Raw genomic sequence first — 144179 nt, 5'->3', positions numbered from 1 at the left:
CGCTATTTTCTTCCTTATCAACTATTTTATCATTGTTTATGTTTCTATATTACTAGTTTTAATCAAAGACAGAAGTATTTTCAAGTAAAATTTTATTTGTTTCAGTTTTCATATTCCATACTCTGTTTTAATTTATTTTGACTATATCTATTTTGCTATTCTCTTCTTTATCAACTATTTTATCATTGTTTATGCTTCTATATTACTGTTGTGCTCTCTCCTGGGTAGTCAATGGTATCAGAGCCATGGATGGTAGGTGTATGAGTTTTATTTCTTTGCAATTAAGAAGTTACTAGGAACTTATATTACTACATAGCCACTACTTGCTCCTTGTTAGCATTGGTCAGCCTAGAGACTCGTTGGCAAACCATAGTTCGCGTTGGTCAGCCCCTTTGTTGTAGCCGATGGACAGGCGCTGTTTGGGTGGTCCTGCAATGGAGTTTCCCGAGGAGGTGGTCCCAATAGCAAGGATACCAGTGGTTAGTAATAGTTCCGCCAGTAATTATTAATTGCTTAGAAAGAGAATAAATACATTTATCAGTTCATCATTTACTTACTTGTTCACACTTAGGCTAGGCACACACTAATTGAAACATGGACTGTGATGATATAGATTATGATGAAGGTTATAGCATGAAAGATATAGATTATAATTGCTCAAATAGTGATATGGATTATGAAATTGATTCTGATTCTGACAGTGAAATTGATGATTATAATTATAACAGTAACACAAATAATTGGAGTACTTTAACAGGAAATAAAATCAACCGACAGACTAATAACCACAATAATAGTTTTTTAGACAGAATTAATAAAAAATTAGAATCTTTAGAAAATATTGACGGATCCACTATATATACTAAAGTTGAAAAGAAAAATGATAGTTTTTTGGACCTCGATGAAAGTGATAGTTTTTTGGACCTCTATGAAAGAATGAAAGCTCTAAATTCACCTTTTAAAAAAGAAATAGAATTTGGACCCCATCAAAGATCATCTTTTACAGAAACTATGACAGATAATTGGTATATAAATAGTAATTCAAAAGAAGTTGTAGATAAGAATTTACAGACATTAAAAGCAACTGACAGATTAGTTGATGAAGAAACTGGCCCTATTAAAGAAAGAGAAACACATATAAAAGATAGAAGTACTATAGAAAGTGTCAGAAATGTTATGAGTATGACAGATAGTGGAAAAGATAGCTTAATAGATAACGATAATAATACTTTAACAAATTCAAAAGTAACCGACAGAGCTATATCTATAACTTATAAAGACAAAGAAAATGAAAGACTAAAAGAAATGATGGAAAAGCAAAATAATAAAGAAATAATAAAAAAAGGAATGGTAAAAGAGATGAAAGAAATGTATGAAAGAATAGAAAGTCAACAAACCAATTCAAAAGATGGAACTCTACGTAAAGGATTAGATATAGGAAAAGACATAGTAAAACAAAGAAACATGACAAAGAAAGAGAGAAAAGATGATAGTCCTAGAAATAATGATGATAGTTTGAAAGAATTATATGAAAGACAAAAGAATGAAATAATACGTAGGAAGTTAGATACAAAAGAGATAGAAAGAGATAGTGTAGTAAAAGTAGTCAACAATGGTAGGAAAAATAATTATGGTAATTTAAAAGAAAAGGCAAATAGTGATAGTGTAGTAAAAGCAAAAGAAGAAATAGTGAAAATAGTCAATAGAAAAGACAAGAAGTGTAATAGTTTTAAAGAGGAAATTGATGAAAGACTAGAATTAATTGAAAAATCTATATTAGATACCCAAAATGATAGTTTGATAGAATTAACTAAAAAAATGAAAATTCTAAATTCACCTTTAGAAATAGACAGACAAAGAGACGTAGCAGTTTTAAATACTACTGAATTATCAGATAATGAGAAAACTAACAGACATGTTAATGATACTATTTGTCATAAATGCAAAGGATATGGACATACTAAAAAACAATGTGACAGACATGATAAAATTGTTAAACAAATTAGTAAATTAGAATTTGAGAAAGATATAATAAATGAATTAATGGAAATATTTAATGTTAAACAAAAAGAAATAGATCAAGTAAAGAAAGAGTTAAAATCAACCAACCCACTTAAAATTAATAAAACAAAAAGAAAACAAAAAGACATAATAGTAAAACTGATAGAAAATTTACCAAACCACCATAAAGACAATAAAGAATATTTATTAAAATTGAAAGACTATAGAAATACCTATTGCTTGTATTAGGTGTAAGAAATATGGACACCATGTTACAGAATGCCGAAAGAAAGAGAAAGAAAAAGACAAGAAAGAAAAGGTAAAAATGAAAATAAAACAAGATGATGAAGAGATAAAACCAGTAGCTCTACAAGACTTAATGACAGAAGCAAAAATAGTAAAACAAGAAATTAAAGAAGAAAATCTGACGGACATAAATGAACATAATATTGTAAAAGAATTTTCTAATCCCATGATAGACCCCCTTGATCCTCCTACAGATAAAGAAGTTACAGATATTAATGTTTCAAACAATAGTAATAAATTTGATAGACATAATTTCTTAAATTTAATTGACAAAGTAATTGTCCAAAAATGGCGTACAGAGATTAATTTTGTAATTAATAAAGAGTTTTCTTTGACAGAAATTGCTTTAATAGATTCAAGTGCTGACATGAATTAATTATATACAAGAAGGATTAATACCTCTAAAGTATTATGAAAAATCATCTGAAAGATTAATTCAGGCCAATGGAGAAAAACTAATAATTAATTATAAAATACCTAATGTTCATATATGCCATGATGGAATATATTTTGAGACAGTCTTTGTTTTACTTAAAGACCTTCCTTCTAAAATTATTTTAGGAACTCCTTTTATGGCTTTAATTTATCCCTCTCTAGTGACAGATAAAAGAATTAAAACCAATATATTGAAAGAAAAGCACTCTTCCAAAAAGGTTACTATTTTAACAGATATCAACGACAGAGGAATCTATAGAACAGAAAGAAGTTTGTCATCTTTAAAGACAGAAATATTACTTGTTGATCAATTGACAAAAAATGACAAAAAGAAAGTTAAACAAGACAAATAGACAGAGATATGTTTTTATTTTCCTATTGCTTTTTTGCATAAAGTCCAATCTACAAAAGAACTTAGTAGAAAAGGCATAAAAGACGGAAATATGGATACAATCTTTGGTAATCAATATGCATGGACTAATAGTATATGGATTGACAGATGGCAACTTGAGGCTATTGCCCCCACACCAAATACAGAAAACACTGATAGTTTAATAAAAGAAGCTTTGACAGACTCTCCTTTATTGATCATTAAAGAAAATATTAATCGTGGTAATTTCTTGAATAATGACAGATTTAATTTCCCAACAGATAGAATTAATTATAATCCCTTGATAGATTGTCCCATTAATGAAAGACTTTATGAAGAGATATATAGTAGTACATGCATGGCACTACAAAAAATAAGCTTATTTGCGATGGTCAAAGTTCGTCGCAAAAGCACAAAAAGCCATCGCAAATTCGTATTACTAACGGCAAAAAGCCGTCGACGTCCATCGGCAAAAGCCTTGTCGGTAATACTATATTGCCGACAAGGCCGTCACTAACACTTATTTTCGATAGCAAAACTCCGTCGTAAGTACTTAATAATTGCCGTCGCAAATTCAACTTCATACGAGGAAGTTGGACGACCAAATAGAGTTTGTGACGAACTAAGACTGTCGTTAATGTATTTTTTTCGACAACTAAAAGTCATCACAAATACTTGTCTTGTCGTCAAAAATAAAACTTCAAACGAGGAAGTTGGTTGACCAAATACCTTTTGCGATGAACAATGACCGTCGTTAATGTATTTTTTCGACAACTAAAAGCCATCGTAAATACGTAGTTTTTCATCGAAAATATAACATTAATGCAACCAATTACTTTTTTTTTTTACGAACTTTAGCTGTTATTAAAAACCATTTATCTCGTCACTCATACATTATTTGCAAAAAAAAAAATAGCTCCGTCAAAAAAAAATTTATGATATTTTTATTTTATTTGATAATATCAAATATTTCTGTATATGGAATAATTAATATGTAAACTACAAACACAAATCCATAATTGTTCATAAAAGTTTCTCCATTCAAATAACAAACACAAATCCATAATTGCTCAAAACTAATAAGTGCATTAAAAATGAAAATATTAAAGGGTCTACAAAATAGCATGTTGTTCAATAAAACACGAAGGCTATATCATATCCTTTACTAAACTTGAAAGTATAAATATTGGAAGATCAATTATCATCTGAGTTAGTGTCATCCTCCATCTAAAAGTCATCTTCCTCCTCATAGTCATCTTGTGTCATTATTTACACTGTGATCTCCTCCTTTCACATTGGTCTGCAATATTTTAAATTAAACTGAATAAATATATAAGAACATTATGGTGCTCCAGTTAATGAGAACTTAAAAGAATACATCTGCCACCAATAACCATATTAATAGTACATCTCCATCACCCTTAACAATATATCCATCACCACAACAAGTCACATCAAATCACATATGTACCAACAATAGCAATTAATTGAAAATTATAATGAGCAAATTTATTACTTATTTCGACAACCTAAATAAAATAGCAAAAAAATTTAATGTTGATTATACTGAGAAAATATATATGTGTAGTAGTTGCTTGCATATAATTAAAGCCCATCGATTTCAAAACATTTTTTATAATAAAAGCTATCATCTTGTTCAATTGACTGATTGTTCCCTCCAATAACCACTTATCATATCATAAGTTTATAGAAAATTTGGAAAAAAAAGTTTAGAACTTTAGTATTTTTCATTTTTAATATAAATATAAATAAAATAATATAACTCTAGAGATTGTTAAAGTTAATAAGCCTTATATATATATATATATATATATATTTATGTCTGAACTACATGTATTCGTTAGTCTAATATGACCTATCAATATATATTGCATATAAATAATAAAAGAATAATATAATCACCAATCCTATTATATAACTATAAGCTACTTTTGTCTTTACTTGGAACTTTACTAACAAAGAAGAGGCAAACTCTAAAAGGCTAAAACACAAATTGAACAAAGCACTATTATCAAGTGAAAAACGCTTCTCATGAATCAATAGATTTGTTGAGGCCACCAATACACACAAACATTACACTATGGGCTATACCGAACTATCAAGAACTTTGCCTATAATACTAGATGATATATTATGAAAGAGGTATATCTAAACCAAAACCAAAATTTAGATAAATGAAATAAACAAGAAAATACATTTACAAAACCACAATACATTATCAAAAAAAAAAATTTGAAAAAAAAAATCAAAAGATAAGGATCTAAGAAGACCAACCTTTTGGGTTTGATTATGATTGGGAGAATGAGAGAAAATGAACAATAGATGGAGATAAGGGTTTTTTTTTTTTTTTTTTTTTTAGTGAAATATGAGTGTTAATATAGTGAGGGAGCAAGGGAGGGTGGAGGATTAAAAAAAAAAAAAAAAGGTGGGGGCGCTTGTTTTTTAGTAAAAGGGAGAAGGAAAGTGGTGGGAGCTAGGGTTTTGTCTTTTCCTCATTTTTTTTTTTTAACTAAAAAGTGGGGGCGTTTGTTTTTTAGTGAAAGGGGGAAGGAAAGTGCTGGGAGCTATGGTTTTTGTCTTTTCCTCCTTTTTCTTTTTTCTTTTTTTACTTTTTTTTTTTACTAAAAGATAATAATGATATTGCGGGGTTTTCTTTTTTATAAAAAAAAATAATAATGATAATAAGGCATGGCTGGGTTTGTTTGAAATCAATGTAACCTTATTTGTTTATTTATTTTTACAACAAAACCATGTATTTCATTTATGACAACCAACCACTTTTTTTTTTTTTTTTTCATCACTTTTTATTAATTATTATTAATAAAAGATAGAAACACTATGAAATCTCACTTCTTGCAATTTTTTTTTTTTTTCACATCAAGTTTTCTTTTTTGATAAAAGAAGATAGATGATTTATATATTTAGTATCTCAATTTAAAATAGGAAATAGAGATGAGAGACACTCTTCACATCGGCCAAAGCTTGAATGTGAATGTGACTTGTGGATGATTTAAGAAATGAAAATTTGGATGTAGTGAAGGGGATTACTTACTATGTACCCACAATTTTTCAGTTTTCCCATGGGTCATAGACCCAACTTCAATATTGACCATGTTTGACCAAATTTTGCAAACTTTGACTACTCATTTTTCACAATCCAACCGTTTGATTTTTGTCATACTTTACAAACACCAATATATCACCACATTCTTCCAATCCAACGGTTAGATTATGGATTTAAGTCTAGAACATTATGGACATGTGTCATTGTACCAACATATCAAGAAATTTTGATTGGTCATGTTCTCACAATCCAACCATTTGATTGAGTTCAAAGTTCATCAAAAAAAATATTTTATCACACTCTTTCAATCCAATAGTCAAATTTTAAATCTGATTATGGCATAAGATGGAAGCATGTTGTTGTATCCACCTATCATGAAACTTCAATCACTAAAAATATTCAATACTCTTTCAAGAGAGTTATATACTATATAAACATTACTAAGAATTGATAAAATGATCTAAAAAACACAACCCAAAATCTACAAAATGACCATAATGGATTTGTATGTGACTTTTGACTACCTTGTTTTGCTATTTTAAAACTTGAAATTGATAAAAACATGAAAATCAAGAAAATCTTAAAACACTGACTAATACCCAAAACCCACGTAAAACCTCCCTGATCAACCTAATTTGATCAAATCTAGTGGTCCTAAAACCAACTTTGAAGTTTGACCAAAGATTGAACAAGTTTAATAGACTTTGATGAATTTTTGCAAGATTTGACTACTCTGTTCTCACAATCTGATCGTCTGATTGTCACTATAATTTACAAATACAAATATTTCACCATATTCTTCCAATCGAACGATTAGATTTTGGATCTCTATCTGGTTGCATGATGAACACATATTGTTGTACCCACCTAATGAGAAACTTTGATTAACCCTGTTGACACAATTCGACCATCCAAAATGGCCGAAATACGCCATCAAAGCTAGGAGATGACCGAAATACCCATAAACTTCTAAAATAACCAAAACATAATCCAAAACCTACAAAATGACCAAAGTGCCCCTCAAAGCTTTAAGATGATCAAAATACCTTTTAACTCTAAAATGACCAAAATAGCCCTTAAGTACTTAGAGGGTCTTGAAAGATGTTTTGTGTAGCTTTTAAAATTTAAAAAAAAAATAAAAAATAAAAAATTTTAGATCTTTAAGACAAAATTGAGGAAAATTCACCATTCAAAGAAAATAACCATTTTTTATGGCCACGTATGTTGGAAATCACCTTTACTGGGATGGATTTACCTTGCCGTCACTAATACTTTCTTTTCTTAAGAAAATTTTAACTATTAACAACAACCAACATGTTCGTTGTAAATAACAAATGCAATATATAGTGATGGAAAAAAAAAAAGTTAAAAAATTACCATTGTCGACGGCTTAAGTCCATCGCAAATCTTATTTATTGCGAGGGATCCAAGTCCATCACTTATACATTCTTTCTTTTAAAACAAATTAACTATTTACGTCGGTCAACATGTTCGTCGCAAATATAAACTCAATTAGAAAAATAAAAAATAATAATTGTGATGGATAAATGTCATCACAAATATGAAAACTAAGGAGGGAATTTTCCCTCCAAAATATTTTACCACTTTCGATGGCTTTATGTTTATCGCTAATATTCTCTTTTATATTACGATGGAAGAATGTTTGTCACAAATACTAACACCATAAAAAAAATATTTTTGGTATTTTCGACGCATGAAAGCCGTCACAAGTGTTAATAGTTCTGACGGTTTTTCTTCAGTCGTTGTAAATAATACTTTATTAGCGACAAATATTTTTATTCCGTCGCAAAAAATAAGGTGGGAATAAGGGTCATCAAATAGCCCATGACCCATGGGCTGGCCCAGTAGCCCGCTAGCCCACCAGGCTAATGGGCAGCCCAGCCCGGTAATATTGAAGCCCGTGGGCAGCCCAGTAGCCCAATGGGACAGGCTATGGGTTGGTTTCTTTACCCATGGGCGCCCGGTGGGCCGGCCCGTTAGCCCCCAGCCCAGTTAGCCTGACCCATTGCCCAAAATTTATAACAAAATAATTTGGGGGTTGGGTGGGTGAGGGATTGAACTTTAGACATTATAAAAACTTTAAGACCACACACCTAACCACTAAATACTTGGAATGATTGTGATACAATATGCATAATAAATATATATTTTGGTATTAGTCTAGTAGCTTTGATTTTTAAAACAAAGTTACTAAGATGACTGTTGCCCTACCTCTGTGCCTCTAGAAAGAAAGTCATTCTTTCCTTTGATAAATTCCAATTCTTTCCTTACAAGTTACAATTATAGAAGAAATTCCTTTAAAAAAAAAAAAATCTTACCGTTGGTTGGAAGAAATTCTTTCCTTAATGAGTTGATATTTGATTCTTCATATATTTCCTTTAAGAATTGATATTTTATTCTTCAAATATTTCCTTTAAGAGTTGATATTTAATTCAATGTACTTATTTATTCTTATCAATAAAAGTTAATTAATCTTATTTTAGTACCTTTTTAAGGGGTATGTCTTAGTGTTTTTTTTTTAATAGAATCTTTTTAGTAGATTTAATTGTTCAATTTGATAGTTTGTAATAATATATAATTATAATTTTTTTGGTTAAATTTTTTTAACCCCATTGAAGACCGGTTAAAAATGCCCATGGGTAACCCATTAAACCCACCTCACTAGCTTAGCCCACTAAAGCCCAAATGGGCATTGCCCACGGGTAGGGCCATGGGCTAGGGTTTTTCCATCCAGCCCGGCCTGACCCAGCCCATTGACTAGTCAACAGCCCGTTAAGCCCAGCCCATTAAACCCATGGGCCAAGTAAAAACGGATCGGGCCAGCCCGGCCCGGCCCATCGACGAGGCCTAGGTGGGAACAATTCCCTCCAAAAAAAATCATATTTTCGACAAAAATAATAGGCATTTTCGACAGACTTATTTTGCCACCACAAATGTTTTAATATTTGACGAGTAATTGTCAACAAAAGAGACTTGCCGTCGAAAAAGCTAGTTTTTCCGATAGCTTTTTGTAGTCGTCGAAAAAGTTTCGTCGCAAATAACAATTTTTTTTTGTAGTGTGGATAGAATCATACTAGATTTTAGAAATATTTTGAATCTCACTTACCTTGACAGATCCCATCATGACTACTTTAATACTGTTGCTACCCAGCAAGAGCACAAAAGTGTACAAAGAAAAGTTTGTTTTGTAAATGCTTTTATTAATTTTCTTATAAAATATTTCAAAAGAATTTCACAGAAAGACATTGCCGAAAGAATTTCAAAAGAAGTTTTGCAAAATATTTGCTCCAAACATAACCCTCTTCCCAAAACCCAATTGCAGACTATGAATAAAAGATACTCTCAGAAAGACAAGGGTAAGGCACCAGTGGTGCAACCCAAAGGTGTCCGAAAGCCTTCAACAAAAATTTCGGATATGCAGGAAGGCGTCTCGTTAGAGACAATATCCCTTCAAGATACGTTGCTAGCAGAAGCAATGTATTCATGTGGCGAGAAAAGTGTAATTCTGCAAAAAGTGCCCAACACTGATCTCATGTTTCAAGACGGAGAATTTACAGACCTTCCTTTTCATATTAAACTACTTCTTGATAATTTACAGGTAGCCTTTACCCTCAGACAGAAACCCTTATTCCAAATGACCCTTCAGGCTTTGGAATTACATCTTGTTAACACTGGTGCAGTTATTGAAGCACTTAGTTGTCAACTCCCTGGTAAGGAGGATGGAGATTCAAGCTCCACAATGATAGAATCACAGTCTCTAAAAAGTTATCTTATGGGAACAAGCTTTCAAAGCTCCACCCTAAGATTCAGCAAAATACGAGACTTGCCATCACAGCTTTACTTCCTGAAATTCAACAGAAAATATTGACTCATAAAGCCCTAACAAGTTCTTATGACAGATGGATGCATCTTTTCAAGGTATTAGTTTCTACAGCAATTATTAAGACAGAAGATATGACAGACGATACATGGCTATCTCATAAAGCTACATGGTATGAAAGTTTTGGAGACGTAGACAGAGTTTATGAAGGACTAGGAGACAGATACAATCCTTATCCGGGATTACATATCAATACAGAGACAGAAGATCCAGTACTTTGTGATCCTTTTTGGCTATCTGAAATGCTAGAAGTAGGGTTTATCAGCAAATTAACCATAACTTCTGTAGATTAGATCAGTTTATTTCCTAATGTCATCTGAGAAGTAGCCGTACAAATTGGAGGACTTAATTATATGAAATTACTAATATGGAGTACTCTTCCAGCCTAGGATAATAACTATTATATGGAAGCTCAACCAGCCCACATTTTAGTTCTTATCCATGATTAGGGTTGTATCCCTAAACACAATTGGTATACAGGAGATACTTATTTATCACTTAATGATCCAGGTGCTCTGGCTCAAGAATGGTCTAATTTCATGAGTAACAAGATTTATGACGTACAGAAAGAATTAGACAGAGAAAGCTTCCACTTATATGGCTACACCAACAGGATAGCTGTATATGGTCCAAGACCTTCAGCAAGAAAGCTTATTGGGCAAAGAAAGATTGTTAAGGATCCCAAACTAATGACAGCAAAGGATTGTGGTCCTATTTACCGTCTTATTTCATATTGTGCTCTATGTAATAGTTATGGAGTGTACCACGAGCATGATGAGGACAACTCTGATCTGCTAGATTATGATAACTACACGGATACAGATTGATAGACAGATCGACAAAAGGCACAGACAGATAGAATACTATTCACTGATGACAGATCACTATTCATTGGAGACAGATCACTATTCACCGACATGCATGAATAGCTTCTAGACAGATCCATTACAGTCCAGACAGATACAGACAGATTTTAAGTCATTACTATTCACTAGCATGCGACAAATTGCCAGATAGACTTTTACTGTTCAAGACTTAACTCAGGTTACTTTTGAAAGACTTACCATGGTTCACTTTATCTATAAAAAGGACAGACTCCAAAGACAGAAGACAGGTCCAGATTTTAGGTCCAGTTCTAAGGTCCAAAATTTCCATTTCAATTCCAAGGTCCAGCTTAGGTCCAAGCTTTAGAAAGACTTTATAGCTTTCCTTCTCGCTCTCTCCGAAAGACTATTGTACTTTACTTTCTTTTTGTAATCTTGTAACCTTACCTTCAAACAGATAATCTTGTAACCCTTTACAGATTTTACTTTGTAATCTTATAACTCTTCAGACAGTGTTTATTTTCAAAGCTTGTAAGAAAGACAGAAGTTTTCAGTTTTAATCAAAGACAGAAGTATTTTCAAGTAAGATTTTATTTGTTTCAGTTTTCATATTCCATACTCTGTTTTAATTAATTTTGACTATATATATTTTGCTATTTTCTTCCTTATCAACTATTTTATCATTGTTTATGCTTCTATAAACAACAGTTGTCATGATAAACTTGTTTACCTTTTCTTTAGGTTCTAACTAATTCTTGTTGGAGCACTTGGAAGCTAGGCTTTTTTGCGGTCTTGCAAAGTAAGTAGCTATTTAAAACATTTAGTGTGTATATATATATAATGTGGGAAAAATTGCAAAGTTTTTATTAATTCTAAGAGATTGGCTTTGATGTGATTCATTTATAATGGATATTACAAATAATTAGATAATTTAACGAATTGGAAGGCGTCATTTGACAAGTGGATGTGAAATCCTACTGGATAGGAATTTCTTTGGAAATTATGCAAATTCATCGAAAATGTGTTATGAAGCTTGATTATATAAAGTTGCCAGCTCTTTATGACACCTTACCTCATGTCATGGCAGTTGTGATTTCCCAACCAAATACTTGGATCTTTGTGATGTTGGTATGGTGGTGCTTGAGTCTTTGTGACTTGGTGGATTTTATTATTTTATGGCACTTGAGTCTTTTTGACACGGTGGTTTATATGATGGAACCTAAGTCTGTTTGGCATGGTACCCAATAATCGGTAGCCTATGATTTGTTCTTGTAGTCTTTGTGACATGGTAGCCTGTATAGCTTCATACTCGAGTTTGTATGACATTTGTAACTTGGCATATTAGCCTGTGTGGATAACTACTATACTTATAATTTGGGTTCTATTCTAGGAGATCTAGTGGATATCCTTCTGGCTTACCATGTAAGTAATGTAATGTCACAGTGAACTATTTTGAGTATTTTTATGCTCCATTATTTAAAATGCGATTAATGTATTATTGTATGGAAACTGTTGTTGAACTTAACTCGAAGTCCATAAGTTATGACATGCATGCCAAAGTAGTGATCATTATGAATTTGTCATCTCATTATACACATTAACATTGCTACTTGGTGAGCTTTGTCTCACTATTGTTTAATTATGAATTTTTACAGAGCAGGCAGCAACCTTTTGAGTCAGATGTTATGGCTTGTAGTAGTTAGGCAACTACTTTCTAGAGGCTGGACTTTTGGTATTATAGACCTTAGGTGTATGAGACTCCTAACCTAGTGTTGAAGCTGCACAAACTAGGGAGATTTTGCACAATTGTTTTGTAACTGATTTTGGTGATGACTTTTATCCTATCTTAGAAATAAGATGTTTATATGTAGTTAATTCACACCTCCATTCTTTTGTGGCCAATGGTTATTGTAATTATTGCATAGAGCTCTGATTTATTTTTGGAGTATTTTCAATGAAATTATTATAAAAATTCTTGATGTTGGTACTTGGTATGTATTGTTTGGATTGAATTGTCAAAAGGGAAAAATCTATAGGTGCCTTTGGGTTGTGTTTCTCATGCTTTGGACCTTTTTGGGTTTGGGGTGTGACATCTATGGTACAAACCCTTAATCCCACATCATCATTTGATCTAAGAAATTTGGTTAAAATCCATAATTCATAAATCACATCCCAGAAATTCCTAGTTTAAAAAAATAATACCCACTTAAGCTACATGTAAATTATATCTTTTGATATCCTACAATAGTAAGCTAAAATTGCTATAGTAGAATAGCAATAACCACAAAGATTATTCCTTCTAATTGCCTACAATACTAGCTAAATTGCTATAGTAGATTTTGGTATATAGATGATATCCCTTATTGCAACCACAGGATAAGGAATTCAATCTTTAATTAATCAAACACAAAAGAAATTCAATGTATTAAGAGAAATGAAGTACTTTCCTTTAATTGAAATTTAAAAATCATATTTTGTTTCCTCGGCAACCAAACAGAAAATGAGGGCTTTAACCAAAAAAAAAAAATGAAGGAAGTGAGTGGAGAGGACGAAACTGCCTTGTAGATAATGGCTTGAGCGATGTTCTTGACGTGCCAGGTGGACCTACAGGTGGCGAGAACCATGAAGTCAGCCCAATAGGCGTGGACTTTGTAGAGGGAGAGAAATGAAAGAGGCTAGAGAGGATTCTCTCTACTCGTAGTAATGAATCAAGAGAATAGAATTTTGTATTTAACGGTGGGTATTTGTGACCACCAAGTACCCTTAGTGTGGTGGTCATTCTACAAATATAAATGTTTGTAAAGTGTGAAGGATAAAAATCAGAGTTCAAATCTTCAGGAGAGAGTTTCACACATATACACTTAATTTAGGGTAGAATAGAAATTCTATCTTGTATTAAAAAAAAAAATGATAGGTATTTGTGGTAATAAATCAGAAGATTTTTGTATTTGAGGGTAGCACTGAGAGCGTGGGAGTGAGTGCGCTAGCAGAGTTTGTTAAGATGGGAATGCTTTGGCAGGTCACTAAAGGGCAATAATTTTTAAAATATTTTTTATTTTTTTATTAATAAATCTGAGCTGTTTGATTGGTGGGAAAGTAGAGGAATGTGACATAAAATTTTGCTTAGTTATTTTGTTTTTGAAAATTTTATTTTAGTTAGGTGAAATTTTAGGGGATAAGATTCATTCCCATTAAATCCTCTAATTTCATATAATTTATATTTAAATGTAAGAAATACGGCACTTAAAAATCAAATAAATGCCATGTATGTCTCACATTGAGTGATTAAATGTCTCACATTGACTTAAAAATCAAAGAGAATTGAAGGATTCAATAGAAGGGCTTTCCCAAATTTTATTTTTCTATATTTCCTTCTTCTTTATTTAAAATTCTTTTTACAATTTAATTTTAGTTGATTTAATTTTTAAAATTTAGAATTTATTATTATTATTTTAAATTAAATGATAATATTAAAATTTCAAATTAATATATATATTTATGCCTCATATGAGTGGAATAAATTTTAACTATTGAAATCTTGCTATGCATAATATTGGGCCTATTAAGCTGTACCCATCTCTTCAAACATCAATATCTATATAAAAGTAAAGATCTCCTTGGGAAAATATGAGATTCTACCAAATGACGTATTCTATGTAAAAAGAATTGAAATATTCTTAATTGTTACATAAGAGATAATAACAAATTAAATATTAACTACTTTTTGTTTTATTTGGTTCCACATTTCAAGACTTTTCTAATTATAAAATAAATATTATTTGTATCATTTTGTTCAATATTTTAAGACTTTTTATCTGTCACACATACATACAAAACTCTATGCATTTTAATTCACTATTTTCACTTCTTGCACTGCTACCTCTTTGTAAATACCTACCTATAGCCTTTCATGTCAAATATATACAGACAAAAAATGATGTCATTTATATTCAATCATTCGACGACACTTACCTAACTCTTAACATATTGTTGTCTTATCTAATCCTAACCCTATGAGTTGGCTACAACCAAGGAAGGAGGGCTTGCTTTTTATATTGAGTGACATCTGCAATTACAATTTTGACATTAAGGTCGAACGTTGTATATTTGTGGGTTTTGTAAATGATGTGATTGACTGTGGTGTTTGGTACTTGTATTTTGTTTAAGAATTAAGGTGAAAGAAAAAGATACATTCTATATCATCTTTTGTTTTACTGTATTCCTCCTAAGTATTTTTTTTTTTCCTCATTACTTCAATTGAATAATTATATTAGATATGTATATAATTTATAATTGTTATTTTTTTTATAAACTCATTACTAATAAAGTTCTATAACAATTATGCTATAATACATGTATAACATTTTTCAAAACCATTTTACATAAAACATTACAACAATGCACTGGTAATTTACTAATATTCTCCAAAAGGGGGTAAAATGAACCAAAAAAAGAAAAGAAAAAGGATAACCTGCATGGACTTGAAATGTTGAAATCTTGTGCAAACTAACTGGCTTACAACCCCCAATAATGTTGTATTGAATTGGAGGCATCTAGTGGAGTGAAAAAGTCATCCCTGTTACATTCTTAACTCTAAGGTGTACTTTGGTTGAAGAAGGAATTAATTGAGAAAAGCATATCACTAGACATTCCTCATGTATGTGTTTGAAGCTTCTCAATGACACACAGTGAAACAGTAGTTCTAAATTATGAAGTCTGAAGTATACTTAGCACATGTTACACATGCTATAAACTTAAGCCTCTTGCACGTGAACCTTGTTTGTTAAAAATGAAAATTACATAATAATCGCTTGGAACACCATACTCTAATAATCTTCACCATTGAAATCAAATTCATCAGGCTTCTGTGGCAGTAGTAGCAACCTTTTTGGTGCTTTGCGATCATCATTGTATTCAACCTTTGAGGTCACTGCTCCGTCTGTCACAGCATCTTGCAATCTGTCTTCCGCTTCATGCAAAGACTTATAAAGCTTTCTCTCATAGTACCTGCGCCAAACTGCTTGGATGCGACGGGCTGCCCACATCTTCCATTGTAAGGAGTAGAACCTGAAAGTCATCAATGCACAATTACACATGGGGATCATTCTACTTGGAAAAATGAAGGTAAGCAGAGTTCTAATGTAATTTTTCTTCGAAGTCACTATGAATATTTAATTCTAACAATGAAAGCGTATCACAGACGAAGGAAAAGCTATCATATATATATATATATATTATTTTGTTTAGAAATCCAATGCGACAGGGGCATTGTAGATTTTGATGGGATAACCATGGTATTTCGATTTAAAATTAAATGAAGAATTGAGGACCTCATCTTTTTGTACAATTTCTGAACAATTTTTTTGTTTGTATAGCCTCACTTTATTTGGAGAATGCTGACAATAATCATCCAAAATGTTGATAAGCTTAGCTTAAAGACTTGCCTGAAAATATGCTGGAACTGCTTGCTATGAAGACGCCGAAACTGAGAGGCCACAAACTTCAAATCAGCAGCCCTTAGAGCAAAGGCTTCAACCTCTGTTTGAGCTATTACTGTTCTTGTTGAAATGGGGAAACTGGAAGAGGAGCGGGGATTCAAGGCCCACGCAAAAAGCTCTTCTCCACAAAAGTCACCAGCCTTCAGATCACCAGCATTACCTGTTTTTCGAGTCATAGTGGTCAGGTTTCCTCGCATGATAAAGAGCATCTCATCCACTGGGTCCCCTTCAAGGATAATGCAGCTCTTCTCTGTGTGAAGCACTTGTTTGAGACGATCACAAAGTGCATCAAACAGCTGACTATCCATTTTTTCAAACATCGGCACCTAAAAGATAAAATTTACTTGAACACAATAGCTAGAAGTTGGACAAAAAGATGTATGGGAAAAAAAGAAATCAAAGAAAAATTCTCACACTCTTGAGAAGATTTAAGCAAAGATGGCGTGTTATGTCCCTTCTAAGGTCCTTAGGAAGGCTTTGAAGTAGATTCTCTTCCTCAACACCTCTGGTTAGTTGCCATTTATATTGCTGGTATCGTCTAACTCGTGCCCTTAATTCCTCAGGGAGCATGCGGTGGGACATCCACTGTTCCGCATCATTCCTTTTCACTCTCATTTCTTCTACTCTCATTGTTGTGGATTGCAGATATCTCTTTAACATTCATAATATAGCACTTTTAGTTCATCAAATCTTAGGACTATCTGTGGAAAGGTTTCTACTCATAAGTCATAAGACTGGATAGAATGAGTGAGAACTGACCAACATCATGTTTCTATTGAAGCTAAAATAGAACAGCATATCTTTAAGAAAAATACACCACAGAGAAATTAATACAATAATTATGCATATTTATCGGATGAATAAATATGCATGTTTTCTGGATATCACTGGTGTAAGGCTTTCACTAAAAGGGAGGAGAAGGAGATAGCAATGGTAAGGATGACTTTCCCAGCTCTACAAACAAGAATTTAGAGTATTAGCAAATAATACTGACTCTGTGTGTGTTTGTGTTTTGTTTTTTTTTTTTGGGGGGGGGGGGGGGGGGGGGGGGGGGGGTGGTGTTGGTGTCAATACCAAGCAAAGGAGGGGGATTTCAAAAAGGTCCTAACCGAGACCAAGCAGGCTCACGGCATAATAACCCGAGTTGCCAAAGCCCCTTGAATTTGCTCTTTCATAATGGAAGACCTGAACTACTAGAGAATAGAAAGACTCATTTTTGAATGTCTGACAGTTGTGTGTAGGATTTTAAGTTTAGTTGTAAACTGAGTTAAACAAGCATTAAACACTCGTGAACTTTTTTTATTATTATTACTAGTTGTAGACCCAAACGATACGTGAGAATAGATAATTATTTTGTAGTTATAATATAATATACTTTTTTCACCCAAAAATTAAACAATTTCTAAGATTATTTTTCTTTTATCTATCTTAAAAAATATATCATCATCATTTTATTATTTATATTTTTTTTATTGAATATATTATTCATTTTTTTGGTGGTTCCCTTTTTTCTATGTTATGTTATGGTGCATTATATTTTCCTTTTTTATTTTTATTTATTTTTTATTTATGTACAACTAAACTATTTAAGTTTTAAATATATTATTTAAATTTCGCATTCTCTTAAAAGAGATTATCATGATAATAAAAACTTGTAAAAAAAACTTTATATTACTCAAATAATTGATAGACACATTCATATATATAGCAAAAATGTTTCTCAAAAAAAAGTATAGCAAAAATTGTATTTTGATATAAATTCAAATTCTCACTTCCAAAATAACTAAATATTATGTTAAGCAAAACTCAAACAAAAGTTATAAGAGGGAGAAAGAAGACGTGATGGAAAACTCAAAAAACACACCATCAAATCGTATTTATCCAAAATAGTGTTATATAAAAATACAATGATTAATAATCAAATATTCATCAACCTAAAGTAGATTGCAAAAAAGAATAAATAATAGAAAGCAAGAGAAAGAGAGAGAGATAATCTTCTTTTGAGAGAGAGAGAGAGAGAGAGAGAGAATAAGATGAGAAGAGATGAGTCAAAATTAAAGATATTGTCATGACTCAAACACCAAATTATTAAAGTCATGTTATATAATAGAATAACATTATATTTTTATACTCTATCTTTGTATGCAATAAGATAACATTTAACAATTAAAGAAATGAAAAAAAAAAAAAAAAAAGATAATAACTTAAAAACAAAAAATCAAATTGCACAACTCAAAATAGAGTTCTAAAGAATACATAAATTTGTCAACCTAAAATAGAGATACAAAAAATAAATATCCACAAAAAAAAGTGAGAGAGAGAGTAATAACATTTTTTTTTTTGTGGGAAAATATGAGTAAAATGGGAGAGAGAATAACAAATTTATAAAAATAGGATAGAGATAAAAAGAGCCAAAATAAAAAGATGTAGTGATAAAAGAAGAGTAACATTAAGATTGAGAGTAGTGGAGAAATGAAAAGGTAAAAGAAATGGAGAAAAATTGGAGGAAGTGTAACAACAAGGTACAAAATTAATGAGAAGATAAGAAGAGTAAAAAATAAAAGAGAAATATATGGAAATAGGTGGATAATGTGACCGTTGATGTGACTCAACAGAAGTGTAATAACAATAAATGTTATACTTTAGTTTTTAAATATATATAGATTATTATTTTATGCTAGCATGAAACTAAAATTTCTATATTGTATCAAAAAAGTAAAAACAAACAGTCAGACTTACTCAAATATCTAATTACATAATGATATCATAGTGCTAAAACATTAGGTTAGAAAGAGAACTGATAAGAATCAGAGAGTTACCTGCATATTGCCAATAAGTAACGAGAATAAAACCAACCCAAAGGTGGAAATTCCGACGGCAAATACAATCTCCCCAATAAAAGTGCTTGTTTCAAGGTTTTGACCAGCAGAGCTGAGGAAAAACAAAATGATTCAATATAAAAATGCCTTTAGCTCTTAAGCTGTAACTCGCAATGTGTTAGATCTTGTTATAAGTTGACAAGCCTTGATTATATATAGGAACTTAAGTAGGTAACCAAATTTTAATAGGAAAATATTCACTCTTGGAAATTAAAACCTACGCAGATGACATTAGAAATAATATTTGAGGCGATGCAACTGAGTTAAGGGAGCAGATACATTTTCATGAAAAAAAGGACAAAGAAACTAAATATTGCCAAAAATTTTGTAGTTCAATTGGTATTGTTGTGGTCTCTTTTATCAAAATGAACATATAGAGATAGGTTGGAAAGCTGGCTACCATTAGGGTTAGAATCTTCTTCCTCACTTATTATAACAATTAAATTGTATATATATATATATATATATATTTGGAGGATTCTATATATTTACTTACCCAAGATTACGAAAACCCCACCAAAAGCTGTAAGACAATTTCACTCTAAATTTTGTTGAATTTAGTACCAGTCCAGACTTGAGAGCATCAGTAAACATTCCAAAGTTGAAGTCCGTTAGATTTTCAATATCATCAGGTTTTTTATAACGGCAATTCTCAAATAGACTTGTAAAGTATTTAGGTTCTTCATCACAGTAAAGATATTTATCTTCACAAGCGGTAGAACTATTACAGTACTTTTGCCAGCATGTACCCGCTCGTTCAATGGCAAGCAAGTACCAAAAAGCTCCAACAACCTGCTTAATTTGTCAAATTTATTTGTGATCTTAAAATCTTGCAAGTAATTAATGTTAAGAAATTAAAATCCACCACCAAAATCAACTTACATGACTGGCTAGCATATAGAGGAAAAGATTATAAGCAGCTCCAGCCCATGCTGTCTGAGTCAGTATCCCTGAGGTTCTTTTTACTTCCATGTATAGTGGATAGAGCCGAATAATTCTAGGCACATATTGTGAGAATATTACAAACTTCAACCTTTGCTTCACTATTAATGGAGCTTGGCTTTTGATTTTGGGAAGCTAACAAGAGATACCACCTGAAAAGCAGAACACATCCATAACTGTAAAATTGACATTCCCCTGCACACCCAATTCTTTTACATATAATTTGATAGATGCATTATGTGTCCATGTGCGTCCAAAGTATCATTTTGAACTAATAAATGTCAAATATTGCTAAGAGCTCAACAAAGTGAACAAACACTTCTTGATATTTCCATTGAAGACATCCATGGTTCAAATTCCCCCTTCCTCAACTATTAAATTATCAGAAAATTAAAATAAAAAATAATGGTCAAATATATGTTGGGGCCTGTGAAATATAACCTTAAGACTTGTGGTACTCATGGTAAATTTCCCTTGAGAGACTCGTTTCCATTATTTCCTTAACTGGTTTAACAGAAGCAAAAATGGAAGCCAAACGAACTAATACACTAATTGCAAAGTAACAATTAGGGAAGCAAGTCACTTACTATAAAACCTATGACTACAGAATTGAATGTTGTTATGAACACACAAAGACGTGTCTGTTTGGTGAGCTTTCCCCCGTCGCTTTATAGTTTATTTGCAAGCCTCGCTTTTATTTATTTATTTTTTTTTTTTTTAGGTGTAACTATAACTATTTTTTAACCAATAAGCTTTCAATAAAAAGCTACATCAAAGTGCACTAAATAAGATTTTGTGATGCTTCAAATTGATTGAATGTCCTGCATACCTGTGGCAATGGAAGAATTGACAGAATGTCAATGAGGAAGTATGTGGATAAGTATCTTTTTGCTATAGCCACTGGATCAGTAATCACCTCACCCCTTCCGAAGACTTGAGAAGAAGGGGCAATAAATCCAGTACGGAACTGAAAGATTATATGAAGTACATAAAAGGCATCAAAGAGTGATCGAAGAACACAAGCAATTTTAGCTAGTCTTTTGTCTGCACCAAGGCATTTGTGTTCGTACTCGCCGTTATTGTCCTCACTGATCATTGGGATGTAAAAGAACAAAGGGTCCAAGGCCACAGATATCACACAAGAGAGCACAAATACTTTGTTCCAAGTTTGAAGAAATTGACCCTGAGGATCAAGAATTGTCTTCTTATTAGGAGGAGGACCTGCCTCTTTTTTTGGCTGATCACCTGCATAAGGGATGCTTTTCAGTTTTTTGAAGCTTTTAATCCTCTCGAAACCCCTCTCAAATCCTTCCCGAAGTCTCTCCAAACCTCTGCCAACTGCTGTTCTAAAGTTTCTTGGATATTGTCCATGTTCAGAGTCATAATTCAGCCCAGAATTCTGATCCTTAAACCTGGATCAACACAATAAATAGATTAAAGTAGCATAAAGAGAGTCTAAGTAGCATAATATCAAATAACCGATTGCAGTTTAGTCTACTAATAAGTTTCTTCCATAAACTGACACATCTGAATGGTCCCTAATTATGGAATTCTGCGCTAAAACTGAATATCAGAGAACGACTGACTTTATTCAGTAATTCAGCTTTTTGCAACACTACCAATTCACCAATTCTGCTTTTTTATTTTATTTTTTCCTAAACTTAATGTCATACAATGATGGTATAAAATTAGATTCCTCCATTAGGATATTTCATGATAATTTCACACCATCTGACTTTAAAATAAATAAATAAATAAATAATATTGCATGATAGCATTTGTGACCGTGGTTTTGCCCAGACTGTTTAATGAACCATAAAGGATGTTCAAGGTTTTTGAGACTGGACCAAGTTCGAACCAAAATCAAACCGTAAAGACGTCATAATCAATTTTATAATTATATATATATATATATATATATATTAAATTAGTAAACATTGAAAAATGACTAAGTTAGTCCAAATAAACATAGAATTCTATCTTTCAAATGTATTTTTTATATCATAACTTTTATAAGATAAATAAAAATTTGAAATGCTATGCAAACATAATAAACAAAATATATAACAATATCTTAGTTAATTTACTAATTATCAAAAAGAAAATTATTAGTTTACATTGTAATATTCATGTAAATTTTACATTATAAACTACATAAACATATATAATATTATACATTTTTATACAAATATGTAAAATATTGTACATCTTATAAAAATATGCATCACGTGACTGCTATAATTTAAACCAATGATTATTCTCTCAAAGAAACATAGTTGATTTATCAAAACTACTATTGAAGTAAACAAATAATAAATCACCAGTATCAAATTTAAATCTAACATAAAATATTACTAAAATATTAAAAAAGAAAAAGTTGATGAAGTCAAAAGCTACCGTGGTACACAAATATCAACAAAACTAAAAATTAAATATAACAAATATTAATTTTGGTTCTTTGTATCAATTAATACTTCTTTTGCCTTTTGGGGTTTTCTTAACCATGGTTTTGAAACCCAGACCGGACCGTATGGTCCGACTAGGTTAATTGTGAACCTCTCTCCATTCTGGTCTTTTAATCTTAAGAACCTCTGTATGACAAAAAAGCATGGACCCATGTGAACCACAATCGAACCGCATGGTGTTTCTAAAACCATGAACGGTTCTCACAGTCCTTTTTTTAGCTAATACCGGATAACTTTGGACTTTTTAAGATCTACAACCAAAGGATTGTTAAGAAAAAAAAAATAAGCAAGGAAGAAGAAGACGACTAAGCAGGGGCTGCACCAAGTACTTAAAGCAGCAGGTTGCCTACACAAGTCGCCGGTCACGCTTCATCCTCTGCTACTATTTCTTCTTCGTCTTCTTATTCTTTCTTCTTTTTCTCCTTCTCTTTCTTTTGTCCATCTCCACTTTCTCTCTTTTATTTTTTGTATTCTTTTTTTTATTTGTGTTTTTCCAAAGCCCCTCCATGTGATTACATTGGAAAGGCAAAAGAGTTTCAACCATTCGTTTTTTTCACCTTTCCAACGTGATGTGACAACTATCTTAATTCTTAAGTACTTTTAATTGATATTTACAATTTTTTTTAAAGAAAAAATCTAATACCGAAATTTGTCTTATAGCTTTTTTTGTTGTAATTCTGATGGAAGAGAAAGTAGGTAGTAGAGAAAAAATAATGGGTCTATATATAATTAATAGGTATTCAAATTTACAATTGTGCCATAAAAAATATAAAATTGTGTGATTCTAAAATTACTTTAATTGAGTATATAATTATTTTAATTTAAAACTATTAAATAATTTAAATTTTTTATTTTATTTAATATAATATAAGTGTCCTTCTAATTAGTATATTATTATTATTGCTATCACAAGTTTAACTAATCAACATATAAATAAATAAAGAATACTATATCTACCTTTACTTAGTATTTGATATTTCTTATTTTTCTTGGGAAAGTTATGATATAAAAAAATATATTTGAAAGATAGATTTCTATATTTAATTTAATTATTTTAGTTAATTTTTATATTTATATTAATTTAATATAATTATTTATATTAAATTAATTATGACGTCATTATGGTTAGACCCCGGTTTGACCTCAAAAACCTTGAACCTCTTCCTTTTACGGTTCATTGAATCGTCCAGGTTTCAAAACCATGTTCTTAACAATGGTGATTGATAAGGGTAATTTTGTAATATTGATAAACTCAGCCATGTTAGGCAAAGCCGACGGTCCTAATGAACTCGTCGGCCTCATTTGTGCTTCCATAAATAAACAACAAGTATAAAGTTGACGGTTCCATCTCAAAGTTGACGACTGCACCTTAAGGTCAACAAACATCTGGATGAGACGACTAGAGTATGTAGACAGGATAAGAAGTTGACGGAACGAAGCTGAAGGGAATAAGCAATTTGACGAGTCTGACATGGCCTTACTTGGCCTCCACGCATGAGTATGTAAGAAAATATCTTGTGCTCAACGATTAACCCTAAACAAGGGGAGTCCTACAAGGAAATGATTTTGCAAAATACGCAAATTATAGAGGATCTTTCCCACAAGGAAACATCTTCTTAGCCAAAGAACGGATGTCAACCCTATGCTACTATAAAAACCCCAAAACTCTCACAAACCAAGGTACATATAATCGACCCCAGTTCTGGCACCCTAAAGTTGTGAGAAATTCTCTAACTTAACATTCGAAGGGTCTTTGGCCGGTACCACACTAGTACTTTCCTAAGGTCTTCTTTGTTTTTTGTTTCGTAGGTGTTGTCTCGGGCACGTAAGAACTATGTGACTTATTGATGATTTTCGGTATCATCAGTGATAAAAAGGTGCTACTGTAATTAATTACCAAAGTTCTTTTTTGCTTTTTAAAGCTTTGATTTGAACCGTGAGAATTGTCTATGGTTTTTAAAACTAGGCGGTTCGACCTCGGTTCACACGATTCATTGACTTATTTACATATACTTGCTTTGGAAGTTAAAAAAACTGTGTGGTAAACGATTCACGGTTAACCGGATCAGACCATACAATCCGGTCTGAATTTCAAAACCATGTTTGTGACATGCGCTTATACTCAAAGAGAAAACAAAGACATGCTGACAAAATTGTGTGCAAGAAATAAAAGCAACAGAAGGAGGGACTGCTAAAATTCAGGCTTAAGCAAACTAACCTGAAAAATTTAAGTCGCTTGGAATCCATTTCCTTCACCCAATTAGATGTCCAACATGAGGAGACGGACCTTTGATTTGGACGCACTCTATTTACCGTTAAGAAGTACGAGTTCAAATCTGGAATTCTTTTCAATGAAATTGAAATCCCAGAATGTAAAACCCGAGAGGTAAGTAAAGACAGCAAGATTAACAGCTAATAAGTATGATATTAACTAACTATTATTATGAGACTGCCATGTATAAATCATTGAGCATCATCTAGTCAATCCATTGAGTCAGTCAACGAGTAAAAGCTTTAAACGCGTAACATGTCTTAAACCACTTTCCACGTGCTACAACCAACCCCATTTTTCCAGTCAGTAGAGGACTATAAATTGAGTCAATTGATTATGATGCGTCGTTGTTTATAATTTCTTGTGTTCCCACATTACTGTAGCAGTCTCACTTGAAAATGCTTAAATATTAAGAAAAAGTAACGCTAATTAAACGGAAAATTATATGGTACTTTTTGTCATTGATAATTCGATTGTTGGGACATGAGATTTAAACATTGCTAATACCAATAGATATCAACTAGATGAATTATGAATTATTCTTGACAAAAATTTACCATATTGACGAGCAGGGACAGATCCCGTAGGGGGCCCGGGCCCCCTACCCAATGAAATTGGACCGTCATGTTCATGTTGTTTGGGGCTGTCAATCTATCAAAGGAGACTAGGAAAAACTGAAATCAGTTCAAATATAAAGTAATCGCAGCCTTGCAGGTTCTCCAATACTCTGTTAAGCAATATGGAATATAAGCTTTATGTGGTTCTAGTTTTTTAGCTATTTGGCACTATAAAAAGTTACTTTTATATATTTTACCTACTTACTTTATAAAACATCAGCAGTGAATCTATTTTAGCTTTCAACATAATAAAATAATATAAATATCACAATAAAATAATATATCCACTATAATAAACAACAATTATAACCACCACAACCGCTACTGCTGCCACTACCGTTGCTACCATCGCCAACTCTTCCACCGCCGTCGCCACCACCACCCCCATAGCCACCGCCGCCGCCCCATGATAGCAAATAATTGGCTAGTGTTAACAAGTGATTTTTTTAACCCCAAATTATACTTATACTTTTTCTTTTCCTTTACTAGAACAATTTCTCAACCATCATGATTAGCAAATAATCATCTAATCTAACAATAATATTTTGTTTTAACCCCAAATTATATATATACAAATTTATCTTTTGACTAAAAAAAATTTATTAATTGTCATGAAAACATATTATCGTCTAGTATAACAACATTTTTTTTTTAAACCAAATTATTGTGAAAATAATTTGTTATGAAAATATTGTGGTAGCATTTCTCAATTACGATTTTTTATTCTTTATATTATTTTTCCTTTCTTTCATTTCATTTTCATCCATACGTTTCATTTCTTTTTTTCTTGTTTTTCTCCTCCACACGTGTCCAGTGTCCTATCTTTATCCACCCCCCCCCTCTTCTTTTATTTTCTTTTTCTCCCTCATTCAAGAACATTCCCACAAATCCAGCTCTCATTCTCTCTTTCTTTCTTCAGCTCTCTCTTTTTCTTTTTCTTGTTTACTTGATTCCAAAACATTCACTAGGGGTCAATTTAGATATCGCTTATTTTGCTGAAACTAAAAACTTATTACTAAAAGTACTGTAAATAAAGGTAAAAGTTAACTAAAATAATATAGTGGGACCCATGAATAGTACCAAAAGTGCAATAGGCCCATGAATAGAAGAAAAAACAAATTGAATAATAAAATATTTTTCATTTTTCATTGGTATCCAAACAAAAGCTAGCTCTCTCTGCGACAAGAAAAGAAAGAAAAGAGGTATAGAGAGAAAGAACAAGAGAGAGGGGTCACTATGCCATCGCTCATTTTGTCCCCAATGCAATCTAAATGGGTCAAATGACTTCTGTCTTCTGTTTTCTTCTTCTTTTTCTTTTTTTCTTTTTCTTGCTTTTATTGTTATGATTTAATTAAGTTTAAAATTGTGTTTTTGAGTTTGTATTTTGATAATCTAATTATGCTATGAGAGCTTGAGAAGAAAGAAAAGAAATAGAAAAGAGCTGAGAGCTTTGTCTTTGTGTGATAAATGGAAGAAAGAAAAGAAATAGAAAAAGAATTAAATAAAGAAAGAGAAGAAATATTATTTTAATACTTGTGGGAATATTTTATTATTATTATTATTATTATTATCTTCAGGCTTCAGTACACAGCCAAAAGTAGCTGTGTATTTAGCTATACCTTTACTATTGTAGAGCACTTTTTGTATTTTGGTGAAACTAAAATAATAATATAATTATTTTGCTTCACTATTGCTAGTGCTCCTACAAAGTTTAAAGACAAAAAACAAATATTTGAAAGTTTAGAGACGAAAAACGAACTTTTGTAAAACTTTAGAGATGAAAATGATATTTTACCCTAATAAAAATGAGCTAAATAATAAAAAGCTGACTTTTTAAGCCAATATCAAATGCAATCTAAGAACGTGAGCAAGAAACCTTTGGTCTGTACATGGATGTGTTCCTGATTTTCTACGATTACAAACAGTGGAAAAAATATATAAATTTATTTTATCAGCATTTATTAACCGTGGATAAAACGTTTCTCAATTAAAATTTTTTCTACCCTCTTTTACGGTGAGGAATAAGAAGAAATTGAAATTTACGTGGGAGAGTCATCCAAGGTTGAGAGTCATTATCCATACAGTCAGTCAACGAGAGTAAAAGCTTTAAACGTGAAAAATTTAAGTCGCTTGGAATCCATTTCCTTCAACCAATTAGATGTCCAACATGAAGAGACAGACCTGTGATTTGGACGCACTCTATTTACCGTTAAGAAGTTCGAGTTCAAATCTGGAATTCTTTTCAGTGAAATTGAAATCCCAGAATGTAAAACCCGAGAGGTAAGTAAAGACAGTAAGAGTAACAGCTAACAAGTATGATATTAACTAACTATTATTATGAGACTGCCATGTATAAATCATTGAGCATCATCTAGTCAATCCATTGAGTCAGTCAACGAGTAAAAGCTTTAAACGCGTAACATGCCTTAAACCACTTTCCACTTACTACAACCAACCCCATTCTTCCAGTCAGTAGAGGACTATAAATTGAGTCAATTGATTATGATGCGTCATTGTTTATAATTTCTTGTGTTCCCACATTACCGGAGCAGTCTCACTTGAAAATGCTTAAATTTTAAGAAAAAGTAACGCCAATTAAACGGAAAATTATACAGCACTTTTTATCATTGATAATTCGATTGTTGGGACACGAGATTTAAACATTGCAAACACCAATAGATATCAACTTGATGAATTATGAATTATAAGATTTTTGACAAAAATTTACCATATTGACGAGAAGGGACAGATCCAGTAGGGGCCCAAGGGGGCCCGGGCCCCCTACCCAATGGAATCGGACCATCATATTCATGTTGTTTGGGGCTGTCAATCTATCAAAGAAGACTAGGAAAAATTGAAGTCAGTTCAAATCTAAGTAATCGCAGCCTTGAAGTGTACAAATACGACAAAGAAGACCTTATGATGCTTTGATGGCATCTCAGAGATTCAAGATTCAACAAAACAACCCCATAACAACCTACAAAGATGGCAACTCAGTTACTGAGCAACAAAGTTTTCAAAAAAAACTCACGCCGAGTCCAAATACAAATTTCCTAAAGCTTCACACAGACCTTTCACAATGACATAAAGATTCAAACCAGCCACCCAAAATTAGTGTTGCAAGTCGGGGTCGACGCCTTGGAATAGCCGACTATGGTCGCCGCCTTAGAGTTTCCGATTGGGGTCACCAGTTTTTTTTTTTGGTCAGTAAGGAAATAGCATTAAACTAGGAATTAACAAGTCTGTTACAACACAATCTAGCTTTATCATTAGCTAGAATTCTTTCCACCACAGGCGGTGGATGCAAAAATACAACAAAAGAAGTTACACTACTTGCACCTAGTTTGGCCATTGCATCAGCACATTGGTTGGCCTCCCTAAAGATGTGCTTTATCTGCATGTTGGGTATCTCCCTCACCAGGTTCCTGCAATCATTTAGCAATGGTTCCAAAGTCAAGTTGGTGATATTATTGTTCAAGAGTAAAACAACACTTAATGCATCCAACTCAATAATGAGGTTATACAGCGCCATTTCCTTAGCTAATAAAAGACCATCCCTAAGAGCCCATAGTTCAGCCATACAACTGTTGGTGCTACCAAGTGGCCGAGCATAGCCTTTCAACCATTTCCCATCATGGTCCCTGATCACACCGCCTCCATCTACACGTCCAAGGCTGCCTATAGCAGAACCATCTGAGTTAAGCTTCACCCAACCCAATGGAGGTTTCTCCCAACCCACGGCAACAACAGTTTTGGCTTTAGGCAGTTTAGCATTCAACCCAACAGAGAAGAACTTAGCACCATCCTTAATACTCCTCCTGAAACATGACCGGTTCACCTTGCCAGTTTTGAAAATAAAGTTGTTTCTATGCAACCATAACTACCACACTCCCATGGGAAACAAAATCTTCCAAGGTATACCCATTCTATAGTATTTGATATCTGCCTTACAGTTGACTTCAAGCCATTTACCAACTGGTAAATTGAAATTTTCCCTCATACAAATCGGGAACTGAATTTGCTACCAAAAATCTCGAGCAAACCAACAGCCACTTAAAAGATGATCAATTGTTTCCATGCTTTGATGACATAAGTTACATATGGGATCAAGACTTAAACCCCTTGAGCCCAAAACTTCCCCCGTGGGCACACTATTGTGAAGACAAAGCCATAGACAAAATTGAATCTTAGGATAAGTTTCAGCTTTCCACACCCAATCCATCGTAATAGTATCAAGGTTCAAAGGGTTTAAACCCCTTGCCAATAAGTAAGCAGATTTCAAAGAGAAAAAATCATTTTTGGAAAAGACCCATTGAAGTGAATCCTCTGCTTCCGAACTACATGACAGCGGAGTAGCTTTGATGACACTGAGAATATGTTCAGGCAGATCAAAGGAAAGGCATTGAGCTTGCCATTCATGATTTTGATCAAAACATTGCTTCACAGTAATGAGATTTTCATCCCGGTTTAAAGGCCCTTCAATTAGAGTTTTCAAATGACCTAAAGGAAGCCAAAAATCATTCCAAACCTTAACTTTCTCCCCATTTCTCACTGACCATTTTAGCCCCTTGACATAGACTGGGCCACCCTTCTTGCAAGCTGCCCAAATAGAAGAGCATGGTTGTTTATTACCTTCCTCAGACAATCTACTGGGTGAGAGATATTTAGCCACAAGCATCTTTGCCCAAGGAGCTTCCTGTTCACAAGCTAATCTCCAGCAAAGCTTAGCTAATAATGCATTATTTCTATCCCTCATATTATGCAGCCCCAAGCCCCCAAGCTCTTTGGGAAATGTCATAGTCTCCCACCTAACCAGATGCAACCTCTTTTTTTCTTCAGTTGAACCCCATAGAAAGTCTCTTATTAGTTTGTCAATTTGATCGCAAACTTTAACAGGCAGCGATTGGCATTGCATAAAATATTCTGCCACAGGAGCCGCGGATGATTTAACAAGAACCAATTTACCAGCCTTTGATAACAATTTTGATCTCCAACCAGCCAGTTTACTTTGCATTTTATTAACCACAAAATCAAAGGCATTCCCCACTTTTCCTTGGTGAATGATGGGAAAACCAAGGTATTTTCCTAAGTTGGTGGTTGCAGCAATGCCCAATCTCCTACAAATGCCTCTCGCCCTTCTTCTAGTTACGTTAGGAGAAAAAAGGATCTTTGATTTGGTAGTATTAACTTTCTGCCCAGCAAGGTTGTAGAAATTGTCAAGAACTTCAATGATAGCTTCGCAGTTTTTGTAGTCTGCCTTAGCAAACAGCATCAAGTCATCAACGAAAAATACATGAGAAAAGCTCAGACCACTTCTAGAAGCCCTCACTTTATCCCACCTTCTATCCTCACACATACCAGTGATTTGGGCTCCAAGAAATTCCATACACAACAGAAATAGGTAGGGAGAGGTAGGGTCTCCCTGCCTTATTCCTCTTAATGGTTGAAAAGATTCTAGCTTGCTTCCATTGAACAATAGAGCTGTGGTAGTGGAAGACACACAGCTCATTATCAACCTTATCATATTCTCCGAAAACCCAAAATGCTCAATCACCATTTTGATAAACGACCACTCTAGGCAGTCATAGGCCTTTCCAAGATCAATTTTCACAACCATGAACCCTATCCTCCCCTTCCTTTCCTAAGAGAGTAAATTAATTCTTGGGCAATTATGACATTATCTGTACCCCTTCTTCCTTCAATAAATGTTGTCTGCATTGGGGAGATCAAAGAAGGTAGCAGATGACGAGTCCTCAAAACAATAATCTTCGAAATAACCTTGTAAATCGTGTTGCAAAGGCTTATGAGTCTATATTGGCTGACAATCTCAGGACCAGGTTGTTTAGGGATCAGAGCAATTAGGGTCTGATTAAGGTACTCAGGTACTTTATGCTTCATAAACACCTCTTGGATTTCCCTTTTGACCGAAGCCCCCACCACTAACCAAAACCTCTGGAAAAAACAAACATGAAGCCCGTCAACACCTGGAGCTTTTTAGGGCTTCATTGATTTGAGAGCATTCCAAATTTCCCCATCCGAAGGTATATTTTCCATGCTAACAACATCCTCATGACTGAGCTTGGCACACCAATCCGATCTCCATTGAGGGGCAATAGGACAAAACACTTGTTTGGATTTATACAGCTTCTTAAAACTTGTACTGAAAATTTCCTTAACTTCCTCAAGATTATGGCACCATTCACCCTCATTATTTTGAACATTGGTAATTTTATTCTTACTTCTTCTGTGGAGCGTGGCTATGTAAAAATAAGAAGTATTCCTCTCCGATTGGGGTCACCAGTTAAGGCTACCGCTATGGGGGTTTGGGTGTTGGGTTGCGTGGTTCTAGAATAAGATTAGGTTCTACTTTAAATGGAGATAATTTCCCTAGATTTCTTTTCCCATGTGTGCCAATAACTTTGTGCCATATGTCCAAAACTTTTTAAATAAAATAGTTTGCCCAAGTCAAATGCCATGTCGATAACCTGTGAGGCATATAAGATATAAACTAACGATTCTCAAAAAAAATAAATAAATAAATAACAGATATAACCGAAAAGATGTAAAGTAGAATGATTTAGAGAATCCACAACTATTTTTTTAACTATTTGGCACTATAAAAAGTTATTTTATCTATTATACCTATTCACTTTACAAAACATCCAGCAGTAGTAGTAGATCTATTTTAGTTTTCAATACAATAAAATAATATAAACATTACAATAAAATAATATAAACATTACAATAAAATAATATATCCACTATAATAAAATAATATATCCACTACAATAAACAATAATCACAATCACCGCAACCGCTACCGCTACCGCCACCACCAACTCTTCCACCGCCGCTGCCACCACCACCCCCACCGCTGCCACCACATGATAGCAAATAATTGTCTAGTGTTAACAAGTGATTTTTTTTAACTCCAAATTATACTTATACATTTTTTTTTTTTTTGCTAAAACAATTTCTCTATCATCATGATAGCAAATAATCATCTACTGTAACAATAATATTTTGTTTTAAACTTGTTGGGGGCTTTTTTTGTGTGCGTAGCCACGTGCCTTTGGAGGTGTGACTTTCCTAGGCCCGGATTTGTTTTGGAGAGGTCAACCTGGAACTCAACATTGGGCTACCAATGGTTACCGGTGTATTTTTAAGCCTACAAAATAGATAAAACCCAAAGTCTTAGAATCATGATAATGGTTGAAATAAATAAATAATATGCTTAGCATGATAGCTTTGATTAAATGGTGAGTTGATACGTTATTATTATGTATATTGAGTGATGTCCAATATTAGAAAATAATTAATTAGGTGTCAAATGTCCAACAATGAGATGAGTCCAATAGTCCATGTCTAGTTGCGGTTCATGGTTTATATTCATCATAATAAGGTATGTTTAGCAATGGTTTATGTCCAAGTAATATATGTCCATTGGTGGTATATGTCCAAATGATACAAATCCAACAATGATTTATATCTAAGTAATATATGTCCATTGGTGGTATATCAATTTATTAATATGTATGTTTATTATTAGTGAGACCATGTTTATTAAATGGTGAGATAATAGTAAAATGATAATGAGTTAACATATACTCAATAATGTAATTTCAAAGATGGAGAAAACATTGATTTATCTTTTATGTTTCTGACTCCTGCCATGTAGCATCACTTTGTTCATCATGTGATTTGTGGCTCTAGCTGTATAATGTTGGTGAGATTCATAGTTCGTGGCTCTAGCCTTATAGTGTTAATGAGCTAATAAAATTCCAGCAGTATAATGACGTTAGTTGAGTGGTACAATAATAATGAACAAAATATACTTGATAATATAAGTTTGAAGATAAAATATAATGACTTATCTTCATAGTTTAGGGCTCCAGCCGTAGGACAGCAGTGGACTTAGACATTTCAGCAACGTGATTGAATGATTCCAGCGGTACAATATGATATTATGAGTCCTTCCATGGCGACTTCATGATTGAAGGGGAAAAATGGGTGCAACTGGAGGGAGAGCGAGTATGTCCAGTCGTGTGCATAGGTTGGTTAAGTTTATCCCCTTTCATCATGTACTTAAATGACTTTCCCCATATAATACTCTTTTAGTTTTTAGTCAAATATGAGTGATATTGCCTTCCATAAAAGGGGCTTTTGATTTTATAAGTTTTTGTATTTCATAAGAAAGGGCTTTTAGTAATAAGTTCTTGGAAAAGTGTTTGATATATATATATATATGTGTGTGTGTGTGTGTGTGTGTGTGTGTGTGTGTGTGTGTGTGTGTGTGGAGATGGTAAGGAATATGTATATATTGTAAGATACGGTGTTTGTAATATGTATGAGAATTATTTATAGATACTTTGTTGGACATGGATCTTGTATATGTATACTATGTGAGACATGGAGCTTAGAGATATATGAGAAGTATGTATGGGTATTTTGTGAGGAATGTGTTTTGTAAAAGAAATGGAAGTATGAGATAAATAAATAAATAAAGGTTAAATGTAGTAAAGGCTGCTGTTGGGATTTTTGTATTATGACATTGGTTATGTTAATTTCTAAGAAGGAAGATTTTGTATGAGAAATAAAGAATGAGATGGAGATGTGTTTTGGACAGCAAAAATAATGAAGTTTCAGAATAATGAAGTGTGGGAAAGATGGGTAATGGATAATGGTATGTTGTAACATGTGTGTTGTGTTGTTATCTATGAAGAGGAATTTTGTAAGAGAGATGGGGAATGGTGAAAATGTGTATTTTGCAGCAAAATGAGTGAAGTTTCTGCATAAGAGGTTGAGAAAGGGATGAATCTAAGAGAGAGGATCAGAGAGAGGGATCAGAGAAAGAGAGCAGAGAGAGAGAGATTAAAGAGGGGCCCCTTTAGTGTGTAGCTTGGTCCTCTTTTTATAGAGCCAAGTTGTGTAACTAGATCAGAACTAGTTTAAGGGAAACTTAGCAAATCAGGAAAAAATCTTTGACAAAGTAAGTGGTCTTTTGTTTTTTGGCCAAAAGGAGAAAGTTTGAGACTTAATGGTTGAAGTTATAGCTATAACAACTGTCAATCACAACTGTTATAGTTGGATGATGTTATCCGAATGGCATCATTTGCTTGGAGAAAAGTATATGGCATTAAATTCATGATTTGATTAAAGATAGTGAAATAAGCTTTATGAGATTTTTCTAATACCACAACTGGAGCTATTGCAGAATGCGCTGGAACTGTTTTAACTTCTGTAAAAGGTGTTTCTGCTTCTGCTGGAGTTGTCTGTAACTTAGCTGGGGCTGTTACAGCTTCTGCAGAAGCTGTTTGCAGCTTCCGCTAGAGCTGTTTCAGCTTCTGCAGAAGCTGTTGCAGCTTCCGCTAGAGCCGTTTTTGGTGTTTTTGGCTAAGTTTTCTCTTTTGGAAAATATATTTAATGAAGTTTTAGAGATGTAATCATGGTCTTTTTGTATCTTAACCAAATCTTGGAGAGCAAGGAGAGCATTTTAATGCTAGATATGAGATATTAATATATATTTAGCCATGTGCTTGGAATTGATTTAGATGATAATAATATAATTGATATGAAATACTATAATTACATCTTTAAACTTATATTATATGATGAACATTAATTTTTATATAAAGAGCATGGGGAGTTTTATCATTTTAAGTGTTATATGATATGAGAGGCTTACCCAAATGTCACCTATTGCACACTGACCCGTCAGAGTTCAGGGAATTGGGGAAGACACGCCAAGTATCATGTTTTTCTTTATCAACTTTGAACCACTGGATCTTTACTAAATATACTTCTTAGCCCTCCAAACCACGACTCCCAAAATTCCCCCAATGAGACTCATGAGCTTGGATCATGAGCCAAAAATGAGATGATGTGCTATGAGCTTAGACCATGGGCTTTGACGCCTTTTGTGTAAATATGGGCTCTTTTGGGCTTTAGAAGAGATTTTCCCAAAATCCATGATAGTGTTGACATGGCGCGAGTTACCAATGAAATAAAGCCATGTGGTATGAAAAATTTGTCCTTAACAAACCCCAAATTATATATATACAAATTTATCTTTTGACTAAAAAAATTTCTCAATCGTCATTATAACCCATTATTGTCTAGTATAACAACATTATTATTTTTTTAAAACCAAATTATTGTGAAAATATTATGATAGCATTTCTCAATTAGGATTTTTTATTCTTTATATTATTTTTCTTTCTTTCATTTCATTTTCATCCATAGGTTTCATTTCTTTTGTTCTTATTTTTCTCCTCCACACACGTGTCTAGTGTCCTATCTCTATCCCCCCCCCCCCTCTTTCTATTTTCTTTTTCTCCCTCATTCATGAACATTCTAGCAAACCTAGCTCTCATTCTCTCTTTCTTTCTCTAGCTCTCTCTTTTTCTTTTTCTTTTTTACTTGATTCCAAAACATTCACTAGCTCCCTTTGCGATAAGAAAAGAAAGAAAAGAGGTATAGAGAGAAAGAACAAGAGAGATGGGTCATTGTGCCGTCACTCATCTTTGCATCTTTGTCCCCAACGCAGTCCAGATGGGTCAAATGACTTCTATCTTCTGTCTTTTGTCTTCTTCTTTTTTCTTTTTCTTTTTTCTTTCTTTTTTCTTGCTTTTATTGTTATGATTTGATTAATTTTAAAATTGTATTTTTGAGTTTGTATTTTGATAATCTGATTATGCTCTAAGATTGTGTTTTTGAGTTTGTGTTTTGATAATCTTCAGCTCATGCTTATAAGGCAGAGGGAGGAGGGAGTTTGCTTTGATGTGGGATAGCAAAAAATGCCAGGGAGTACATGAGTTTCCCTGAAGCAAAAAATGCACCCACAGTGTTTTTTTAGTTCAAATTTCGTATTAGAATTGTTATATTGTTAATTCACAATTTCATTGTTCATCTATTAATCATGAATAATAATATTGCTATTTGCAACCATCATGATATGGTATCAATGATGTGATCATTCCAATTGCTTTCCTTTAGAGATTAAATAGACTCTATTTTATGATTAAAAAAATTTACAATTAAAATACTTTTAAAATTACACTTTAAAAAAAAAAATTTATTGAATACATTGGATCTTAAATGACTTCTATTAAACTCCATCATTTATGGCATTATTAAAAAGAAAACCCATATAGATAGGTATTAGGGTATTATTTGGAACTATCATAATGGACTAACATATTACACATGGTATGGATCTAACTGTAATATCTCATGCTATAAAATAAAAATTGGGCCTATGGTTATCTTCTCTTTGCAAAAAATGGTTAAATTCTCATTAATTGTGATAGTTCACCTTGAGGTAAAATAGAAACTCTATTAACTAAGTTTTAAGAAATTTAAAATTCTATTTCAAAATTTTTTTAGAACATTAGATTTTATTTTAATTATTTTGTTAATTTTATATTGTAAAATAATAAATTTTATATATTACATACAATCATTACTTTAGTTACCTTCTAAATGATGGAGGATATGAGAATGCAATTTATAGATCTACTATCAAGATAACATAGATTAGATTGGTGATGAATAGTAGATTTAATTACAGTTGAGTATTATGTGAAGTTATCACCATAGAATAGCCCATGTCGGGATGTGTTATGTGAAACCAATGATATGAAAAAAAAAAAAAAAAAAAAAAATTCTAAACTATTGTATTGAACAAAAAATTACTTATTTTCATTCATTTTCAAGTTATACATTTTTTTAAGTCAAGTCATAGACTTTTAAGCAAAATAAATACTTTTAATTTTTATTTAACTATCTCATGCATCACATGGATTAACGACTAGTTATAAATATATCACAACACGTTTCTTCTTCTCTCCCTCTTTCTCACACATAGACACACACAATTTGGATATTGTTGATACCCATTTTTTAACGGTATGGGCCAACAAAGACAAGCTCATAGACCCAGCAACAAAACCCCAAGAAGGTGCAGGGAGAGGCCTGGCCTAGCAATCAGAGGAGGCAATTTGCTGCAGAATGCCCAAGGTTGTGAAATTCATCAAGGGGCCTGATCACCCACTAGTCATAGCTCATAGGGAAAGAAAAGAAGATGATCTTGGGCCCCAAACCCACGAAAGATGAAAAGAAATAGGGCCCAGAGAATGTCAAGAAAAAAAAGGAAGAACCCCGCAGGATGGCCCATGAATTTTGCCCAAGTCCGAAGGATCCCAGACCAGATGTTGCGTACAAGAATAAAGTCACCTAGGTAAAAAGAGGAACTATACAAAACACGGAAGAGAGCAAAAGCATTAAATGCAATCCTTGAGTTTCAGGTATCAATTACTCCCTCTTTCCCAGAGTACACTGCTTCTTGAGACTCTTTCACTACAGCCAAGATTGACTCTAGTTCCAAACTTCATAGTTTTGTATTGATACCAAGCAGGAAGACTGAACTCTCTTCTGGCTAAAAGTTTCAACTCCTCAGAATAATTTTATGTTTATTGCATATTGATTTTATGTTGGGCTGTTTTGTGTTACCTCTTCGGAGTGTTTTGTTTTGCCATAGACTGGTTCACTTTAAGTCATTCTGCAAGGTGTCCTGGGTCTGAATCCAGCAAGGCCTATTCTGTTGAAAGGACAAGGCCCAATCTCTCGACCCATCAGCCTTTGTCCAAGCATTATCCAGCAGTGGTTTGACACGTGCACTTTGACCAAAAAAAGGCCCATCAGATATCAATTTTACCTCACTGAGAAAGTGCCTACATTTTAATAGGTGAGACCTGGGGCCGCGTTATGCGTTGGTGGTGAGGGTCACTTGAAAAAGAAAAAATTAATTAATTAATTAATATGGGTGGTTGAGCACCTAGAAAAAAGAACTTGACCGCTGCAAAAAAAAATTTGAATACCCTATTTAAAACTTTGAGCCCAATAAAATAAAATTTGACTTCTCTGTCGGACCGTGAGTTATGTCATTTTACTTCAAAATTAATTGGTGATGAAAAAGATACATTCAAATCTTTTATAACTTTCGATATTACATCACATAGGCCTGTTTTTAAAGTAGTTGTAGAAAGTCAAATTGTGGTCCCCCTAACAATCCCTTCATCACAATGATACTCTTGTGACTCGAATCCATGACCTTGGTTCTGATACCATTTGTCGAACTATGAGCTATGTCATTCTACCTCAAAACCAATTGATGATGAGAAAGAAACACTCAAATCTTTTATGGCTTTTAACATCACATCACGCGGGCCTGTTTTTAGAATAGTTCTAAGGAATCAAATTGTGATCCCTCCAACACTCCAAAACTTTAGTAAGTTGAAGATTAATTTTAGTAATTTGCATTGGAATAGTAATTTTAAATCCATAGCTCAATTGTCAAATCGAAATTTTTTTCAAATGTTTAATTGTGATTTTTAAAATTGTGTTTGCAAAACGCATATTTTAAAATCGCTATTTTTTAAAAACACTTCTTTTTTTTTTTTTTCAAACAGCTAAGCTGTTAGTGCTTTCTTAGTCTTTAGCTGAATTTGTTGGATTTATGTGATACATTTTGTACATATGCATATATACTAAAATAATGTCTTAATGCTTTATTGAACGTGATTAATGTGGTGGTTGAATGCCTGAGTTGAATATTTTGAATAAACTTATAATTTATATTTTATTCTTTTGCTAGCACTTATGAAGAAATCATTTGTATTGCAAAATTCATTTTCTAAGGTATTTGTATTGACGTAAACAATCTTCTTCCAAAACTTAGAATAAGAGAAAATGTCTCATATTTTCATCATAATGATCTAAATGATATAAGAAGAGCATATTTACAAAGAGGCTCTTGTCAACTTCTTAACCATGATTTCCCTATAAAAAATAAAAAATTTAGTGAAGCATTGCATCAATTTAATTGTGGTTGGTTTAAAGAAAACAAAAAATGGTTAGATCAAATTATAAAAAAAGGATGATATATTTTGTTTATATTGTTACTTATTTAGACAAGATTTTGGTAATTGAATGGAAAATCAATAATAAATGATTTCTTGGCTGTACATTGAAAAATATATAGTTGATAGATAAAGCTATCTTATAATGATTTCATTCATCAAAAAAAAAAAAAAAAGATTCATCAAAAAAATCTTATAACAATTTCAAAATATAAAAACTCATAGAAGGAAATTTTTGAACTTTATGTATTTGTATGTGTGTTTTTATTTTTTGGTGATGTCGATATATTCAAGTTTTATTTTTAAATTTTTTTTTTTTTAATTTAAACTTCTTAATGACCACCTGAAGATAATTCATAAAGCCACCATTGAGGCCCAACACCTAAGGTTTTTAACATTTTAAATGGAAGACAAAGCAAAAACAAAGATCAAATTTAAGATTTTCTTCTTTTATACATTGTTATAAATTACTGATTATTTCAAAATCTTGATACCATGTTAAATTACTTATATTTTCAAAAGTTTAAATTATTGTGAAATGATAAATTTAATCATTTAACCTCATAATTTTAATATAGACAATATCTATGGACTTTAGTCTCCACAATCGCCAATTTTCTACATATATATGTCAAATATTTCAAAATTATTTTATGCTTCTGCTTACATATAGCACAGAAACAATTCAAATTACATTGAAAATAACTACCATTACCGAGCAATACTTGGGAAGACTAGAACTTATATAACATCACCCGGCCACCATTGACGGATTTGGTTTGGGAAAACTGGCCTTGGATGCCGAACCCATGGCTGCCTGTTTCGAGTTGCAGCTGATCTGACTATGACCACCTTCGATCTCTTCTTCAATTGTTTCCAACCTCTTTCCAAAAGTTGGCCTCTTCTCTATACGAATGAGTTGGGGTGGTGCTGCCTCAGTAGCCTGCCGAGTTGTGCTCACTGTCCTTGACATGTGCCCAAGTCTTTAGAGCTTTCTCCTAATGCTTTTTCAATATATGGAATAAGGTGACATGCTTTGTGTATACATTTATAGGGAATAACTACCCAATTGGATGTTCTTCAGAGCCAATTATCGCCTGCTTTTGTATATGTTCTCTAATGGAGAATCCACGCTAGTTTATTCCCCGTTATTTCCTGATTTGTTTAGATGAATGGTCCAAGATTTTCATGACCAAATTGTTACTACTTTACAAAGAAACCAATATTATTCTGCATGCGGATTCAACTTATAAATTATAACGTGCAAAATTGAAATTGAAACCCGATCTTCGGTTTGAAAGTTGAAATCCTCTCCCCCAAGAAAAGAAAAAAAAAAAGAGATAGATTCAGTGTTCTATAGGATCTATATATGCCATTTCTCTTGTAAGACAAGTTGTCCTAGACTGAAAATTCCATTATTCAGCAATTTCAACTATATGTTTTGCTGAAAAATTTTCGCATCTGGCAGAATAACGAAATTAACTGCCTTGAAAATATCCCACAATTCTTATATTAATTTTTTCAGGAAACTTATTAAACAAATCAAACCAAACATTTAGAACCATCTGATCTTGAAAACTTAGCAGATAATTGAAATGTAGGTTCAACTTGTTCATGCCGAAAGTTATGTTTCTTTGGATGCCTTTTAGTTCTTACATCATATGTTGGTCAGCAGGAATACATAAGGTTGGCCATACAATTACTTGTTGGAGATGAAGCATTTATTCTCCACGGCAAGGAGAAATTAAGAACCTGACATATTTGAATACATCATACATCCACTAAAAGAGAACAAATAATTTTCACACCCTAAATATGCATCTTTGCCTTCTTTAGCATAACAGGATAACAAGGAATCAATTCTTGTTTTTTTATTATTTTTATCATGCGACTTTAGCATCAAAGAAGATGAAGATCAACATTATTATCCACTAGCCTGAAGTAATTTAGTGTAATCTTAACTTGTTCATCAAAAAAAAAAAAAAAAACAATCTTAACTTAAGGAGATATATATGACAAATATTCATAGTGGTGGTGACAACAATTAATGGTAGGTGTCTGTATATACAGTAGAACATGGTTTTATCTTGTTATCAACACACAGGTATATAGAAGAGTAATTACAAATTACTTCAAAAGTATAATAATGTTATATTCTCTCCTTTCAAATAATAATGAGTTTCATTGATTATATTCATGTTAGAAGCTAGGGGCGGCTTGATGCATTTGGGAGCCTAAGGCGAAAATTGAAATTGAGACCTTTTATATATTTAAATATGACTTTAAAAAATATATATATATTACTTAAATTCCACTATCTTGTTTTAGATGCAAAATTATTATTAATTAACATGAACAATATAGAATTCCTTTTTATTTTTAGAAAGTCTATAGACACAAAAAATTGACAAAACTTTTCACATATGTTGATGTGGTAGATTGATAGTGGTAAGTAAAAGAGTAATGTTAGTGATGAACCTAGGTAAAAACTAGTAAAAGTTTGTCAATTCAATTATTGTGAAAAACGTTGTGAATTTTTTTGTGTATTGCTTTTTTTTTTGATGTGTTACATTCACAATATTTTTCACAACAAATCCTAGTTGTTAAGTTGTTACTGGTTCTGATTTGAACTCACCACTAAAATTATTTATTTTGTCATCAATAAGTAACAACCTATAACAACTTATTACTTAAGATTTGTTCTAAAAATGTTGTAAAAAATGTTATGAACATAACATTTTTACTTAATAAAAATAATTATTTTATTTACTAGCTAATATTTGTGCTTAATTAAATTAAAATTTGGGGTCTTTTTTCTACTTGGAGCCTTAGGCGACCCTATCAATTACTTACTATGTAGAGCCAGCACTACTAGAAGCTATTTTTCAAGTGAGATGATAGAATACAACATTATTATTCACATATATGGAAGCATATCAACAACAATTGTTGAATGTGCGTCCCTTCAATGTATAAGAGGCGACCCAGTAAAAATAAGACATATGTCAAGTATGTGTATATATATACGCGTGTGTATGTGACCAAAAAATCTCGTTCTCTCACACTGATTAGATATATATAGTTGTCTTGGGCATTTCCATGGCTCTCTCTCTCTCTCTCTCTCTCTCTTTTATGGTGATATTTCATTAGAATAAAAAAGTAAAAAGTAAATACCCAAAAAGTAAAAATTAAAAATCAAAATAAATAGAAGAAAAAGAGGTGATTTCAACTTCGACCCATAACTCATCCTTTGAGGGTAAATTTCATTAGAATAAAAAGATATTATATATATATATATATATATATATCTATATCCCCCAAAAAAAGAAAAAAAAATAGCTCGCAAGTTGTGCAACTAAAGAAAAAGATCGGCCCAAGAAAGTAAAAAAAAAACAGGGACGGCCCTTTGGGTAGCAAATGTTGGGCCTAGGAAACACCAAGTCCAATATCAACAACATTGGGCTGCACCTCGTAATGCCCTTAGGCCTTAGGTCCTTCAGCTCATTGAAAAATGTTGCTGTCTTGTTGCCTAAAAGCAAACCCAGCACCCAGGCAATGCAAATCGTTTGCAACCCGCCAACGGTAATTTCAAAGCATCATAACGTAAACAAAACACACACTTGCATAGTTGCATTGCATAGAACCTAAAAGTAGTAAAATGTGCGCTGCACTTTGTTCTTCTTCTTCTTTAATACTTCTTATATATCAATGAGAGAGCAACAACAACCAGCACAGTACTTCTGGTCATGACCATCTCAGCCACATTTTCCAAGGCCTTGGAACTCAAGCAAGCTCTCTTTCAAAGCTTCAACTCCATCAAACACCTTAAGCACATTCACGCCCACATTCTCCGCCTCGATCTCCACCAAGACACATACCTCCTCAACATTCTCATACGTCAAGCCTTACATTTCGGTGACACCCATTACACCCGCCTTGTCTTCCACCAAACCACACAACCCAACATTTTTCTCTACAACACTTTGATCCGAGGCTTGGTTTCCAACGATTGTTATCACGAAACAATTCAGTACTATGGTTTAATGCGTAGCGAGGGGTTCTTGCCCAATAGTTTTACTTTCCCTTTTGTTCTAAAGGCTTGCGCGAGGCTTTTGGATGTTCAGCTTGGAGTGAAGATTCATACCCTTGTGGTGAAATCCGGTTTTGACTACGATGTTTATGTTAAAACCAGTTTGCTTTGCTTGTATGCGAGTTGCGGATATTTGGGTCATGCCCATAAGGTGTTTGATGATATTCCTGAGAAGAATGTTGTTTCTTGGACTGCAATCATTGGTGGGTATATTGGTGTGGGTCAATATAGAGAAGCGATTGATATGTTTGGGATGTTGGTGGAGATGGGTTTGAGACCTGATAGTTTTACTATTGTTCGGGTGTTGTTTGCGTGTACGCAGCTCGGGGACTTGAGAAGTGGGGAGTGGATAGATGATTACATGACGGAGATTGGGATGGGGAGGAATGTGTTTGTGGCTACCTCATTGGTGGACATGTATGCTAAGTGTGGAAACATAGAGAAAGCACGATGTGTCTTTGATGGGACTAGTGAGAAGGATATTGTTACTTGGAGTACCATGATTCAAACTTATGCTTTGAATGGGTTCCCTAAAGAAGCTCTGGACCTTTTCTTTCAGATGCAAAGGGAAAATTTGAAACCTGATTGTTATGCAATGGTTGGAGTTCTTTCTGCTTGCGCTAGGTTAGGAGCATTAGACATAGGGGATTGGGCTAGTGGATTGATGGATAGAAGTGAGTTTTTCTCAAACCCTGTTCTTGGTACAGCATTGATTGATATGTATGCAAAATGTGGGAGCATGGCTCAAGCCTGGGAAGTCTTCAGAGGGATGAAGGAAAAAGACCGAGTTGTATGGAATGCCATCATATCTGGGCTAGCAATGAATGGACATGTCAAATCTGCGTTTGGGCTTTTTGGCCAAATCGAAAAAACTGGCATTCAACCTGATGGGAACACTTTCATGGGCCTTCTTTGCGGGTGTACCCATGCTGGCCTAGTTGATGATGGTCGTCAATATTTCAATAGCATGAACTGCATCTTTTCCTTGACTCCTACAATTGAACATTATGGATGTATGGTGGATCTTCTTGGTCGTGCAGGTTTATTAGATGAAGCTCATCAGTTGATAAAAAGTATGCCAGTGGAGGCCAATTCTATTGTTTGGGGAGCTTTGTTAAATGGATGTAGGCTACATCGAGACACTGGATTGGCAGAATACGTATTGAAGAAGCTCATTGAGTTGGAACCATGGAACTCGGGAAATTATGTTCTCTTATCAAATATTTATTCGACAAGCCACAGATGGGATGAAGCGGCAAAGCTTAGGTCAATTTTGAATGAGAAACGAATGAAAAAGATACCAGGGTGTAGTTGGATTGAAGTAGATGGGGTTGTTCACGAATTTCTTGTGGGAGATAAGTCTCACCCCTTATCAGAAAAGATATATGCAAAACTTGACGAATTTGCTAATGAATTGAAAGCAGCAGGCTACGTTCCAAGTACAGATTTTGTTCTGTTTGACATCGAAGAGGAGGAAAAGGAACATTTCCTTGGTTGTCATAGTGAGAAGCTGGCTATTGCATTTGGCCTAATCAGTACTTCTCCGAAAGATGTGATTCGAGTTGTTAAAAACCTTCGTGTCTGTGGTGATTGTCATGAGGCCATAAAGCTGATTTCAAAGATTACAGGAAGAGAGATAATTGTTCGGGATAATAATCGATTTCATAGTTTCATTGATGGTTCATGTTCATGTAGAGATTATTGGTGAGACCAGATATAAAACCAAGGCTAGGATGAGTACTAAGTAACCTGACCTCTTTGAATTTTCTCAAAGATTTGTATTTTTTTTTTGTTACATTCACTAACGAGAGGGAAAACTTCTCATTATTTTGATTTGTCAAAAGAAAGTCACATAGATAATACAATTTTAAATGTTATACCCTGGCGGCAGTCTGTTACTCTAATTCTTGTATAGGATGTTTTCAACTTCTCAATGACGCATTGGAATGCCATCATCTAAGCACATTGGCAGATGTAAACCAGGATAGAAAAAGTATAATGGTAGGAGGTGTCAGTAGGCAAAATAATAACAAGACAACAGCCAATTGTTTGACCATGAACATAAGAGAGGTTTTATGGACTGCAGCAGAGAAGGGGCGCACCAAAGATTGTAAGTATTGCACAGAACCAGTAGTCAGAAAATGATGCCAGAAGGAAAATCTCTCGGATTAAAAGCTGATAAATGTTTTGCAGGTTGCGTGGACAATTTCTAATAGATTGCATGGGGTGTGTGATTTAACTTTGTTGATAAATGAATTATCAGTCAAGTGGAAAAGCTAGCTGCCACTGCCCAGAAGATGATTCTACATCTTTGCTGGGACTGTGACACTTTAAAAAAGACCTTTCTGTGCTATGTGTGTTTGTTTACATGCTTGGTGTATATTTTTTAGTTCTCTTTTGTATTCTATTATGTTAATGGTCGTAATCCTGTATAAACTTTGTTCTGGTTCTTGATCTACCAAAAAAAACAAAAAGGAACAGGAAAAAAAATAGGTGACGAATACATGAAGTAGGCCACAAACATCATCTTGGAACCTCCCTGCGTAACATAGCTCAAAGTTACTAAGTTAGGCTGTTTTCCAGAATATGAAAAAATAAAAAAGGGGAGTTTCCTTTTAATTATTTAAATTTCTTAGGAATTGGTTAGTAATCTTTTGTGCTTTTAGATTCCCCCCAAAATTATCCTCGGTCCATTTGGCTGAAGTGAAATAGAGAGGATAGAAAATAAAGAAGAGAAAACTGATTTTATAAGTGTTTAGTTAGAGAGCATAGGGAGATGGAAAATTGGTAGGGTCCAGGTGTTTTCTCCCCTAACCCACCAAAATTCTATCTCCCCAATATGGGCATAAAATAGAGGGGGATGAATTGTTGCTGTCAATGACTGAACTACCTCCTCCTCATACATTGTGGCATAACATGCCAGGCAAACCATGATTCCTGGTAATTAGTGGCAAGGAAATTCAAGGAAGAAAGCTTTTGCAGAGACCAAGAGTGCCTGATATACATACTGACACCATAACGATGACTCTAGATTCGAAGTTGAGCTCACCATCTAAGCGTGGCCTAGCTGGAATCTAGCCAGAAACAATGACATAACAAAACAAACCCAAATTTTAAAGCACACAACAAATCCTAAATTCTGCTAAAATTTTATCTCAATTTACCAACGGCTAGTGTCAGTTCTCCAACTTCTAATATAGAGCAATAATATCACAACTGCCCTTGGACTTTCAATAAGCCATGTACTTGCTAACGGAGCAGTACATTATTATTCTTTATATTATGATTGACATTTGTGGTTAGACTGTAAATGAACCAAGCTTTTTATAAACAATGGGCAATTTAAACTTGGTTGAAAAAAAGCTTTTTTATGTTAATTTATTTAACAAATGAGCCAAACTTAAACATAAATTTATACTTAACTATTAAATAAGCAGAAGTGAAACATAATAATGTGTTTGTGGATTCAGATCCTCTAGATTTCCTAGGGTACTCTACTAAATAGATTTCTTTAAATCTTAACCATTCTTTAATGATTTAATGGTCTAGATTCTGCCATGTCAGCATTCCACTAACAATAATCTTAATTGTTTTTGTAGTTGCACGATTTTCCTGGCCCAAATTCTATTGATCAGGCCTTGGCCCAAAGCGCAACCCACAATAAATATTTGTAGAGGATAGGTCAAAAAACTTAGCCTCAGTGAGCCTATTCGGTCTGATACATGGACAGTATTGTTGCAGAAAATAAAAACACAAGAATGGATCTCTCACATATGATTCTATTTCTTCAGTTCCTAATACAGTTTTTCCGTCCCCTTCTTTGAGGGACTCCACTACATTATATAGTTCTCCTCCTCTCATCTCAACCTTACACTTGTTGATCATCTAAGCATCTACTTGAGCATCTGTCCCATCAGACGCCCTCATCACTCCCTTTGTGAGTTGCAGAGGCCAAGGTGGTACTGTTCAGGGGTCTTTTCCTCATTAATGCGGCCAAGAGGGTGGTTGGGGCGCAATTAATGTGGTGGTGGCAGCTTTCCATGAGATATTTTGGATTTTATTCATTTTATATGTTGGGAGGATGAACTGAAATGGCTGGGGAGAGTTCCTCGTCTGGGCTTCGTGATGTCCGAGGAGGAGTTACTCCTCGGACAGGTTTCCTTGGCGTTATTGGGATTGAGTAATGCTTCATATGTGGTTTCTCTTCGGACAGGACGCTCCTCGGACGGGCCTAAATTTGGAATAGCCCATTATTTTTGGGCCGGGCTCCACAGTTTTGTTTGCAACATTATTTTATTATTTTAAGAATATTGTTAGTGGAATGCTGACATGACAGAATCTAGACCATTAAATCATTAAAAAGTGGTTAAGATTTAAGGAAATCTACTGGTAGAGTTCCCTAGGAAATCTAGAGGATCTGAATCCTGTGTTTGTAAACAAAATTATAAGTATGAATCTTAATTAATGTATATATTATTATATGTTTATATGTATAAATGTTTAAAATATGCTTTCGAAGACTTAAGATTGGATTATATATAATTTTGTAAATAAGTTCATAAGATATCAAATTATAACTTGTAATTTATCAATGATATATATAGTCTATTTTGTAGTAAAATTATATAAATTTTTTAACAATATAGGGTTTGTGATTTGAATCTAATAAATTAAATAATATAATTTTAATTATAGTTTAGTTATTAATTTTAATTAATAGCATAAATGAATCAAGTAGTTTTGTGAACAAACTCAATTTTGTAATAAATAAAAAATAAAAAATTAATTTGAACATGTAAAAATAAGTGAAAAATCATGAACTTTTTAATACTCAATTTGTTTTGGACTTATTTACTATCTTATTTAGGGTGGGTTAAGGATTTAAGGCATGCTCGCAATAGTGGATGATTAGTTACTATCTTATTTAGGGTAGTTTAAGGATTTAAGGCATGCTCCCAATAGTGGACGATCAGTTCAGATGTACGGGATAGAAATCATTCTCCATGATAGAGAGTATTTTTCCCATTATTGAAACCATCAAAATACTTTTTAATAGAACAACAAAATAATTCTTAACGCACCGTATGTCATATCCTTGGTCGGTGTAAAAGAGAATGATAATATAAAATAAAAGGCATAGTGACCTTGAACTGTTCTATCGCAAATGTTGGCGCGATCGGATGGTCCAAAGACTGAATCTTAACTGTAAGTTTGGATAGAAACTTTGGAGTAAGTGGAGCTTTTAAGATGGCATATTTAATTTTAGGGATAATTACACTTTATCCATATGTGGTTTGCTTCTAATTTAATGTGTCTACCCGTAATTTCAATTTTGACACTTTACCCACCTGTGATTCTCACCGTGAGTATGCCGTAACCCACATCTGTTAAAATTAAGAGTAAATAGGTATTTTTGTACAAGTTTTATGTCTCTCTCCTCCCAAAACAAAAAATAGCACAAAAATGCAAGAGAAAGAAGATCAAAAAGTGATATTTGTTTCCCTTTCCCTTCACACAAATCTTGAACATGAAGAACATACCCAAAAAAAAAAAAAAAAAACCCAGATCAACCTATCACTGACTTAATGAAACATCTTCGAAAAATCATTAAGTTGTAAGATTATAACCCAATTTTCATGGAGGGACAAGGAACTGATTCAACTTCAGTCACCACTCTTCGCCGCTTCCGAACCTTCAGATCAAAATCTCTCAGCTCCTCCAAGAAACAGCTCTCAGTTTCGGCTTCGGCTTCTCTACAAGCTCTAGTATTCGACTGCGACGGCGTGATCCTCGAGTCCGAGCACTTGCACCGACGGCGTAATAAAAAAAAAATTGTCGACCTTGCTCAGAAAATCAAAACCCAATAAGTCTCTCTTTCTTTCAATTCTCTTTGTTTTGTTAATTCTGTTTGTGAAAATCTTCATTTCTAGCTCTCCTGAAGATCCGCCAACTGATTCAACAAACACTATGTTTGTAATTTGTTTTTTTTTGAGAAAATAGTTTGTTGAGGATGTGTGTGAAATGGGATTTTCTTTGTTTTGATTGTTACTGTTAGATAATTTTGGGATTGATTTCAAGAGGTGATGCGATGCGATGCCGTACGGCGTCGAGTGTTCCCATTGAGCAAATGGAGAAGGGAACCGGAAAGAATCACAACACTAGGCTTTGTTTCTTGGCATCTTTGTTAGCTTTCTTTTGGATTTTGTTGCTGTATGTCCATTTCGTTGTGCTTGGAACTAGTAATAGTAATGCCACTGGTGATTCTCTTAAATTACAACCTAGTAATGTCAACACCGATTCAATCAATACCCATTTGCCTGATCCCCATCAAATTCAATCTGACACCCATTTGGAAACTACTCGGGTTCACAAGAGCAAGAGCAAATTAAACCATATTTTCTATAAATATATTACTATAAATATACCACTATAAATATCATATTTTCTTAGCAAGAGCAAGAGTTATTTTCTTCTTACCAAGCCTATCAGGTCCAACAAAATTAAACCATATATCTGCTCTCAGACTCTGGGTTTCACTTTTTTTTTGAGATAATAGACAGAACTATATTAATGTAAAAGAGTAACCGTATACAAATATAAAGAAAAGAACAACGCCTGGGCTTGCTCTAGTGAGCCAACTGAAGAGACAAATAGGAAAAGATAAAGTGCAAGACATATTATGTTCTTCAGATTTTTGGGTATGTTCTTCATGTTCAAGATTTGAGTGAGAGTGTTTTGATCCGTTTTGGGGTTTGTTTTTTACTTATTCTGTGTTATTCTGTGTTAGAGTAATGGAAAGTGGAGAGGTGGGTTGCGGCACACTCACGGTGAGAATCACAGATGGGTAAAGTGTCAAAATTGAAACCACGGGTAGGCACAGAATTAGAGGCAAACCACATGTGGGTAAAGTGTAATTATCCCTTAATTTTAATATAACTTCACTATGCCTCTTCGTTTTTTCTTATAAGTTATAACACGTAGATGAAAATAATAATAATAATAATAATAATAAAAGGCCTTGTGACTAAGTTAATTGTGCCTCCACTTATTCTAATGTTTGAATCCAAACCATACCAAACGAGAAAAAGATCCAGTTTGGACTATCCGATGGCACCAACATTACCTTCCAATCAATAAAAACAAATCAAGGATTTAAAAATAAAAAGTAAAAAATGGCTCTACAAGTCTGATGTCCACCCAGCCAATTAAAGAAGACAAATATGAATATAATAACACAGAGGAACTGAACCAAATGTAATTGGACAAAACTCTATTATATACCAAATATCTTTTGTTTTATATTTCTAAGCAAGCAATGATTAAGAAATAAGATAACGTTCCATCTACGCAGTGGTGGATCCAGGAATTTATTTTTGGAGGGGCCATATATATAATACTTCATAATTCAATTTTTTCCCTTTTATTTGTTGAGATAATTGTTAAAATACCTATGTGTTCATTTTAAAAATGATGAATGCTTAATTATTCTAATTTGTTGACATATGTATTTATGGATTGTATTTTATTTAAATGAAAATTAAGTTTGTTGTTAGATTTTCTTAAATATATATGTATATTATCAGGTTTGGGGTAAAATGATAAGGTTATTTAAAAATTTACAAATTATTTAGGATATTTTCCAAAAAAAATTTATTTTTTTCAAAAATTTGGGGGGGGGGGGGGGGCCAGGCCCCCATTGGTTATCAAGTGGCTCCGCCACTGCATCTACGTCGCCTTATATGAGATCAAATGCCAGCCTTGGCCAAACCCAACTTCACAATAGCCCCTTCTTAAGTCAAGACCAATGGCTCTTGAGTATTCCTCAACCTGAGGAATTTACTAGAAATGTCTTTTCTCCTCCTCGGTTGAAAGCCCTTGGGCCGAATGGATACCATGCCATTTTCTTTCAAAAGAATTGGCACATTGTCGAACCCAGTGTGATTTAGGTCATTCAAGAGATTTTCAAGAATCAAGTCATCCCACCAGATTGGGGCATTACCAACCTTGTTTTGATACCAAAAGTGGCTTATCTGGAGATGATCACTCAGTTTCGACTGATTAATCTATGCAATACTCTCTATAAAGTAGTCTCTTATTATTCTGCAATGTCTCAAACCATTTATTGCAACAGTTATCAATCCACACCAAGTAAGATTTGTGTCGAGTTGCCAAACCAGTAATAATATTATTCTAGCTCAAGAAATTTTATACACATTGGTGCGTAAAAGAGGACAGGTTGGGTACGTAGCACTTAAATTAGACCTTGAGAAAGCCCATGATAAATTAGAGTGGTCTTTTATCCATGAATCTCTAGAATTTTTTCAAGTCCTGCCGAGCCTTATTAAATTAATTATGAACATGATAACATCAACAAGATATCGTATTCAGTGGAATGGAGCGTCGCTACCGGAAGTGAGACCAAGTAGGGGAGTGCGTCAGGGGGACCACTATCCCCATACATCTTTATTCTATATTTGGAACATCTTCCCAGGCTTTTGGAAGAGGCAATTCGAGATAGGAAAATCCACCCTATAGGATTCCGAGGGCAAATTCGCATTTCCCATTTATTTTTTGTAGATGATATTTTCTTGTTCACCAAAGCTAAATTAAATGATTGTCAGAACCTTTGTAGTGTGTTGCAAAAATTCTGCATTGCATTGGGCCAAATTATTAGTACCCATAAATCTCATATATGGTTTTCACCTACTACTCCTTGAAGAACAAAAACTCTTATTGCAAGCCTCTTTGATACACCAACTACGACACAAATCAGAACTTATCTAGGGACCCCTATCTTTACCACACGATGTACAGCCACTACATATTAATTTTTAGTAGATAAAATCCAAAAGAGAATTGCAGGCTGGTAGGCAAAATATCTTACTATGGCTGGACGTGCCACATTAATCAAATCTTCAATGACTTCTATACCCCTTTATGCCATGCAAACAACCCTGCTCCCCCAGAAAGTGAGCCAGACACTAGACAAATACAGTTGAAGGTTCTTATGGGGAGATATGAATCAATAGCGAAAATGCCACACAGTAAGTTGGGAAACTATTATGACACCTAAGGAAGCAGGGGGACTAGGTCTACTAACAACTAGCCATATGAATGTGGAAATTCCTATGAACCAAGCCTAGCGTCTTCATCAGAATCCCAATATGTTATGGGCTCAAGTCTTAAAAGCCAAATATTTCCCAACCTTGAACCTCTTTGATAACGTCTGCAATCCCCAGAGCTCCCATATTTGGAATGCCTTGCATGAAGGCATGCAATGGCTCCGGCATGGTATGAAATGGATCTTAGGTGATGACCAAAACATTCACGTATGGCAGGATAACTGGATTCCTGAGGGTACCCTCCGAAGTCGTGTTGTCGGGCCACTATTGCCAAGTGAAGAACAACGTCTAGTTAATTCACTACATAATAACCATAACTAGACTTTCGACTGCCTCCAAGTGCCTCTCTAAACATATAGAGCAAATTATTAAAGGTATACCTGTAGCACAAGTTACTAGGATTCCTGATTCCTTTGTGTGGCCCTATAATAATGGTATTTGTTTGGTCAAGTCAGCCTTGAAATATCTTTTCCAAACAAAAAATGTGCCCGCTGAAAAATCTCTGTGGAATTGGATATGGAAGCTTCTATGTTCAAAAAAGATTCAATTCTTCATTTGGAAAGCCATGCACAATCGGGTTCCTACATGGCAGTATTTAGCTTTTTCTAGACCATACATAAGTGACCACTATCCTCGATGCAATAATCTTGAAACAACAATCCACATTTTAAGAGACTGCCTATGGGCCAAGGAGGTTTGGTGCCATTCACCAGGTGTCTTGCCACTTACATTTTTTCAACTACCTCTACAATTAGGGGTGTCTAGAGTACCTGAAGACTCGTCGAAACCGATCAGCTCGATCGGAACCGACCCGTCACAGCCGGACCGACACCTCAGATAGGTCGATAGCGAGTCCCAATCTTTAGAACCCAACCCCGTATGGGTCGAGTGGTGGTTTCGTCCTTAAAAACATGATCTGCCCAATGAAACTTGAAAAAGAAGGCCGAAATACGGCAATGTTTGGGCTTCTCAGCTTTGATCCGGCCACGTTTGGCCTTCCTTTACTCAGATCCGCTTAAATCCTCACTCAGATATGTTTAAATCCGGCGAATCTAGCCCAGATATACTCAAACTCGGCCAAATTCTAGTAAGCTCGACTCTAACTTGGCCAAATCTCATTAGATTTCAGCCAAATATCGACCAGATTTCCATAGATACGAAGGAATATCAGCTAAATCTCGTTAGATCCGGCCAAATCTAACAAGATCCGACCAGATTTCAGCTAAAATCCGGCAAAATCACAAAACCCGAAACCGACCGATTATTACCCAAAACCCGATACGACCCAACCTAGTTGATCTGAAACTTCCCACGGGTAGGTTGTGGGTCGAAATTTTCCCCACCCGAGAAGGTCGGGTCAAGTCCGAGTTGGGCATAAACCTGACCTAGCCCGACCCGTGGACACCCTTAACTACAATCATGGCTGCAAACCAATGCAACTGGGGATGATGTTTTCTTGAACTTGCAACTTCCTTGGAAACTATACTTCCCATTTTTATGTTGGCATCTATGGCTAGCTAGAAATGAGCATATATTCCACAATCAGTCGAGTTCCCAGAATAGACTTATTTATAAAACGGTCCAGGCGACTATTGAATTATTTTACTTAGTAGGTCTTGATAAATGAGTCCAATTTAAGGTATATCAACCAATACATGGACTGCTCTAGCTGAACCATTTATAAAGCTTAACACGGATGGCAAATCAATAGGCAAATCAAGAATGGCAAGGGCATAAGGCCTTTTGAGAGATAGCTCTGGGAGATGGATATTGGGTTTTTCTTTGAATCTAGGTGTTACATCCAATAATGTGGCAGAAATAGAAGCAATTCGTCAGGGGCTTCAATTGGCTTGGGACTGGGAATTTAAATTTATCCACATTGAAATTGATTCTATGATAATCTAAGCCTGGTTAACTAAGGAGAATTCTAATTTCCCTCCTGATGTGTTTCCTTTATTATGTGATTGCAAGAGCCTTATGGCGCAGGCATGGGAGGTTTGGGCACACCACATATACTGTGAAGCAAATGAGTGCACCGATGGTCTTGCAAAACGGGGAAAACACCAACAACAAGTTTTGTCTATATATGAAACTTGTCCTACTTTTGTGAATTCGTGTTATGTAAGAGATATAATCGGCCTAGGGAGTAATAGGTTGTGTGCCCGAAGGTAGGCTATAGCTGTTGATGTATGAACTTTGTTTATAATTAAATAAGACCTCCGTTTCTACTATAAAAAAAATTAAAAAAAAAAAAAATCTTAAATAGATTAGCATTGTGATGCTATTTGGAATATTTCATTGATTCAGCAAATTAATAAGGGCAAAAATTATTATTATCATAATATAAAAAAAAAATTATATAAATTTAACAATCAGGAACAATTTGGAACAAAGTTGGATCATTTGAAATACTTTTATGGTCATTTGACTACAAATTTGGAGCAAAATTTTTTTTAGAAGTAGATTGATTTGAAATTGTAGTAGACTAGTATTAATACTTATCTTTTAACTATAGATATTCTATGTTGTTCCTTAGATTCATTTCTTAAGATTTAATTATGTGGCTACTTAACTAAAACATACATTTCCATCTTATGAGAAAAAATTCATATGACAAAATCTTAAAAATGGAATCTAAGGAATAGCACTTAAGTACTGTACTTAAGTCTCTCTCTCTCTCTCTCTCTCTCTCTCTCTCTCTCTCTCTCTCTCTCTCTCTCTCCTCTCTCTCTCTCTCTCTCTCTCTCTCTATATATATATATATATGTATGTATGTAAAAATAAAATAATATTGAACTGAGAGTTAGAATCCTCAAATCGATAAATAATACAAAATTCCAGATTGGTGTGAAAAGAATCCCGAATTTGCCACTAAAACCGTGACAAAACGATGTTTGAACACTCACAAGGGACAAGTAGACAACAAAATTTGAATTGGCTAAGTATATTTTTTTTGGCGAAAATGCACTTTTGGTCCCTACATTTTGGGCCTATTTACAATTTGGTTCCTAAATTGATTTAGCTCCTAGGTCAGTCCCTGATTTTCAAAAATCGTTTTTAAAATAATCCCTACCATCAACCCAGTGACAGAAAATGCTGAGGTGGCAAACAGAGGTCCTAGTTGTCAAACCCATTTATTAAAATAATAATTAAAAAGCCAGCGTGTCCTTCTTACACCCACGTGACACTGCCACCTCATCCATGTCAGCATTTTAATCAATAAAATAAGCCACGTCAGAAAATTAATCAATTAAAAACACATTCCAGCACTAAAATAAATCAAAAATCATATATATTTAATTTAAAAAAAATTTCTTCATGTTCTTTATGTTCTTCAATTGTTCTTCGTGTTCTTCCCAAATCAAACCCAGCAACAAAAACTCAAACCTGTCACAAGAACACAAACCCAGCAACCAACAACTCAAACCCAGATCACTAGGACATAAATGACAACAACAAGAAAAAACCCAAATTCAACACCTCAGAGATCATCAAACCCAACACCGTTAGATCTACTACAAATCAAGACCATTGAATTCTTCATGTTCTTCCCCAAATTCTAACACAATCAACACCGAATTCTCCAACAAATCAAACCCATAAACCCAGTAAACAAACCAATCTCCAACAAACCTATAAACCTATAAATTTTCTTGGGAAACAAACACAAAAAACCCAATAAACATGCATTTTCTTGTTCTTCCCTATTCTTCATGGCAGAAACCCATCTTCCCCACAGCGACACCGATCTCCACGGCCACATTGATCTCCACCTCCATTACAGACCACCCACCCCCACAGAAACCCAGAAAAACCCAACCACCTCCAACGAAACCTGTAAACACGAATCCAAAACCCACAATCCAAGACCCATGGCCACACCGATTTCCACAACCACATCGATCTCCACGGCCACAACCCACCCCAACGAAAACCCATAAAAACCCAATCAAACCCACTACCACCATCACTGATCAAACAAGAGAGAGGGAGAGAGAGTAACCTGCTGATTGCAACAACGATGGTTGAAGATTCGAGTTTTGAGGATGATCAATAGCGATGGTTGAAGATCCGAGCTTCGAAGATTCGAGGATGGCAACACCGATGACATCGTTCGTGCATCTCATCTCCTCAACACCGAGATCCGCATCCTCAAGGTCCTCTCTCTCTCTCTCTAGCTAGAGTTTCTTCAGCAATACCATGAAAACTAAAGTAAGCCTCTTAATCCGTTTGTTTTCATATTTTTTAATTTTTTATTTATCTATGCATTATAATTTTAATTTTATTGATCAATTTATGAAAAACAAATTCTAGTTTTTATATCTATTTTAATTTTAATGTAAAGCTTTCTTTTTCAAAAAAATATATATGATTTTTGATTTATTTTAGTGCTGGAATGTGTTTTTAATTGATTAATTTTCTGACGTGGCTTATTTTATTTATTAAAATGCTGACATGGATGAGGTGGCAGTGTCACGTGGGTGTAAGTGGGACATGCTAGCTTTTTAATTATTATTTTAATAAATGGGTTTGATAGCTAGGACCTCCGTTTGCCACCTCAGCATTTTCTATCATTGGGTTGATGGTAGGAATTATTTTAAAAACGATTTTTGAAAATCAGGGACTAACCTAAGAGCTAAATCAATTTAGGAACCAAATTGTAAATAGGCCCAAAATGTATGGACTAAAAGTGCATTTTCGCCATTTTTTTTTTCTTTCTTTTTCCCCCAAATCAATATGCATATGTTATTTTAGTGTCTAGATAAAAGCATATAAAGGTTTTTTTTTGGGTTAAAAAAAAAATATATATATATATAAATATATATATATATATATATATAAATATATATATATATATATATATATATATATATTTGAGTGTGATCCTTCACATTTTCTCCAACGTAGGTAACCCAAAAGTGCTATTGTACGACAAAAAGGAATATTTGCAGAATGACAAAACAATATGCTCTATATATACATGAACGAGATAATTTTTTTAAATAAATTTTTTTTTTCAAGAAAGTTTTTAAATGAAACTTATTTTTTTTTGAGAAACTTTTTAAATGAAACTTGATAAAAGAACTTTTAATTTAGTTTGTATGAAAACTTTATAATATCTAAGTAAATAATAAAATCCCTCAACAAAAAATATATATATATATATATAAATATATATATATATATATTATAAAAAAAGAATATTTTCTTAATTTTAAACTCAGCCACTTTTCTGAGCAAAAAATAAAAATAAAAATCAGCCAAATGAATTACAAAATGTAAAATAAGTATCTGTTTGATATTAACATAAAGTGGAAATACTATTGTTTGTAAGGGACCCACCCACCATTTTGATTGGTAAGAGATAATCTTAGAATGTGTCGTTGCACCTTCACCGCAATTGATTCGCCAAAATAGAATGGCCAATAATGTGTTTACCAAACGTACGTGCATCTTTTATTGTTGTCAATTGTGATCGGTTGATTTATTGTTGTCAATTGTGATCGGTTATAATGCTGAAGGATGGTTCACCTAACATACCTCTTTCTTTCTTTTTTTAAGAGATCTAACATATACTTTGAACGGACCATCTAGAGTTTTTATATATATATATATATAAACGTTTCTGCCTTATTAGTAAAATCTTCAAGGAGTATAAACGTTTCTTATGGGTTTCTAACAATAAAATCTTCAAGGAGTATACATGCATTGGGAATTTTAATTTTCCTATATATGGGTTTCTTGCAAATTGCTCTTCAAAATATTATTTTACCGTTCCAGAGAGATCTGAAAATTTTAAATTGTTGTACAATCTTATCATCATTCAACAATGCTATGTGATTGCTATGAAACCCCGAAAGTTTAATTAATTTTAGTGAATATTATTCATCCAGGTGCACAATCCTTTGAAGGGATTCATCCAAGGTCATATTTTTAGACAATTTCATTGGTGGCCATCTTTAGGGTTTTTTTTTTTATTTTTTTTTATTTTTTATTTTTTTATTATCTGGTCTGTATTAAAAGCAGGTACGTGTATATATGGATAACTCAAATACTCAACCATTTCTGGATTCCTCATCAGTCATCAAACATCCTAGAAAAATGGTGATTTGGACCATTATCTTTATATTTTATTTCGATAATTCGATTATAGAAGGAAGATTTGAACCATACATGATCTCTGTTGAATATATTAAACGACGCCAGTTAAACGACAAGGCTTTGGATGACTCTGGATCATTATCTTTATATTTTATTTCGATAATTCGATTATAGAGAAAGGAAGATTTGAACCATATATGTCTCTGTTGAATATATCAAAAGACGCCGACAAGGCTTTTGACGACTCTGGACCATTATCTTAGTTGTGGAGATATTCTAGGAACAAAGAGTAATATCAAAGCATGAGTGCCTTACAAAACTTACATGTTGATTAGAAAATGGCACTACCATCTCTTTTGTCATGTTGGTACCGAACTCTGATCTTTGGGACCATGGAAGGGATTCGAACGTGCATGTACTACACACTAAGACTAAGTACTGCAATCACTTTTTATGTACTACCAGAAGAAAACGAGTTTGTACTGCTGAATTTATCGAACAGTACCAAATCCCCAGGTCAACTAATTAATCCATCTCTTTAATCAAAATTCAAACCTAAACACACTCTGACATTGGCTAATTGCAAGATATCTTGTCCATGTCAAAGTTTGGCTCCTCTGCAGAACTGTTTTAGTAGTTATAGCTACCCAATCCCATTGCGACATGTTGGCATTGAACAATTTCGAGCACTCGCTACAACAGTCAACTCTACAAGTTTTAGTATATCCAATTATCCAAAAAAAAAAAAAAACTCTACAAGTTTTGGGGCTTCTAAGAGTGAGGTTTATGAGCTAATTTTGAGCAATATTACACGTACACAAATTTTCACAACTTAAAATAATAGTTAGTTTTTTTCAATAATAATAATAACAATAACAATAATAATAATAATAATAAATTCTGATTAGAACAATATCACTTTTATATAGACTCGTTATTAATATTATTTTTTTTATTATACATTAATTATTGCAAGTCATGTCAACAGTATGCAGTAAAATATTTTGTATCTCTAAATTTATTAATTAATTTTGGTTAATATAATTAGGATTTTTTTTTCTTTACCTTTTCTATTGGTTGGGCTGCAATTGAGGGTGGTAATCTCTTCTTATTTATATTTAAATTCCTCAATCGTCCCTAATTTGAGCAAGATATGATCATAGCTTTTTTATATAGCACCAAGGAATTTACCAACAAATTTAGTCAGTACTAACATTGCATAGTACGTATATACCATACTACCAAAGCATTAAACTTTTATTTTTTTTAGAAACTCCCTAAGCATTAACCTTGATCTGCATATTTAAACATATTTTCATTGTTTTCTAAATAAATAAAAAACAAAAAACATAGTTTCATCCCATTTAGGATGTATTTTAGTCAATATAACCACAACTTTTTATTTTTTTTATTTTTTATTTTTTATACAAGATAGAAATTCTATTCTAACCTAATCTAAGTGTATATATGTGTGAAACTTCCTCTTAGAAACTTGAACCCTAGTCCTTGCCCCCCCCACACCACAAACACTTAATACTTATTGAGAAATTATACATGCATGTAATTGATTTTTAATTAATTATTTTTAAAAATTATTTTCTACATGGAGAGAAAAAAGTATGACGTAAATAAATTATTGTATACAATAATCTACCTATTCTTTGTTTATAAAAAATAAATAACCTATTCTTTAAAATAATTATTAAGAAAAACATGATGCTTATTAATAATACCATCTAATTTTTACTTTCATGATGAAAAACCTAAGGTTAAATCTAGATTAAGGAGGAGGGGGAAAAAAAAAAAAAACCCATGAGTGATGCATTGGGTCTAGACTATATACTATTTATCATAATATATATATATATATTTAGGGCAAATAGGTTGTTAATTATTCATGTGTAATAATTATTTATTACATGGTAACATTTTTATTACATGAAATAGTTATTGCTTGTTACTAACTATTCCTTAGTAGTTTCTCCAAAAAAAAAAAAAAAAAAACTAATCCTTAGTAATAATTAAGGAATAGTTATGTATTTCTATTTATTAAAAGAAAAGTTATTTTATTTCTAAAATTGTTATAATGGCTATTCCTTAATATATGTAACAATTTTTAAAATTACTATATTTTTAAAAATATAAACTTTCTATAGGTAACCACCATACTAATGAATGAAAATAATTATTTCACTACATCTTTTATTTCCTGTTATATAAGTTACTATTCTTAATGTAGCTCCACTAATTGTAATAGATTGATTCTAAAAATAAATAAATAAACAAATAAAAATGTTAACGAATGTTCTAAGAACATTTTTTAATGAACCATTTAAGGAAAATTCTTATGAGAATAAGAAAAAAGAAAAAGAAAATAATATTTTGACATATTTTTCTATTTTCTATAAAATAGTTTCAGAACTTTTCTAAAATAATTTCTCAAAAATTACCTTAACCACACCAAAGGACCCATAAAAAAAGATTGTACACCCTTTTTTTTTTTTTTTTTTTTGAAGAACCCTTTTTTTATAAATATAAAATCTAGAATAACACCCCAATTAATTTATTGCTTTCCAAGGAAGAAAAGTGGACAATTAATTAGCACAAAGTAAAGTAATTTACATTACTTCACAAAAGTAATCTGAAATCACTAAAAAACGTGTCCTTTTTACGTTACGTCAAGGGTGATGATAAACCCATTTTTTTTATAATGCGATCAACCTCTCCCGTGTCCTGACGCACCAAACAATCCAAACTTATCGCTCTCTCTCTCTGCTCTCTCTCTCTCTCTCTCTCTCACTTGTCTATATAAATCTACCCAGAAGAGCCCAAGTTTTTCATTGTAAAAGCCCATACCAAAAAAACTCAACAACCAAATTCAAATCTTTCTTCTTCTTTTTTCTCTCCAAATCTATAGCCATGTCTCAGGTACTCCTCACCAGATCCCTCTTCTTTTTCTTCTATTTCAAATCTGATTATTGTTTCATGTGTTTATTTTTCTGGGTATTTTTGCCTTTTCTTCATGTTTGATATCACATGTATGATGGGTCTTTGTGGATTAACATGTTCTGTTTCTCTCTGGATCTCTCTTAGTTTTAGAGATTTGGTATCAATGTTAAGTTTGGGCTGATGTAGCTTGTGTCTGAACAACATTAAGGTACTTTGAATTGTATTCTTTGATGGGTTGACTGACTTTGTTTTAAGGACTCAGCCAACCCAAAAAAAGAAAAAGGAAGTTTGACCTGTTCCACAGTTTGCCTACTATTTTTGGAGATTATGAGCATTGGGATTGAATGAATCCGTAGATTGGTTGGAAAAAAAAAAGGGATAATGTAGGTAGGACACAAATCAGCATAAATTTGTGAGTTGTGGTTAATAAATCATGTGGGATTTGCTTTTGTTGTTGTTATTGATTTATTTTTTAGCAACTAATGTGTAAGAGATTACTCTTATGGGATTTGCCAATGTGCTCTAGCTCAAATGGCGCCTCCTCCGCTTGTAAGTGTTAGGTGGAGGGTGAGGTCATGGGTTCAAGATCCACTACTTGGATTTTCTGTGTATAGAGGATTGTTTTAGAAACCCATTGGGCTAAGAAAAGAGAAACCTTGACTAAACAACTTGGATTTGCTGTGTATAGAGGATTGTTTTAGAAACCCATTGTGCTTGCTTAATGCCTTTTGATTCGTTCTGTGACTGAAGGTTTTTTGGGGATGTGTAAAGTTTGACAGAAAAACAACTTTTTATGTGAAATTTGAGAAAGATATGTCTGATTTTTATTAGATGACTAGGTTGGGACTGCTGCTAGTATTTAGTTGAGTTTTACTTTGCAAGAAGAAACTTTTGTTCAATTGTGCAATTTTAAGGGTGTTTAAATGTTGTATTCATTTTGTACTCTAGTTTTGCTTTTGGGCATTGTTATAGACTTATATCTGTTTGCATTGTGAAAATTGAGAGAGGAAGTTACTTGCTTTAAATCAAGATTTATAGACTTAAAATAAAGGTACAGAAAAAGGAGGAATGAGAAGGCAGAGAGGGTGAATTTAAATGATTAAGATGCAGATGTGAATGTTTGTAGTCACCAGTTTCCAATGTAATGAACATGCCATATATGTAAAAGAAACCATCTTTCATGTATGCTTAACAACTTATTGAAGATCTAAACAATCAGAATTACTTTCTGAAAGTTGGGCGGTTATGGGAACTAATCAAGTGCGTTCTGTTGTCTCCAAGTGAACATACCACTTGAAGAAAAAGGGCAATTACATATCAGGGGTTATTAATAATTTGTACTCTGTAATTTTCACTAAGCTTCTGAAAAAAAAAAAAAAAAAAAAAAAAAAAAAAAAGACAAATCATAATTCAGGGTCTTAAGGCTTATGCACCTCAAATTTGCTCAAATTTTAAGGTTTACACCTCAGAGCTTGATGCATTTTCATCTATCTTAATATTCAGCTTTATGCTTAATACTGTTGCATCTATCTATCTCAAATATTTATGTGATCAATGTCATTTTGGCATCATAGTGGTGGAGTAAGTTTTAATGCAGTTCTTTGTGAATGTTTTCCTTGACCTTCATTTTCATTGTTTTTAACCTGAAACTTTATCTGGTCTTGGTGCAGACTGTTGTCCTCAAGGTTGGTATGTCCTGTGAAGGCTGTGTTGGGGCTGTGAAAAGGGTTCTGGGCAAAATGGAAGGTTTGTTGCTGCCCTGACAGTTTAAATTATTTCTGTTGTTTTACTTGCACGCCTCTAATGGCACTTATCTATCAGAAAAAATGTAACTTATAGCGTCTCCTCTCTCTCTCTCTCTCTCTCTAAATTTTCTTTCAAGTATCTGTTATTCATTTATAAAAATATGCAACTAAAATTTTTCCAATGGCCAAATGGTTGTTAGGGCTTTGCTAATTTGTTAATATTCTGCCTCTGAGTGCAAATAGTCTAGGTCTTATCCCAAAAATTGAGTTTCTGAATTTTCTTCTTTCTATGCGTGCTTGTCTTGGTTTGATAGTGCGGTTTCCTATTCTGTGAAGTCTAAATTATGTTGTTGTGGTCTTTTGACATTGAACTTCTGGAATCTTACTTCACTAACAATGAAATTAAGTTAATTAATTTAAGGTTATTATGTCTTGACAGCTCTGTTGTAGTTGACCAGAGTGAAAATTTAAATCTATACTAACAGCTCTTTTGTCCAATTTTGTAATAATTTGTGCTTTCAGCTGATGAAGTTTGAAAGTTTATCAGTTTCTCCTACAAAGTGGTTTGGGACATGTGTAGTAGTTAAAACAAGTCTTTCTGTCCAGCACTTGGTTTAATGTAATTGATATTTTCAAATAAAGAATTATCTTTGGTCAAAAACTCAAAAAAACTCTTTTCATATGGCTGGAAATGTGCACAGCTATACTGATTTGGAAATTTAGGTGAGAGATTTAGGCTTAAAAAGCATGGTGGTTATAATTGGTGTCCATTCTTGTCAACTTCAGGTGTAGAATCATATGATATTGATTTGAAGGAACAGAAGGTGACAGTGAAAGGCAATGTGCAGCCTGAGTCAGTTCTGCAGACCGTTTCAAAAACTGGGAAAAAGACTACCTTCTGGGAAGCCGAGGCATCAGAAGGGAAGCCTGCAGAAGCAGTTGCTGCTGCTTAAAGACTTTTCTCCATTTGCTTTGTGGAAGTAGTCGATTATAGTTGTTGGACTTAATATAATATATAGCGAAATTATGTTAAATGTGGACACATAATGTACTTTACATGCTTTGGAAGTAATCATGTAAGCAATAACGATTTCTTGGGTGCTTGACTTGTTATCTTATGTACAAGTAATTAATTAGAGAATGTGTTTCTTGTGTTATTCCTTCTCTATCATTCCCAGATTTAATGATCCATTTGAGTGCTTGTGGAGGCCAAAGAAAGTATGCAAGTATGACTACTTTTTATTTTGCTATTCTAAAAACCGAGGCTGATGATTGTTAAAGTGTAGGCCAATGGGTTCTGAAAAAAAAAGAAGTCTAGGCCAATGGGTTCTGAAAAAAAGAAGAAGTCTAGGCCAATGGTTCAGATCGATTCACTAACATAAATATTGCTAAACCTGCACATCAATTACCCTTTTAAATTATATATTAGTGCATCGATGGGAAATTTGGAATCATTGGCCTCGTTGTAAACTATCATCAAGATGTTAGGGTTGGAAAATTCAAAGTTGTCAACGTTATTACTTTTGTTTTTATTGAATTTTATTATCATTTAACTAGTTTGATTAGTAAACATTTAAGGTTATTTTATAAGAGTTTTTATATAAAATAATTTGTATTTTATCATTTAACCTTTGTATACTTGGTGAAATTTACGTAGATGATAAATTCTATATAAAAATAATTTGATATATAATATATTTATGAGTTATGACTTGTGTGTGTGCGCACACGCATGTGTTTTGGGTTTATCTTGACTAGTTTATCGATACCATAATTTAGTTCTCATGTGTGTGCGCACTTTGAGTTAATCCTAACTAGTTTATTGATACTGATAATTATTCACTCTCCTCTTATATAATAAGAAGGTAGAACAAATAGGTTATTATTCCAAAACTTTTTCTGTGAAGGTAATAATTCCAATTTTAATAATAATAAAAAATGCATTTTAATCAACACTAAATTGTGACTGATTAATTATTAACTCTCCTCTTATATAATAGTAAATTACACTAATTAAATTAATGGTGGAATCTACATGTGAAATTATAAAGAATTACGTTGCTATATTCCTTGAGAATTTGATAATTTTCCCTTGTGATTAGAACAATTAACCATGCACAACATAACATGCCAAAAGGGGTGAGCTCGGGTTCAACATTCTGAGCATCTGTGGCAATATCCCAGCAATAGAGTGGGGAAAACAAACCCATTGCTGCATCTTGAAACCTGGGTTTGACTAAAATGTGGTTATAGGGAGTGCTCTTAAAGACATGTATGAGTCTGGAAAACTAAATGAAGCTTGGAATGTCTTTGATAATCTATCTACCAAAAAAAAAAAAAAAGGTTTCCTGGAATACCATGCTTGTGGGATATGCCCAACATGGTTTTGGGAGGGAAGCTTCAGAGATCTATAACATAATGCATAGTAATGGGATCAAACCTAATGGTATTACTTTTCTTGGAATATTATTTGCTTGTGGGCGTGTGTGACTTGTAGAGGAGGGATGGCACCACTTCAATTCCATGATGAAAGACCATGGCATTGCCCCTAGGACAGATCATTTAGCTTCTTTGGTCAGCCTCTTTCCCCGTAAAATATAGACAAAAGAGCTTTTGAACTCATTGATCCAGAAGATACTTCAGCTCAGATCATGCGTTCAAATATATATGCTGAGGCCAAGATGTGGAATGAAACTACACAAGTGCAAAAAATAATGGAATAGGAATTAAAGAAAGATACAGGATATAGCTGGGCTGAATTGAAGAACATTAATAAATATTTACTTTTCTGCATATCATTACACACAATTCCAATAAACAAAATCTCCATGAGGTTTTGGATGCATTGACACTTAACAGTCCAGTTTGTTTGATCCAGGATACATACCTGATTCCATGTTTGTATTGCACTGTGGGGAATAAAGTATTTGGTCATACATTACAGTCCTTTACATGTGAGAAAATAAGAGAAATGAATCCATGATGGTCTGAGATGATATTGAATAAGGAATAAACAGTATAGAAAGAATCGAGAAAAGTCAAAATTTTTCTGACTTGTCATTGTAACTTGTAAGAAAGTAAATCTAAGGTCACATTTCCCACATAATGTTGTAGTTGAACTAAGGAGGGAGGGAAGATCAGAGACTGATGGTGTGGGAGAGGGTCCTTGGTGAGAGGTTAACAAATTCAAGGGCTTGAATTCTTAGTTTCAGAGGGTAATCCGCTGACACACCCAATTCTTGGGCTGCTCCTGTCGACCATTTCAACGACAATTGATGTCCTAATTGATATGGAACTTACTTCCTCTTTTCAGAAGACTTGTTCTGCTGCTCTGGAGATTATTGGACTAGGTTCTCTTATAACTGTGTTCGTGAGCTTTTTGTTTGAGCAAAGATACACGGTTCAGAGGGTCTGCTGTTAACCTCATTCTCACTAGGAGCTTGGTGGGGTGGTTCAGAATTTATCTTTTTCTTGAACTAATTGCTGATATTGTAGCTCTCATGATCTTCCAAGGGGGAACATACCTGGCTAAAATAGGAAAGGCTTAGAGGAAAATGTGGTGGAAGCAGTATGTTAAGCAAGTGTTGGCTACATTGTACAGGTTGTGGATTATCAAAAGGTGTACAAAAGAGGCCAGTGGCAGAAAAAGTTCATAGATGTCAATTTGTGACCCATAATATACTAATTTCATGTCCCCAAATGTTCTATCAACTGCAATTATGTCAATGTATAATTAGCATCATATAAGTTGCATACCTGAACTTTCATCAAGGTTGACCACATTCTCATTGAGGAAGGCTAGGAAGCTGCCATGGTTCTCAGCAGTTGGACGGTAGTGTCCACTGTATGCCGACACAGACTGGAAGTTGTAAGGACATATTCAGAATTCAGATGCAAGAAACAGAGACTTTTCAAGTCTATATACAAAGTACGTCTAAAAGTCTGTAGCTCAACTCTCCTGATGTTTACAACAAAGACATCCGGGGTTCAAAACTCCCCACCTCCATTATAACTATCGTATTATCAGAAAGTTTATATACAAAGTGCGTTGATAAACCATATCCTTCATTAAAATAAAATTAAAAAATAATAATAAATTCCATGTAAGTTTATGTTTTATTATCTTACCCAAAACGAAAGGCATTTTATTATCTCTGCAATTAGAAGCTTTTCTTGGCCTTACCAGAATTATTTGTAGAAACGCACAGTTTGCACTTTGCTAACTGTGTTGATTTGACATCCAGCAATTAATAGAATATATAAATATGAATTGTCTTTTATTAAGAGCTTGGAATTGTCGAGGACTAGCATTTGGGGATAAAAAAAAAAAAATTATTATGTATCCTCAAACGCTACTTTAGTCATTTTACCAATTCATTTTACAACTTAATCTACATTCCAATTTTTATTTTTATATACAACTCAATAAAATAATATAAATTACCTAACAAAATAATAAAAAGTATTATTTTCTCTCTTTCCTTTCACTATCTTTTTCTCTTTACATACAACTACAAGATTAATTTTTTTTTCTTTACAACCTATGAATAGTAAGGTTGCATTTTCACTATCTTTTTCTCTTTACATACAACTACAAGATTAATTTTTTTTTCTTTACAACCTATGAATAATAAGGTTGCATATATGCAACCTTACTATTCATAGGTTGCAAATTTTTTTAAGTATACAAACTCGGATGAAGTGAGTTTTTGCTGTCTTGGATTGTAAAATAGCAAGCGAAGGGTGTTTACACAACCCAATGCTAGTGCTGTAAATGAAGTCTTTTATAAAATATTACAAATTTTCAAAAAATTTAAATTTTACAGCTAAATCATGATATTGGATTTTCAATATATTAATATTGGTTCAATTACTATTAATTTTGTCCAATTATGTGTTAAGTCTTTGTCTAGCTAGATAGGTTGACAATGTTAAGTGATTATCGTGACTTTGCTAAACTAATTTATATTGTTTTACTGTTTTAAGTGAATTAATCATCAATTTAGTCCATTTGATCAATTTTAGTCTATTCAGTCCACTCAGTCCAATTCATTATACTTCGGTATATTTCAGTCTAGTTCAGTCCATTATGCTCTCTCTCTCTCTCTCTCTCTCATATTTTTTCCTGTGTGAATATAATACAAGCCATATCATGACGTGACATCGTATAGGATTGGGTTAGAGTCATAGTTTTGATAACCTGATTAGAACAACTAATTTTGACCCATTTTAATCTGATCCAAACCTGAATAAGTCAAACTTAAACCCAATTGACTAGACATATTTATCTCAAGTTTACATGAAACCTTTCTATCATAACATGTGTGAATAACACATATTCTAATTACCTAGTGGCCCGTTTGGTAATGTTGTTCTAGTAACATTATTTGTATTTTTTTTTAAATACGTATGGGTGAAAAAATGTGTAATGTTATTTAAACACTGAAAACTGTTGATTAAACTCACCAACCAAACAGCCCTCTATTTTGAGAACTTCATTAGTTAGAAAGTTACTTCAAAAAACAAAAAAACGTTTACCTTTAAAATAATTTTTCAAAAAAAAATCTCTATTTCATATAAATATTTTGTCTTTTCATTCCATTTTCCAAGGTTCCAACGATAATATTTTGGTCCAACGGTCCTATTTTTCTCAAGTATAAAAATAGCATCACTCTCTCTAAAATTCTCATTTAGCACTCCATATTTTGTTTTCTCTTTAAATCTTTATGTCTGAAGATATTCCACCCAAAATGCTTCCTTTTCACTCTGACTCTGACTCTGACGACTCTTCTATTGATGAAAAGGTGGACATAATTGTAGGCTTTATGGTAGTTGCTGGCCTTGCTCTTGCTATGGAAGAAGACGAAGAAGAAGAACGATTGACGAAGCTGGAGAGAAGAAGAAGAAGAAGAAGATCAAGACCATGTCGAGGTTGTGGAAAAGGCAAGGATCGTGATTCTTCCTCTTCAGATTCTTCCTCTTCAGACACAAGTTTAACTAGCGAGATCTCAACCTCAAGGTCAAGGAGGGCAACAAGGACAAGGGCCACCGTAAATAGTACTTATAACAACCCCGCCCCAACTGTGTAGATATTGTCCACTTTGTGGCCCATACCCCTCATGGTTTTGTTCTTCCCTAGGTTACGCTGAGGAAAAGGCCTCTACACATTGAAGGGAGATCATTTCTTATAAACACATTCTCATGTGCTTCCCTAGGCGATGTGGGATTCCATGGAATGCAAGACCCCCCCCTCTTTTTGGGTCACTACAATCCACCCCCCTTACGGGCACAAGCGTCCTCACGTGTGGGGCCCACACTTCCGGTTAGGGCATAGCTCTGATACCATTTATAATGACCCCACCCTAATTGCGTTGATAAAAGAAATTAGCAACCTTGAATCTCATCACAAAAGTCAGAGCTCTAATTCACCAAATACAAAACATCCTCAAAATAATTCTCCAATACAATGTTTAATGCCATAAAATAATAATAAAATCCTCAGTTCTACAAAAATAGTTCGTAACTGCTATCTCTCAAGAATCTCTACTCCAGTAATCCCTCTAATGTATCTGTAATAGGAAATAAAAGAGAGTGGATTGTAGTGACCTAAAAAAGGGGTCTTGCATTCTATAGAATCCCATATCGCCTAGAGAAGCACATGAAAATGTGTTTATAAGGAATGAACTCCCTTTAATGTGTAGAGGCATTTTCCCCACTGCTGTGTGCTTTGAGGGAGAACAAAACCTTAAGTGGTACGAGCCCCAAAGCGGACAATATCTACACAATTGGGGTAGGGTCGTTATAGATGATATCAGAGTTATGCCCTTGCCGAAAGTGTGGGCCCCACACGCGAGGACACGTGTGCCCGTAAGGGGGTGGATTGTATTGCCTTAACCAGCTCCATATGCCGCAACCCCAAGTTGTTGAAAAAACAAGAAGACAATATTAACGGTAACAATATTGTAAAGGGTCTCAACGACTCTTTGGTTGATTGCGATTGTGAGTCTGGGGCTTCTAGAAATTGAAGCCTGAAAGTGTTGGGATGGCTGAGCTTCAAGTCAAAACTCAGTTCACTGTAGTATGTACTGACTCTGACTCTAGCTTGTTGTAATAACTGTAGAAAGACATTGTAATAGTACGTTTGGTGGAAAAAGTGGCAAGCTCTAATTCAAAACATTAATATGATGAAATGGCAAACGCGACGTCGTTTTGTTGGCTTTTTTTATATTTGTCCCAACATTTGACAGATAGATTTTGATCATAAAATCAAACTTGTAGGTGAATTTTACATAGATCAGTTTACTGAGTTGTCATTTTATAGTCTAAAAACTTTTTATTTTTATAGTCAAACTTAAATATGGTATTCAAGGTCCATGAAGTTGATAAAAACAATTGGCAAAGACCGAACCTAAATATCTTATTCAATGACAATAAACTTTACCATGCTAACTGAAACGATGGAACCTACCAATATACTAAATTTAAACCTTGTCATTTTAGTACCATAACTTTGACAACGCTGTTATTTTAGTCTTTTATGTTGCTATTTAAAAATTGCACGTTAACTCTTCCTTTAAAAAAAAAATAGTGAGAAACAATGTTAATAGAGTTTTTCTAATGGCAATGGATGAAAGAACTAAAATGACAATGTTGTCAAAGTTAATGGACTAAAAAAATAAAATTTAAACTTAATAGATTAAAATGATAATTCACAAAAAAAGAAAAAAAGAAGAGTATAGGGAGTAAATTGCATTTTTTGCTATGTACAATAACCACTGAGAGCTCATACTTCTTATGAGCACAACTCTTTTACCCAAAAAATAAAAAATTTAAAAAGCCAATTCAAACTCTTAGCATAACCTTTTTTTTTTTTTTTACAAGGACCTGAATTTGTGAATATTTTAATGATAAAAAGTCATTAATTTACAAAGTTGGTGAAAAAAATACTAAGCCAACCATATCTTTCTGCTAGATCAATTGCTCAGACAAAATCTTATTATCATTGTTGAAGCTTGAATCCTTGTTTTCTTTTTATCTCCTTTGGAAGTTGAGGAACTTGATACCATAGGCAAAGACAAATAAGAAAACGAGGACAAAGCCAATATGGGCTGCAACAACAGCTCCAAGGAAGTTATATTCAAAGCCCAAGTGAGACTTCAGGTAATATTTCACAAGCATATAGCCTTGTCCAGGTACCTCAATTGGAGTGGTCTTGTCACCCACTTGAGAGGTCACAAGGCCATAGATTGTCCAAGACACAGGAGAGCCCCAGTAATACCACCTCCACCATATTGGAATTTGCTGCACATGTCAACCATTAGAATTTTGAAATTCAATTTTCTTTTAATGTAATAGACTTGAAAATTGTATCATAATCTTGAATGGTGCATTCCATATCAAGATTCCCTCTAATTTGTAGTTAGATTTGTGACATATGTTTCTTATTTGATTTTGAATGATTTATATGGGGATTCAAGACTGGATTTTTTAAATGCGACATGTCTTTCATCTAACTAAAAACTAGAGGAAAGTAGAGGATTTAAAATGGGAGTGGATCCTTTCCTGTATCAGTATAACAATCACACAAATATCGTTAAACCATAGTTTTTCCTACCATGTGGAATTTATGCATATGATATGGTTTCCCATTGTTTTTTTAATAAGCTGCTTTTATTTGTATATATGCTCAATGCTAAAAATGACTCATTAAGTCCTCTCCATTTAAAAATACTTCAATGTATACTTTATCTTACTCAAGAATGTATAGTTAAAGCTATTGGAATAGAAGAAATATGTGTTAATTTGACTCCCACAAGGTTTCCCAACTCCCAATCTAGATGTTCAAATTATGACTTGGCCCTTAATAATAACAGTTCATTGAGGAGGTCTTCTACACTATTGATTGTGACAATGTTGAAGCTAGGATTTTATCTCAAAGGAGGCAAAATTTTTATAACAGACATGCCAATGCACATTTGATATAAGTAAAATCGCTTCAAATAAAGCTTCTGTGTACTATACTCATTACGTGGATATATCATACTATATTTTGTGTAATTGTTTAGGTATTACTTACCGGCCTCGTGATGAGAAAACCAGAGAACAGGTTCCAGATGTTTAGGAAGAAGGACATAAAAATGGCGGCAATTTGGTAGCTAGGAGTCAGAGTTACTACCATCATCCCATACAATGTGTAGTATATAAAGCACATCAAGATAAAGAAGTAAAACCACAAGAACTTTTCAAGTCGCCAATGGAATCCAATCATTGAGTAAAGGATAAGAGTGTAGACAAAAGTTTGGATAGCTACATAAATTATCTCCACTGCCACCTGCAGGGCATCAAATAAAAATGCCAATTATTTCTGCTGCAAATCAGAGTATTAAATTCATTTTTCTTTCATTAATTAATATGTTTAGGATCCAAAGCTGACCCCAAAATTTTGGGACTAAAACTTTGTTTGTTGTTGTTGTTCTTGTTGTTGTTCTTTCATTAATTAGTTGGAGTATAAAATTAAAAATAATTCCTCTGAGGTGATAAAGTGGTTTTAATCTTCCTTTACCTGAGCAAAAGCATAAGGCAAAGCTGAATACATTCCTGCTGCTCTTTCACGGTAGAAGACTGTTCTTTCAATTGCCACAACAGGCTGCACTGCAGCTGTGTTGGTGCTTCCAAGAAAAAGAGCAGCAGCAAACATAGCCCCCAGTAGATTCAGCAGGTCTTGTTCCTTGCGCCTGTTAACATGATAGTTTCATCATTAAACAAGCACAGAATGACAGAAATAGTATACTTAATTGTTGGACCATTTATTTTAAGACTCTAAAAGGTCAACGGTACGATTTTTATGTCTGTTAACATGATACTTTGCAATTAGCTTCAGATATATTTATCGATGAAGTAGCTCAGAAATGGTGCACTTAATTGTAGAGTCCATCCATTGTATGATTAAGAGGTTAATTGTCCCTTTTTTATGCTTCTGTAACTATGCAGAATTCTACAAAATGACGAGTGAAGATCAAGTTAATAACTTCCTTGGATCATAATCTTTTTCAGTGCATGCTTAAAATCAGGTAATATAAGTAATTCTTGTTTAAAATCAATCATACCCTATGGGTTAATTACCATACCCTGGTAGTTCTTTGATATTAGTCCAATTTAAGATATGAAAATAAGAATTTTAAGACTTACGTCTTATCTCCTTTGTTCCAGAAAATTAGCCCAAATAGAACACCGATGACTATCGTTATGAATAACCGGATGGCATTGTATTGTGGGTTCCTCCAATAAGACCAATATTGCTTCCAAAAGCAAGCTTTACATTGAGTTACAAAGGATTGGGAATATTTGGTGGGGAAGTAAAGGTCCTTCGATCCTGGTGATGGCGTGCTTAGCTCTTTGATGAGTTCTTGATTCCTCCTGTACAAGAAATCAATATAGAAAAACTTAGTATATCTGAAAATAAAATTGAAAATTGTAAGAGGAAAAAAGAAGCAGGAATTTTCAAGAATGTCTAATGTTCTTCTTACTTGTACAGTTCAGAATTGGCATAAATTTCTGCAAAATCCACATCAAGTTCAGCCTCAACCGCAGGAGAACTGATTTCTAGCATCCATGTCGCAGGATTATATCCATCTTTGATCTTAGGAACATATGGGATAGCCTGAAATCGTCATATATTAGTTTGTGAGTAAAGTTCCTAAGATTTGCTGCATTGATAGCCCCTGCAGTGGCTATGAAATTTTGGTTCTCTAAGCATTGAGAATAGTGCTATTCACCTCAAAGTAATCTACAAGCTTTTGAGAATGGTGACCGAGGGGTCCAGCATAAATGACTTGTCCACCCCTCTTCATCAACAGTAGCTGTGGGCAATTTGATATTTAATTTAGAAGTGTTATGTGATTATAAGACAGTTAGGCACACAGATCTCAAACACAAAATGTTTATATTGATATACCCTATATACCTCATCGAAAGCTTCAAAAATGTCTATGCTTGGCTGGTGAATTGTGCAAACGACAGTTCTCCCTGTATCCACTGTGTTTCTCACTGTACGCATTACAATTGCTGCAGCTCTAGCGTCAAGGCCTGATGTTGGCTCATCCATGAAGATGATGGAGGGATTAGCAACCAATTCTACAGCTATTGTGAGTCTCTTTCTCTGTTCAGTTGACAGACCATCAACTCCTGGAACACCAACTAAGGAATTCCTCAATGAATTTAGCTCAACCAAGTCCATGATTTCCTCAACAAACATCTATTGGACAAAAAATGAAAGCTGTGGTAAGTAACACCATTTGTAAAACTTTTAGTTGCTAGACATGCATGGTAATTGGACAATTGGAAGTTACATATTATGAGTTACATATTTACTATTAATAGAAAATCATTCATGTCAAGAAACAAAGTTTGGAAAGGTTAAGAAACTAACTTTTTTCCTTGTCTTAAGACACCAAAATATTGAAAGCTGAAATTAGAATAAATAAATTGAACTATACCTAAATGGAAGAAAATGAATCATGTAAATGGCTCCAAGTTGTATGAATAAAAAAGATTTTGTGAAGTAGTTTTCTACCCACATGACCTGTAGATATGTGGGCACAGCCCAAAATATGATGTTATCTAACTATTTGGGCTAATTAACTTATGAAACTAGAATATTGTGGACTGAGGCACAAGTTAGTTTTTTTTTTTTTTTCCTTAGCAAGTAAAAACCACCTAGTGAATTGAGAGATAAAATAGAATAATCTCATACAGTCACGGAAATGACATGTTTGGAGATAAAACGATTAGATTTTGGATAAAGAAATATGCCTTTCGAGTTTCCTGCTTAACTTCCTTGGCAAGACGCAGCCAGGCAGAGTACACAAGAGATTCATAGACGGTAACATTGGGTGAATGGATATCATTCTGTTCACAATAACCGTTAACCCGAGCAAAAGTTGCTTGGTTCTTTGGGTAACCAGATATGCTGATACTTCCTTCAATGTACCCATTAGTTTTTCTTCCTGCTAGCACATCCATCAATGTGGTTTTTCCAGCACCACTTACGCCAACCAATGCTGTTAGAATACCAGGCCTGAAAGCACCACTAACATCTCGTAAAAGTTGGAGACGACTTTCTTCGATCCCTTGGCCCTTCATTTCCTGATGAAACAATGTTCAGAATCTAGATTTCAAAAACTAAAAGGTTTAAACTTTTGAATTTTTCCAAATATTAAGATGTTAGCTTGATGTGACACATATTATTATGAGCCTAATTAGGAAAACACCCAATACAGAGTTGTTCAATCCTATGCAGTATTCAAAATATCTTGACATCTTATTTTAACGAGCATCTTCTAGACATTCAGGATATCATTATCATAAAATTAATGGTCCCTCAGTCATGACAAATAGAATGTTGGAAATCTAGCGTCCACTTATGATGCACTCCAGGAAAAATTATTAAAAGTTGTAAATGATTGTCAAGAGTTTTGTAACTCAGCTGGAAATTCAAATCCCCCACCCCTATTGTAACTATCATATTATCAACAACAAAAAAAAAAGGCTCTAAATGATCAGTCTATTGGGTAAATAAACCTTTTATTCAACTATTTTATTGAATCAGCTTTTATTTTTTCACTTTTTCTTGCCCTACCATAAGGCAATTCTCCAAGAGGGGAAGAGAGAAATGGGAAAAGATACTTACAGCTGGCATATCGACGTGGTAATTTACATGATTAAATGCAAGTGACAAGGGCTGGAATGGCAGAACCATTCCTCTTCTAGTAGGTGCATTCTCTGCACCACTACCAATTGAGTTGTCTGGAGTGTTCTTCATTGCCATATCAGTACCTGTACTCATTCACATGTTACAATCATTAACAGCAGGAACCATTTATTTTCCTTAAAGCAACTATGTAGATGATCTCTAAAAGAAATAGAACTGCAAGTTATGGAACCTTGAAACAACGGAGCGGTTGAAGATGTACTCATTTCTATGCCTCTCATCTGAAGCTGTCCATTAGAGGACTGCTTTCCACTTTTTTTATTGTCATCCTCCTCAACAATAACGGATTTAGAATCACCTAAAGCTGCGTTTGATTTTCAAAGTAATGTCAGCTCTAAAATCTTATTGCAGTAACTGAACTGGAGATTAGTGTGGTAAATGATTGCTTACGATTTAGAAATGTGAGTGCTATGATAAAACAGATGTTAAAAAGAACAGAAAACCCAAGGAGTGCCCCAACACAAATCCAATACCAATAGTCTTCCACAAACATGCCCCTGGCCTTGAGAAGAACCTTTCCGACGGTGGGTTCAGGAATAAGTGGGTACGGATTGGGCTGTAACAAAGAAAAAGTGAAGATAATTAATTGAAGATAATTATAAAGGAACAGAATGATTGTTTACAAGTTTTCTTGGAGATCTTACTGCACTCCATCTTTTGTCAAGAAATTCATTGATGGCTATGGCATTCTGTCCATACATCATGGGAGAAATGTAGTAGCCCCATATCATCCATGGTGCAATGTCATCTAGACAAGGAGAAGGAGGTTTTCACTATTTCAATTATTATAGCATTGCATGAAGAGATGAGCATCTCTCAACATATATTTGTACAGAATCATTTTAGTTGAGACTTGAACACTAAAGATTTATTGAAAACTCATCAACATAAACATAAACTGCTAACCTTTGGCAACAATGAACCCACCAAGGACAAAAACCAATAACAATGTAAAGGTACCAAGCGTATTTGCCACAACTTGAACTCTTCCCAGTACTGCAATAAACCGGAACAGAGATAGGCCCATCTGATGGATGCTGAAGAATGCCAATAATTGGCGGAAAAACCTAATAGAATTTTCAAGATATGTTAATAAAACATAAATTATATATTCACATAGCTCATGGATGGAAAATAATTGTACATAACAAGAAATTATATACGCGTGAAGTTTTTTCATTTATCTGGAAGAATATATGTGCAAGCACATACCTACTAGCAGAAGGAGCAAACCCAATAGTGTAATATGTTAGGCAGATCCATACTCCTGACTCCATCAATGAGAGAGGAATCCTGAGGAGCCAAATTGGTAAGCCGAAAGCCCATGCTGGATGGAACAAGAAATCCCGCTGCTTAAAAAATACAGGAAGCCTAACAACAGTCAATCCAAGTTCTGACACTCCATTGAACATGACATTAGTGAGACTGAAGAACATTGCACCATAATATTTCCCTCCATCTTCTAATTGACCGTGCTTCATTTCAGTTCTAAAGAACACTGTCATGGCAATAATTGACATTATGGTAATCTGGGTTGTCTTGAATATATATATAAAAGAGTTGCGCTTCATCAATAGCCACTCTCTTGCAAAGCATGCCTTCAAGAGTTCCCGATTAGAAATTCCATACTTCTCTTTTACTAATGCAGCACGATGAGCTTTAGACCTATCATATGGAATTCCAAGCTCATCATAAAGTTGCTGGCCAATGTGAAAATTATGAAAGTGATCTACAAACTCAGGAACACTAGTATATCGGTAAGGTTCATTCTTTTTGCACCAGTACTGCTCCTGATCCTTTTTGGAAGTAACCTCTTGCAAAAAGTCTGCAACTCCTTTCCTCTCTGGGCACTTAAAGCCAATATCTTCAAAAAATTCAAGTACGTTCTCACACGGACCTTGATAGACAATCTGGCCTTCTGAAAGTAAAATAATGTCATCAAAAAGATCAAAGGTTTCAGGCGCAGGTTGCAGAAGAGAAATTATCATTGTCACATCCATTATATGAACCATCTGCCTCATGAACTTGACTATCTGGAAAGTGGTTGAACTGTCTAGACCATTTGATATTTCATCCATAAAAAGAGCCTTTGCTGGTCCAACCAACATTTCTCCTGCACTCGGTATAATCATTCCAATTCGACATTTTGTTAAATCCAAAAACTGGAAAAAAATATAAAAAAAATACACTGACACTTAAATTTTATATGTTGTCCTCTTTTTTTTCTATGTTTTACATACATACCTATAGTAACACGCTTCTTTTGTCCACCAGATATGCCTCTTCTCATCTCATTACCCACAATAATGTCAGCACAGATGTCCAATTCAAGAATCTGTTGTACATACTTTGAAAAGTTAGAAAAGAAAATTGTCTGAGAATTAAAAGGGTGGTTACCAACATACCTTGAGAACATAATCTGTAACAAGACTTGTTTCTTGGCCTGCCATTGCTGTGGCTTTCATGAATGCATCTATCTCAGGATCTGGTTTTATTCCAACTTCTTTTTCTCGTCTTGACAATTCTGTCAGCAGGTCATACCTTGTTCCAACTCCCAAACAACGTCCTGAAAAGTCCAATGTCTCTCTGACTGTCATTTCCCCTTGATGAAGATCATGTTGGCTAATGTATGCGCATGTTCTCCGAGGAACAAATTCTGATAACTCATGACCACAGTAACTGACTCTCCCTGATATCTGTTCGTGTAAGTTGTAAATGACGAAGTTAGGACTTCATAATATAAGAGTAATCATTACTAGAAGTACTCAGAATTCAACAATTACTTTTGGAATTTATTGTGAAATAGCTTGAAAAACTAAATTTTTTTCATAAATTAAGAAACAATTTGAGGAATGTGTCTAGGAAAACTGATGAAACGAATTAGCAAACCAGACTTCATGAACTTTTTATATACTAAAATTTCCAGCATTACCTGCTCATTGCTCTATCCAAATAGGAAACAAAAAAAATTAAAAAGATTATATTATAGTTTGAATAATGCAAGATCTTAAAATGTTTAGCAGACATTGTCCTAGTTATAGGGAGGAGAAAATGACACACCCTGAGATCCTTGTCCCTCTTCCCAGCAAGTGCCTGCAGCAATGTTGTTTTCCCTGATCCTGGAGGTCCCAGAAGCAGTGTCATTCTGGAGAAAAACCACCAAATTAATCAACAAAGTACATACAAGAAATTCAAAAGCTCAATAAAATAGCCTTGACACTGCACATGAGAAGAAAAACTATATGGTTAATTCTAATTCATTAAAAGGTTTTTCTACAACATATTGTTTCAAGTTTCAAGTTTCAACAATAAGTCAGGGGACACAAACTACATAGTAAGTTTTGCAATAATTCAATACCTTGATGGCTTCACTATTCCACTCACGTCACGTAGAATCTTGACAACCCTTTTCTTCGATGGCAAAAGCTTGATTAACCCAAGAACCGCCTATTTATCACAACAAATTAAAAACCAAACCATTGGCAGTACATATACCAAGCTGTAAAATAAATTGAAGCAACATTTCTGCTATGATGCATTGACGGCAACAATTGAACACGTATTGACAACAACAATTAAATACCTTAATTCTGGTGTGATGCCAATTGGACTTAATGAAACCTTTATTTGTCTCATTCCAAAAGTCAAGTCCCCCCAAAAAATTACCGAATTCCATCCTATTAGTTTGTGCAATGTGAGCTACAAGATTATGTCCGAAGTGCTCGCTAACTGATTGAAGAGAATTCTTGCATAAGTGTTTAATGAATCTCAAAGTGTTTTTGTTCCAGAGAGGCAAATAACTAACAATGTGCTTGTGGCTTTTGAAACAATACACTGTATTAATGGGAGAAGAAAAGGCAAGGAGGCTTTGATGGCTCTAAAGCTTTATATGAGCAAAGCATACAATAGGGTGGAATCACGGTACTTGGAAGTGATTAAGCGAAGATTGGGGTTTAACAAGAGATGGATTTCACTGGTGATGATGTGTATTAGTACAGTCTCCTATTCCGTGTTAATTAATGGGGAGGCGAAAGGCAACATCATTCCAACACTAGGGCTTAGACAAGGAGACCCAATATCTCCTTATTTGTTCTTGTTGTGTGCTGAGGGACTTTCTGCCATGTTGAGAAAGGAGGAAGAACAAGGAAAGATACGGGGTATTTCAATTAGTAGGGGGGTGCCTCGGATCTCCCACCTTTTCTTCGCGGATGACAGTATTGTTTTCTGTAGAGCATCGGTGGAAGAGGGTAGAAGAATCCTTCAAGTACTAGAGGACTATGAAGCCAAGTCTGGATAGAAACTAAACAAGGATAAAACATCCTTATTTTTTAGCAAGAACACTAAGAGAGAGGTCCAAGAACAAGTAAAGCAGATTTTGGGGCTCAAATCATCCAACACCATGAAAGATAATTTGGGTTACCTCTGCTAGTAGGGAAGGGGAAAAGAAAGGCCTTTAATCGCATTAAGGACCAAGTAGGCAAGAAAATAGCGGGTTGGAAAAGGAAATTGCTCTCAAATGCCGGAAGAGAGATTTTAATCAAAGTCGTAGCCCAAGCCACTCCCACGTACACGATGAGCTACTTCAAATTGCTGGACTCGCTTTGTAAAGAGTTAAATGCCATGATGAGCAACTTTTGGTGGGGGCAGAAAGACAAGGAGAGAAAAATGGCATGGATTACATGGGAAAAGCTTTGCAAACCGAAAGAAGAGAAGGGCATTGGCTTCAAAGACTTAAGAGCATTCAATCTCGCTCTCCTTGCAAAACAGGGTTGGAGAATTCAGCGAAATCCTACTTCCCTTGTGCGCAGGGTATTCAAGGCAAGGTACTTTACGGATAGGCCTTTTAAAGAGGCTATGTTAGGTAGGATATTTGGAAGGATAGGCGGTTGCCTACTCCGGATTCCTTTAAGGTGGTCAGCCCGTGTATCCCAGTAGAATCAAACAAAGTCTCTTGGCTGCTGGATCGAGAGTCAAGGTCATGGGATGTTGACAAAGTAAGAAGCTCTTTCCTCCCACATGAAGCAGAGACAATACTTGGGATATCCATCAGCCCACGGTTCCTAAACAACTCATTAATATGGGCATGGAGTACCAATGGGAGATTTTCAGTGAAGAGTGCATACAAGATTGCCCAAAAATGCTTGAAGGAACAGAGTCATAAGGTGGATGCAGGTGGTGCCTCGGATAACTCAAGGATGAGAACCCTTTGGAAGCTAATTTGGAACCTAAAGTGCCCCAACAAAATTAAACAATTCATGTGGAGAGCTTGCAAGAACATCCTCCCGACAAAGCAACGACTGAGAGCCAGGGGAATTAATATTGAGGATCACTGTGACCTATGTGGGATGAGTGAATCTTCAGGGCATACTTTGTGGGGGTGCAAACTTGCTGCTGAGGTTTGGGGTGATTCAAGACTAAATCTACCAGCAGTGCTCAACCAGCCACAGGAGTTCCTTGAAATAATATGGGAAGTGAGGGAGAGGAAACCTGACACTGATTGGGACAATGGTCTCCTCCCAGATGTGGTTGGTATAAAATAAATGTGGATGGGGCAGTTTTTAAGGAGGCTGAATGTTGCGGGGTGGGGGTGGTTATAAGGAATGATAGGAGCTATGAGCAAACGGGTTGGGCTGCCGTTGAAGGCATTGGAAACAGAGGCCTTGGCGGTGCAGGAAGGCCTTGCAAAATCCTGTGACTTGTCCGTGGTCCATCCAGAAAGTGATTGAAGGGTCCTTACTAAACCTTAGCTGTTTTAAGGTCTGGTCTGCAGCACACGTGAACAGGAAAGGAAATGTTGCAGCTCACATGATGGCTAGAATGGCCAAATCAGTAGAGGATTATAAAATATGGGTGGAAGATACTCCGCCCATTTTAGTTGACCAAGTGCTCAAAGATGTATCAAATTTGTATCAAGTTTCGGTCTAATGAAAGTTATCCAAGTTTCTGATAAAAAAAAAAAAAAAAAAAAATACCTTCTCTTTGATGCATTGACAACTGAACTGAATTTATTACAGATATTGTTTGATTCATATGTCACAATCTCAAACTCTCACCGTCAATTTCTACATGAAAATTTCAAAAAGAAAATCAACTTGAATTTTCATTCGGACATACTCAAAATTTGAAAAAGAAAAAACAGATATATGTTTTGTCATTTTGGATATGAAATCAGTCTTAGAAATTAATTCCCATGTAAAAGTAAGGTAGAGAGAGAGAGAGAGAGAAAGAAGTAGTATTTCTTCTCAAATTTCAAGAAATATATACTAGAGCCTTTAAAACTTTGATTACCCTACAACATTCCATAATCTTCCAAGATAAAAATTATATAGAGACGGGAGAAGAAGCAAAATTGTATCATGGAAAATATAAAACTTTGTTGTGTAATCCCCGTTTGACTAAAAAAATACCAAACTATAGGAGACAAAAACACCTCAATTGAATTCAAGTATGAGTTCAGCAGAGTTGGGAGTGCCCTGGTTCCAACATATGCATCTCCTTCGATTGATAAATGCTCAAACCTGACTTCAATCTTTGGAATGTCAATTCCCACCCTAAAAGCAAATGATTAAAGATCATTAGAAGCTTAAAATCAAAATTAATAATAGAACTTCGATTCAACCAATTAAAAGAAGAAGAAGAAAAGGCACATAATAAAACATTGTGTAACCAAAACTATACCCTACTCTTAGAAAAGGGTCTACCTATCAATCCTGGCCCTTAGTCTACGAAGCAGCTTCTCATTATCTTCTTCAACAACCTTGAGTATACTCTCGATGAGATGCTTCTTGTCCTGCACTCCAAGATTGGTAACATCAACCTCTTGATAACCAACTCTCCCATTATCCAAAACCTGCTTCAACATTCCTTTCCTCAACCTATCATACGTTGGAAGCCGCTCTAATGCCGCCCACATCAGCTCCTCTTCATCATCTTCCCTCCCACTCTTCTGAAACACATCAGTTTGTCCTGTCCAAGCCTCACGCAAGCTTGATGAAGCCCAGCTTCTCTTGCTGCTGGATGACCGGAAACTCATCCTCTTGCTGCTCATGGACCTCACAAGTTCATCTCCAGCCAAAGCAGCTGCCATAATGTAATACAATACTCTCTTTTTTAACTTTTCGAGCACCTGACTATTCCCTAGTGTATGTGTAATATTATACTTAGCACTTTCTTACTTTAATGCACTACAAAACTTATGTTGCCATAGAAATTCAAAAGAGTACTTAAAAATAGTGTGTGAAGAAGTTCAAAAAAGTCTGTATGAGCTCATGAACATGTGAATCTTGAATAACAACTCAGATAGTTTTGAGCTAAATTTGGAGATGATGGGTGTGAAAGAATGTGTGGCTTGGTGGTAGTTTGGACATGGTATATGTAGGAGAAGATGGTGAGGAGTAAGAGCATGTCACTGACTGAAATGGGTATTAAAGAGTTTGGACAAAGTTGAAAGAGTATGCATGGAATTAATTATCCAAAGTGATGCAGCCACCCTCTATCCTTAGGCCAGCCAAACAACACCCCTCTACCATCAGGACTGACAACCAGCCACCCTCTCTACCATTAGGACTGACAGCCAGCCGGCTTAAATAGTACATGCATATAGAGACACACGTGAATCCTAATTTAGTGGTGGCCACTGGTGTTGTTCTAGAAAACTAAGAAGAGGCATTTTTCAAGTTACTATTTGACTATGGTATATATATTTACTATTCAGGCATTTATATACTTTTTTTAATGCGTATTTTTGGATTAGCCTTTTTTGTTTTGAAAACTGATTATATTGGCTATATTTATTTATTTGTTTAAAATTGACAAAAAAAATTTAATTGTGCATAAACAAAAATTGAGACTTTAAACTGTTGTGCATAAACAAATATAAATGCACTATGAGCCTAAATTGTTGAGTTTATGGTTGTGTTTGCCATTAGCTTAAAAAGTCAACTTTTTTTACTATTTAGTTTATTTTTGCTACTATTCAGCTTATTTTTGGTGCTATTCATAGAGCTTATTGCACTTTTTAATACTATTCATAGGCCTCACTGTATTATTTTAGCTACTTTTTAACTTTATTTACAGTACTCTCAGTAAAAAAATTTCAATTTCAGCTAAATAAGCTATTCACAAACGGACTTTATGTATGTGAATAGTGAAACTTCTAGTTGTACCTTTAAGATGTCCTACACATTGATCTCACAGGACATCTACTAGGTTAAATAAATCAATTCATTCAAACATTTGCTTAAATGAAAAGTTAAATGAATATTAGTATATATATATATATATATATATCTCTTTTTTTTTTTTAAAGTGACACATGACACTAATTAAAAGATTAAATGAAAGAATTTTCAGAGAAGGTATAATATGACAAACCTCATACTCTAATTCATGTGTTCCTACCGTTAACATGTATAACATGTGTGTTTAGTTTATTTCGCGGTTTATTTAGCTTGAAAAATACTATTATAAACTAGAAAATAAACCCTTTTTTTATAGGATCTAGAAAATAAACTTAACCATACATGTTTACTAGTTTGTGCTTTGGTGGTAATTGTTTCTTTTTATAAATAAAATCAATTACATTGGGTCGGAATTTTCCAATACTTTTTACAAATCATTAGAAAATGTGACATGCTGATCAACTAGAAACATAGAAAATTTATTTGATTATCCTTCTAAAAAATAAATAAAAACCAAAAAATAAACAAAGGCATATACATAGTTACATACAAACGAAAGAGGCTATACTGCGAAACGTTAGAAGCTAGCTACCAAAGTAGCTGATTGTCTTGACTCGAGTCAAAACTACGACCAGACACTTACAAAATCTAATGGATATATTTCACTTCAATTAAATCGATAAAACCCCCAAATTATGTTCCATGAACTATTTTATTATTGTAAATATTGAGACTACATTTTGATCTTCTGGGTGTATAGTATATACAGTGTTCGTCCAAAAGTAACAACAATTTTACAAACAAATACAAGTCAAAAAAAAAAAAAAAATTTAATGTTCCTCACCCTTCCCTATTTTATTAGTGTTCTCTGTGAAATTTTTAAGAAAACAAAATTTAATTCTTTATTAAAAGTTTAAAATTTTGCAAATCACTCTCTTTTACTTAGAGACTTTTGTAGCAATAGTTTTTAATTTCTTTCTTCCTAGTATACATTTAACCTAATATTAACAAAACTAAAACTAAAGTTCACTTTTGGCCCTCAAAATTTAGATCTTTCTTGTTTGATTTTGTTTTCGTATTAGGTTTGTCATCCATTTCTGTTAATGATCAAACCATTAAAGGCCCTTGATATTTAACAATTTCATGAAATACTAACTCTAAAGTGTAGTAGAGTGCAAGTTTTTTTTATTATTATTATTATAGGCAGAAATACATATACGGATGGTCAAATTACTAACAGAAATAGAACACAAGGCCAATATGATACAAAATCAAACATGAAAGGTCAAAATATAAATTTTTAAATGTGTAGGATCAAAATGAAACAATCTTTAGTCTAAAATTAATAGCACAAGGGGAATACTATTTAGATCCATAAAGAAGGCATGTGATCATACCAACCGAAGTATGCACACTTTGAGTTCCCTTAAAATTGGTACATCATCTCTCTCTTTATAAATATATATATATATATATATATATATGTAGTTTTTCCTTTTTAGTTGTGTTGGGGTCAATTTGAGATAACGAAGAAATGTGCTTTTGTACCTACTACCGGGGTTCAAAGGAATTAAAGGGGAGTTAAGCCCACTACTCATTCTAATGTTTTGAACAATGGAGGTTAGGGTGCACAGTTAAAAAGGTTCTCACTCACAGAAAAAAGCAAGATAATGATCAGATAATGATGATAAACTAGGATTATAATACAAAATGAGAGAGAGAGAGAGCAATACTTATGCTACCACACACATAAGAACTTTTTGAAATTTGGTGCTTCCTATAATCAGAAGCTTAGGCCTATGTTAAAACATTATTGTGGTTGGTGAGGTAGACAAAACTTGAATAATGGACATTTTGCATGTCAAATGAGCACATTTTGCATGTTACATTTTATTCTTCATTTCCATATGAACAACCTACACAACCAAAAGAAAATATAAAAAATATCTTAGCATAGCCTTTTCATTTTATAGCTGTTCAATTTGCAATTTCATAGATATTTTGTAATCAACTGGTAGAAAATATGAACAACCTACACAACCAAATAAAAATTTTAAAAATATTTTAGCATAGCCTTTTCATTTTATTTATAATTAAAAGTTACAAATACTTGAAGAAACAATCCAGCTTAAAAACGTGTAAATTAACAGGTAACTTGTGAGCAACTGGTGGTTAAAATAGTAATCAAAACGATGACAGGTGTCCACATCATTCAACACCAAGACCTTTTATGTGATATTTTTGCACCAGTCATGTTTTTCAATAGAAAATATCTAATCTCTAAACATATTACAATCAAATCTGAGGATTATCTCAAAATATGAACACCATGTGGTTCTAAAGAATTTGGAATTTTTACTGAATTATTTTACAATCTCATCTGACGGTTATCTCAAAATTTGAATATCATGTGGTTCTAAAGTATTTGGAAATTTTTTTTATTTATAAAATTCCCCCAAGATAATCCATTATAATTTGGTAGAAACCAAAAGATAATATAAAAATTAGTTTAGCACACCAAAAGATAATATAATCTTAATTCTATAATAGCCTTTTCATTAATTGAGAGTTGGACATACTTAATGAAACAATCTAGCTGTTGAACTTGCAATTTAATAGATAATTCGTAATCAACTGGTAGAATATATGAACAACCTACACAACCAAAAGAAAATATAAAACATATTTTAGCGTAGCCTTTTCATCTTATTTATAATTAAAAGTTACAAATACTTGAAGAAACAATCCAGCTTTTGAACTGAACAGCTTACACAACCAAAAGATAATATAAAATTATTCAAGCATACCAAAAGATAATATAAAAATATTTTAGCATAGCCTTTTCATTTTATTTATAATTGAGTGTTGGACATACTTGAAGAAACATTCCAACTTTATTTACAATTGAATTTCCCAGCAAAGCAACTCATTCAACAATGTCCTTTTTTTTTTGGTTATTTTCTTTGGTTACACAAACTGTTCAGGCAACAGTGAAATTTCCCAGCAAAGCAACTCATTAAACAATACACTGCAAAAAAGTAGAAGTAATATGTTCTAACTATGTGTAACTGTATCAAGCTCTAACCACATGCATATTTTTTTTTTATCTAGATACACTGCTACCTCTGCCTCCATAGTGGTAATAGTTCTGAATCTATCTATGACACTTGTGGACCAAGGAGGCACATGGTTGATGTACTTTAGTTATTTATTGTGTGTTACAAAAGAGAATTTGCAAAATCATATCCCAAAAGGCATATGGGATACTATGGAAGGTAATGATGTGGCCTTTGCATCACAGCTTGTGGCAAGAGACAATGCTTCAGATGAAAGTTTACAGGTATAAATGCTGTATTGGGAAATTTTCTTCAGCTACTACAATATTGCCTGATTTTGCACTATATGATTGTCACACAATTTTTGGCTTATCCCTACCTAGAACTTCCCTACACGTTAACCAAATCAAATTGAACCAAATCAACAAATTGAGCTACAACCCAACTCAAGTTAATAAAACCAACATCAAGTTACTTCAAGCGGCTATACAATTAACTCTTAACAATAAGCCGTAATTAGTTCCAAAAAAGCTACCTACCAAAGCAGGAAAATGGTGTGCAACAGATTTTTACATGTACAAAATTACTTTAATGTCTTTGTAAATACATTATCATAAAAGTAACCATTTTTTGAGACATGGTCCAGGCATTACAATCTAGTCAAACATGCTAAGCACCTAGCAAATATGGGAATCGATGGAATCCACATCAATTAATTTTCTAATGCCTGCAACCACCAAGCTCTCTAAACAACTTGGATATCCAACCAACCTTGCCACCTTCTGGAAAACTTCAATTAGTACCACCACACTGAAAACTTAGTTTTCATAATCAATGAAGTTGCTCATTAAATGAGATTGAAACTATGAGGGTAAGGGTAATTCAAAACTTACAAACCAATGTTGAGTAGCCTAGTTGTTTCCTTGCAATTTCTAAAATAATTTGAATTATTTGTAATTGAGCTTCCTCTCCCTCCAATCACTTTTCAGGCATGCTATTCTGTCCTTCAAAGTTAGGTTTCCAAAAATTTTATGACTGGATGGTAATAAGCCTAGTAATTGCTTTTGAAGCACTTATTGCTTATTGTTTTCTTATCTCCAAGCCTAATGTTGCATTGAATTGTGAAATTCCAAAAGAACTTCAAAATATGAGCACCTGATGATGTAAAGAAGTTTTTTTTTTTTGAAAAGATGCAGTTGATCACTTAAAACTTGATATGCTTCCCCTAATACCTACAAACATCATAAATAATGAATGAACTTGGACTTTTAAAAATAATCTCTTTGCATGGTTTTAATATCACTTTGTTTTAAAACCTTCCACTACTTATTTTGATCTTCCTTTGTATATGGGGCAATTAAATAGTCAGAAATTTTAATCAAGCATGTGAATTTGGGTAAAAAATTCATTAAATGACATATTACTCCACAATTGATTTTCCAACTGCACCTTCCTTTTGAATGAGATCGATTGACAAAAAACCCAAAGCAATACCAGTTTTGTTTTTTTGTACTTCGAAATGTATTATGTATATAACCATGTTTTGAAGCTTGGCCTTTGGTAGCAATTATTTCATAGAATGGACCTCACAAGAAGACTAAATTACTAAACTTTTTTGAGAATCAACTAAATTATTGAACTTAGGTATATAAGGCTACATTCAGGAAATAATTAATTAAACATGTTCTAAGGCATCAGCATGGTTGCTGATAAATGTCCTAGACACTAATTTTAATGTTGATTTCTTTTTCCTTATCTCATCATGCTTAAACAGTAGTGACATGACATAAGAGGCATAGATTTTTAAAAAGTTTGCAATTAATTTAAACTTCTCAATTTGACGAAAATATTGCACCTACAATAGTTTATAGGACATGCCCATTAGAAAAAAAAAAAATCACAAAAGATCCAAAGAATTTTCCAAACAACTCAATAAATAATTTAGGATACATCTCAAGGCTTAAAATGACTAAGACACAATTTACTGCTCAAGGCACCGTTCAAGGGACGTTGGTGGACACATGCAAAAAAATTACCACAAAAATTGAAACACCAAGAAAACAATTTGCGTTGATTCTAAGGGTAATTCAAAACTTACAAACCAATGTTGAGTAGCCTAATTGTTTTCCTTGCAATTTCTAAAATAATTTGAATTATTTTTAACTGAGCTTCCTCTCCCTCCAATCACTTTTTAGGCATGTTGTTCTGTCCTTCAGAGTTGAGTTTCCAAAAAGTTTACGACTGGATGGTAATAAGCCTAGTTATTGCTTTTGAAGCACTTATTGCTTATTGTTTTCTTATCTCCAAGCCTAATGTTGCATTGAATTGTGAAATTCCAAAAGAACTTCAAAATATGAGCACTTGATGATGTAAAGAAGTTTTTTTTTTTTTTTTTTGAAAAGATGCAGTGGATCACTTAAAACTAGATATGCTTCCCCTAATACCTACAAACATCATAAATAATGAATGAACTTGGACTTTTAAAAATAATCTCTTTGCGTGGTTTTAATATCACTTTGTTTTAAAACCTTCCACTACCTATTTTGATCTACGTTTGTATATGGTACAATTAAATAGTCTAAAATTTTAATCAAGCATGTGAATTTGGGTCAAAAATTTATTAAATAACATATTGCTCCACAATTGATTTTCCAACTGCACCTTCCTTTTGAATGAGATCAATTGACAAAAAACCCAAAGCAATACCAGTTTTTTTTTTTTTTTTTTGTACTTCGAAATGTATTATGTATATAACCATGTTTTGAAGCTTGGCCTTTGGTAGCAATTATTTCATAGAATGGACCTCACAAGAAGACTAAATTACTAAACTTTTTTGAGAATCAACTAAATTATTGAACTTAGGTATATAAGGCTACATTCAGGAAATAATTAATTAACCATGTTTTAAGGCATCAGCATGGTTGTTGAAAAATGTCCTAGACACTAATCTCAATGTTGATTTCTTTTTCCTTATCTCATCGTGCTTAAATAGTAGTGACATGACATAAGAGGCATAGATTTTTAAAAAGTTTGCAATTAATTTAAACTTCTCAATTTGACAAAAATATCGCACCTACAATAGTTTAGGACATGCCCATTAGAAAAAAAATATCACAATATATCCAAAGAATTTTCCAAACAACTCAATAAATAATTTAGGATACATCTCAAGGCTTAAAATGACTAAGACACACAGTTTATTGCTCAAGGCACTATTCGAGGGACGTTGGTGGAGACATGCAAAAAAATTACTGCAAAAATTGAAACACCAGGAAAACAATTTGCTTTGATTCTAAAACCCAATCCATGTTATACAATCATGATATTGAAGTACAACCTAATATCAATTGTTGGAAGTGGAGATCAATCTAAATGATGTAGTATACAATGGGCGCATCAATGAGAAGTACAATCTGATCAATTCAAGAAATGGAGTCTTACATGTTGAAATACGTTGGAAGGTGATTTGAGACGTGCCACCAACACTTTATACTTCACTACTTCAGAGTCTTACATTCTTCCAATAAGCCTCAAGACCTGAGATATTTCCAAATAAACCAAGTTAAAATAAAATAGAGTTTTTGGCTGTTAAGTTATAGCATTATTGAGCAACATAAAGAGCTCCTTTTATTTTTGAAATGACATTCAGCCAATCTCACAAACACATCAATGGCATGCCAAGGATTATGCAGAAAAATTATGCAGAATTATGCAAAAAAATTACCACAAAAATTGAAACACTAGGAAAACAATTTGCTTTGATTCTAAAACCCAATCCATTTTATACAATCATGATATTGAAATACGATCTAATATCATTTGTTGGAAGTGGATATCAATCTAAATGATGTAGTATACAATGGACGCATCAATGAGAAGTACAATCTGATCAATTCAAGAAATGAAGTCTTACATGTTGAAATACGTTGGAAGGTGATTTGAGACGTTCCACCAACACTTTATACTTCACTACTTCAGAGTCTTACATTCTTCCAATAAGCCACAACACATTAAAAAAAATGAGACCTGAGATATTTCCAAATAAACCAAGGTAAAATAAAATAGTGTTTTTGACTGTTAAGTTATAGCACTATTCAGCAACATAAACAGCTCCTTTTATTTTTGAAACGACATTTAGGCAATCTCACAAAGACATCAATGGCATGCCAAGGATGCTCGTCTAATATAAACACAAACACAAACAAACGAAAAAAAAAAAAAAAAAAAGGGTCTCATATTAATATAAACAAAGCATAAAAGTTCTGCACCCAAAAAAAAGAATTGAGATGTAGAGATACCTCAACCAAAGCAAACAAGGTTTGTTAGTATTCATACACCATGTGGAAAGGAAGACAGGAAGAAGGAAATCAGATAGGCAATCGTTACTACAAAACGGTAGAGCAGGAAGGTGGGTAGCTTTCAAACTCTCTGTTTTCTCGCGCAATACCTAAAGGCTTCAACTTTTTTTTCTTTTTTTCCTTTTTTCCTTTAAGCTTCCCTTCATGTTAGAATCTTCAAACTCTCTATCTCCTCACGTTACTATTTGGTCACGCAAAACCTTAAAGGCTCTCACGGTTTTTTTTTTTTTTTTTTCCCTTTAAGCTTAAAAGGCTCAGACGCTGCAACGTTTTTTTTTTTTTTTTTTTTTTTCCTTTTAAGTTGAACTGAAAAGGCTTTGAGTTGGGCTTGATAGTGGGATTAAATAAATAAGAGGTGGGCTGAATTAATTATACAAATTTATTATAGGGTGATAGTGGGAGTAAATAAATAAATAGTGTGCTGCATTTATAGAGCTGGGATTTATAGGGCTGAAAATTATAAAAACTATTTTAAAATTGAAGGAAAAATTATATTTTCTTTTAAAATGACGTGACAGCTGATATGGCACAATGTGAGAGCAGCAATATTAAACACTACACTTCAGTTTTTAGTAATATATAAATATAGATATAGATTTGTAGTCTGTAATTTTCACTAAGTTTCTAGAGAGAGAGAGAGAAAAAAAAATATCATAGTGGACTGACACTTCAGGGTCTTAAGGCTTGAGACCTCAAATGTGCTCAAATTTTGAGGTTTACACCTCAGAGCTTGATGCATTTTCTTCTATCTTAATATTCAGCTTTACACTTAATGCTGTTGCATCTATCTCTCTCAAATATTTATGTGATTAATGTCATTTTGGCATCATACTAATCTTCCTATGGTGGAGTAAAGTTTAATGCTGTTCTTTGTGAATGTTTTCCTTGACCTCTTCTTTCATTGTTTTTAACCTGAAACTCTATCTGGTCTTGGTGCAGATTGTTGTCCTCAAGGTTGGTATGTCCTGTGAAGGCTGTGTTGGGGCTATGAAAAGGGTTCTAGGCAAAATGGAAGGTTTGTTGCTGCCCTGACAGTTTAAATTATTTCTGTTGTTTTACTTGCACACCTCTAATGGCACTTATCTATCAAAAAAAATGTGACTTATAATGTCTCCTCTCTCTCTCTCTCTCTAAATTTTCTTTCAAGTATATGTCATTCATTTATAAAAATATGCAACTATAATTTTTCCAATGGCCAAATGGTTGTTAGGAGCTTTGCTAATTTGTTAATATTCTGCCTCTGAGTGCAAATAGTCTAGGTCATATCCCAAAAATTGAGTTTCTGTATTTTCTTCTTTCTATTTGCACTTGTCTTGGTTTGATAGCGCAGTTTCCTATTCTGTGAAGTCTAAATTATGTTGTTGTGATCTTTTGACATTGAACTTCTGGAATCTTACATCACTAACAATGAAATTAAGTTAATTAATTTAAGGTTATTATGTCTTGACAGCTCTGTTGTAGTTCACCAGAGTGAAAATTTAAAGCTATACTAATAGCTCTTTTGTCCAATCTATATAATACTAAAAGCTGAAGCGTAACAATTAATGTTGCTACGCTCACGTTGAGCCATTTCAGCAGCCATGTCGTTACCATCTTTTTTCTTGAATTTCTCCTATCTATATTCTATATAATACTAAAAGCTGAAGCGTAGCAATTAATGTTACTATACTCACGTTGAGCCATTTTAGCAGCCATGTCATTACCATCTTTTTTCTTGAATTTCTCCTATAATTTAAAAATAATTTTCCTAAATTTTAAAATACTAAAAAAATTAAAATAATTCTGTTTTATCTCTTAATTCCACAGTAAAGCTCAAGCCCAAGCCCAAGCCCCAGCTTGTGTCACGGTTTCAAATGCCCTTCTGTCTCCTCACCTTTTGGTTTACTGTGTTTCACGATTCTGTCTCCCCACCTTTTAAACGGCAACCCTTCATCAGTGTTAATTTTTCAGTGGTTTCAATTCCTCAACGGCAACCCTTTAGCTTTTGCTAACACCAGCCTATAACAGCAGTCTCTCTATCTTCCCTCCTTTGTCTCTTTCTCTCCTCACAATATATTAATACTGACAAAAAAGTGGATGATTCAATTCAGGTATTTGTGCTCTATTCTTGTGATTGCCCCGCATAATTATTCCATGTAAGGATTATATTATTTCAATTGAATTTTTTTTTTCTTTTAAAAATTTGTTACTGCCTCTTTCATGCTCTGATATGGATGATTGTTATGTTGATTTTTCTTTGTATTTGATTTTTTTAAGGATGTTGAATTTTTGATTGCTGTGTTTTTTAATTGGAGCTCTACCTCTTTTGTATTGTGAGTCATATATGGGTCAATGTGATTCTGATTTCTTCATGTAGTGCTGTTGTGTGGATACCTCAACAATTTGGTTTGGTTAACATATGGGATAGCTCTTGCTAGGGATACGCCAACTGGGTGTTTTAATTGGAGTTCTAACTCTTTTGTGTTGTGGGTCATATATGGGTTTATGTAGATATTGTTTAATGAGAGAGGCTAAACAGTTCATGTAGACTTATTTCCCATATGATATGAGGGGTTGCCCCAAATTAATAAAAAGTGAATCAGAGTGGTCCAAAATTTCCCATATTCGATGTTTTGGTAATGACGCTTTTAAAATTTGTCCCTAGCTGTGCAAATTGGTCCAAGACAGATCCCAACCGTAAGTTTTCTCATATTGAATCGACCAAACAATTATCAAAGATTGCCAAATTCCCTTTCAGATTTTTTTTTCCCAGTTATTCTTTAAGAAGCAACAAATAAAATGGAATGTTCTATTCTCTTTAGCTGCAAATGATCGAAATTCAAGAGCTGCATGTGATGACAAACCAAATAAGAGAAGCTCTAGATTTGTTTGCGCAATGGTAATACAAAAACAATGTGGTTAGTTCATCTTCGATGTTTTGGTAATGATGCTATTAAAATTCGTCCCCAGCTGTGCAGATTGGTCCAAGACAGATCCCAGCCGTAAGTTTTCTCATATTGAATCAACCAAACAATTATCAAAGATTGCCAAATTACCTTTCAGTTTTTTTTTTTTTTTTTTTTTTTTTTTTTTTTTTTTTTTTTTTTTTTTTTTTTTTTTTTTCAGTTATACTTTAAGAAGCAACAATAAAATGGAATGTTCTGTTATGTTCTCTTCAGCTGCAAATGATCGAAATTCAAGAGCTACATGTGATGACAAACCAAATAAGAGAAGCTCTAGATTTGTTTGCGCAATGGTAATACAAAAACAATGTGGTTAGTCCATCTTCTACTCTCTCTTTTCTTTTATAGATTTTTTTTTCTCTATGTTATTTCCAAATGTAATTCCCAAATTTTGAATGTGCCTGTAGGGTTATTTGATTATTATCCAGTTGGGGAGAGGTAATAAATTTTTTTACTTGCAAACAAGTTCAAGTATTTAAATTTCTCCTTCTGCCCAAGTCATTATTTTCTTTCTCAGCATAACACAATGCAAGACTAATGCAATGATATATTTTTCTAGCTTAGATTATTGGGAGAATTTATGTGAAACAATCTTGGACAATATTAAGGGTCTACTTAGATCCTTAGGAAGTTTTAGGAAACATATGCATAATTTTTTAGATTTGTAAAATTTTCATTTGCCCAAACTCAAACACTCAAAAACACCTCATACAGTCTAAGTTTCATAGACTTCAAAAAATCTTTTTTTACAAATTCCTGATGCAATAAGCTATTCTTGGTATAAAATATGCATAATAAAAGAACACCAAAATCTGCTTAAAATTCTGCAGGGCAAGGATTTTGTTATTATAAAGAAAACAAACTTTTCCCTATCCTAGCTGCCTTGACTAAGTTAAGTAGGAAGTATCTTATTCTTTTTTCCTTTTCCCGTCTTGGATTTGTTCATTTCGCATTATAAGTAATGTCTGTAATTTTGTTTATCAAAAGCAAAAAATAAAAAAAAAAGTCTCTAATTCCATTGTTTTACTATTTCATTTTTCCATCTACTCTACTCAATAGAGTGGAGAGACCCCATTTACGATGACTCAATTCTTGATAGAGTCTTATGCAGGAATTGGAGTCTCAATTCTAATATCCCTTAAGTCCAAGTAATGGAATGGATTGGATTCATCTGTATAGTTTTGTACAGGTGATTTTGCTATAATTTGGGTTCTCCTTTGCTATAACAGTATCAGTCTTTGTGTTGTATAGGGAGGTTGGAGGTTGCAGCAATATACTGTACAGAATGATGCATAGCTTGCTCTACTGTTTGGTTGTTTGGCTTGCGCCAGTATTTTTCTTTTGGTAGATAGGGATTAATTTAAAGATTTTGAGTTTATTTACGTTGCATGCATCATGTGAGCCTAGATTTTTAGGTTGGGTCTTCTCCTGTGTGATTTCAACGTCTATGTGTGTAGGTATGTGTAAGTATTTTCTGTCATTTTTGTGTGTAAGTATTTGGGTTGGGTCTTATCCTGTGTGATTTCAACGAACATGTAGTGTACGAGTATAACTATTGCTGTCATTTGTCAACCACTTTGTTTTATGGCTACTGAAATTGTTGTATAACTTAATCTGGTCCTTTGAATTGATTCTGTTGTGGACCTATTTTATGTGTAATTTAATAATTTTATAGAATTTGAGTTTGATTCATTTCTATCTGTTTAAAAGATTCAGTTTTTGGAAATTTTGAGAATTGGGGTTTTATATATTAATTGTTTTTTTTTTTTTTTGAGATGTGGGTTTGTTTATAAATCTATTATAGGATGTTGGGTCTTGTATATTAATATTTGAATTGTTGTAATCTAAGACTTTTTAGGGATTTTTATAGGTTTGGGGTCATCTGGAAGATGGGTTTGATTGAATAAAGAAAAGGGGTTATTTGGCACAATATTTGTGAATTCATTAGCTTTCAGCAATAATTATGTTTTGTTTGGTTTTCGAGATAAGGTAGGAATAGAAAATTAATTTGGGTTTTTGATTGTGGATTTATTTTGATGTTCAATGTAATAGAACCTTGTGCTATTAGGGAGCTTGGAACAACTTTTCATTTTAGTCCTAGAGTGGCTGTATAGCTTGGGGACTGAAACAAAATAAGTAGTAAGATTAAAGATTTTGTTTTGTTTTTTTTTCCAAGCGCTTTTCTCATCAACCAGAGGGTTGTTGTAATTTGATTCAATGAACCACCTTATGCTGGTTGGTGACACATTGGGCAACAGTTTGGATTTAGAAGTTGATGACTTAATTAAAGTGTGACAACATAGTGGATAAGGCGAATGTGGAAGGATCGTATCAAACTCAAGAGGCTTAAGGAAAGACCCAAGATTGTAGCCCAACAACCTGTAGAGAAGCAGAAGCATAAGCAGACCACTGAGATCAGGCTCAGAGGAAGTAGAGCACAAGATGAGATTCTCAAGTATATGCTGAAGCTGATGGAAGTTTGCAAAGCTTGCGGCTTTGTCTATGGTATCATTCCTAAGAAGGGTAAGCTAGTGATGAAGAGATTGAAGCAAAAGAATTGGAAAGGCGAACGTGGAAGGATTGTATCAAACTCAAAAGGCTTAAGGAAAGACCGAAGATTGCAGCCCAACAAGCTGCAGAGAAGCAGAAGCCCAAGCAGACCACTGAGATCAGGCTCAGAGGAAGTAGAGCACAGGATGGGATTCTCAAGTATATGGAAGCTGATGGAAGCTGAATGGAAAAACATTTGTTTTCCAAATATAATTAAATGAATATAATCTCAAGTTTAGATGGGAATTCTACATAGTTAAGAAAGTTTTTGACTTTGTTATAGAAACTAACAAAAAAATTTAGCTTGAGAAGTGCTTTTTTTTTTTTTAATATAGCAAAATTACAAATTTGATATCTAACTTCTACATGTCGTAATACATTTCTCAACGTATTTTATTGACAAGCTTATATTAGTGGTACTTCAAATGAATGTAAGAACAACAATGGAAGAAGATACAAAAGGTACTTTAAAGTTGTTTTTCAATTTATTGGAAATTGATATTTTAGCATTTATTGGATATTTGAGGATGTAAAGGATTGAAATCCTAATTTTAATTTTAATTTAAGTTTGATTTATATTTTCCATTTCGTAATTTAATGTTTCATATCAAGGATAGGAATCCTAATGTGAAATCAAAGATGAAAAACAAAGAATTGTTTAAATCTTCGTACACAATAGCTTTCCCGTGCATCGCACGGGTTAGCGACTAGTTTTAATAATAAAAAATGCATTTTAATTAACACTAAATTGTGAATGATTAATTATTCACTCTCCTCTTATATAATAGTAAATTACACTAATTAAATTTATGGTGGAATCTACAATTCAAGTAAGATGATAGAGAATTACGTTGTTATATTCCCTGAGCATCCGATAATTTTCCCTTGTGATTAGAACAATTAACCACAACATAACACGCCAAAAGGTGTGAGCTCAGGTTCAACAGTTTGAGCATCTGTGGCAATATCCCAGCAATAGAGTGGGGAAAACAAACCCATTGCTGCATCTTGAAACCTGGGTTTGACTAAAATGTGGTTTTTTTTTTTTTTTTTTTTATGAACTGAAAAAATTTATTCCAACAGCAGCAAAGAAAATCAAACAAGAACAACAGAGCCAGCCTCTTCCCTGATAACATTAACAAAGCAGGGAGGGCAATTACAGAGATCGAAATAGCCAATAACTTTAGATCTTAGACACCATTTTGCTAAAGAGTGAGCTGCCCTATTAGCATCTCTAGGGGACCAACAGAAGGATGTGGTTGTAGGGAGTGCTCTTATAGACATGTATGAGTCTGGAAAACTAAGTGAAGCTCAGAATGTTTTTGATTATCTATCTACCAAAAAAAAGTTTCCTGGAATACCATGCTTGTGGGACATGCCCAACATGGTTTTGGGAGGGAAGCTTTAGAGATCCATAACATAATGCATAGTAATGGGATCAAAACAAATGGTATTACTTTTCTTAGAATATTATCTACTTGTGGGCATGTGTGACTTGTAGAGGAGGGATGGCACCACTTTAATTCCATGATCAAAGACCATGGCATTGCCCCTAGGACAGATCATTTAGCTTCTTTGGTCTGCCTCTTTCCCCGTAAAATACAGAAAAAAAGAGCTTTTGAACTCATTAGGAGTATTCCAATGGAACCTAATAAGGTGGTGTGGCGGTGTCTCTTGTCCTGTTGTCCGGCTGCAAAATTCACAAGGATGTAGCTCTGGGAAGATACGCTGCTCAGAAAATTTTGAGCATTGATCCAGAAGATGCTTGGGCTCAGATCATGCTTTCAAATATATATGCTGAGGCCAAGATGTGGAATGAAGCTACACAAGTGCAAAAAATAATGGAATAGGAATTAAAGAAAGATACAGCATATAGCTGGGCTGAATTGAAGAACAATATATATTTACTTTTCTGCATCTCATTACACACAATTCCGATAAACAAAATCTCCATGAGGTTTTGGATGCGCTGACAGCCCAGTTTGTTTGACCCAGGATACATATATGATGCCATGTTTGTATTGCACAGTGGGGAATTGAGTATTTGGTCATACATTACAGTCCTTCACTTGTGAGAAAATAAGAGGAATGAATCCATGATGGTCTGAGATGATATTGAAAGAGGACTAAACAGTATAGAAAGAATAGAGAAAAGTCAAAATGATGCTGACTCATTATTGTAACTTGTAAGAAAGTAAATCTATGGTCACATTTCCCCACATAATGTTGTAGTTGAACTAAGAAGGGAGGGAAGATCAAAGACTGATGGTGTGGGAGGGTCCCTTGGCGAGAGGTTAACAAATTCAAGGGCTTGAATTCTTAGTTTCAGAGGGTAATCCGCTGACACACCCAATTCTTGGACTGCTCCTGTCGACTATTTCAACGAGAATTGATGTCCTAATTGATATGGAACTTATGGTCCATTTGGATTGAGGGGGAGGGAGGGGGAGTAGAGTAAAGTAGAGTAGATTTAGCACAGAATTAACTTATTTTTAGCCAACACTACTCTACTCCTCTCCACTCCCCCTCCTTCCTCCCTCCATCCAAACAGGCCATTACTTCCTCTTTTCAGAAGACTTGTTCTGCTGCTCTGGAGATTATTGGACTAGGTTCTCTTATAATTGTGTGTAGGTGTGCTTTTTGTTTGAGCAAAGATACACGATTCAGAGGGTCTGCTGTTAACCTCATTCTCACTAGGAGCTTGGTGGGTTGGTTCAGAATTTATCTTTTTCTTGAACTGATTGCTGATATTGTAGCTCTCATGATCTTCCAAGGGGGAACATACCTGGCTAAAATAGAAAAAGCTTAGAGGGAAATGTGGTGGAAGCAGTATGTTAGGCAATTGTTGGTTACATTGTACAGGTTGTGGAGTATCAAAAGATGTACAAAAGTGGCCAGTGACAGAAAAAGTTCATAGATGTCGACTTGTGACCCATAATATACTAATTTCATGTCCCCAAATGTTCTATCAACTGCAATTTTGTCAATGTATAATTAGCATCATATAAGTTGCATACCTGAACTTTCATCAAGGTTGACCACATTCTCATTGAGGAAGGCTAGGAAGCTGCCAAGGTTCTCAGCAGTTGGACGGTAATGTCCACTGTATGCCGATACAGACTGGAAGTAAGCACATATTCAGAATTCAGATGCAAGAAACAGAGACTTTTCTAGTTTATATACAAAGTACGTCTAAAAATCTGTAGCTCAACTCCCCTGATGTTTCCAACAAAGACATCCGGGTTCAAAACTCCCCACCTCCATTATAACTATTGTATTATCAGAAAGTTTATATACAAAGTGCATCGATAAACTATATCCTCCATTAAAATAAAAATTAGAAAATAATAATAAATTCCATGTAAGTTTATGTTTTATTATCTTACCCAAAACGAAAGGCATTTTATTATCTCTGCAATTAGAAGCTTTTCTTGGCCTTACCAGAATTATTTGTAGAAACACACATAGATTGTACTTCTCCGTAAAATTGTTTTTGTGTAATAAACAGTATTCTTCCTAATACCAATTAAATGAATTTAACATGTTAAACTACGAGTAGAATTGAAATGTCAGAGCTCAGAAATCTACATAGGAAAATATTGGGACCACCGAAAGTGGCACAACCCTGTGCCACAACTCGCCATATGGCGAGTTGTGATTGGTGAAGATGTGTCCCAACATGGCCTATAGACAATCCTTCATTAGTCACAACTCACCATGTGGCAAGTTATAGAACAAAGTTGTGTCATTTTTTATGGCCCTAACACAACTCATCTACTTAATGGGACTTTGCACCATGCAAATTGTGTTGATTTGACATCCAGCAATCTAGAAAAATATATATAAATATGAATTGTCTTTTATTAAGAGCTTGGAATTCTTGAGGACTAGCATTTGGGGATGCAAAAATAAATAAATAAATTTATTTTGCATCCTCAAACACTACTTTAGCCCTTTTATCAATTCATCTTACAACTTACTTTATATTCCAATTTTTATTTTTACATACAACTCAATAAAATAATATAAACTACCTAACAAAATAATAAAAAGTATTCTTCTTTCTCTCTTTTCTTTCACTATTTTTTCCTCTTTACACACAACTACAAGATTAAATATTATTTTTTCTCTTTACAACCTATGAATATATATATATATATATATATTTTTTTTTTTTAAAGTATACAAACCCGAATGGAGTGAGTTTTTGCTGTCTTGGGTTGTAAAATAGCAACTAGAGAGTGTTTACACAACCCAATGCTAGTACTCCAAGTAATTGCATAATTTTTTTTTTTTTTAAATGGCCCTGTAAATGAAGTCTTTTATAAAATATAAAAAAATTTCAAAAATTTTAAATTTTACAGCTCATGATATTGGATTTTCAATATATTAATATTGGTTCAATTACTATTAATTTTATCCACTTATGTGTTAAGGTCTTTGTCTACCTAGATAGGTTGACAATGTTAAGTGATTATAGTGACTTTGATAAACTAATTTCTATTGTTTTACTCTTTTAAGTGAATTAATCATCAATTTAGTTCATTTGATCAATTTCAATCTATTCAGTCCATTCAATCCAATTCATTCTACTTCGGTTTATTTCAGTCTAGTTCAGTTCTCTCACATATTTTGTCCTGTGTGAATATAATACAGGCCATATCATGACCTGACATCGTATAAGATTGGGTTAGAATCATAGTTTTGATAACCTGTTTAGAACAACCAATTTTGACCCATTTTAATTTGATCCAAAACTGAATAAGTCAAACTTTTTTTTTAAGAAAGCGAATAAGTCAAACTTAAACCCAATTGACTGAACATATTTATCTCAAGTTTACATGAAACCTTTCTGTCATAACATGTGTGAACAACACATATTCTAGTTACCTATTTTGTGAACTTCATTAGTTACTTCAAAAAACAAAAAAACGTTTACCTTTCAAAAAAAAAAAAAAATAATCTCTATTTCATATAAATATTTTGTCTTTTCATTCCATTTTCCAAGGTTCCAACGACAATATTTTGGCCCAACGGTCCTATTTTTCTCAAGTATAAAAATAGCATCTCTCTCTAAAATTCTCATTTAGCACTCCATATTTTGTTTTCTCTTTAAACTTTACTGAGTTTAAATCTTTATGTCTGAAGATATTCCACCCAAAATGCTTCCTTTTCACTCTGACTCTGACTCTGACTCTTCTATTGATGAAAAGGTGGACATAATTGTAGGCTTTATGACAGTTGCTGGCCTTGCTATTGCTATGGAAGAAGACGAAGAAGAAGAACGATTGAAGAAGCTGGAGAGAAGAAGAAGAAGAAGATCAAGACCACGTCGAGGTTGTGGAAAAGGCAAGGCTCGTGATTCTTCCTCTTCAGACACAAGTTTAACTAGCGAGATCTCAACTGGAAGGTCAAGGAGAGCAACAAGGACAAGGGCCACTGCAAATAGTACTGCTGCTTCTGCCTCAACGAGCTCCAAATGCAACCCCAAGTTGTTGAAAAAGCAAGAAGACAATATTAACAGTAACAATGTTGTAAATGGTCTCAATGACTCTTTGGTTGATTGCGATTGTGAGTCTGGGGCTTCTAGAAATTGAAGCCTGAAAGTGTTGGAATGGCTGAGCTTCAAGTAAAAACTCAGTTCACTGTAGTATGTACTGACTCTGACTCTAGCTTGTTGTAATAACTGTAGAAAGACAATGTGATCGTACGTTTGGTGGAAAAAGTGGCAAGCTCTAATTCAAAACATTAATATGATGAAATGGCAAACGCGACGTCGTTTTGTAGGCTTTTTTTATATTTGTCCCAACATTTGACAGATTAGATTTTGATAATAAAACAAAACTTGTAGGTGAATTTTACATAGATCAGTTTACTGAGTTGTCATTTTAGTCTAAAAACTTTTTATTTTTATAGTCAAACTTAAATATGGTATTCAGGATCCATGAAGTTGATAAAAACAATTGACAAAGACCGAACCTAAATATCTTATTCAATGACAATAAACTTTATCATATAAGCTAAATTAAACCTTGTCATTTTAGTATCATAACTTTGACAACGCTGTTATTTTAGTCTTTCTATCCATTGCTACTTAAAAATTGCATGTTAACTCTTCCTTAAAAAAAAATAGTAAGAAACAATGTTAATGGAGTTTTTCTAATGGCAATGGATGAAAGAACTAAAATGACAATGTTGTCAAAGTTAATGGATTAAAATGATAAAATTTAAACTTAATAGACTAAAATGATAATTCACACAAAAGAAAACAAGAAGAGTATAGGGAGTAAATTGCATTTTTTGCTATGTACAATAACCAGTGAGAGCTCATACTTCTTATGAGCACAGCTCAATTTTACCCAAAAAAAAAAAAAAATTTAAAAGCCAATTCAAACTCTTTGCATAACTTCTTTTTTTTTTTTTTTTTTTTTACAAGGACCTGAATTTGTGAATATTTTAATGATAAAAAGTCATTAATTTACAAAGTTGGTGAAAAAAATACTAAGCCAACCATATCTTTCTGCTAGATCAATTGCTCAGACAAAATCTTATTATCATTGTTGAAGCTTGAATCCTTGTTTTTTTTTATCTCCTTTGGAAGTTGAGGAACTTGATACCATAGGCAAAGACAAATAAGAAAACGAGGACAAAGCCAATATGGGCTGCAACAACAGCTCCAAGGAAGTTATATTCAAAGCCCAAGTGAGACTTCAGGTAATATTTCACAGGCATATAGCCTTGTCCAGGTACCTCAATTGGAGTGGTCTTGTCACCCACTTGAGAGGTCACAAGGCCATAGATTGTCCAAGACACAGGAGAGCCCCAGTAATACCACCTCCACCATATTGGAATTTGCTGCACATGTCAACCATTAGAATTTTGAAATTCAATTTTCTTTTAATGTAATAGACTTGAAAATTATATCATAATCTTGAATGGTGCATTCCATATCAAGATTCCCTCTAATTTGTAGTAAGATTTGTGACATATGTTTCTTATTTGATTTTGAATGATTTATATGGGGATTCAAGACTGGATTTTTTAAATGCGACATGTCTTTCATCTAACTAAAAACTGGAGGAAAGTAGAGGATTTAAAATGGGAGTGGATCCTTTCCTGTATCAGTATCACAATCACACAAATATCGTTAAACCATTGTTTTTCCTACCATGTGGAATTTATGCATATGATATGGTTTCCCATTGTTTTTTTAATAAGCTGCTTTTATTTGTATATATGCTCAATGCTAAAAATGACTCATTAAGTCCTCTCCATTTAAAAATACTTCAATGTATACTTTATCTTACTCAAGAATGTATAGTTAAAGCTATTGGAATAGAAGAAAAATGTGTTAATTTGACTCCCACAAGGTTTCCCAACTCCCTATCTAGATGTTCAAATTATGACTTGGCCCTTAATAATAATAGTTCATTGAGGAGGTCTTCTACACTATTGATTGTGACAATGTTGAAGCTAGGATTTTATCTCAAAGGAGGCAAAATTTTTATAACAGACATGCCAATGCACATTTGATATAAGTAAAATCGCTTCAAATAAAGCTTCTGTATACTATACTCATTACGTGGATATATCATACTATATTTTGTGTAATTGTTTAGGTATTACTTACCGGCCTCGTGATGAGAAAACCAGAGAACAGGTTCCAGATGTTTAGGAAGAAGGACATAAAAATGGCGGCAATTTGGTAGCTAGGAGTCAGAGTTACTACCATCATCCCATACAATGTGTAGTATATAAAGCACATCAAGATAAAGAAGTAAAACCACAAGAACTTTTCAAGTCGCCAATGGAATCCAATCATTGAGTAAAGGATAAGAGTGTAGACAAAAGTTTGGATAGCTACATAAATTATCTCCACTGCCACCTGCAGGGCATCAAATAAAAATGCCAATTATTTCTGCTGCAAATCAGAGTATTAAATTCATTTTTCTTTCATTAATTAATATGTTTAGGATCCAAAGCTGACCCCAAAATTTTGGGACTAAAACTTTGTTTGTTGTTGTTGTTCTTGTTGTTGTTCTTTCATTAATTAGTTGGAGTATAAAATTAAAAATAATTCCTCTGAGGTGATAAAGTGGTTTTAATCTTCCTTTACCTGAGCAAAAGCATAAGGCAAAGCTGAATACATTCCTGCTGCTCTTTCACGGTAGAAGACTGTTCTTTCAATTGCCACAACAGGCTGCACTGCAGCTGTGTTGGTGCTTCCAAGAAAAAGAGCAGCAGCAAACATAGCCCCCAGTAGATTCAGCAGGTCTTGTTCCTTGCGCCTGTTAACATGATAGTTTCATCATTAAACAAGCACAGAATGACAGAAATAGTATACTTAATTGTTGGACCATTTATTTTAAGACTCTAAAAGGTCAACGGTACGATTTTTATGTCTGTTAACATGATACTTTGCAATTAGCTTCAGATATATTTATCGATGAAGTAGCTCAGAAATGGTGCACTTAATTGTAGAGTCCATCCATTGTATGATTAAGAGGTTAATTGTCCCTTTTTTATGCTTCTGTAACTATGCAGAATTCTACAAAATGACGAGTGAAGATCAAGTTAATAACTTCCTTGGATCATAATCTTTTTCAGTGCATGCTTAAAATCAGGTAATATAAGTAATTCTTGTTTAAAATCAATCATACCCTATGGGTTAATTACCATACCCTGGTAGTTCTTTGATATTAGTCCAATTTAAGATATGAAAATAAGAATTTTAAGACTTACGTCTTATCTCCTTTGTTCCAGAAAATTAGCCCAAATAGAACACCGATGACTATCGTTATGAATAACCGGATGGCATTGTATTGTGGGTTCCTCCAATAAGACCAATATTGCTTCCAAAAGCAAGCTTTACATTGAGTTACAAAGGATTGGGAATATTTGGTGGGGAAGTAAAGGTCCTTCGATCCTGGTGATGGCGTGCTTAGCTCTTTGATGAGTTCTTGATTCCTCCTGTACAAGAAATCAATATAGAAAAACTTAGTATATCTGAAAATAAAATTGAAAATTGTAAGAGGAAAAAAGAAGCAGGAATTTTCAAGAATGTCTAATGTTCTTCTTACTTGTACAGTTCAGAATTGGCATAAATTTCTGCAAAATCCACATCAAGTTCAGCCTCAACCGCAGGAGAACTGATTTCTAGCATCCATGTCGCAGGATTATATCCATCTTTGATCTTAGGAACATATGGGATAGCCTGAAATCGTCATATATTAGTTTGTGAGTAAAGTTCCTAAGATTTGCTGCATTGATAGCCCCTGCAGTGGCTATGAAATTTTGGTTCTCTAAGCATTGAGAATAGTGCTATTCACCTCAAAGTAATCTACAAGCTTTTGAGAATGGTGACCGAGGGGTCCAGCATAAATGACTTGTCCACCCCTCTTCATCAACAGTAGCTGTGGGCAATTTGATATTTAATTTAGAAGTGTTATGTGATTATAAGACAGTTAGGCACACAGATCTCAAACACAAAATGTTTATATTGATATACCCTATATACCTCATCGAAAGCTTCAAAAATGTCTATGCTTGGCTGGTGAATTGTGCAAACGACAGTTCTCCCTGTATCCACTGTGTTTCTCACTGTACGCATTACAATTGCTGCAGCTCTAGCGTCAAGGCCTGATGTTGGCTCATCCATGAAGATGATGGAGGGATTAGCAACCAATTCTACAGCTATTGTGAGTCTCTTTCTCTGTTCAGTTGACAGACCATCAACTCCTGGAACACCAACTAAGGAATTCCTCAATGAATTTAGCTCAACCAAGTCCATGATTTCCTCAACAAACATCTATTGGACAAAAAATGAAAGCTGTGGTAAGTAACACCATTTGTAAAACTTTTAGTTGCTAGACATGCATGGTAATTGGACAATTGGAAGTTACATATTATGAGTTACATATTTACTATTAATAGAAAATCATTCATGTCAAGAAACAAAGTTTGGAAAGGTTAAGAAACTAACTTTTTTCCTTGTCTTAAGACACCAAAATATTGAAAGCTGAAATTAGAATAAATAAATTGAACTATACCTAAATGGAAGAAAATGAATCATGTAAATGGCTCCAAGTTGTATGAATAAAAAAGATTTTGTGAAGTAGTTTTCTACCCACATGACCTGTAGATATGTGGGCACAGCCCAAAATATGATGTTATCTAACTATTTGGGCTAATTAACTTATGAAACTAGAATATTGTGGACTGAGGCACAAGTTAGTTTTTTTTTTTTTTTCCTTAGCAAGTAAAAACCACCTAGTGAATTGAGAGATAAAATAGAATAATCTCATACAGTCACGGAAATGACATGTTTGGAGATAAAACGATTAGATTTTGGATAAAGAAATATGCCTTTCGAGTTTCCTGCTTAACTTCCTTGGCAAGACGCAGCCAGGCAGAGTACACAAGAGATTCATAGACGGTAACATTGGGTGAATGGATATCATTCTGTTCACAATAACCGTTAACCCGAGCAAAAGTTGCTTGGTTCTTTGGGTAACCAGATATGCTGATACTTCCTTCAATGTACCCATTAGTTTTTCTTCCTGCTAGCACATCCATCAATGTGGTTTTTCCAGCACCACTTACGCCAACCAATGCTGTTAGAATACCAGGCCTGAAAGCACCACTAACATCTCGTAAAAGTTGGAGACGACTTTCTTCGATCCCTTGGCCCTTCATTTCCTGATGAAACAATGTTCAGAATCTAGATTTCAAAAACTAAAAGGTTTATACTTTTGAATTTTTCCAAATATTAAGATGTTAGCTTGATGTGACACATATTATTATGAGCCTAATTAGGAAAACACCCAATACAGAGTTGTTCAATCTTATGCAGTATTCAAAATATCTTGACATCTTATTTTAACGAGCATCTTCTAGACATTCAGGATATCATCTATATTTATATATTACTAAAAGCTGAAGCGTAGTCTTTAATGCTGCTGCTCTCACGTTGCGCCACATCAGCTGCTACGTCATTCTTTTTTTTATTTTCATTTTTAAAATATAATTTTTCCTACAATTTTAAAACGGTTTTTACAATTTTTAACTCTATAAATGCAGCCCACTACTTAGCCTTTTAAGCTTAAAGGACTTCAACGGTGTTGTTGTTGTTGTTGTTTTTTTTTTTTTTTTTTTTTTTTTTTAATTGTTTTTAACATTTATTTATTTTTAATATTTATACTTCTCCAACCTTTCTTTCTCCCTTACCATTTCATCTCCTCACTACTTCTTCAATATTTCTCTCTCCCTTACCTTTTCATCTCCCCACTACCCTCTATATTAATATCATTCTTCCTCTTTCCCTTCTTCTTCTTTTATTTTTTTCTCTTCTTATTCACACCCTCTTACTATAAATTTGTCACTATCTCTTCTATTCTATGCATAATTTTCCTTCACAAAAAAAAAGGTTCTCTCTCTCTAAATTTTTTGGTGGATTTTTTTATCTTTCTTGCGTCTCTACTTTAGGTTGATAATTTTTTATATTCTTTAAAACTCTATTTTGGGTTAATGCAATTTAGTTTTGTTTTTTAAATTGTGATTTAGTTTAGTTTTTTAAATTGTTGTTGTTGTTTATTTTTTATTCTCTTTGATTGTTAAATGTTATCCTATTGCGTTCTAAAGAATTAAATATAGCATATAAAAATATAATATTACTCTATTACATAGCATGATTTGGATAATTTGGTACTTATTTTGTTACATAGCATGATTTTTTATAGTGCTCAATTTAGATATTAAACTATGAGACTTTACTGATTTTTGTTTATTTTCTAATCATTTGTGGTGGACAAAGTACTCTTAATAGTTGTATTAAAAATACTCTATAATGCCATTTATTTAAAGAAAAACAAAGGTTAGCCAAACAAAAATAATCGGATAGATGACAAATTTTAACTTTTGCAATTTTATTTTTATTATTATTATTTTATAACAATGCATGTATAGAAATTTAATTCTTAGATTTTGCTAATAATTGTTTATTTGATAATATGTTTTGGGTGGCCGAAATTATAATTTCTACAAAGAAAATAACCTTAATAGATTATCAAAAACAAAATTTTATCCTAATATTGGTTCAATTAATCATTGTTAAGTTTTATTAATTGTTTTTAGTTTACGTTTTTTTTGGTGTTTTGGATTGTCCCTATATTACATTTATGATTGTTCCTATAATAAATAAAAATATAATTATGAAATACATTATTCATTATTAGATTAGTTTAAATTGTAAAAAAAAAAAAATTAATAAAACCACTATAAAAATAATTATCACGCGCAACGTGCGGGTTCGCGGCTAGTTATCATAAAATTAATGGTCCCTCAGTCATGACAAATAGAAAGTTGGAAATCTAGCAGTCCACTCATGATGCACTCTAGGAAAAATTATTAAAAGTTGTAAATGATTGTCAAGAGTTTTGTCATTCAGCTGGAAATTCAAATCCACCACCCCATTGTAACTATCAAATTATCAACAACAAAAAAAAAAAAAAAAAAAAAAAAAAAAAAAAAAAATGCTCTAAATAGTCAGTCTATCGGGTAAATATACCTTTTATTCAACTATTTTATTGAATCAGCTTTTATTTTTTCACTTTTTCTTGCTCTGCCATAAGGCAATTCTCCAAGAGGGAAAGAGAGAAATGGGAAAAGATACTTACAGCTGGCATATCGACGTGGTAATTTACATGATTAAATGCAAGTGACAAGGGCTGGAATGGCAAAACCATTCCTCTTCTAGTAGGTGCATTCTCTGCACCACTACCAATTAAGTTGACTGGAGTGTTCTTCACTGCCATATCAATACCTGTACTCATTCACATGTTACAATCATTAACAGCAGGAACCATTTCTTTTCCTTAAAGCAACTATGTAGATGATCTCTTAAAGAAATAGAACTGCAAGTTATGGAACCTTGAGCGGTTGAAGATGTACTCATTTCTATGCCTCTCATCTGAAGCTGTCCATTAGAGGACTGCTTTCCAATTTTTTTATTGTCATCCTCCTCAACAATAACGGATTTAGAACCACCTAAAGCTGCGTTTGATTTTCAAAGTAATGTCAGCTCTAAAATCTTATTGCAGTAACTGAACTGGAGATTAGTGTGGTAAATGATTGCTTACGATTTAGAAATGTGAGTGCTATGATAAAACAGATGTTAAAAAGAACAGAAAACCCAAGGAGTGCCCCAACACAAATCCAATACCAATAGTCTTCCTTAAACATGCCCCTGGCCTTGAGAAGAACCTTTCCAACGGTGGGTTCAGGAATAAGCGGGTACGGATTGGGCTGTAACAAAGAAAAAGTGAAGATAATTAATTGAAGATAATTTTAAAGGAACAGAATGATTGTTTACAAGTTTTCTTGGAGATCTTACTGCACTCCATCTTTTGTCAAGAAATTCATTGATGGCTATGGCATTTTGTCCATACATCATGGGAGAAATGTAGTAGCCCCATATCATCCATGGTGCAATGTCATCTAGACAAGGAGGAGGTTTTCACTATTTCAATTATTATAGCATAGCATGTAGAGTTGAGCATCTCTCAACATATATATGTACAGAATCATTTTAGTTGAGACTTGAACACTAAAGATTTTTTGAAAACTCATCAACATAAACATAAACTGCTAACCTTTGGCAACAATGAACCCACCAAGGACAAAAACCAATAACAATGTAAAGGTACCAAGCGTATTTGCCACAACTTGAACTCTTCCCAGTACTGCAATAAACCGGAATAGAGATAGGCCCATCTGATGGATGCTGAAGAATGCCAATAATTGGCGGAAAAACCTAAGAGAATTTTCAAGATATGTTAATAAAACATAAATTATATATTTACATAGCTCATGGATAGACATAACAAGAAATCATATACACGTGAAGTTTATTCATTTATCTGGAAGAATATATGTGCAAGCACATACCTACTAGCAGAAGGAGCAAACCCAATAGTGTAATATGTTAGGCAGATCCATATTCCTGACTCCATCAATGAGACAGGAATCCTGAGGAGCCAAATTGGTAAGCCGAAAGCCCATGCTGGATAGAACAAGAAATCCCGCTGCTTAAAAAATACAGGAAGCCTAACAACAGTCAATGCAAGTTCTGACACTCCATTGAACATGACATTAATGAGACTGAAGAACATTGCACCATAATATTTCCCTCCATCTTCTAATTGACCGTGCTTCATTTCGGTTCTAAAGAACAGTGTCATGGCAATAATTGACATTATGGTAATCTGGGTTGTCTTGAATATGTATATAAAAGAGTTGCGCTTCATCAATAGCCACTCTCTTGCAAAGCATGCCTTCAAGAGTTCCCGATTAGAAATTCCATACTTCTCTTTTACAAATGCAGCACGATGAGCTTTAGACCTATCATATGGAATTCCAAGCTCATCATAAAGTTGCTGGCCAATGTGAAAATTATGAAAGTGATCTACAAACTCAGGAACACTAGTATATCGGTAAGGTTCATTCTTTTTGCACCAGTACTGCTCCTGATCCTTTTTGGAAGTAACCTCTTGCAAAAAGTCTGCAACTCCTTTCCTCTCTGGACACTTAAAGCCAACATCTTCAAAAAATTCAAGTACGTTCTCACACGGACCTTGATAGACAATCTGGCCTTCTGAAAGTAAAATAATGTCATCAAAAAGATCAAAGGTTTCAGGCGCAGGTCGCAGAAGAGAAATTATCATTGTCACATCCATTATATGAACCATCTGCCTCATGAACTTGACTATCTGGAAAGTGGTTGAACTGTCTAGACCATTTGATATTTCATCCATAAAAAGAGCCTTTGCTGGTCCAACCAACATTTCTCCTGCACTCAGTATAATCATTCCAATTCGACATTTTGTTAAATCCAAAAACTGGAAAAAAAAAACATTGACACTTAAATTTTATATGTAGTCCTCTTTTTTTCTATGTTTTACAAACATACCTATAGTAACACGCTTCTTTTGTCCACCAGATATGCCTCTTCTCATTTCATCACCCACAATAATGTCAGCACATATGTCCAATTCAAGAATCTGTTGTACATACTTTGAAAAGTTAGAAAAGAAAATTGTCTGAGAATTAAAAGTGTGGTTACCAACATACCTTGAGAACATAATCTGTAACAAGACTTGTTTCTTGGCCTGCCATTGCTGTGGCTTTCATGAATGCATCTATCTCAGGATCTGGTTTTATTCCAACTTCTTTTTCTCGTCTTGACAATTCTGTCAGCAGGTCATACCTTGTTCCAACTCCCAAACAACGTCCTGAAAAGTCCAATGTCTCTCTGACTGTCATTTCCCCTTGATGAAGATCATGTTGGCTAATGTATGCGCATGTTCTCTGAGGAACAAATTCCGATAACTCATGACCACAGTAACTGACTCTCCCTGATATCTGTTCGTGGAAGTTGTTAATGACGAAGTTTGGACTTCATAATATAAGAGTAATCATTAGTAGAAGTACTCAGAATTCAACAACTACTTTTGGAATTTATTGTGAAATAGCTTGCAAAACTAAAGTTTTTCATAAATTAAGAAACAATTTGAGGAATGTGTCTAAGAAAACTGACGTAATGAATTAGCAAACCAGACTTCATGAACTTTTTATATACTAAAATTTCCAGCAATACCTGCTCATTGCTCTATCCAAATAGGAAACAAAAAAAAAAAAAATTAAAAGATTATATTATAGTTTGAATAATGCAAGATCTTAAAATGATTGGCAGACATTGTCCTAGTTATAGGGACGAGAAAATGACACACCCTGAGATCCTTGTCCCTCTTCCCAGCAAGTGCCTGCAGCAATGTTGTTTTCCCTGATCCTGGAGGTCCCAGAAGCAGTGTCATTCTGGAGAAAAACCACCAAATTAATCAACAAAGTACATACAAGAAATTCAAAAGCCCAATAAAATAGCCTTGACAATGCACAGGAGAAGAAAAACTATATGGATAATTCTAATTCATTAAACGGTTTTTCTACAACATATTGTTTCAAGTTTCAACAATAAGTCAGGGGACACAAACTACATAGTAAGTTTTGCAATAATTCAATACCTTGATGGCTTCACTATTCCACTCACGTCACGTAGAATCTTGACAACCTTTTTCTTCGATGGCAAAAGCTTGATTAACCCAAGAACCGCCTATTTATCACAACAAATTAAAAACCAAACCATTGTCAGTACATATACCAAGCTGTAAAATAAATTGAACACGTATTGACAACAACAATTAAATACCTTAATTCTGGTGTGATGCCAATTGGACTTAATGAAACCTTTATTTGTCTCATTCCAAAAGTCAAGTCCCCCCAAAAACTTACCGAATTCCGTCCTATTAGTTTGTGCAATGTGAGCTACAAGATTATGTCCAAAGTGCTCGCTAACCAATTGAAGAGAATTCTTGCAGAAGTGTTAAATGAATGTCAAAGTGCTTTTGTTCCAGGGAGGCAAATAACTGACAATGTGCTTGTGGCTTTTGAAACAATGCATTGTATTAATGGGAGAAGAAAAGGCAAGGAGGCTTTGATAGCTCTAAAGCTTTATTTGAGCAAAACATACAATAGGGTGGAATGACGGTACTTGGAAGTGATTAAGCAAAGATTGGGGTTTAACGAGAGATGGATTTCACTAGTGATGATGTGTATTAGTACAATCTCCTATTATGTGTTAATTAATGGGGAGGCGAAAGGCAACATCGTTCCAACACGGGGGCTTAGACGAGGAGACCCAATATCTCCTTATTTGTTCTTGTTGTGTGCTGAGGGACTTTCTGCCATGTTGAGAAAGGAGGAAGAACAAGGAAAGATATGGGGAATTTCAATTAGTAGGGGGGCGCCTCAGATCTCCCACCTTTTCTTCGCGGATGACAGTATTGTTTTCTGTAGAGCATCGGTGGAAGAGAGTAGAAGAATCCTTCAAGTACTAGAGGACTACGAAGCCAAGTCTGGACAGAAACTAAATAAGGTTGGAGAATTCAGCAAAATCCTACTTCCCTTGTGCACAGGGTATTCAAGGCAAGGTACTTCGCGGATAGGCCTTTTAAAGAGGCTATGTTAGGTCGGAGGCCCTCATATACTTGGTGTAGCATTATGGCTGCCAAGGACGTAGTGGTTTCAGGGTCTAGGTGGGTGGTTGGTAATGGAGAACAAATTGATATTTGGAAGGATAGGTGGTTGCCTACTCCAGATTCCTTTAAGGTGGTCAGCCCGTGTATCCCAGTAGAATCAAACAAAGTCTCTTGGCTGCTGGATCGAGAGTCAAGGTCATGGGATGTTGACAAAGTAAGAAGCTCTTTCCTCCCACATGAAGCAGAGACAATACTTGGGATATCCATCAGCCCACGGTTCCTAAACAACTCAGTAATATGGGCATGGAGTACCAATGGGAGATTTTCGGTGAAGGGTGCATACAAGGTTGCCCAAAAATGCTTGAAGGAACGGAGTCATAAGGTGGATGCAGGTGGTGCCTCGGATAATTCAAGGATGAGAACCCTTTGGAAGCTAATTTGGAACCTAAAGTGCCCCAACAAAATTGAACAATTCATGTGGAGAGCTTGCAAGAACATCCTCCCGACAAAGCAACAACTGAGAGCCAGGGGAATTAATATTGAGGATCACTGTGACCTATGTGGGATGAGTGAATCTTCAGGGCATACTTTGTGGGGGTGCAAACTTGCCGCTGAGGTTTGGGGTGATTCAAGACTAAAGCTACCAGCAGTGCTCAACCAGCCACAGGAGTTCCTTGAAATAATATGGGAAGTGAGGGAGAGGAAACCTAACACTGATTGGGACCTTTTTGCAGTCAGAAATGCTGTTAGGCACAGGGGGAAGCACAAGGATGCAGGTAGAATCGCTAAAGAAATAGCTGAGAATATGAAGGAACTTCACAGCAGTGGTAAACTTCCTAAATCCACCAATTCCCAATGGTCTCCTCCTAGATGTGGTTGGTATAAAATAAAAACTTCACAGCAGTTTTTAAGGAGGCTGAATGTTGCGGGGTGGGGGTGGTTATAAGGAATGATAAGGGACTGCTGATGGGAGCTATGAGCAAACGGGTTGGGCTGCCGTTGAAGGCATTGGAAACAGAGGCCTTGGCGGTGCAGGAAGGCCTTGCAAAATCCTGTGACTTGTCCGTGGTCCATCCAGAAAGTGATTGAAGGGTCCGTACTAAACCTTAGCTGTTTTAAGGTCTGGTCTGCAGCACACGTGAATAGGAAAGGAAATCACTATAAGATTTCAATGAGCTAGTATCTAGGTCATTCCTCCAATAATCATCAAATATACGCTATGTTATGCATGGCCTGTTGCATGATTTAGCAAAATCTGTCTCTGGGGAGTTTTGTCTTAGAATGGAGGGTAACAATTCATATGGCTTATCGGAAAAGACTCGTAATTTTTCATATTCTAGAAGAAAGTGTGATGCCTATGGGTTGATTCATATGTCACAATCTCAAACTCTCACCGTCAATTTGTACATGAAAATTTCAAAAAGAAAATCAACTTGAATTTTCATTCGGACATACTCAAAATTTGAAAAAGAAAAAACAGATATATGTTTTGTCATTTTGGATATGAAATCAGTCTTAGAAATTAATTCCCATGTAAAAGTAAGGTAGAGAGAGAGAGAGAGAGAAGTAGTATTTCTTCTCAAATTTCAAGAAATATATACTAGAGCCTTTAAAACCTTGACTACCCTACAACATTCCATAATCTTCCAAGATAAAAATTATATAGAGACGGGAGAAGAAGCAAAATTGGATCATGGAAAATATAAAACTTTGTTGTGTAATCCCCGTTTGACTAAAAAAATACCAAACTATAGGAGACAAAAACACCTCAATTGAATTCAAGTATGAGTTCAGCAGAGTTGGGAGTGCCCTGGCTCCAACATATGCATCTCCTTCGATTGATAAATGCTCAAACCTGACTTCAATCTTTGGAATGTCAATTCCCACCCTAAAAGCAAATGATTAAAGATCATTAGAAGCTTAAAATCAAAATTAATAATAGAACTTCGATTCAACCAATTAAAAGAAGAAGAAGAAGAAAAGGCACATACTAAAACATTATGTAACCAAAACTATACCCTACTCTTAGAAGAGGGTCTACCTATCAGTCCTGGCCCTTAGTCTACGAAGCAGCTTCTCATTATCTTCTTCAACAACCTTAAGAATACTCTCGATGAGATGCTTCTTGTCCTGCACTCCAAGATTGGTAACATCAACCTCTTGATAACCAACTCTCCCATTATCCAAAACCTGCTTCAGCATTCCTTTCCTCAACCTATCATACGTTGGAAGCCGCTCTAATGCCGCCCACATCAGCTCCTCTTCATCATCTTCCCTCCCACTCTTCTGAAACACATCAGTTTGTCCTGTCCAAGCCTCACGCAAGCTCGATGAGGCCCAGCTTCTCTTGCTGCTGGATGACCGGAAACTCATCCTCTTGCTGCTCATGGACCTTACAAGTTCATTTCCAGCCAAAGCAGCTGCCATAATGTAATACAATACTCCCTTTTTTAACTTTCCGAGCACCTGACTATTCCCTAGTGTTTGTGTAATACTATACTTAGCACTTCCTTACTTTAATGCACTACAAAACTTAAGTTGCCATAGAAATTCAAAAGAGTATTAAAAATAGTGTGTGAAGAAGTTCAAAAAAGTCTGTATGAGCTCATGAACATGTGAATCTTGAATAACAACTCAGATAGTTTTGAGCTAAATTTGGAGATGATGGGTGTGAAAGAATGTGTGGCTTGGTGGTAGTTTGGACATGGTATATGTAGGAGAAGATGGGGAGGAGTAAGAGCATGTCACTGACTGAAATGGGTATTAAAGAGTTTGGACAAATAAAGTTGAAAGAGTATGCATGGAATTAATTATCCAAAGTGATGCAACCACCCTCTATCCTTAGGCCGGCCAAACAACACCCCTCTACCATTATGACGACCAGTCACCTTCTACCATTAGGACTGACAGCCAGCCAGCCGCCCCCCTCTACCATTAGGACTGAGTCACTGACAGCCAGTCACCCCACTATTCAGGCATTTATATACTGTTTTTAATGCGTATTTTTGGATTAGCTTTTTTGTTTTGAAAACTGATTATATTGGCTATATTTATTTATTTGTTTAAAATTGACAAAAAAATATAATTGTGCATAAACAAAAATTGAGACTTTAAACTGTTGTGCATAAACAAATATAAATGCACTATGAGCCTAAATTGTTGAGTCTATGGTTGTGTTTGCCATTAGCTTAAAAGGCCAACTTTTTTTTTACTATTTAACTTATTTTTACTACTATTCAGCTTATTTTAAGTACTATTCATAGATCTCATTACACTTTTTGGTATTATTTATAGGTCTCATTGTACTATTTCAGCTACCTTTTAGCCTTATCTACAGTACTCTCAGCAAAAAATTTTCAATTTCAGCTAAATAAGCTATTCTCAAACGGACTCTATGTATGTGAATTGTGAAACTTCTAGTTGTACCTTTAAGATGTCCTGCACATTGATTTCATAGGACATCTACTAGGTTAAATAAATCAATTCATTCAAACATTTGCTTAAATGAAAAGTTAAATGAATATTAGTATATATTTCTCTTTTTAAAAAAAAGTGACACATGACACTAATTAAAAGATTAAATGAAAGAATTTTCAAAGGATGTATAATATGACAAACCTCATACTCTAATTCATGTGTTCCTACCGTTAACATGTATAACATGTGTGTTTAGTTTATTTCGCGGTTTATTTAGCTTGAAAAATACTATTATAAATTAGAAAATAAACTCTCTTTTTTTGGATCTAGAAAATAAACTTAACCATACATGTTTACTAGTTTGTGCTTGTTTTTTTTTATAAATAAAATCAATTACATCGGGTCAGAATTTTCCAATACTTTTTACAAATCATTAGTAAATGTTACATGCTGATCAACTAGAAACATAGAAAATTTATTTGATTATCCTTCTCAAAAATAAATAAATAAATAAAAACCAAAAAATAAACAAAGGCATATACATAATTACATACAAACGAAAGAGGCTATACTGCGAAACGTTAGAAGCTAGCTACCAAAGTAGCTGATTGTCTTGACTCTCGAGTCAAAACTATGACCAGACACTTTCAAAATCTAATGGATATATTTCACTCCAATTAAATCGATAAAACCCCCAAATTCTGTTCCATAAACTATTTTATTACCTAGGAGAGAGCACAGCAGTAATATGGAAGCATAAACAATGATAAAATAGATGATGAAGAAGAAGATAGCAAAATAGATATAGTCAAAATAAATTAAAACAGAGTATGGAATATAAAAACAGAAACTAGTAAAATCTTACTTGAATAAAACTTCTGTCTTTCTTACAAGCTTTGAAAATAAACACTGTCTGAAGAGTTACAAGATTACAAAGTAAAATCTGTAAAGGGTTACAAGATTATATCTGTCTAGAAGGGAAGGGTTACAGGATTACAAGAGAGGAAGGATTGCAAAAGTCTTTCTGAGGGAGAGGGAGAGGTATCTATGCTTTGAACCTTAAAATTGAGACCTTGAAACTGGACCTAAAGATTGGACCTTAGAAATGGACCTAACTTCTGTCTTCGGAGTCTGTCCTTTTATAGATAAAGTGAACCATGGTAAGTCTTCAAAAGTAACCTGAGTTAATTAAAGTGAACTCAAGTTAATCTGTCGATAGAGTCTTGAACAGTAGTCTATCTAGTAGTCTGAGTCTGTCCGGGTACGCATGCTAGTAAACAGTAGTTTTCTATCTGTGAGAATCTGCGTGCAAATAATATTCTGTCAAAATATCTTTCTGGATCTGTCTGCATTCTGTCATTTTATCTTTTGGTCTTTTGTCTTCTTTTGTCTTATCTGTCACATGTCATCGAGGTCTTGTGAATCTTGGAATGCTTCTGGATGAGTTCTGTAGTTTGGAGAGGAGGATTCCATTACTGTGTCATCTTCATCGTCTGATATTTGTGATGCAGCTTCAAGCAGTTGCTTTTTAAGCTGTCTTCTGTCTGAAACAGAGGCAAGCTAGCACTGAACTTAACTCTTTTCTAAAAAGAAATTAGAAGTTTCTGTCTGGGAGGAAGAGGTCTTTTTTTGTAATTCTTGGCAAATATGATCAAAATTAAACTTATTCCACCATTTTAATTTAAACTTTCTGGCGAGCATAGGAAAAGGATACTATGGATGCTTTTCTATCTTGTATTCCCATCTAATGATCCATGGGAGATCTGGAAACCTGTAAAAGAACTGTAAAAGATGTGAGAAATCCCTAAGATGCGGTATGTTTGGTTCTTTCTTGAAAGTCTCATAAGCTTTTAAAAGATCAGGGGGGAGAATCATAGCTTCAGGACCATAGGAATTCCACCAGTCAATGAACCATCTTGGAATCATCATATCTTTCTTTCTGTACATATCAAACCAGAAAAACCAAGTATGCCTGTTAATATTATTTTGGAATAAAAGGAATCTGTCCCAAGCTTCCATATAGTCACAATAATTGTAAAACTGAGGCTCAAAAAGTACAGAAAAGTTCCTGGTGATCCAGGGTTGTGCTTTCCACTGGGAAGGAGTGAGAATCTGTTTAATAACAACTTTAGAGTAACCAACTCTGTTTGGTTCCTGGGAACAAGGCATATGTATTACTAATATTGAGTTTGTATCTACTAAAATATGCTCATAAAATGTCTGGGTCTTAAAAGTTTCTGTCTTAGGATGTTCCCATCCTGGGGGTATGAGCTGTCTGACTAGGGAAGGGGTGTCTGTTATATGTTAGTATTCTGGTTCAATCCATAAAATAAAATTCCAAGAGTCTATTGGGAGTTCAATGCTGTGATCTTCTTTTGGGGTTTGGGTTTGGGTTTCCTGAGAGGTAGAGGATCTATATTTTGGTTGGTTGGAGGGAGAGGCCAAAGGAGGAAAAGAAGATGCAACTACATTAAATGGTTTCTTTAAAGGAGGGGTTGAGGAGGTTGAGGATAGGGCATAAGTCTGTTTGGATGTTGGAATGGGGCTTGGGGAGAGTGGTTGGAAAGGGTTTGGACTACAGGTTAATGGGGTTCTTTCTTGAGATTTATTTGAAGAGAAAGTGGGTGAAGTGAAAGAGGGACAAGGGAGGAATCTGCTAGGGGGAGGAGGGATCGGGGGAGTAGCATAAGACTGTCTGGTTCTGGGTTTTGGGGATTTGCTCTTATCTGCAAGGGAACTCATCTTCCGTGTAGAAATTCACGAGTTAGAAAACCAGTAATCAAATTAGTTTCCCCTTTAATATATTCAATATCAAAGTCAAAAACACTTAAAATAGCCTGCCATCGAGCAAAACTCTGTTTGGAAACAAGATTTTGAACATCTTTTTGTAAAACTTCTTTAGCACTTTTACAATCAACTCTGATTAAAAACTTTTAATTAAAAAGATCATTTTGGAATTTTGAAATACATAGTATGATAGATAAAAATCTCTTTCTTAATAGTGCTGTAATTCTGCTGGGTAGCTGACCAAGAGCCATAATGAAATCTAACAATTTGTTCTTTAGCATCATTTTTTGCTACTTGTTTTAGAATTCCACCATAACCTATGTCAGAAGCATCTGTCTCAACAATTTTGAAAGTATCAGGAGAGGGGATAACAATACAAGGAAGTTGCTTAACATATTTTTTAATCTGTCTAACTATCATAGTATGTCTGTCTGTCCAAGGTGGACGATTCTTTTCTAATCTTTTATACAAGGGTCTGTATATTTTTCTTAATCCCTGAAAATAATCTAAAACATAATCCTGTAGAGTTACTGGTTTTATATCTACTCTATCTTGTTTTATTTTTGTCTTTTCTTTCTTTCGACATTCTATAACATGGTGTCCATATTTCCTACACCTAATACAAGCAATAGGTATTTCTATAGAGTCTTTCAATTTTAACAAATACTCTATTTTATCTTTATGGTGATGCGGTAGATTTTCTATCAGTTTCATTATTATGTCTTTTTGCTTTCTTTTTCTTTTATTAATTTTAAGTGGGTTGGTTGATTTTATTTCCTTCTTTTTCATTACTTGATCTTTCTCTTTTTGCTTAACATGAAATATTTCCATTAATTCATTTATCATATCTTTCTCAAATTCTAATTTACTTATTTGTTTAACAATTTTATTATGTCTGTCACATTGTTTTTTAGTATGCCCATATTTATGACAAATAGTATTACTGACATGTCTGTCAGTTTTCTCATTATCTGATAACGCAATAGTATTTAAAACTGCTATGTCTCTTTTTCTGTCTATTTCTAAAGGTGTATTTAAAATTTTCATTTTTTTAGTTAATTCTATCAAACTATCATTTTGGGTATCTATTATAGATCTTTCAATTAATTTTAGTCTTTCATCAATTTTCTCTTTTAAACTATTACACTTCTTGTCTTTTTTGTTAACTATTACCATTTTTTCCACTTTTACTTTTACTACACTATCACTATCCTTTCTTTCAAACATTTCTTTCATCTCTTTTACCATTCTTTTTTTTATTATTTCTTTATCTTTAATATTATTAATATTTTGTTTTTTCTTTTCTTCATGCATAATTCCTATAAGACTAGTTTCTCTCTTTAGTTCGTCCTTTTCTTTGTCTTTATAAGTTATAGATATAGCTCTGTCAGTTACTTTTGAATTTGTTAAACTATTATTATCATTATCTATTGAACCATCTTTTCCGCTGTCTATCATATTCATTGATATGTCGGTACTTGTCAAATTATCCTTTTGTCTATTATGCCAATTATCTGTCATAGTTTTTGCTAAAGGTGATCTATATATGATGGGGTTCAAATTCTTTTTCTTTTTCTAAAGTTGAATTTAAAGCTTTCATTCTTTCATAGAGGTCTAAAAAACTATCACTTTTCTTTTCAACTTTAGTATATATAGCAGATCTGTCAATATTTTCCAAAGATTCTAATTTTCTATTAATTCTGTATATAAAACTATTATTGTGTTTATTAGTCTGTCAGTTGATTTTATCTCATGTTAAAGTACTCCAATTATTAGTGTTGCTATTATAATAATAATCATCAATATCACTGTCAGAATCAGAATTTGTTTCATAATCCATATTAATATTTGACCAATTATCATCTATATCTTTCATGCTATAACCTTCATCATAATCTATATCATCATAGTCCATGTTTCAAATTAGTGTGTGCCTAACCAAAGTGTGAACAAGCAAACAGATGATGAGCTGATAAATGTACTTATTCTCTTTCTAAGCAATTAATGATTACTGGTGGAATTATTACTAACCACTGGTATCCTTGCTATCAGGACCACCTCCCCAGGAAACTCCATTGCGGGACCACCCAAACAACGCCTGTCCGTCAGCTTAACATCACGGGCTGACCATTATCATATATTTACTAACTGATGATTTTCATAACAAAGACGATAAATGAGAGGTAACATTGTTCATTAGATTTTCGAAAGTAATAGTGTATGAAAATTTATATATATATATATATTATAAATAAGGTTAAATGAAATGTCAAAAAATGGATTTTTAAATTTTCTAACTTTCTTATGCAATTTTTACTACTATCAGAGAACATCTCTTTTTTAGTTATGATTAATATGGTTTCCATATTTAGAGTTTGATTAGTTTTAAATTTAAATTTAGTACCACGATTGTATTTAATTGTTGATTGTTGATTTAATTTTTTAAGTGAATTTAACAGTTTATGTTACTACACTATAAAGTTTTTAATGTTCTCCACACGATAATATCTATTTTATTTTTTACTTCTCTTTACAACCTCTTTGTTTTCCAATCAACGATTACTAATTGATGTTTGGTTTTTTTTTTTTTTTTTTTTCTTTTTCTACTCTTGATTACTTGTATTGGGTTTTTTCTATACCACCTCTCTCTCTCTCTCTCCATTGGCAACCTATCGTTTTCCAAAATTTGACGATGATTCTATGACATTAAATATGCATTATTAGTTTTTTCTTTTAATTTAGTGTTTCTAACTTGATTTGTTTTATATTTCATTCTTCTTTTGATGCATTGGCTATGAGAATGAGTGTTTACCTAGCATTACTCCACTTAATGTGGACAATTTTATTTATTTAATTTAGGCAAAATATTATATTTCAATTTTTTTAAATAAAAAAAAATGAGTGGAAATATAAATAATTTAATGATATATATGGGGGATGTGGCTGAATTTAAATGTTAAATAAAATGATATGAGAAAAAATAAAAATAAAATACATAACAATAAACACTAACTTAACCAAATAATTCTATGTAATATAATAATATTACATTCTTATATACTATTTTTAATTATTTATAATGCAATATGACGATATTTAACAATCAAAGTCATAAAAAAGTTAAAACACAAAACCAAATCCCATCAACCAAAATAGAGTTCTAAAGAATACAAAACTTTATCAAGCTAAAATAGAGATGCAAGAAAAATAAAAATAAAAATCCACCAAAAAATTGAGGGAGAAAGAGTGGGAAATAACCACTTTTTTGTGAGAGAAAATTATGTAAAGAATGGAAGAGAAAATGACAAATTTATACTAAGAGGACGATAATAAAAAGAAACAAGATAAAGGAAGATAAAAGGAAGGAGGAAGAGTGATATCAAGGTAGAATGTTTGGGGAGATGAAAAGGTAAAGAGAATGAGAAAGGTCGGAGAAAGTGTAAATGTTAAAAAAAATTAGTACAATTTGATGAGCACAATTTTCTTTTATTTGAATTTAAGTAAAATATTACATTTTGTATTTTTTTTAAACAAAAATAGAGAGAAAATATAAATAATTTAATGATAAGAAGGATGTGGTTGAATTTCAATATTGAGTAAAATAGAAGAGAAGAAAACAAATAAGAAAAATTAAAAGATGTAACAATAAACACTAAATTATCCAAATTATGCAATATAATGGAATATTATTTTATTTTTATCTACTATCTTTAATTTTTTATAATGTAATTGGATAAAATTTAACAATCAAAGAGTAAAATAATAATAACTTAAAACACAAAACTAAATCGTATTAACCTAAATTAGAGTTCTTAAAAACACAAAAATTTATCAACCTAAAACAGAGATGCAATAAAAAATAAAAATCCACCAAAAAATTGAGAGAGAGAGAGAGAGAGAGAGAGAGAGAAAACCTTTTTGTGAGAAAAAATTATGCAAAGAATGAAAAAGTGTGACAAATTTATAGTAAGAGGGAACGGATAAGAAGAGACAAATAAAGGAAGATGAAGGGATAAATGAATAGCAATATTGAAGTAGAGGGTAGTGGGGAGATAAAAAGGTAAGGTAAGGAAAGAAGAAAGATTGAAGAAAGTGTAAATATTTAAAAAATAAGTGAATGTAAAAAAAATTATAGGAAAATTGTAAATAAAAAAGAAATATATATAGATATTAAAACCGACAAAAATGAATATTTAAAGTCAATAATCTATATATATATATATATATATATTTGGTAAAAAAAATAGGAATAAATAATAAATAATAATTATGTAGCGAATGACGTGACGATGAGGAGACACAATAGGAGCTCAGCAATAATAAATGTCACACTTCAGCATTTAGTAATATATAGATATAGATTTGTAGTATGTAATTTTCACTAAGCTTCTGGAAAAAAAAAATGATAGATCATATGGATTGACACTTCAGGGTCTTAAGGCTTGAGACCTCAAATGTCACGCTTCAGCATTTAGTAATATATAGATATAGATTTGTAGTCTGTATCATACAAACTTACACGTTGAAATCATAACTTCAAGTCACAGTCTTTCAGTGCATTTTGCGTTTGTGTATAAATTTGTGTGAAAGAGTGTGTGTAATAGTATTTATCCTAATATTTATATATGCAAACACACTGTTGTTATACTAATACAATAAATAAAAGGTACCCTGGATTTTCCAAAAATGCCCCCTCCCCCCTCTATTTAATGTTAAAATTTTAAAATATTAAGTAAATTTTAGGTGACGGCCCCCTTTTATTAAAAAAAAAAGTATAAATGATTTTTAATTTATTGTTATCTCTTTTATTTTTCCTTTTAATATTGACTTTTTCGTCATATATAAGTCATTAATTTTATGAGCATTTAAAGTATAAGTTAATAAAAAGGAGTGGGTTCCAGTTAACTCAACTAGTAAAATCTCTGATAGTTGTATAAGAGATTTAGAGTTCAATCCCGCCTACACCACCAAAAATTGATTGGTGTCTTGGTCTGATGATAAAGAGCTATTATCTAGAACGGATGCCATAGGATGAAACTCTCTCAAAAAAAAAAAGTTAATAAAAGGGTAAATTGTAAATTACACCCCTGAAGTTTAGGGGTGATTGGATTTTACACCCTGAAATTTCAAATTTTGAATTTTACTCCTTGAAATTTGGTGATATTTGAATTTTACACCCCAATGTTTCAAAATTTAGATTTTACCTCTAATATTTTTGGAGTGTTTAGATTTTACTCCCTAAAGTTTTAAAGTGTTTAGATTTCACACCTTAAAGTTTCAGAATTTGGGGGTGTAAAATCCAAACACCCCAAACTTCAGAAGGTAAAATCTAAATTCTAAAATTTCAGGGTATAAAATCTAATCACTCCCAAACTTTAGGGATGTAATTTGCAATTTACCCTAGTGGGAACACTTCTTGTATTAAGCACTTTTTGTCCGCTTTAGGGAGCCAGTCCCTCACGGTTTTGTCACGAAGGGGTGGGAGCTCAGGATTTTCACCCTTTGGGCTTGACACCCAAGTCCCACATCGCCTAAGTAACCCTCCCACTCATAGTTTATAAGCTTCTGGAGCGACCATGAGTGTACCACTACTCAGCACCCCTTTGGGCTTGACACCCGAGTCCCACATCGTCTAAGTAACCCTCCTACTCATGGTTTATAAGCTTCTGGAGCGACCATGAGTGTACCACTACTTAGCACATGTTACTTAGGCGATGTGGGATTCGGGTGTCAAGCCCAAAGGGTGAAAATCCTGAGCTCCCACCCCTTCGTGACAAAACCGTGAGGGACTGACTCCCCAAAGCGGACAAAAACTGCTTAATGCGGGAAGTGTTCCCACATTAGTCTTTATCAAAAGATTTTTGTTGTTTTCTAAAAATAAAGTCATACACATTTATATAAAAAATTAAAACTACTAGAATATAATGATACATTTGATTTGGCCCCCTTCAGAAAATTTTCTAGCTCCACAACTGCTTGGACATCTATGTTGGACTTTTGTTGTTCGATAAGCTATAAAAAGCTGGCTGGGGGAGAGGGGCAGCCAGTATTTTTTTTTCCCTTCCAATATGTAATTTTCCGGAATTATAAGGTGAATAATTAAAATTTTAAAATACAACAAACGTTATAGCATATTTTTGCCACCAGAAATGTATGGGTTGGAACTTGGCATTCAAATTATAGATCTCGCAGGATTTTTGCATTTTTAGTACAGTAATTAACTAACAACTAAACAAAATTGCGTGATTTTAAATAGATTGGTCTCTTTCTATTTTTTGTCCAATGATAGAGTAAGCATTAACACCAATCTAGTGAAAATAATGTTTCAATAAGATAATAGCTAGTCTTCTAATACAAGCATGTAGGGGTGTTCACCAAACCGCATAAACCGCACAAACCGCAAAAACCGCACCAAAACCACCTGCAAAATGGCATAACCGCACCGCACCGCAAGTAATAGTGCACCACACTGCACCCTCTTTATATATTAATATATTTATTTATTTTTAATATTAAATATATTATTAATAGTTTAATAACCCTAGTTTAAAAAAAAAAAAAGTTTAATAACTCTAGCAAGTGTTGACTAAAAAAGCCAACCCAAAATAAAGAAAAACTAGCTCAATAATTAAAAACTTGGCCCAAAAAAGGGAAAAATTAGTTTTGGGCTGAGTAGGAAAAGCCCAAAATTTGGAAAATATACCGACTTCAAACCGCATCTTATACATAGTATCGCACATGTGACCATAAAAATGAGGTGTGGTGCGGTTATGGTTTTGGTTAAACTCTAAACCGCATTACACCACACCACACTACACATGTGACCGCAAAAACAAGATGCGGGTGCAGTTATGGTTTTAGCTAAACCACATCGCAAAGTGCGGTGCTAAAAATGGCCTAAAACCACACCGCATCGCACCGCGAACACCCCTACAAGCATGCATCAAACTCAATACTTTACGTTTCAAAGTTAACATGCGAACAATACCTCTCTCTCTCTCTCTCTCTCTCTCTCTCTCTCTCTCTCTCTCTATATATATATATATATATATATATCAACAAACTAACTTTGATTATTGTTAATGCTTTCTCATATGAATCTCTCAGATACTATTCATCAACAAACTAAATTTAATTACTTTCTCCCAAAAAAAAAAAAAAAAACTAAATTTAATTATTGCTAATGCTTTCTCATCTGAATCTCTCTCTCTCAAATACACATTCAATTCCAAAGTTGCTGAGGTCGCCACCGCTGCTTCTTTGAGATTGTACTGAGCTCTGACTAGTCCATCTAGGTCACGATCTGGTTCGCAATGGGTGGTTCAGGGTCTTAAGGCTTGAGACCTCAAATGTCACGCTTCAGCATTTAGTAATATATAGATATAGATTTGTAGTCTGTAATTTTCACTAAGCTTCTGAAAAAAAAAAATAAAAAAAATAAAAATAAAAAATAAAAAATGATAGATCATAGTGGACTGACGCTTCAGGGTCTTAAGGCTTGAGACCTCAAATGTGCTCAAATTTTGAGGTTTACACCGCCGAGCTTGATGCATTTTCTTCTATCTTAATATTCAGCTTTACACTTAATACCGTTGCATCTCTCTCTCTCAAATATTTATGTGATTAATGTCATTTTGGCATCATACTAATCTTCCTATGGTGGAGTAGAGTTTAATGCTGTTCTTTGTGAATGTTTTCCTTGACCTTTTCTTTCATTGTTTTTAACCTGAAACTCTATCTGGTCTTGGTGCAGACTGTTGTCCTCAAGGTTGGTATGTCCTGTGAAGGCTGTGTTGGGGCTGTGAAAAGGGTTCTGGGCAAAATGGAAGGTTTGTTGCTGCCCTGACAGTTTAAATTATTTCTGTTGTTTTACTTGCACACCTCTAATGGCACTTATCTATCAGAAAAAATATAACTTATAATGTCTCCTCTCTCTCTCTCTCTCTCTCTCTAAATTTTCTTTCAAGTATCTGTTATTCATTTATAAAAATATGCAACTATAATTTTTTCAATGGCCAAATGGTTGTTAGGAGCTTTGCTAATTTGTTAATGTTCTGCCTCTGAGTGCAAATAGTCTAGGTCATATCCCAAAAATTGAGTTTCTGTATTTTCTTCTTTCTATGTGCGCTTGTCTTGGTTTGATAGCGCAGTTTCCTATTCTGTGAAGTCTAAATTATGTTGTTGTGATCTTTTGACATTGAACTTCTGGAATCTTACATCACTAACAATGAAATTAAGTTAATTAATTTAAGGTTATTATGTCTTGACAGCTCTGTTGTAGTTCACCAGAGTGAAAATTTAAATCTATCCTAACAGCTCTTTTGTCCAATTTTGTAATAATAATTTGTGCTTTCAACTGATGAAGTTTGAAAGTTTATCAGTTTCTCCTACAAAGTGTTTTGGACATGTGTAGTAGTTAAAACAAGTCTTTCTGTCCAGCACTTGGTTTAATGTAATTGATATATTCAAATAAAGAATTATCTTTGGCCAAAAACTCGAAAAAACTCTTTTCATATGGCTGGAAATGTGCACAACTATACTGATTAGAAATTTAGGTGAGAGATTTAGGCTTAAAAAGCATGGTGGTTATAATTGGTGTCCATTCTTGTCAACTTCAGGTGTAGAATCATATGATATTGATTTGAAGGAGCAGAAGGTGACAGTGAAAGGCAATGTGCAGCCTGAGTCAGTTCTGCAGACCGTTTCAAAAACCGGGAAAAAGACTACCTTGAGTTGCTGCTGCTCATTCGCTTTGTGGAAGTAGTTGATTATAGTTGTTGAACTTAATATAATATATAGCGAAATTATGTTTAATGTGGACACATATAGTGTACTTTACATGATTTGGATGTAATCATGTAAGCAATAATGATTTCTTGGGTGCTTGACTTGTTATATCATGTACAAGTAATTAATTAGAGAATGTGTTTCCTGTGATATTCCTTCTCTATCATTCCCAGATTTAATGATCCATTTGAGTGCTTGTGGACAGTGTTTTAAAAACCGGACCGGCCGGTTTAACCGGAAACCGGATCTTAATCCGGTTCGTTTATGATTAAAAACCAAAATTGAAAGAAGAAACGGAAAAACCGTCGGTTTAACCAAAAAACCGGAAATCAGTACGGTTAAACCGGTTTTAAGCTTGTTCACTAACACTTTAGCTACTGTGTTTCTGACCAAAAAAATAAAAATAAATAAGAGATTTTGTTTCAGATTTAAGAAGAAGAGAGGTTTTGGCTTTGGAAATGTTGTTAAGTCTAAAGCTGTGAAGCCTCATATACCCACATTGACACCAAAAATATTAGATTTACTATTTATGACTGGACACAGTTGAAAAGAACTGAGGAAACCCAAACCAAAGAGATGCAGCCAAGCAGGTACAGTCTGTCCGCTTCAGTTTAAGAGCTTTTCTTGCTGCTCTTGTATTTTTTTTTTTTTTTTGGCTGAGTAAAAAGAATGAGAAAAATCTTGCTGCTGCTCTTGGAGACTTGCACATGCACTGATGCACATATATTGACCGAGAGAGAGTATTGAAGGCAAAGAGATGAGAAATTAGAAAAAGGTGAGAGAAGAAACTAGTACAGATCTTTTAGTTAACCAAGGTGGGGATATAAGGTTTCAAAATATGTGGTGGGTGGAATATCAACGTGTAAAGCACTAAATGTAGGATATGTGATGGAAAAGAAATGGGCAATGATATTGTCACTCATTGGTGACTTTTTGATATTTGAAAAATGAAAGAATAACTAAAATAATTTTTGCAGTGAGCTTGAGTTTGGTTGTCTAATATATAAATAAAGAGAGATGTTATATTTATAATATTTTTATAATAAATTATAGGTAGTTAATTGTTATTGATTCAAATTTGAACTTAATACTAAAATTACTTTTTTGATAATAACAACTAGTAACAATTTGCCAATTAAAATTTGTTATAAAAATATTGTTAAACTATTGTGAACATATCATTTCTTATAAATTAAAGTTAAGGTTTAATGTTTTACTGTTATTTAATTTAATTTTTTAGTTAAAATATTAGTTATAAAATTATTTATTTATTTATTTATATTTTATAATTATTAATTAATTATTTATGACATCATTGGTTCGATTATCGGTTCGATCCCAATCCGACCATAAAATCGAGAATCACTCTTTATTTCGGTTCTTTGACCGTACCGATTTTTAAAACCATGCTTGAGGAGACCAAAGAAAGTACGCAAGTATGACTAACATAAATATTGCTTACATAATTTATGTTAGTGCTTGAATTGTACATAATATAACAATATTTATGTTAGTGAATCGATCTGAACCATTGCCCTAGACCGCACCATTAGCAATATTTATGTCAGCAATATTTGAGTGCTTGTGGAGACCAAAGAATGCAAGTATGACTACTTTTATTTTCCTATTCTAAAAACTGAGGCTGATGATTGTTAAAGTGTAGGCCAATGGTTCAGATCGATTCACTAACATAAATATTGCTAAACCTGCACATCAATTACCTTTTTAAATTATATATTAGTGCATCGATGGGAAATTTGGAATCACTGGCCTCGTTGTAAACAATCATCAAGATGTGAGGGCTGGAAAATTCAAAGTTGTCAACGTTATTACTTTTGTTTTTATTGATTTTTCTTATCATTTAACTAGTTTGATTAGTAAACATTTAAGGTTATTTTATAAGAGTTTTTGTATAAAATAATTTGTATTTTATCATTTAACCTTTGTATACTTGGTGAAATTTATGTAGATAATAAATTCTATATAAAAATAATTTGATAATTTGATATATAATATATTTATGGGTTATGACTTGTGTGTATGCGCGCACGAATGTGTTTTGAGTTTATCTTGACTAGTTTATCAATACCATAATTTAGTTATCGTGTATGTGTGCATGTGTATGTGTGTGTGGTTTGAATTAATCTTGACTAGTTTATCGATATTGATAATTATTTATTCTCCTCTTATATAATAAGAAGGCAAAACAAATAGGTTTATTATTCCAAAACTTTTGCTGTGAAGATAATAATTCCAATTTTAATAATAAAAAAATGCATTTTAATTAACACTAAATTGTGAATGATTAATTATTCACTCTCCTCTTATATAATAGTAAATTACACTAATTAAATTTATGATGAAATCTACAATTCAAGTAAGATGATAGAGAATTACGTTACTATAGTCCCTGAGCATCCAATAATTTTCCCTTGTGGTTAGAACAATTAACCACAACATAACACGCCAAAAGGGGTGAGCTCAGGTTCAACATTTTGAGCATTTGTGGCAATAGAGTGGGGAAAACAAACCCATTGCTGCATCTTGAAACCTGGGTTTAACTAAAATGTGGTTTTTTATTTTTTTAAGGATCGAACTGAAAAAATGTATTCCAACAGCAGCAAAGAAAATCAAACAAGAACAACAGAGCCAGCCTCTTCCCTGATAACATCAACAAAATAGGGAGGGCAATTACAGAGATCAAAATAGCCAATAACTTTAGATCTTAGACACCATTTTGCTAAAGAGTGAGCTGCCCCATCAGCATCTCTAGGGGACCAACAGAAGGATGTGGTTGTAGGGAGTGCTCTTATAGACATGTATGAGTCTGGAAAACTAAGTGAAGCTCAGAATGTTTTTGATTATCTATCTACCAAAAAAAAAGTTTCCTGGAATACCATGCTTGTGGGACATGCCCAACATGGTTTTGGGAGGGAAGCTTTAGAGATCCATAACATAATGCATGGTAATGGGATCAAACCAAATGGTATTACTTTTCTTAGAATATTATCTGCTTGTGGGCATGTGTGACTTGTAGAGGAGGGATGGCACCACTTTAATTCCATGATCAAAGACCATGGCATTGCCCCTAGGACAGATCATTTAGCTTCTTTGGTCAGCCTCTTTCCCCGTAAAATACAGACAAAAAGAGCTTTTGAACTCATTAGGAGTATTCCAATGGAACCTAATAAGGTGGTGTGGCGGTGTCTCTTGTCCCGTTGTCCGGCTGCAAAATTCACAAGGATGTAGCTCTGGGAAGATACGCTGCTCAGAAAATTTTGAGCATAGATCCAGAAGATGCTTGAGCTCAGATCATGCTTTCAAATATATATGCTGAGGCCAAGATGTGGAATGAAGCTACACAAGTGCAAAAAATAATGGAATAGGAATTAAAGAAAGATACAGCATATAGCTGGGCTGAATTGAAGAACAATATATATTTACTTTTCTGCATCTCATTACACACAATTCCAATAAACAAAATCTCCATGAGGTTTTGGATGCGCTGACAGCCAGTTTGTTTGACCCAGGATACATACATGATGCCATGTTTGTATTGCATAGTGGGGAATTGAGTATTTGGTCATACATTACAGTCCTTCACATGTGAGAAAATAAGAGGAATGAATCCAAGATGGTCTGAGATGATATTGAAAGAGGACTAAACAGTATAGGAAGAATAGAGAAAAGTCAAAATGATGCTGACTCGTTATTGTAACTTGTAAGAAAGTAAATCTAAGGTCACATTTACCCACATAATGTTGTAGTTGAACTAAGAAGGGAAGGAAGATCAAAGATTGATGGTGTGGGAGGGTCCCTTGGCAAGAGGTTAACAAATTCAAGGGCTTGAATTCTTAGTTTCAGAGGGTAATCCGCTGACACACCCAATTCTTGGGCTGCTCCTGTCAACCATTTCAACAACAATTGATATCCTAATTGATATGGAACTTATAGTCCGTTTGGATTGAGGGGAAGGGAGAGGGAGTAGAGTAGAGTAAAGTAGAGTAGATTTAGTACAAAATTAGCTTATTTTTAGCCAATACTACTCTACTCCTCTCCACTCCCTCTCCTTCCTCCCTCCATCCAAACAGGCCATTACTTCCTCTTTTCAGAAGACTTGTTCTGCTGCTCTAGAGATTATTGGACTAGGTTCTCTTATGATTGTGTGTAGGTGTGCTTTTTGTTTGAGCAAAGATACACGATTCAGAGGGTCTGCTATTAACCTCATTCTCACTAGGAGATTGGTGGGGTGGTTCAGAATTTTTCTTTTTCTTGAACTGGTTGCTGATATTGTAGCTCTCATGATCTTCCAAGGGGGAGCATACCTGGCTAAAATAGAAAAAGCTTAGAGGGAAATGTGGTGGAAGCAGTATGTTAGGCAATTGTTGGTTACATTGTACAGGTTGTGGATTATCAAAAGATGTACAAAAGTGGCCAGTGACAGAAAAAGTTCATAGATGTCAATTTGTGACCCATAATATACTAATTTCATGTCCCCAGATGTTCTATCAACTGCAATTATGTCAATGTATAATTAGCATCATATAAGTTGCATACCTGAACTTTCATCAAGGTTGACCACATTCTCGTTGAGGAAGGCTAGGAAGCTGCCAAGGTTCTCAGCAGTTGGACGGTAATGTCCACTGTATGCCGATACAGACTAGAAGTTGTAAGGACATATTCAGAATTCAGATGCAAGAAACAGAGACTTTTCAAGTTTGTATACAAAGTACGTCTAAGAGTCTGTAGCTCAACTGTCATCTCCCCTGATGTTTCCAACAAAGACATCTGGGTCAAAACTCCCACCTCCACTATAACTATTGTATTATCAAAAAGTTTATATACAAAGTGCGTTGATAAACTATATCCTTCATTAAAATAAAATTAAAGATAATAATAAATTCCATGTAACTTTATGTTTTATTATCTTACCCAAAACGAAAGGTATTTTATTATCTCTGCAATTAGAAGCTTTTCTTAGCCTTACCAAAATTATTTGTAGAAACGCACATAGATTATACTTCTCCGTAAAATTGTTTTTGTGTAATAAACAATATTCTTCCAGTAAGGTTGAATTTTATCAACCATCTTGTTGGTTTTATTCCATGCCAAATTTGCTTGTATTTTAGCAATTAGTAACCCTGTATTTAGGTGAGAATCATGTAAGGATAGTGAGTGAGAGAGTGTGAAGAAATGCTCAAGATTGTGCAAGGATGCAGAGACTCGCGGCTGGACTCACGGGTGACTCACGACTGGCAAGCCGCCAAAGTTGGCACACATGTGGAGCATGCAGAGGAGCTGAAGAGTCATGCCAGCTATTGCACTACAGGACAAAAGTCCCAGGTTGGCCAGGCCGTTAGCTCGCGGCTTGAACTCGCGACTCAGCCCAGTTGCGAGGTCAAGTCGCCAGACCACCCTATTTGGGAAAAACTGACTTTTCACATTCCTTCTCACCCTACTATATATATACCCTTATACCCACGATATTAAAAGAGCTACCGGGGAGAATTTTGAGAGAGAAACCCTAGAGAAAAACAAAATTGAATCATCCACAATATTCACATAGAGACTCTTCAAATTCAGCTACTCTCTTTCTCTCCATTGTCAAATCCTTAAGAGGTACATTACCAAAACCTTTTCTCACCATACTCATATCTGTGAGAAGGCCATTTGGTGTCTAGGAAGCAGTTAAGAAGGGACCAATTTCATATTGGTTGATGCTATGGTCAAGTAGCGGAATCTGGTAAGTTAAAGAAGAAATAGGTTCGATGTAACCTCGTTGGAGTAGGAGCTTGGAGGGCTTAGGTACTTTTGGTAGATTAGGCTTGAAGGGTATTTTGCTATTCATGTATCCCAACTACATTCTTTAGTGGATTGTTTACCGCCTGGAGGGCGGCGGAGAGGTTTTACATTGAGGGCTTCGGTTTCCTCTTCGATAACACATCGAGTGTTGTCCTTGTGTTTGCATCTCTCTTCTCTTAATCTTTTCCATTTAATTTCTGTTGTGGATGTAATTTTATTTGGTTTATATTGTTTATCAATTCTGCTTTAAGCTTATGTTCATATTCCGCACATTAATTGTTTGACATTAATCTTGAATTGGTAATTTGTAAATTGGGGGTCTAATCATTCATAGTGTTTTATACACTAATTGAACTTTCAATTGGTATCAGAACGAGTACACTTTTACTGGTTTCATTACCATAGTGTGATCCTTGACCCCATATTGAGATGGACCGGTCTCAATCCTTAAATGCTCCACCATATTTTGATGGTAGCAACTATGCCTTTTGGAAGGTAAGGATGAGAGCATTTCTGTGTTCTATAGATGAGGCTGTTTAGGATGCTGTTGAAATAGGTTGGACAAAGCCAGAGGCAACTAGGGATGGCAATTTATGCCTGATCCGCGGGTACCCAGTCCGGCCCGATCCTAATGAGTCGGATTTTACCCGGTTCGATAACAAATAGGGTCGGGTTTGGGTTTTAAAAAAAAAAACCCGAAGCGGGTCCAGGTCGAGTCTGGATTTTGGAAAAAACCTGGCCCGAACCCGGACCCGACCCGACCTGTTTAAACTTAAAACAAAAATTACTAAAATACCTACCTATATATATATGTAACTTATAACAAACCCTAATTCTTTTTTCATTTGTCTGGGTTCTCTCCAAGCCGCCTCCTCTCTGCGCTCTCACATCGCCCACAATAACTCTCTCAGTCTCATTTTCTCTCAAGCCACCCCACACGGCCTCACCCAGTCACCCTCACCGTCACTCTCAGTCACTCACCGACCCACCCTCACCTTCACTCTCATCACTTGATGGTTGCTATTTCCACGGAGAAGCATGGAGGTTAGATCGGAGAGAGATTTGCGAGGTTTAGGCCGTGAGCTTCGGCCTAGAGGTGGAATTGGTGGCTGAAACCAGCGCCACTCATCGGAGATAGAGCCTTGGTGGACCGAGTTCTCCAATTTTTATTTTTGGGTTCATTTTTATTTTGGGTTCATGTCCTCTCTCAATTCTCAAATCTGTGAGTTTGTGTTTGTGATTTTGTGAATCTGAGTTTGTGATTCTGTGTTTGAAAGGAAACTCTTGTTTTCTTTTTATAAGATTGTGTCTCGAATCTGTGAGTTTGTGTTTGTGTGATTCTGTGTTTGAAAGGGAAAGTCCTTTTTTTTTTAAAAAAAAAAAGATTGTATGGCCATGGATTAAGGCCCTGAAGTGGCTGGCGGAGCCCACGGGGCCTGACGGGGCGGGTTTGGATTAAAAAAAAAACCCCGTTTATTAAACGGGGCAGGTTCGGGTTTTGGGGTTAGACCCGCGGGTCGGGTCCGGATATAAAGAAACCCGGCCCGAACCCGACCCGTTGCCATTCCTAGAGGCAACCAAATCCACTTGGAATAAGGCAGCCCTCGCAGCGTCAAATGCTAATAGCAAAGCACTTAACGTAATTTTTTGTGGTGTGTCCCCAGATGAATTCCATCGGATTTCTCATATCACTGTTGCCCAAGAAGCATGGCAGATTTTGGAGACCACTTATGAGGGTACAAAGAAAGTTAAGGACACAAAGCTACAGATGCTGACTACCCGATTTGAGAAGCTCAGGATGAGCGAGGATGAGTCCTTTGACTCTTTCTATAGTAAGCTAAATGAAGTGGTCATCGACAAGTTTAACTTGGGAGAGAAAACGGAGGACTCGAAAGTTGTATGAAAAATTCTTCGTTCATTGCCGGAGAGCTTTCTTGCAAAGGTGATTGCAATTGAGGAAAGCAAAAACCTTGATGAAATCAAAGTCCAAGAGCTGATTGGTTTTCTCCAAACGTATGAACTTTCATTACCAAATCAAAGAAAGAGCAAATCACTGGCTCTTAAGACAATAAATGAAAAGGTAGAAGGTCATGGTTCATCGGATGAGGATACAGTAGAAAAGGATGTTGCCTACCTTGCAAAGAATTTCCAAAAATTGCTAAAGTTCAAGAACAATGAGAAATTTGGTGATAAAGGGAAATTCATGAGTTTTGGAAAGGAGAAGAAGGACTTCAAAAAGAGAGAAGGGAAGGAGTCCCAATCCACACAAGGAGTCACTTGTTTTGAGTGTAATGGACAGGGCCATTTCAAAAAAGAATGTCCTAATTATTTGAGATCGAAGGGCAAGGTGTATGCCACCACTCTCGGTGACTCAGATTCCTCCACCTCTGATTCGGAGGATAGCTGTGATGAAGAAGGGAATTTCTCAGCATTCATGACTGTTGCCTATGTTGAGTCTTCAAAGGACTTGAATTTGCTTGTGGAAGAGCTTAGGAAGCATAGTGATGAGGAATTCATGGGAATTGTAGAAGAATCAGATGCTGAAGAAGATGAAGATATAGCTGGTCTTAAAGAGAATTACAATTCTCTACTTGAGAAGTTAGGAGAATATGCAAGGGTAGCCAAGGCAGTTGTGAAAAAGATGAAGAAAGCTGAGAAGGACTATAAAAGTCTTCTAGTGAAATATAAGGAGGCCAAGTGTGAGATAGAGATGCTAAATGGTGAGCTAACCGAAGCTTACACCAAGGTAAAATTCCTTGAGCTTGAGGTGGTTCAAGCAAATGACAAGGTAGAGCGAGTCTCTACAAAGAAGCTTGATGATGTCCTTTCTTCTCAAAATACCTTCTCCGAAAAAACCGGATTAGGATACACCGAAGAAAGTAGTTCAGCTGTGAACATCTCCAAAGAAGTGAAGTTTGTGAAGGCCAAAAAGCCGGTTGTAGTTGCCCCTACTGTTGAAAAGGCAAATATTAAGAAGAAGAAGAATGTAACTGACCAACAGGTGTTGAACAAGCCCCCTAATCAATCTGTGGTCAGGTTTGAAGGCAAAGTAAAATCACTTCCACGATCGCAAAGAGGTCCTAGAACGAATCATGTGTGTCATCACTGCGTACTTCAAGGGCACACCCGACCCAATTGTCATAAACTGAGAGTATTGAGGAATGCTAGTGATCAAAGGTCAAGAAGGCCAAGAAATGACAAGAGGACTTGGACTGTTGAGCCATCAAGAGATCGAAATGTTGATCCCGGAATGATGGACGTGATGAAGTTGATTGGTGCATTCACCAACTGCTTGGAAAGCTTCACTAGAAGGTTTGAAAGTCCTAACTCTCGTACCCAATCATATAAGGATATCACCCCAAACGCATGTGATGTGTGGGTGATGAAGGGTACTCATGCATAAGCATTACCACATGTCCATGCATTAATACTTCCTATGTTGTGTGACTGTTGGTTTGTTTATTGATTATGAGAATTGAAAATTGTTTGTTTGTTTCATTTTTTTTTTTTTTTTTTGGTTGCTTCAATCTTTTCCTTCTTGTGTGTCAAAAATCCAAAAATCACATAAAAAGTAGAAAATCCAAAAAGATTGATCGACATTGTTGAGTTTTGTCTCAAAATATGTTTTACCTTGTACCTTTGTGTAAATGGCTTTGTGCATCTTCGAGCATAGCTTATTCCCTATGCACTCATATCATTGTGAGAGAAATCTTGAAATCTATGTGACTGTTGTAAATAGATCTTCAACCTTGTCATGAATGATTAGTGAATGGTTTTGTTGATCTTGAGACATGCATAGACTTGTGTCTATATATTATCCCACTCTTTATTTTATTGTTTTTGCTAATAAAGCTCTCCAAATGTAAATCTCCAAATGAAAAAAAAATATTGAGCTACAAAAACCTGTCGCACATACTAGTATTTGACTAGGAAAAAGGGAAAGCGACCAAAAATTAAAAATTATATGATGCCCAAAAAGCCAAAGGCTAACTCATCAAAGTGAAATATCAAAAATTTCAGGCATCAATCTCACAATGAGATATGTTGATTCAAAAATATCAAATGTTATGTCAAACATAGAGCCAAATGAAAAGCTTCAAAACTATTGTACTCAAGCCTTTGTGGGAGGTCATATATGCATATTTCTATAATTGAGATGGATCATATTATCTAGTGCTAGTTGTGTATGCCTTGATTGAATTGATCATTAAAGTTTCACATTAGACTAAGGACTATCTCATTTTTGATATTCACACACAACACACATGTCTATGTTCAATAAATGTTATATTCATTCGTGTGATTGTACTTGATTAAATGTGTTTTCACATGCTCAATCTTTGTTGATCAATCACAAAAAGATTTTTGAGTGTTTTAGTTGTTTTTGGAAAGTACTTTGTTTTGCAAAAATTGTCAAAAATTTCAAAAATTGTATTGCCCTATTTTGGTGACTTAGTCGCGGGTAGAACCAGTCGCATGCCCCAGTCGCGGGTCCATCACAGAGATTTTTCGCGACTCATTGGCGACTCATTGGCCGGTAAATGCTTCAGTCGCGAAAAAAACTTAGAATATTTTTCAAAATTTTGGAATTTCATGCTTTTCGCGGCTCAGGTTGGCGACTTGTTCGCGAGTGGAAGGTCCATCGCAAGGGGTATACAAAGATTTTCGCAACTCAGTTCACGACTCTCTCGCGAGTGGAACTTCCTGTTACAAAAAACACTTAGAAAATTTTTTTCAAAAGTTTTCTTTCAAGTGTTCTGGCGACTGGCCCTGGCGACTTGCACGCGACTTGACTCAGTCACGAAAATCGCATGTTTTGCACAAAATGGGTCAGTTTTTAAACTTTTTCAGTTTTCCCTCAAACATTTCTGACTGTTCATCTCCTTCCTTACCTGAACACTCTCAAACTCACCGTATCACTCTCAAAAAAACTTCCATTTTGCTTCATTTCATTCTCAAATCTTCAAGAAAAAGGTATGGGTTTTCTCTCTCTCACTACATATTTCATGTTTTGAGCTTTGTTTTCTTGGATTTGTGATTCGTTATTGAGTTTTGTGATATCTGTGGTTTCAGCTATAGCCTGGGTTCATGTTTGTTGAGTTTAGGTGTTTGGGCTTGGTTGATCTTGTTTCTAGGTTGCTAAATATGATTACTTTCATGTTTCATTTCACTATTAGAGTTTATTAACTGATCTATGATGTTTGGTAAATCTCATACCCATGTTTATTGGTCACATTGTCATATGATATTGTTTTTGTGATATACTCTGTTTGTAAGTATTTCTGGTTCAATATGGTTGAGTTATGTTTGTTGGGTTATTATGTCTTATCTTTTAGTTGCTATAGTTCATTGCTATCATGAATGCTGCTTTTGCCTTGAGGATATTGTCTGCTCTATGTTGGTTTGATCATATCATAATCATTTAGATTTGTCTCATAGACTTTTTTTTTTGGGATAAATGTGGTCCTCACTGCTATAATACAACTGAGTCCTTGGGAATGTGACCTAGAATTTTTTTTAAGTTGCTATGTTGATAAGTTATTCTATACCTCTCTGCTTTGAGCTTTCTCATTCAACACCTGTCTTTAAACTATGTCTAGATGGAGTGTTTGGTGCAATTTTTTTTGACAATAACATGTTACTAATGTTCTGAGTGTCCATCTATTGTGCTCTGTATTGTGGCCTTTTCTGCTTTTTTACAGATGGCCCCCTCTCCTACAAAGAAAATGACTCCTACTAAGAAAGCTCACAAAATGTTGAAAATGGACAATAACCTATTTAGGTCTGTTCAACACTTTGAGAGATATAGAGATTCTTTCTTGAGAGGAACCATAATTCAGGAGAGGTTTGTTGACTTAGGAGATTTGAAGGACACCTTCATTCTAGGTTGTTTTGAGGGCAGAGGATGGGAAAAATTGTTGAGTGACCTACCTCCTGTTTGTGAGCCTTTAATCAGAGAATTCTATGCAAATGCTGTGATAAGGGAGGATGAGTTGAGCTGTTGGGTTAGACGAAAGGAATTCACCATAGATGCCCATGACATTGATGAGGTGTTAAGGCTTGAAGGATTAGAGGACTCTAACTTCACCAACTACAAGGACAGGATGCTATCTATAGAAACTGTCTAAACTCGCATTGGTGGACAAAGAGAAGGGAGATGCCTCAACACTACAGCATTTCCAGCTGACATAAGGTGTCTAACCACCATTATGATGTTCAATTTGTACCCTGTGAGGAAGCTGACTACAATCAACAATGCCAGAGCTATCTTCCTCATGGAACTTAAGGAGAAAACCTTCATTAACATCAGCTCTCACATCTTTGACACTATTGTGAATGAGACTAAAACCACCTCTAAGCCCAAGCTAATCTTTCCTAGCCTTCTTATAAGGCTTTTCAGAGCAAAAGGTGTTGAAATCCCTCAAGATACCAGCTCCATGCCTACACCTTCAGCCATCAACAAGCTAACCATCATCGGGATTCAAGTCCGTCTTTCAGGTGATGAAGAGGTAGGTGATCAAGGTGAAGGTGACCAAATGGAAACTGAGATAGTAACTGTAGGACAAACTTCAACACCCAGAAGCCGAGGCAAAAGGAGCAGAGCTTCAATCTCATCAGAGGTACCTCCTGATGCATTCCAGATCATTCTAGAGAGGATTGATGGACTCAAAGAGGTCCAGAATAAGCATACTGATAGGATGGCAGCGCTTCAAGATCAGCTCAACATACTTTCAGCCAAATTTGACAGCTTCAGCACCCAACAGTGACCCTTTGACCATTCCGGTCAAAAAAAGGGAGAACTTTTGAGAGACAGCTCTTGAGGGGGAGTGTCATTTTAAGGGGGAGCTTGTCACAAACTGTTTTTTTTTTTTTTTTTTTTTTTTTTTTTTTTTTTTTTTTTTTTTTCCAGTTTATGCTTTAGTTTTACTTTATGTTTATTATAGTTTATGGGTTTGATATGCCAAAACATCTAGGTTATTGTTTTGGTTTAAAACTCATGGATTTGTTTTAAAACTCTCATGTTACTTTGGTTTGTTAATATTTAAAGTCGTTTTTCAATATTTTATGGAACTTGTTTATGGTAGCTTGTGCCCATGTTGCTTTTGTAAGCTTTTAGGGTTTGTTTTCATGTGCTAATTTGTAGGTTTTTATGGTTTGTACCATGCTATGCAGCCTTTATGTTCTATTACCAATACTTCTAGTTAAATGTTATGCATTTTCTTCAAGTATTTTCACTTTTGTGCCCTTGTAGGATTTTGTTCTTAGATGCATATACTTTATGTATTGTGCATTGGTTGAGTGTTGGGCATGCAAGTGATTTGTATTGAGCTTATTGGCTTGTATGTCCGGATGTTCATTCCAAGTATGAATGAGCATTGTGGTCACTATTTTATAGTGATTGCCTGTTTGGTCAAGCCATGGTTTATTTCTCATTCCATTTTTCTTGATCGCATTGTGCTTGTCTCATATACAATTACAAGTTTTTCTACATACAATGATGATACCATGATGTTATGTTTCAGGAGATTTTTGTTCATATGATTCAAGAGCTTATCAGATTTTAGAGTTAGGTGTGAGTGAGTTTTGTTCAACTGTTCCCAACTCACATGTTAAGTCTAGAGTTTGTTTTAGGGTTTTGTCACAGAATAGCCAAAGGGGGAGATTGTAAGGTTGAATTTTATCAACCATCTTGTTGGCTTTATTCCATGCTAAATTTGCTTGTATTTTAGCAATTAGTAATCTTGTATTTAGGTGGGAATCATGTAAGAGTAATGAGTGAGAGAGTAAGAAATGCTTAAGATTGTGTAAGGATGCAAAGACTCGCAGCTGGACTCACGGGTGACTCGCGACTGGCAAGCCGCCAAAGTTGGCACACGTGTGGAGCATACAGGGGAGCTGAAGAGTCATGCCAGCTGTTGCACTACAAGACAAAAGTCCCAGGCTGGCCAGGCCGTTAGCTCGCGGCTTGAACTCGTGACTCAGCCTAGTCGCGAGGTCAAGTTGCCAGACCACCCTATTTGGGAAAAAATGACTTTTCACATTCCTTCTCACCCTACTATATATATACCCTTATACCCACGATATTAAGAGAGTTTCTAGAGAGAATTTTGAGAGAGAAACCTTAGAGAAAAACAAGATTGAATCATCCACAATCTTCATATAGAGACTCTTCAAATTCTCTACTCTCTTCCTCTCCATTGTTAAATCCTTGAGAGGTACATTACCAAAACTTTTTCTCACCATACCCATATATGTAAGAAGGCCATTTAGTGTCTGGGAAGCAGTTAAGAAGGGACCAATTTCATATTGGTTGATGCTATGGTCAAGTAGCGGAATCCGGTAAGCTAAAGAAGAAATAGGTTCGGCGTAACCTCATTGGAATAGGAGCTTGGAGGGCTTAGGTACATTGGGTAGATTAGGCTTGGAGGGTCTTCTGCTGTTCATGTATCCCAACTACATTCTTTAGTGGATTGTTTACCGCTTGGAGGGCGGCGAAGAGGTTTTATGCCGAGGGTTTCGGTTTCCTCTTCGATAACACATCGAGTGTTGTCCTTGTGTTTGCATCTCTCTTCCCTTAATCTTTTCCATTTAATTTCTGCTGTGGATGTGATTTTATTTGGTTTAGATTGTTTATCAGTTTTGTTTTAAACTTATGTTCATATTCCGCACATTAATTGTTTGACATTGAGCTTGAATTGGTAATTTGTAAATTGGGGGTCTAATCGTTCATAGTGTTTTATACACTAATTGAACTTTCACTTCCTAATACCAATTAAATGAATTTAACATATTAACTACGAGTAGAATTGAAATGTTAGAGCTCAGGAATCTACATAATGGGACTTTGCAGCAATCTAGAAGAATATATAAATATGAATTGTCTTTTATTAAGAGCTTGGAATTCTTGAGGACTAGCAT

The 144179-nt window shown here is 34.1% G+C and overlaps 5 protein-coding genes and 1 pseudogene across 12 annotated transcripts; 3 read left to right on the top strand and 3 right to left on the bottom strand.

Annotated features, from left to right (window-relative positions):
• Nucleotides 1-15543: 15543 nt before the first annotated feature.
• Nucleotides 15544-25101, bottom strand: LOC115986311 (annotated as a pseudogene).
• Nucleotides 25102-43111: 18010 nt separating this feature from the next.
• LOC115986307 (putative pentatricopeptide repeat-containing protein At3g08820) lies at nt 43112-47229 on the top strand. Of its 2 annotated transcripts, none has more exons than XM_031109171.1 (2): nt 43112-45714; nt 47204-47229. In XM_031109171.1, the coding sequence occupies exon 1, from the start codon at nt 43261-43263 to the stop codon at nt 45310-45312; it is 2052 nt and encodes a 683-aa protein (XP_030965031.1). In that variant the 5' UTR covers nt 43112-43260; the 3' UTR covers nt 45313-45714; nt 47204-47229. The 2 variants fall into 2 exon arrangements, with proteins under 2 accessions (XP_030965031.1, XP_030965030.1); XM_031109170.1 differs by lacking the exon at nt 47204-47229 and adding an exon at nt 45798-45878.
• Nucleotides 47230-61589: 14360 nt separating this feature from the next.
• On the top strand, nt 61590-64679 carry LOC115986310 (copper transport protein ATX1-like). The gene is made up of 3 exons (XM_031109173.1): nt 61590-61756; nt 63448-63523; nt 64309-64679. Exons 1-3 carry the CDS (start codon nt 61748-61750, stop codon nt 64473-64475), a joined length of 252 nt encoding a protein of 83 aa, XP_030965033.1. The 5' UTR covers nt 61590-61747; the 3' UTR covers nt 64476-64679.
• A 6772-nt stretch (nt 64680-71451) lies between these two features.
• LOC115986300 (pleiotropic drug resistance protein 2-like) lies at nt 71452-83703 on the bottom strand. Of its 4 annotated transcripts, XM_031109155.1 has the most exons (20): nt 82993-83703; nt 82722-82842; nt 79650-79738; nt 79352-79436; nt 78697-78987; nt 78536-78626; nt 77504-78404; nt 77198-77358; nt 76936-77039; nt 76682-76847; nt 76464-76595; nt 76211-76356; nt 75334-75666; nt 74486-74776; nt 74298-74381; nt 74049-74182; nt 73711-73938; nt 73085-73256; nt 72599-72853; nt 71452-71823 (listed from the first exon to the last, which is right to left on the bottom strand). In XM_031109155.1, exons 1-20 carry the CDS (start codon nt 83376-83378, stop codon nt 71554-71556), a joined length of 4440 nt encoding a protein of 1479 aa, XP_030965015.1. In that variant the 5' UTR covers nt 83379-83703; the 3' UTR covers nt 71452-71553. The 4 variants fall into 4 exon arrangements, with proteins under 4 accessions (XP_030965015.1, XP_030965017.1, XP_030965016.1 ...); XM_031109157.1 differs by lacking the exons at nt 82722-82842; nt 82993-83703 and adding an exon at nt 82264-82524; XM_031109156.1 differs by lacking the exons at nt 82722-82842; nt 82993-83703 and adding an exon at nt 79875-81049.
• Nucleotides 83704-103861: 20158 nt separating this feature from the next.
• LOC115986303 (pleiotropic drug resistance protein 2-like) lies at nt 103862-117220 on the bottom strand. Of its 4 annotated transcripts, XM_031109162.1 has the most exons (20): nt 116509-117217; nt 116235-116355; nt 113454-113542; nt 113163-113247; nt 112504-112794; nt 112343-112433; nt 111322-112222; nt 111027-111187; nt 110768-110871; nt 110514-110679; nt 110305-110427; nt 110052-110197; nt 107743-108075; nt 106895-107185; nt 106707-106790; nt 106458-106591; nt 106120-106347; nt 105494-105665; nt 105008-105262; nt 103862-104232 (listed from the first exon to the last, which is right to left on the bottom strand). In XM_031109162.1, the coding sequence occupies exons 1-20, from the start codon at nt 116892-116894 to the stop codon at nt 103963-103965; spliced, it is 4431 nt and encodes a 1476-aa protein (XP_030965022.1). In that variant the 5' UTR covers nt 116895-117217; the 3' UTR covers nt 103862-103962. The 4 variants fall into 4 exon arrangements, with proteins under 4 accessions (XP_030965022.1, XP_030965023.1, XP_030965025.1 ...); XM_031109163.1 differs by lacking the exon at nt 106707-106790 and having other exon boundaries at nt 116509-117218; XM_031109165.1 differs by lacking the exons at nt 116235-116355; nt 116509-117217 and adding an exon at nt 113639-113761.
• An 11171-nt stretch (nt 117221-128391) lies between these two features.
• On the top strand, nt 128392-129454 carry LOC115986309 (copper transport protein ATX1-like). The gene is made up of 2 exons (XM_031109172.1): nt 128392-128500; nt 129290-129454. Exons 1-2 carry the CDS (start codon nt 128446-128448, stop codon nt 129433-129435), a joined length of 201 nt encoding a protein of 66 aa, XP_030965032.1. The 5' UTR covers nt 128392-128445; the 3' UTR covers nt 129436-129454.
• Nucleotides 129455-144179: the final 14725 nt, after the last annotated feature.

The sequence above is a fragment of the Quercus lobata genome, chromosome 4 (genome assembly GCF_001633185.2).
Source record: "Quercus lobata isolate SW786 chromosome 4, ValleyOak3.0 Primary Assembly, whole genome shotgun sequence".
In the NCBI taxonomy this organism is placed as follows: Eukaryota; Viridiplantae; Streptophyta; class Magnoliopsida; order Fagales; family Fagaceae; genus Quercus; species Quercus lobata.
The sequence above is the reverse complement of the archived record's forward strand: the minus strand, read 5'-3'. Positions and strand labels throughout refer to the sequence as shown.

Bases quoted from the DNA above. Each gene is read 5' to 3' on its own strand.
- LOC115986303 (XM_031109162.1), bottom strand. From the start codon at position 116,894: ATGGCAGCTGCTTTGGCTGGAAATGAACTTGTAAGGTCCATGAGCAGC. The intron at 116,356-116,508 runs GTAGACCCTCTT...ATTTGCTTTTAG, and splicing joins CTAAGGGCCAGGACTGATAG to GGTGGGAATTGACATTCCAA. The intron at 110,428-110,513 runs GTAAGCAATCAT...AATCAAACGCAG, and splicing joins AGCACTCACATTTCTAAATC to CTTTAGGTGGTTCTAAATCC.
- LOC115986307 (XM_031109171.1), top strand. From the start codon at position 43,261: ATGACCATCTCAGCCACATTTTCCAAGGCCTTGGAACTCAAGCAAGCT.
- LOC115986310 (XM_031109173.1), top strand. The intron at 63,524-64,308 runs GTTTGTTGCTGC...TGTCAACTTCAG, and splicing joins GGTTCTGGGCAAAATGGAAG to GTGTAGAATCATATGATATT.
- LOC115986309 (XM_031109172.1), top strand. From the start codon at position 128,446: ATGTCCTGTGAAGGCTGTGTTGGGGCTGTGAAAAGGGTTCTGGGCAAA. The intron at 128,501-129,289 runs GTTTGTTGCTGC...TGTCAACTTCAG, and splicing joins GGTTCTGGGCAAAATGGAAG to GTGTAGAATCATATGATATT.
- LOC115986300 (XM_031109155.1), bottom strand. From the start codon at position 83,378: ATGGCAGCTGCTTTGGCTGGAGATGAACTTGTGAGGTCCATGAGCAGC. The intron at 82,843-82,992 runs GTAGACCCTTTT...ATTTGCTTTTAG, and splicing joins CTAAGGGCCAGGATTGATAG to GGTGGGAATTGACATTCCAA. The intron at 73,939-74,048 runs GTAAGAAGAACA...TTTCTTGTACAG, and splicing joins GCCAATTCTGAACTGTACAA to GAGGAATCAAGAACTCATCA.